Source organism: Podarcis erhardii, assembly GCF_964252035.2.
Source record: "Podarcis erhardii genome assembly, chromosome: 10".
Classification (NCBI taxonomy): Eukaryota; Metazoa; Chordata; class Lepidosauria; order Squamata; family Lacertidae; genus Podarcis; species Podarcis erhardii.
The window spans coordinates 23,155,680-23,276,819 of record NC_138500.1 but is presented as its reverse complement, the minus strand read 5'-3'; the positions used below and the strand labels follow the sequence as shown (position 1 = coordinate 23,276,819).

General features: G+C 42.6%; 2 protein-coding genes and 1 long non-coding RNA gene across 5 annotated transcripts; 1 reads left to right on the top strand and 2 right to left on the bottom strand.

Annotated features, from left to right (window-relative positions):
• Positions 1-685: 685 nt before the first annotated feature.
• On the top strand, positions 686-18,570 carry LOC309351085 (cystine/glutamate transporter-like). Its single transcript, XM_081878431.1, has 12 exons — positions 686-1,177; positions 3,034-3,160; positions 5,284-5,399; positions 7,909-8,034; positions 10,431-10,530; positions 11,021-11,065; positions 12,569-12,692; positions 13,918-14,021; positions 14,761-14,857; positions 16,015-16,164; positions 16,985-17,162; positions 18,138-18,570. The coding sequence occupies exons 1-12, from the start codon at positions 964-966 to the stop codon at positions 18,200-18,202; spliced, it is 1,446 nt and encodes a 481-aa protein (XP_081734557.1). The 5' UTR covers positions 686-963; the 3' UTR covers positions 18,203-18,570.
• Positions 18,571-21,254: 2,684 nt separating this feature from the next.
• On the bottom strand, positions 21,255-71,144 carry KDM7A (lysine demethylase 7A). Of its 3 annotated transcripts, none has more exons than XM_081878429.1 (20): positions 70,876-71,144; positions 55,740-55,825; positions 49,383-49,500; positions 48,491-48,651; positions 47,392-47,533; positions 44,066-44,252; positions 42,957-43,119; positions 41,293-41,380; positions 40,374-40,480; positions 38,368-38,459; positions 38,118-38,207; positions 37,389-37,598; positions 35,623-35,747; positions 33,817-33,989; positions 32,593-32,690; positions 31,655-31,803; positions 31,351-31,508; positions 29,020-29,102; positions 26,412-26,688; positions 21,255-25,730 (listed from the first exon to the last, which is right to left on the bottom strand). In XM_081878429.1, the coding sequence occupies exons 1-20, from the start codon at positions 71,031-71,033 to the stop codon at positions 25,636-25,638; spliced, it is 2,760 nt and encodes a 919-aa protein (XP_081734555.1). In that variant the 5' UTR covers positions 71,034-71,144; the 3' UTR covers positions 21,255-25,635. The 3 variants fall into 3 exon arrangements, with proteins under 3 accessions (XP_081734555.1, XP_081734556.1, XP_081734554.1); XM_081878430.1 differs by having other exon boundaries at positions 31,303-31,508; positions 70,876-71,141; XM_081878428.1 differs by having other exon boundaries at positions 31,303-31,508; positions 33,817-33,974; positions 70,876-71,141.
• A 16,697-nt stretch (positions 71,145-87,841) lies between these two features.
• LOC309351266 lies at positions 87,842-90,191 on the bottom strand. Its single transcript, XR_014160770.1, has 2 exons — positions 89,512-90,191; positions 87,842-87,965 (listed from the first exon to the last, which is right to left on the bottom strand). It is a non-coding gene; the product is annotated as an uncharacterized lncRNA (long non-coding RNA).
• Between the last annotated feature and the right edge of the window lie 30,949 nt (positions 90,192-121,140).

The following is a 121,140-nucleotide window of genomic DNA, read 5'->3' as shown; positions in this document are numbered from 1 at the left end:
CAGTAAGATGTGTGGAGTATAAATAGTAAAATTATCGTTATGGAATGGGACGTCCCTATTTTCATCGGAGAAATGTTGGAGGGCATGTATTTGTATATTGTTGGCATCCATATCTGCCTCAAGATACAATGGAGTGCACTTCCAGGGGTGAAGTCAAACCACAGTGTTAACAGCACTGAAGTGATTTCCTGGGGGCACAAGCCTGGGCAGTGTGTATGGAAGTCCTGGGTTGCCCAGATGAAAAGATCCCCCTCTCAGCCTTGCTGATGTGGTCCAAAGGAAAGCAGAGTAATGTGTTTGACACCAGCTTAGCTGCAGGAGTTGCCAGGAGGAGGCCTACAAGGTTTACTCCTTAGCCTTCTCCTCAAGATATCCTGGAAAGCAGAGGTGGTTTAGGATCACAGTTTTCTTTCTCCTAGATGGGCTCCCTTCCGAGGTTGACAAGCCCATCTGCCCCTCGCTTCCCTCTGCAGCACATGCAGAAACCACCTTTTTGGCCATTGGGCCCACCGTTGGTTGACATTTCTTCCTTAAAAAGCTCACGTCATCCACCAGACATGGAGACAATATCCATGGTTAGGACTGGAGCTTGTACATATTGTAAAACCAAGTGGAGCACATCCTGATCAAAAACAAACTGTTTGTGTGAAAAGCCGGGAATTGGACTTGCACCACGCCACGTATCACTAGCTGTGGACAAAGCCCTGCAGCAGACTTCCGTTTCGTGGGATTTGGGCCCCCATTTCCCCTCCCACCTGATATTTTTGTTTAAATATTTGTTTACTTCATGCTCCTGTTATTCCAAAGTCTTCCCAGACAAACTGTACTCTGCCTGCTAAGCAAAGAGAGAGCGAGAGACTGACTGAGAGGAGAACTGAGCCGCGACATAGGGGTCCGGAAAGGAACTCAAGTTGTGCTTCATACGGGGACTTCCTGTGGTTCAGCAGGGACACAGAATAAGGCATGGGAGTTTGCAGGAGAAGCAAAGCACCGGCAGAGGTGAAGGAGGCCGTTTTCCTCAGGAGGAAGATCACCCTCACCCGCGTCATTGCCTTGGGGGTGGGCACCATGGTGGGCAGCGGCATCTTCATTTCCCCCAAAGGAGTCTTGCAAAACTCAGGCAACGTGGGGGTCTCCTTACTGGTGTGGCTGGCTTGTGGGATCCTATCACTATTTGGTGAGTTGTTTGGCTGCTTGGTGGTTTAATTTCCTTTTTCACATACACCCTCATGTGATAGACAAAAATCCCATGACTGCAATCATGGAGCAGGAATTCTAACAATCATAAAGGGGGAAAGCCTCCTCTCCCACTTCAGCGTGTGGCAATTGCGGTATAACAACTTAGGGTGTGTCCTCTTGGGGATGATGGAACCTCAAAATGGGCTTCTGTGGAGGGCAGTGGGAGAATCACACACACACACACACACACACACACACACACCAATATTAAATTCAGTTCTCCACATTTCCACATCAGTTTGTGATTTATTTATTTTTTTAAAATAGTCCTCATGAAATTTCACCCACATTTTAGTGTGAATTTTTCCTTAATATACACAATTCTGTATGCAATGTTGTGCAATGCACATATTTTTGGGGCAAAGCATATTTTATTATGTATATTTCCCCTAATACAATGCACTTTTGTATGCTATTTCCACAAATATATCCATTTTTGTGCACACTTTACCTTAGTATATGTATTTTTTGTATGCATTACTTGACTGGAGAATTGCATTATTGCTGTTACTATTACTATTATTACTATTACTATTAAATGTCTGGATGGAGGATAGCCTTGTTTCAGTTGTCAAGACTCTGGCAACCTCCAGGTTAGACTACTGCAATGTGTTGTGTGTGGGGCTGCCTTTGAAGATGGTTCAGAAACTACAACTAGTGCAAAATGCAGAAGCTCAGTTGTTAACAGGCTCAAGACGGCATGAACATATAACACTGGATCTGGCCTGACCACAAAGGCTGCCAATTTGTACTGGGTTCATTTCAAAGTGCTGGTTTTATATGGCTTGGGACCTCTAAAGGACCACCTGCCCGCATAGGAACCGAACCCTGAGATCATCATCTGAGGCTCTTCTTTGAGTCACAAGAAGAGAACGAGCTTCTTCTGAAGTAGCTCCCCATCTATGCAACTCTCTCCCATGGAAGGCCCGACTGGTATGAATGAACTTTGTCAACATTTTGGTACCAAGCAAAGATGTTGATTTTCCCGGGCATTTGGGTAGCACCAGTGATTGGATGTGTTTACGTTGATTATATTTTTAATATGCTTATGTATTTTCTACCGTACTTTATTCTTGCAGTTGGTTTGGAACTGTCTGTTGTGGGAAGGTTACACGCTAGAACTCGGTTTGCCTTTTACCCGGTTTGCCTTTTCGTATTAATCTTTTTGTTCTCATTATATTTTTATGGGGGTTGGTTAGTTGTATTTTATAATCGTTATACTGCTTTTATGTTGCTAAGAAACATGTTTTTTTTTCTTTTAATAAAAAAGTGGGCTAGAAATTTATTGGAGAGAGGCCCATGTGCAGAGGCAGATTTAGGGGAGTGTGACTGGTTCAGTCGTACTGCATGCAGAACCTCGGGGGGCCCTACAGAAAAGTGGGGGGTTTCTCAATATTGGTGTTGTCCAGGATGCTGCTGAAATTTGAGGCCCTGAAGTCCTGCACTGCCATCTGGGGAGGTTTGAATCCCAATTTGGCCATGCAGCCACTGGGTGACAGTGGGACATTCATCATCTATCAACCCAACCAGGATTATTGTGAAGATAAAAAGTGGGGGCTCCTTTGAATGAGAACCAGACAAAAGAATGGAAATTACCACTACTACTACTACTGATGATGATGATTATGCATCTCAGTTCTAAATATCCTTCCATTGGTACCAGTCCAACTTATTTTAGTGCAACTGAATTTCATATCAATGTGCTTAGAATTAGGGATATTACTCATCAGATAAGGGTGATGGTGATGATAAGAAATGCACACAGGGTTTACATTTTAAACATTTTCTTTCTAGGAGCCCTGTCCTATGCAGATCTTGGAACATGTATCACCAAATCCGGCGGTCATTACATTTACCTGCTAGAGACACTTGGGCCACTGCCTGCTTTTCTAAGATTATGGGCGGAATTTGTTATGATTCGGTAAGGGCAGCCTCAACTTCCCATTGTTGTGTGAGAAAGGGGAGGTTCTCCGGAGGGACGGAGGGGGTTTTACTGGGAGTTTTGTGTCTCTTTAAATCTCTCAACAGGGGCACTGTTCCAGCTGTGTTTTTAAAAGCAGCCAGCTGGTGGATGCAGCACCACTGAGATCTAACAAATGGCTGCAAAGACGTTGAGAGGGAGGGGAGAGGGAAAGGAATCTAAGAAAGAGATGGGGGGGGGGAGAGAGAATGAATGAAATAATAGAGAAAGCCCTATGGGAGAATAAAAACAACACACACACACACAAACATGCACACACAGCCTTTCTTTCAGTCATTACATGAGATAGATGAATATTTTCTTCCAATAAGAAGACCACCACTGTACTTTTTTGCAGCAGCCACAACAAAAGGTCTTGTTCTATAGAAATCAGTTTGATATATGATCTGTCCCTCCACCAATACCAGATAGCTACTAGATAAACAGAGCCGTCTGCCGCAGAACATCTGGGAGCTGCTTTCCCTGAGGAGAGGGATCTCACCGCTTGCAGCACCAGGACAGAGCAATGCAAACACATGGGCCCACTACCCTATTTCAGTGCAAATACAAGAATACACACACACACACACACACACACACACACTCATCGACCACCCCACCAAGGTCAGGCCCATCCGTTCAAAGCTTGTTCCCTTTTGTGTTTGTTTTGCGTGTGTTGTCACAAATGCTGCAGAATTTAGAGGAGAAAGCGGGGTTGGGAGCTGGGGAAATCATTCTAGCTCATACCAGAGGGGGAGTTGATGGAGCCTATTGTAAAAGACTGGCCAATGGCCATCAAAAGGCTTTGAAAATAATCCTAGCGGGATGTTGGTGAGGCTCTGATCACCACATTTCAAGGCCTTTTGCTCCATCCCGTGCATCTCCCCTGTCTACCCAGGACTGTATGAAGAACCAAGCTGAAAGCTCCCCAATGAATATTATGGGCCAAATGTAGAACGGAGAAATGAAACCCAACCTCTTACCACTTGGAGTGGGGCTTCATTTCCTATCACTTTTCAGAGCAGTGCAAAATCCACTGTCAGGATTGGGGGCAGCACACCATCAACAAACACAACAAGTATCTTCCCCGCCCCCCATGGGGGGCAGCAGCACCAGGGCATTCTTTCATCAGCCTCACCAGCCTTTTGCTTTTCCCATAATACCATGGGGCATCTCGGGCATACTGAGGAAAAACCTGGGTTCTTATTTTGGTGATTGGACCACCATTCTCTCCCCTGGTCTCCAAAGCATCATTAGTTCAACAGTTCAAATGAAATGGTGGCGGGCTATTGAAAGAAAATGCTTTTGGTCTATGGTTTGCCCTGAAATCAGAATCCCTAACCATGGCTGGGGTCCTGGCCTGAGGGCAACCTGTGGCCTGTCTGATTTGGATAAGATTGCATTATTATTATTTTTGTTTCCTGCAGTTTAGAAATGGAAGACTGTAATTCCCTGCCGTTGCACTTGGCAGAAAGGGAGTCTCACAGATTCTCATTTGGATCCTGGAATTGTAGAGTTGGAGAGGGACCAATGGTCATCTAGTCCAACTGCAAGGCAGGAATCACAGCGAAACAATCCCAGACAGATGGCTATCCAACCTCCTTCCATGAAGGAGAGTCCACCACATTCTGAGGTACAGTGGTACCTCAAGTTACAGATGCTTCAGGTTACAGACTCCGCTAACCCAGAAATAGTACCTCAGGTTAAGAACTTTACCTCAGGATGAGAACAGAAATCATGCGGTGGCAGCGGGAGGCCCCATTAGCTAAAGTGGTACCTCAGGTTAAGAACAGTTTCAGGTTAAGAACGGACCTCCAGAACAAATTACGGTAAGTTATTAACCTGAGGTACCACTGTAGTCATTCCCCTATCAGACAGCTCTTAATGTCAGAAAGTTTGTCAGAAATTTCTTCCCAGTCCTCAATCCATGCTTTGGAAGAGTGTCTGAATGTCTTCATTTGTGGTTGTTTTAGAAGAGCAGACATCAACAGGAGCAGACATAAAACATAGGTGAGAGGGAGACAAAGTTGCCAGAGAAAAGACCAAAATAAAATAAATGTTTTTGCCATTGTTTCATTTTCCAGACCTGCAAATATGGCTGTGGTGTCCTTGGCATTTGGTCGGTACTTAATCGAGCCTTTCTTCGCCCCATGTAACGTCCCTCCTTTGGCTGTGAAACTGATCACCACTACAGGAATCAGTGAGTACCAAAGAGAACTAAATATATAAGGTTGCAAGTTAATCCTAAATGATGTTGTTGTTGTTTAGTCGTTTAGTCGTGTCCGACTCTTCATTACCCCATGGACCAGAGCACGCCAGGCACTTCTGTCTTCCACTGCCTCCCGCAGTTTAGTCAACCTCATGCTGGTAGCTTCGAGAACACTGTCCAACCATCTTGTCCTCTGTCGTCCCCTTCTCCTTGTGCCCTCCATCTTTCCCAACATCAGGGTCTTTTCCAGGGACTCTTCTCTTCTCATGAGGTGGCCAAAGTATTGGAGCCTCAGCTTCAGTCCTTCCAGTCCTTCAGTATTGGAGCCTCAGCTTCTGTCCTTCCAGTAAGCACTCAGGGCTGATTTCCTTCAGAATGGATAGGTTTGATCTTCTTGCAGTCCATGGGACTCTTAAGAGTCTTCTCCAGCACCATAATTCAAAAGCATCAATTCTTTGGTGATCAGCCTTCTTTATGGTCCAGCTCTCACTTCCATACATCACTACTGGGAAAACCATAGCTTTAACTATACGGACCTTTGTTGGCAAGGTGATGTCTCTGCTTTTTAAGATGCTGTGTAGGTTTCCTAAATGTACCTGCCAAATATTACTACATTTCTCACTGCCTCTTGTACATTTGCAGATATTTCCACAGCAAAATATCACAAATGTGCCAAGAAAGTTCACAAATAAAGCAAATCTTCATAGCTTATAAGACTTGTTTTTATTATGGGTCAAGAATCCTTCCCTAAATGTTTGTAAGAGATAATGAGATATATTTTTAATACCCTCACTTTTGCATCTCTACAATTGGCATTTATCAGACTGTGCTGCTGAGGCCAGTACCAATAATAATAATAATAATAATAATAATAATAATAATAATTTGATTGATTTTACCCTGCCCATCACTTGGTTGCCCCAGCCACTCTGGGCTTCTTCCAACAATATAAAAAAACACAATGAAACATCAGACATTAAAACCTTCATGCACCATGGTTGGTGCATTCTCAGAGCTTGATTGCTTTAACCCAGCAGTAGCCAACACAGTGCCCTCCAGATGCCACTGGACTCCCATCAGCCCCTGCCAGCATGGCCAATACTCAGGAATGATGGGAGTTGTAGTCTATCAAACTTCTAGAAGGCACCACACCAGCTGGCTACCCCCACTTTAATCCCTTACTTAGCCTCATTGAGAAACTGCCTTTCATTCCCAATAGCTGCATCTCAGTTAACTCTTAGTAGTCCATATGTTGTTGGACTACAGTTCCCATCATCCATTACCATTAGCCATGCTGACTAGGGTGGCTGGGAATCGGGATCCAGAATGTTTGGAGGGCACCACGTTTGCTACTCCTGCTCTATACTAAGAAAAAAGGTTCCCAGTGCCGTACGATAAGTTCTCCTCAATTCACAATCCTAACCTTGTCTACTCAAAAGTCATTCCTACTGAATTTAGTGGGGCTTAAACTCAGGTAAGTGGGCTTAGGGTGGCAGCCTTAGTTCTCACAGGCCATCCATGAAATGCTGAGAGATTTCTTCCTGCTGTCTTTAAAAAGTTTGCTTGATATATCCAAGGCAGTTTGTAAATGAACAGAAGCTGGTTTTCTTTTTGTTTGATGCTGTCAGCCAGTTGGCAAAGGAAAGGGCTTTTCAAAACCACAGTTAAAAGCTATTTAAAAGCCAGCTAGTTAAAAAACAAAACAAAACACCACTCACTGGCAATATTTAGAAACAGCAGCGCTCTTGCATGTTTGAAAGCTTCACGCAAACAGTTGTAAACTCCTTCCTTATAGGGCTCCTCGGCCTTTAAGCTACGTGACCAGCAGAAATGCAGGTGCAGCTTTGCTTTATTTGTTTTTTTAAAATATTGAGGCTGCTGTCTCATTTTTAAAAATATCAGAGCAATTTAAAACAAAAATACCCAAAACCATATACAGTAAAAACTCTCTCTCTCTCTCTCTCTCTCTCTCTCTCTCTCTCTCTCTCTCTTTCTGTGGGTGGGTGGGTGGGTGGGTGGGTGGGTGGGTGTTGTTGAAAACAGACATTGATTAGCCATTGTGGAAAGATGTATTCTTAATTGCCTGCACAGGTCTGGCAGAATTTAAGAGTTTTCAGCAGGCATTTAAAAGTTGGCACAGAAAGCACCTGCTGCAGAGATCCGGCAACAGGGATTTATTGACATTTCTGCCAGTCATGCTGGAGTCCTATCAGAAAGCCCCATCAAGCTTGTGGGTTTTTTTCTAATGATCAGCACTTTTAGTAAGTAAGCTTTCCATCTCCATGGGCTGCTATGACACAGAAGCATTTCTGGTTCTGTTTTTTTTTAATGTCAGCAAAAAGTCAACACTTGCTAGCTGTTCCAAAAGCACAAGCATCGCAGTCGCAGCCATTCATGGTGATTTCTCTCTCCTCCTTTTTCTTTCTTTCTTTTTCCTAAAAAATATTTATGCGTTTTCCATTTTTCTATTTACACGTCACATCTCTCTCCTCCTTTCCAGCCCTAGTCATAGTCCTCAACTGCTGGAGTGTGAGCTGGTCTGCCAACATACAGACATTCCTCACAGCCCTCAAGATGGTCACGATTGGTCTGATCATCGTTCCTGGGATGATGGCTCTGGGAAATGGTAAGACTGGCCAGAACCCTCCTACATGGCATGAAATGAGAAAGGGGCATCAGAAGGGGCGGAAACCAGCAGTGGAAAAGAAATAGGAAAGATGGGGGTGGTGAGAGAGACTTGCTAGGAAACAACAGTAGGTTTGATAACAGAATTCTATGTGGGGTAGGGACATGGGTGGCACTGTAGTCTAAACCACTGAGCCTCTTGGGCTTGCCTATCAGAAGGTTGGTGGTTCGAATCCCCAAGACTGGGTGAGCTCCCATTGCTCCGTCTCAGCTTCTGCCAACCTAGCAGTTTGAAAGCACACCAGTGCAAGCAGATAAATAGGTACCACTGCGGCAGGAAGGTAAACGGCATTTCCGTGCACTCTGGTTTCCGTCACGGTGCCCCATTGCACCAGAAGCAGTTTAGTCATGCTGGCCACATGACCCAGAAAGCTGTCTGTGGACAAACGCCAGTTCCCTCGGCCTGAAAAGCAAGATGAGCGCCGCAACCCCATAGTCGCCTTTGACTGGATGGAACCGTCCAGGGGTCCTTTACCTTTTTTTCTGTGTGGGGTACTTTTCCAGACTTATAGAATTGTAGAGTTGGAAGGGACCAACTCTAGTTCAACCCCCTGCAACGCAGGAATTTTGGCCAATGTGGGACACAAACCCACCACCCTGAGATTAAGAGTCTCATGCTCTACCAACTGAGCTATCCCACTTGAGCCCCAGGTAGCTTTTACGCATCCATGGTTCTACTGAGGGCCAAGCTCTACATACAGCCTACAAAGTAGGCACTCTGCTCCCTTTCTCACCCCAGGATACAGAAGTGATCTCAGGCCTAGGTGGCGGATGTGGTCTTTCAGGCATCTCTAGTAAGCCCCTGGGACTCTTCCTAGGCCAAGGGTGGGGAATCGTTTTATCTCTACAAGCCAACTATGACAGGTGGGGTAACGCAACTGCCTATCAAGCGACATTCCCTAGGCCATGCCCCTGCCCTTGGCTGCTTGAGGTGCATCATTCAGATGGTCCTCTCGCAGGCCTGGCTGGTGAGTTGTGTGCCTGCGCCTCTGATTTATACTGTAGAAGAATGAGCATCACATCCATTTCTCCACTCCCTTTGGCCTCTGGCCCCAGGCACCCCAGGCCTGTGGCCCCTGGAAAAGTCCCCACAAGGGAAAGTAACCTTTAAGCTGAAAAAGGGCTCCCTGTTCATGTCAAGGTGTGAAGTTTTATGTGTGCAGAAACTGCCAGTAAAAGCTGGAATATGCTAGAGCAATGGTTTTCAACCAGTGTTCTGTGGCACCCTGGGGGTGGCTTGAATGATGGTCAGGGGTGCTGCAGGCAAACTGGCCTCTGTCCCTCTTTCCTTCCCTCTCTCCTCTGAGGCTCTCTCCTGTCTCTGCCTCCCATAGGCTTGCACAGATGTTTGTTGCAGCAGCTCTGACCACAAACTCCCCAGGCAAATGGTGTCTCTGGGGCTGGCCAGGGGGTGCTTTCCAGGCCCCTGTGGGGCAGTGTGAGGAGGCATCTCTCTTTGGGGCAGGGTGGGTAGCTCAAAGACCAGGGGCAGCAGCTGCGGCTGCCCAGAGGACTCCCAAGGAGAGGAGGCTGAGGGAACACTGCACAAGGGAGGGCGTTTGAAAAAGGCAAATGGTGATATAACTGGGCTCCTGAGCCCCACTGGGGTGCCGCAGAAAGAATGTAGTTGGTCAAGGGAACTGCAGACTCAGAAAGGTTGAAAACCTCTCTGCTAGAACATTCTAGCGGGTCTTCAACTTTTCAAAGTGCTTGAAGCGCAGCTGTTGTTTTTCATGCTGTGTGTCTTAGATTAGTTCCAAGGCCATTCAGTGAGCAGTTTCTTCTTCTGACTTCTATGCTTTACTTTCATTTTGCGTTTTATATTCGTGTGGTGTAATTTTTCTGCTGAAACAGGTTTTGCTCTAAATGAGCTGAGCTTTGCCTTGCTAGGGAGCTAGCAACAAACTGCACAATTTATGCCTTACTATATCTCTCCTTAAAGAATTTTTTCCTGCTGTCTGTGTATTTTATTTTATTTTTTGAATCCATGCACCTGCCAAGGTTCTTCTACTCTGCTAATCAAACAATGTCCGGGCGTGTTCCAGGTCTTGGTTCCCAACAGTTCACCCATAGTAGCCAGTTGAAGCCCTAAGGCAGAGAAGATGCATCTACAGCATCTGTAGATACCTTGGGTACCATTTCTCCCCCACTACAGCTCCATGCTGGAGGAGTCTGCACCTGTTGAACTTCTGCATGTTTTGCAGAAACAGAAACAACGATACATGGCCTGATCCAGCCAGTTCTCCTTATGCTCTTATCTGGCTGGGCACAATGGAAAATGCTTCTGATCTAGGATGGTGTCCGCTGATGTATATTCCTGTTCTCATTGTTTTTCAGGCCACTATGAAAATTTCCAGGACAGCTTTAACACAACTTCGCTGACACTCGAAAAGCTGCCTCTTGCTTTTTACTCTGGGATGTTTGCCTATGGAGGCTGGTAAGTCTTTGAAATTCTAACAGAGCTTTCTACTGTTTGCTCAAATGTCAGAAAGAAAATGCAAATTAAGCAATAAATCAATCAATCTGTACTTTACTCCAGTGCTGGTACAATCCTGGATTGCAGATAATATTTATCTATCTAGTCTGCACCAAATATCTGTTGTAGGCTTGGGAATATAACTCATAGTGTCATCTCCCTTTGTTCATTTCTTTTGTGAATTATTGAGGTGATGTTGCTTCACAGCTCATTCCCTTTGGTAATTTTGATGCTGTTTTGTAAGATTCCATAGCTGTTTTCAAAAAGTCTGGTGTGCATTTTTATCTATCTATTTTTATTACAGACATACAATATATGTGTACATGGAAAGGAGAATACTTCCGCAAAGTGAAGCTAATATAGCAGGATTCGTTATTACTGGGGTCGGGGGGGGGGTTAAAAAAGAAAACACACATATGTTGACCTTGTGACTCTTGATTTCTTATTTCAGGTTCTATATAAGCTTTGTAACAGAGGAAATTGTAAATCCTAAACGGTGAGCAAACGGGGAGGGGGGGGGTCCGTTCTTTTCCGGTTTATGAAACATGTGTTTCCAAAATAATTGAGAGCATCTGAGGGAAAAGCAGACCAACAGAGCAATGTTGGGAGGCAGAGTCTCTTCAGCAATGCCCCAAAGAGGAGACTCCCCTTAACTCTAAGGAGTCCGCTGGACCTCAGGAAGAGTTAAAAAAAGACTGAGTAAATTGGCATAAGAAGATATTGCTGAATTAAGCCAAAACCCCATCTAGTTCAGCCTCATGTTCTCACTGTAACCAACCAGATGCCAATGAGGAATCTCCTGTCTGAAATCCTGGGAAGTTGCTGCCAGTCCTTGTAGCTAATACTCTGCTAGAGGGGTCAATAGTCTGACTCAGTATAAGGCAGCTTCCGATGTTCCTGTCCATTAAAAAGAAGCAGTAGCACAGATGTCAGCTACAACACCCATCCATTCAGCTAAAGCTAAAGGTCAGGGAAAAGCCTTAGGAAGCAGGTGTGTTTTCCATAAACATCAGAAGCATCCACCATTCGGTGCCTTCTGAATCGCAGACAGTGAGAGCCCCACTTCAGTCCAGCTTTCAGATGACACAATGCAGGTTGTGTTGGTATCGGCAAAATCTCCACAGTGGATCTCAGTCATCTCCTGAGTCTGTACAGAGGGAAATGGTCAGCCAGCCCTGAGTTGCTCCAGCTTTATACATTAGCAACACCTTGAAGATGATTCGCTAGGTAAACGTCAGTGCAGTTCCTTCAACAGCCGTGTCCAATACATGAGGCAGTTTGGATAAAAAGAGGGGGAGGGGCTTGTCAGGGTCTGCTATTCTTCTTTTAGGGTTTGTTATTTTCTTTATTATGTTTTTATATGTGCTGGAAGCCGCCCAGAGTGGCTGGGGAAATCCAGGTAGTAAAAAATATTTTTGAAAATATATATGATAAACTCAGAGGTGGGAGCAAACACGAAAGGAAACTCCTATTCATTTGAATGGGAAAGGATGAAGTTGGTTCTCATTAGAGAGTAGGAGTAATAAAAATAATAATAATTAGTAGTAGTAGTGAGGCACTCCCTGCATCTTACAAACTAACCTCAAGGACAGAGTGACCCACAGTCTGTGAATCACAGTGGCTAAGTATCACTATCTTGAAAAGGACATATTTAGACATAAAGTTACGTAAAGAAATATAATGCAAGCAACACATAGCAATCCAGCATATAATACGGGGGTCAGGGAGGTCATCAGGCTCCCAAAAGTAGCCTGTTCTTTGAGAAGAGATATGAGTTTCAAGTGTCCCTGTTTTCATCTCTACACCTTTGGCAGGTCTTGTATATTTGGTGCTAGCTTAAGGCACCTTGAAATGTGGACCAAATAAAATTCCCAACTGTCTTTATTTTCCTATTTTTGCAAATGCCTTCTGCATTATTGAAGGTGGGTGGCCACAGGGTCAAGGGAAATCTGTCTTTAAATTGTAACTGTTTATAAGAGAGGCTGCTTTTCTTCTTCAGGAATGTCCCACTCGCTGTAATAGTGTCCTTGGCCGTTGTTACAGGGTGTTACATCCTTACCAATGTGTCTTACTACGCAGTCCTGACACCACATGAGATTCTCAACTCTGACGCAGTAGCTGTGGTGAGTGTGGCAACTTGCGTGCTATCTGTATTTTTAGACCGGGGGGCAGAGGAGAAGGAAGATGGTCTAGAAGGCCTATTGGACATAGATTTAAGTAACAGATTGTAAATTCTTAGGGCAGACATCTGTTTCCATGGGCAGCAAAGAGGAAACATACATGCTTTGCTAAACAACATTTGTTCGAGGAAGAATCTTTAAATTGTGCACCTATAAATGAGCAAACCAGACAGAATACAGAGTACTCCTAGATTTTTTATTCTCTCCAGATCAATATACGGTACCTTTATTCAGCATAAAGCAGCAATTTATGTATTGTCCTTCAACTGTCTGGACACAAATTTGGATAGGCCTTTTCGGCTGATGTGCTGACCTCTTCTAGTTTTGACTTATTTCACAGGTGGCCTCTGCTGGCCGCAGGGCTGTGGCAGCTTTCAAATGTTTTGCACTGTCTAGTGACATGCACAACTACCGTACCTTCCTGTTGGACAGAAGTTGTGTACTCAATGCAATGAGCGCCTGGCTCTCCAAGAACGACTTTTGTCACTTGAGGCCAAATATATATTTCTCTCTCCCATCCTGGGCTGGCCCAGTTTTTGCTTTTTTATTTATTTGCAGTTGTTGTTGACATCTGTCTGTCTCCCGAGACAATGGAGGAGTGTACCTTCGGGAATGTCAAACTGTTGCAGAGTTAAAGCGCCATCTGCGGCTGCAGAGACTGATATGGGAGAGACATGTTTTGTTGCAGCAGGGGCAGGTGAAGGCATACAGTTGTGCTGCTGCAGAAGCACCACGGTGTGTGTTTTTTATGTGCTCCTTCCAGCGGTCATTCCTCCTCTGGTCACCGCTGTGGATACACAACCTGTCTGTCTCCAGGCACTGCAGTTGTCTGCAAGGGATTCCCACACAGCAGGGTTGATATTGCCAGCCAATATCCCTCCTTTTCCTCCCAGAAGCTCAAGTGACCTAGATTGTTCTCCAGCTCCTTGTTTAAACCCCACAACAACCCTGTGAGGTAGATTAGGTTGAGAGGCAGTGACTGGCTCACAAGGCTTGCTGGGAATTTGAACCATAGTTTCCCAGGTCCTAGTCAGACACTCTAACCACTATACTACACTGCCTTCGTTTACTGTATGACATAATGGAAAGTTCCACAGAACTCAAAGAATGGTACCCTATGATACTGTTGGTTGGCCTTAATGATAAGGCTGTCTTGGTTTTCTTCCAGAGTTTTGCTGATAAAGCTTTCAAGAGCATTTCCTCTGTGATTCCAATACTTGTAGCTCTCTCATGTTTTGGTGCTTTGAATGGAGGAATCTTTGCTGCTTCAAGGTAAGGGCTTGCCCATTTCAAAGCAAATGTCCTTGTTACAAGAAACTGTTCACAGTTCCTTATCTTGTCAGTGTCTCCCTTCTACCAAAATGCTACTTTAGGGAATAATACAGAAAGCAGCCACCCCACCCCACCCCGCAAATCTGCCTTTTGTACAGAAATTCCAGTTCTTATCTCCATTTCACAAACCTATGTAGAAATAATTTCCAAATGCTGGGAAGTTGTGGCTAAAGAAACACAGCACAAACCTAGGCTATAAGAAAAATATTTTCCCACACACCTTAGGAAATAATGCCTATATAGAAAGGGAAAAAAGTCAAGTGCATTGGTATAGTTTAAAGAGCGTTTGCTCCCCGACTTGACATATTGAACTCAGCACAATTCACTTCAATAACGACAGCCATTTTTTGCGAGCTGATATTTCACAAAGAACTTTTCTTAAAAAACCGGTCAGTGGACAGCGAGTGGTGAAGGCTAGAGAACAACTCTGAATAACGCTTACATTTCAGCGATAGGAATATAAATAAAAACGAAGTCTTCTCCAAATTTACCAGGTGCAATGCTGCTGTTGTGGGGTTCTCTTTTCCTAGAGTATGTGATATCCCTAACACTTTATGATTTCTAAGGGGGGGAAAGAAATGTTTTCTTTTAATGAAAGGAGTGTTTAACAAACCTCCAGTAAGCATAGCAAAAAAAGGGAGTGGAATTCAATGTGTGATCAACTGGTTTTCTTCCACAGGATGTTGTTTGCAGCTGCCCGGGAGGGACAGTGGCCAGCTCTTTTTTCAATGATACACCTTGAAAGACACACTCCTCTTCCAGCCTTGATACTAATGGTAAGAGCTTCAAGGTTTGCTTTAGTGTGCGGTTGGACATAAAATGCAGTGTATGGGCCTGGGGGGGATTTTGCCCCTGGAAGGCTGATGATGTGTAATTTGAAAGGGGGGAGAATTAAATGTATTAGGCATGTTTCTTAAATGATAGGCAGTGCCAGGCACTGCATGTACACAAACTCTATAAAGGTAGAATGTTCTCTGTTTCCATGCTCAAAACAAATTGGCCATACCACATTAAGACCCTGGTTTTAGCCTCCATCTTTGGGCAGGTAACACTTTATCGCATCCTTGGTGTACTTAAAGGATGCTTGTTAGCTACTGAAAGAAGACAGATGGATAAATGAATTGTCACTATATTTTTGATAAGAACGGCTAAGTTTAGCTGGGGTCGTTTTATATTGTTCTTAAGTGTTACTTGTCTATTTTAGGGTTGCCATATTTCAAAAAGTAAAATTCCTGATACCTGCAAAGTTGTTGAGCTTTTTTTTTTTTAGGAAATTACCCAAAATTGAAGAGCTTTTTGGGGGAAGCCTGACCCCCAAATACTGATTTGAGCTTTTTGAGCTATTTCAACTGCTTTTTCCATTCCATTGCCATACATCTGGGCTTTCCCTGACAAAATCCCGCCCCCCGACGCCATTTTTATGCCCAGAAAACCAGGACATGTCAGGAATTTTCCTGACATGTGGCAAGCCTAGTCTATTTGTATTTTGTATTTGTATCTTTTTGTTTCATAGGACTGATTGATACTTTTAAATGTGTTTGTGGGAGGAGGGGGTTATTGTATTGTTGCTTTTGTTTTAACTATTTAGAGAAGCACTGCCTTAAGGTATCTGGGGTTTAGGGTTTTGTATATTAACACAAGACCCTTGAACCTAGGCTGGTAGCATGTGGGCAGCTGGTGTGGATGTTTCAACAGACATGTTACATGCTGTCGGCCATCTGCCCCCATCAGCAATTTTGTACTAGTTGGGAGTTTCAGGGCCAAGTCCACCATCATGTCTCATCAACTGAAAACGTTCCCATAATTCTGCTCAGTAATAATGGACAAGTGTTATACAGTAATTAGTCACAAGGAAAACCTAAAAGGAGCATGGAAAACTGGTTTTGTATTCTACTAACATATTTCCAACACTGTCATTTTTCTCCATCTGCAGTTGCCATTGATCTACTTGATGGTGTCCATTGGTGACCTCTATGGGCTGTTGAACTTCTATAGCTTTTCACGCTGGTTCTTCATAGGACTTGCCACCCTGGGGCTCATGATACATCGTTATCGGCATCCAGAACTGCCAAGACCCTTTAAGGTAAGAAGACTAAAGATAGTGGATACAGGAAAGGGTAAATCTGTGCTTCTATCTTTTACCTAGCTATAGAGCACAAAAATCCAAACATATTGGCCCAGCTCAGACATAAAGCTCAAGTGGTTTGTTGCTCTCACCCTGTAAGATCTCAAATGTATACTGAAACCGTGGTTTTATCTGCCAGACTAAGCCTTGACCCCAGGGAGGATTACCTGATACAGGACCCATTTTTCATCTTGTAAGCAGAGAGATGGGGAAACTGCCTTAACCACAATTTGCTTAATGAAGATGGGGTGCCTATGTTTTGATATCCATATGGTCAAGTGTAATGCTTAACCATGGTTAAGGAAAGCAAGTCACAATGAAGTATATCTGAAGCCATTATTTTATAAGCTGCTTAGGGGAATTTCATTGCTGGACGGCCATATTCTGTAAATATTGTGTTACATAAGCAGAAGCAAAGTGTGACCTTGCTCACAGGCTACTAACTGAACAAGAACAAAAGGGAATCACGGATCCATTAGATGCCAAAAATAGGAGAAGGGGAGAAAAATGCCACCATAACATGCCAGTATTTGGGAAGAAGCCATAAAGAAACCCTAAACCAGCTCCTTTTCCTGCACTTTATTAAAACTAGAGGATGGAGACATTGTTAAGAGCGTTGTTGTTGTTGCTTTTAAGTGCTTTGTATAGGCATGAGTTACGGTCCTTTCCATCTCTTAGATTAAATATACTACTCTTCTCCATGTTCAAAACATGTTTCTTTTTTGCATTTATGCTTCATGCAGAACTTTATTTTCCGATTTGACCTTTTTTCCTTTAGGTGCCTTTGTTTTTCCCACTAGTGTTCACAATAGCCTGTTTCTGCATCGTGGGAACATCCCTGTATTCAGATCCTGTGAACACCAGCATTGGCTGTGCTGTGACTCTGTCTGGCTTGCCCGTCTACTATCTGGTGGTACAGAAGGCTAGGATCCCAGGCTGCTTCACATCCATGTTCAGTAAGTATGGCATCAGCTATGGTAGCTCAGAACTGTGAAAGGGAAGCTTCAAAATTAGCGTAAATGAGGCCCGATTTCACATGTGGCACATGGCACTGTTTGTGGCTCACAGGCCGTCAAGAGGAGTTCTGCATCACCAAAGAGTTGGGGACGAAGTTCCCTCTGTCCTTTTATAGACTATAGAGCTGCAAATGCCAACATCTGTGCAGCAGAAACTATGCTCAGTTTAGGACGGACAACAGTCATATGTGAAACTTCTCCCTGAAATTAAGCTAGTACTCTGATTATTATTATTTATTGAATTTTTATACCACCCTTCATCCAAAGATCGCAGGGTGGTTTAGAGTATAAAAGCCACAAAAATACATACCATAACAACAAACCGCCCTGAGATCTTTGGATGCAGGATGGTATATAAATTTAATAAATAATTGTGATAACATGCACAGTCCTCCACAGTAAATTGGGCCTGTCGCATTGGCTGTGATTGACGACTTCCCCTTGTCACACATATAAGGAACCAAAAAGCACTGTACTTATCTTATGAAGTTTTGGTAAAGACACGAAGAGGATAAACCAATGCATGTATAATACTGCTTAGAGCTCAACCACAGGAAAAGTTAAGAATATGTCTAGTTTGAATGAACTTGGAAGAGACTGGAGAAGAAATCTTCAGGAAGGCGTTCCTCAAGACTACTTCACAAATGTTAGCAAGTATATATACCTATCTGTATAGTATATGGCTCTGCCCTGTTAACTACCAAGAGGCATGCTAATAATTTTAATTGCATGTAAACAGGAAGTGAAACCAGATAGCTTCTCTCACACTTCATAGGGAATAGCAGGTTCACAATGTGGACCACGATATATCTGATGTGTGAAGCAACCAGAGTTTTGTGTTTTCGCTGAAGAACACCAAATGATGCCTCTCCCAAAGTAAACTTTTCCTCTGATTTCCTTGTTGCATTTGTCTAGATTCCATCACAGTAAAATTGCAGATCCTGATGAAAGTGGTGCCCCAGGATGTCCTAACATACTGAAGAATGTGCATCCCTAGGACCTTTCAAATCTGTTCTTTGGGAGCTCCTCACACTCCAACCATGTGGGATACGCCTCCAAGTCCACTTTTAAACAAGAAGGGAGAAAACTGTGGCAAGCCATTCTTTCCTTACCAATGATTAGCCAGAGCGTTTGGATATCAGAAATTTAAAGGGTGGTCTTGTTTTGGGCAAAAAACATAACCCAGTTCTGCTTAGATCAGGAGTGGGAAGCCTCAAGTCTGTCAGGCCTTAAGACTCTTTCTAGACCACATCTCTCATCAGCCTTGCTCTCTGCATTCTCCCAGAGGGCTCTTGCCCTTGAACTACGATCATGCCCTCCTACTTTTCTGGATAGAGGTGTGAGTCTGTGAAGAAATCTCCAACTTTTGCATGGTTGGAATGTTAGGCCAGTATTCCAGTCTCAGTATATAGGCTACTAGAGCAGAAAAATTGGAACAGACCAATGGTAAATCTAGTACAGGGGTTGTTAAACTGTGCTCCACAGACCACCAAGGGTCTGTGAGCTTTGTTCAGGTGGTCTGCAGTTGTTCTGTTAAAACAATGGAAAAGCATACAGCATCTACATTACACTTGCTACAATAGGTGGCGGGGGGGGGGGGAGCAGTCTGCCAAGACCCTCGGCCATTTTCAAGTGATCCATGGAGCAAAGAATTTGGGAACCACCAACAGAGTGGATACCAGACTTTATAGTGTATTAAAAGCTGGTGCCCAGCTGAGGAAGCTTGCATATCTATGTGTAGAAAACCAGTGAAAATGGAAAATTCAGTATGATCTCACCTTGCTACAGACATAGCAAAATTAACGTTGCTTAAGAACGGTTTACTGGATTTTCAAGGTAATCCTTATACAGGGGATACTTTCCTGGGATGGGTGGAACAGATAATGGGTTATTCATTTAAGGGTAGCCCTGGTTACCAGGAGAATGACGGAAACACAGTATATTCAAGAACAAGTGACTTCACTTGGTAGAGATGTTAAGGTGCCATTTTAAGATTAGTGGACTGTACTTAAAAATACATTTAACCTTGCAGGAGCTCAAGTGGTGAGTCAAGTGGTAGCTTATCTATGGTAAAAGAGCTGTTGCCAAAATGACATTTGGTGGAGCTGCCTAATTCAACACTAACAGCATGTGAAACTAAAAAACACACAAATAAACATTTGTGTCTAGCCCCAAATACTTGCAATTTCACCAATGACTCAATAGCCACAGAAACTGAGGAAGTTGCTCCTCCTAGATAAGCTCTCACATCAAATTAGTGAGTCTTACTCATCCTGAAGAATTCCTTCTATCGTGGAATGCTTTTCTAGCATACAGAGAACTAAAATAATAGGCTGCAATTCTAAGACCATGTACCTGTGAGTCAAATTGAACTTAATGGAACTTACTTCTGAGTAGATGTGGTTAGGATTGCAGTCTAAAGCACAAATTACACCCTGCATTGATGATATGAACCTTCATTTTTGATTAGACAAAGGTGCTTCATATCTGGGCTGCTCCTAAATTAATAGTACAGAAATATGGTGCAGGAAAGTTTATATGTATTTTGGATTACAGGATTGTAATGATTTATATATTTGTTGTGTTAAATTTGATATTATAATTGTAAATTGTTTTAGGAATGGAATAAAACATTCTCACTGTGTGCTGTTTTCCAGCTGTAAGGGTTGTGTCATATATTGTGTACAAAATACTTGTGCACCCTTAATCCTTGCCTCTCATCCTCAGTTTTTGGTGACAAAATACATGAGCCTATGGTGTGTTTCCCAATTATTTTATTCCTGGAGCACACTAATTTATTCAGGATTTAAACTGAAGACAAATCACCTACTCTCAAGAATACACATTTCCTCTCTTGAGCTTCCAAAGTGAGAAGCAGGCATCTTCTTTGCAAGATGCTCAGTTTATATTCCTTGCAACCATCTCTGCTGATACAATGGCACAGAGGAATGCGACCAATGCTGCATGGAACTTCCCTGCTCCAGTGCAACAATCCATCAGACATAGTTGCTTAAACTGTCTAATAGTTCAGTTCTCAGGGTCCACTTCTTCATGTACCCAGAATCATGCCTGCGTACTACCCCAGACAGAAACCCTAGGGAGATTTCATAGTGAAACAGGAAGAACAGTAAGGCCCATGGATTTCTCCTGAATCTTTGGTATAGGGTGAGTAGCCTAATCCTTTAAATACCCCAATTATGGGTGCTCTCAACACACACTGGCACTGTGTTTCTTGTTGAAATGTGTGCCAACCACATGAGGAAACACCAGACAATTTCTCATTGTCACCACAGTATTTTCTGCCTAAAAGCCTATATTGGAAACAACCCTATTCAGTTAACCCTGTGGATGCTCGATTCCCAGAATTAATCAGTTAGCAGAAGTTCCTTTCTAGGAGGCATCGTTTTGCCATGTCACTTCATACGCCTAAATGAAGTGAGTATGTAACAAACCCCTTTTTTAAGAAAGAAAAAAAAAGGATTTAGCTGCATCTTTGCATTCTGCTGTGAATTATGACACTATAGCATTACAGTCAAAGACCAGACAAGCCTCTAGTCAGAAGCCCAATTCACATGCTTAAGGAAACTAACAAGGTTTGTATGTTCTAAGGCACTTTTTCCCAACCAGATGACCTTCAGTTGGACTACAGCTCCTATCAACCATGCTGGCTGGGACGGAAAGTACTGTAGTCCAAATCATCTAGAAGCTGTGATGTTAGGGAAGGCTCTGCAAAGGGAGGTAACTGGTTATAGGTGAAATTTGATAGTGCCAGTCTGCTGGCATGGTTACCAGAAAGCACTGGCAGGGTGGGGGGGAAAACCGAAAGCTATAAAAGTATTTTGAAATACGTGAAGCTAGTATTGCTATTCTGGGAATACATTCTGAACTCAAGCTTTGCTCAAAAACCAAGAGTGATAGAAAATCAGAAATAGCAGTGGAATTAAGTTTGGTTTTTTTCCACAAGACATTCTGTATCACATCCAATATTTACACTGAATGAGTGTGCTGAAATTAAACACTTGAATGCTGAAATCAAAAACATAAGCAATACAGATTTTAATTTCAGTATTTTTGAAGTACAGGAAGTGGAAACTATGGTCAAATACAAATTTAAACAAGCCACTTGTCCTTCCAAACAAGAAATCAATAAGCTACTTATATAAACTTACAAATATTAAAGTAAAATTGAAACAAAATAAATACTGTACATACACTTTCCCTGCCTGCAGGCAAAAATGGGATGGGAAACACTGTTATAAATTGAAAAAATGCTCTTAAAGCTGTAGCATCCCATTTCCCAGCCAAAACACGCGACACAGTAGTGTGTTTCTGTAAAAAGGAGCAGAGGACACCCAACCCCCTATGCAGAAAGACAGCTATTTCACAAACATTCAAAAAAGTTAGAAATCAGACTGACAGTAGAAAAAGGGTGTGTGTGGGGGGGGGAGTCACATCAGCAAAAACACTACTACAAAACTAGTAAATATAGCCAAGACCTAACCCCTTTTTTTCAAATGCAATGAATATTTTAAAAATGCCAAAGCACAGGCAAAGTTAAAACTGTGATAATTCATATTAATATAATCTCTTAAAGTGATTTTTCATTCCCTTCCCACAGCAAGAAACTATTATGGCTTAAAATTTATATTCAAAGTCCTTTTCTAGTTAGAAATGCAGCTTCAGCGGCAGCTACATTTCCTAATCAGTGCTCGTCTCATTCTCACCCAGTGTTGCATGATTTGTTCGTTTTGTAGACATATCTTTGCCTTTTTGGGGAAAAAAAGATGTTGCAGCTCTGAACCCAGTTTAAACTACAAAACGGTAAGGCCCTTAAATTCAGTTCATATTTACTACACAAAATAAAGTTGCCCTGGATTCACTTAGGCCCAAGGCCATGAACAGTTTTTAATGGTCTGGAAGTATGAATAATGCAAGTTGTTCTTCTCCTCCTCCTCCTCCTCACAAAAAGATGACTTGAGATTTTTGGTGGCACAGGAATTGTGGGCAAGGAGAGGCATTATGCAGGGGATTCTCTGGTCATTTATAGCATTGGGTCTCATTGGGTTTCTTCCAAGCTACCAGTTACAGAGTAAGCAAAAGTGTCGAGTCATGACTCAAATCCTACGAAGTTTTTTGTTTTTTTTAATGACTACACATCCTGGCAAATGAAGGCAGTCTACGGCATGTTAAAAGCTTAGGCGAAGTAAAATTTATTTGATCTGACCGTGACATTGTACTCTTCGGCTGAAAAACATTATGTAAGCATTTCAGATTGTGGCCAGAAAGGCAGCTCTTGTTCTACCCCTCTGAGATGGTTTTGAAAATGATTGTATGTCATTGTTACTGATTGCATAGGTAAATCTTACCACAGAAGTCAACTGAGGCTAGTTTGTAGGCTGGCTTTATCAGGAAGTATTGGATAAAGTGAAATGTGGCTGGGGATGTCACTAAACACCAGTATACCAATGCCCTTTTCGATTCATTCTCTCTCTCTCGTTTGGGCAAAGCCCAAACATTTCATTTCACATATTCCTATCACCTTACGACTCCAAGAGAGAATAGGTCTATTGTAATTCCACCCTACAGCTGAAGCTCTTGTTTCAGTTATTTAAAAATATCTTCTCTTTGAAAATAAGGTTCACTAACCTTCTGCCAGATATGGCTTTAGCACTGCTTCTTGTCCCTCAAGGAAGTGAAATGATGAAGTCAGGACTATAGCACCCAATTCAGACAATCTATTATACATAAAAGTCTGGTGCAGCAAGGGTTTCTATCAAGCAAGTTATTAACACACAAACAAGACTTGTCTCGATCAAGCCACCAAAATAATTATTGCTTCAGGGCAATTTATTTTGGTGCACACAATTGATGTACTCTACCTTCCTCAAAATTAATCTTAATGTCTAATCCAAAGCTTCATTTTGGTAAAAGTCTTACTAAAGTGGTAATAGGGGATATTTCCCTCGATTTGTATTTGAAAGACAAAAGGTCAGAAGAAACTACAAAGTATTTCTCTTAGTCTATGAAAATATGTTTGCATGCTCATGACAATGGAAGTGAGTCGTGGGGGTGGCGGGGGTGGAGGAATGAGAAAAGTAACTGGAAGCAGCCATTAAAAACCCTCTTCTCTTCTACCACCACCATCACCCAATAAGGCCATAGCTATATTTTAGTAATCAAGATGTGTTTAGAGAAAGTAGATCAGTTATAGAGTCTGCTAGTTACTATGGATTCACTGGAATATTTTAAAGTAAGAACTGAAGAAACGCAAATGCTTCAAAATTCACTTTAGAATTGCTTTTTCCGTCTAAACCAAAAGGACATGTAATTTTACTTTAAGGGGGAATTGAGAACTTAAATGATCTGTAGCTCAGTTAAAAGATATATGGACTGCTGGGGAAAAAACATTTTCTCTTATCAATATTGAAAAGTGTGCAATTTCAGATTAACCAGTAAATTTCCGTGTTTCCAAAAGCTAGTATTAAATTCTCTTTCTGTAACTGGCTCTGTTAATAATGCTGACAACGTGCAGCTTACCCAGTTTGGTTTTAGTTACATAATGTGGACACACAAGTGCTGGGGGGAAAAAACTGTAATTCGATGAAGAAAGAAGAGTGAAGAACAAATGTGTGGTAACTTTCAAAATCTAGGACACACCACAATCCCATTATCCTATTTTTATCCATTTACACTCCACAACTAACCAGATTTACTCAGAGGTCAGTCCCGATGATTACAATGGGGCCTGTTTCCAAGTTAAGATTGCTAACTTGATTATTTTGGCTACCATCCTGCATGTAGCTATGCGGTTAATTCCTATTCAGTTAAATGGGAAGTGTTGGGAACTCTGTCAAGGACTGCAGCCTTGAAATGTCTCCACTGAGAATTTTGGCTAAGTCTTAGTAACTGCAGTAGCCAAGGACGTCTGACTAATATCTATTCTGATAGATGACAAAGGTCATTATGTCTAGTTTAATACAGATACACACACATAGATGCAGCAAATACTGAATATATAAAATTGTTTAAGCACAGAAAAGTCCTATTTGGGGACTTTAAAGATATTTTATTTTTGATATAACCTGAAGGCTTGGAAGTTTTTATTGAAGTTAAAAGAAGTCAAGCAACTGAGTAGCTTTGGCCATGCTTTAACTCTTTATCAACAGAAGAAGAAATCCAAAGCGGTATCCCTAGTATTCCCACTTTAGTACTGAATAGCCCTCTTACCAAAGTAGTAGTACAGGTGCCTCCCCTTTTCCTCCAAAAACAGCTTAAATATTCAATTTTATATTACAAAAATACAAATTTATCATCTAAGTTATTTACATGTATTTCAGAATTGGCATTTACTACTGGATATTTGCAAAGCATGACGCAAAATAGTCATTCTGAGTTTTAGCAAGCTATGAAACATATTTACATATATACAAAAACTTAAGACCTTTCATTGGCTGGCATGTGAAGACGAGCAATACTCTGCCGCAATAGCCTTCCTCCAAAAAAAGAAAAAAAGCATTTTAAGTGTCTACACTTAAATCAATAATAGCTGTAGTGCTACCCTTGGTTTACAGCTACCCATGCTTAGCATGAATCGTTCTCCATGATATGGAAACAAACAGGCAGGAGGAGGAAGCACACGTGTGTGAAAAGAGCTCTTAGTAACGTTATGCCAATTTATCATCCAGAACAAATGGCAAAACATGAGAGGAGGAAGAGGGAGGAGCAAGAAGGGAAAGGTTAACTGGCAAAGAATACGTACTTTAGAAGTCAGTACAAAAGCCAGTCAAGAGCTTATATAAAGAGCGGAAATTAACATGTGATTCCATGTGCCTTAACTTAATGTATCACATCCATGTTTAAGACTATACCTGTTATCAATTGTTTGAATGCAGAGTAAATCATTCATGTGGCTCTCCACTGGAGAGAGACAGACAGACGGAAGACAGACAGACATTAAGGACAAACAAAAACCTTCACATTCTCAACATCTAAAATAAAAATCATAATTCCCACAAAGAGTTTTCCAAATAAATAGTTTTAAAATGAATTCAATAGTTGCAAAAAAAAATATCTGTCAAATAAATTATTGATAACCACTTTCATCACACTCTTCTGTTCGTGAATTAGCTCAGACGCTACCAGAAACAACAAAATGATTGAGCCCTGAAGAAAGACCATCTCCCAAGTCCATAGTCTCTCTGAATATTCCCCTGTTTCCCAAATGGTTATTGCTGAGCAGGTGTGGCACAGTGAAAATGCAGCATTGAGTTTTTGTTCATTAGGCAGTGTTCTAATAAGGTACATGCATTCTGCTTCAAGCAGAGGAATAAAACAGAAGCTCCAGGCACTGTTCCCCCTCAGTACTGGTCCGTGCATAAAAAGGACAGCAGCAGCAGTGGTAGCAGCTACTGCATCAAACAAAGAAGCGCGCATGGCCATTTCGGTTCAGCTTTAGAATCTTCCCTAGGCGCTGCTTGGCAGTTGCCATTCCTTTCTTTGGACGCTTTCCTGAAAAAGAAAGAAAAAGTTGGTACTGCTAACCACCATTCACGCTTGTACTTCCATAGCTCAGTAAAATCAGCCCCATGTTGGCACAACATGGGATTTCCTAGACAGGAATATGAGGCAACAGAAGGTTGTCAGGAACTAGCTATATTCTGTTCTGACTCTTCTGGTACTGACTACTACTCCAATTAGATAGTTGTGTGATGCCAACCACCTGAAGGGCAAATGTACAAATTTGAGGCTGCAATACTAACCACCACCAGTCCTTATTTATATAATGCATTTCAATGTATATGGAGTGTTCTGAACTACAGGCTTGTAAAAGATGTCATTATTATGCCATTGTTGTTGTTATTATTATGTATTTTGTGCCACACAAAATACATAATAAAAACCAGAACAACAACACCTCTTACCCTATATTGCCCTTACCCTATAGAGTGTAGGTGTGTGTGTGTGTGTGTGTGTGTGTGGCTAAAAAAAAGAAATGTGCACAACATAATCCCTCACGTGAATTATGTAATTCAACATCTAAAAAGGTTAGATAGTGTGGCACTGCAGACTGGGTAGGAACCCATTTTCTGAATGGGCACATCATTTAAACCATGCACTACAGCTTCTTTTGCAAAAAGTAACTGTCAGTGATTTCTGGCTAAAAGAAATAAACACAGATGATTACACCACCTTTTGTTGCCTGATTGTTGATAGGGGGTGGATTTGATGCTGGCCGCTTAGTTGGATGAAGAGGGACAGACAATGATGTTTCACCATATGGCCTGTCAGGACTGAGGCTGCCATCACTTAGCCTGCACTCCCCTTCAATCAAGCTCGAGTCCTGGATGCACTTGCCATGGGGGAAGTTCAAAGCATTGTTTTGTAAATGGATCCTGTTTTCTGGAATTTTATAACTAGTTTCAGAAGCACCTTCCTTCTTGAAGTATTTCTGAGCTTTACTTGTATCCTATGGAGGGACAAGAACAGTTTGATTCTGGAATGCAACGAATACACCACTGGAAAGACAGTTTTTGTAACTTTAAACAGTTTGTTCTAGGAAGCCAATAACTACATTCTGAATGAATGGGAGACACCTACAAACATATGAAAACATCAACACTATGTTCAGAATACAACAAAGAACTTAAATGTGGGTAGACTGCACCCATAGAAGAGGTGAACTTGACTACTTTTCCTTTCTTTGTGTAATCTACACCAATGCAGCTTTGCATGCCACACTTTGGCATCTCTCCCCCTGCCATCCCACTTTTAGATTTGTCAGCAGCCTTCGACATGGTCGACCACGAACTTTTGGACTACTGCCTTGCCGACGTGGGGGATTCAGGGCACAGTCTTACAATGGCTGCGCTCTTTGCTTTCAGGTCGGGGACAGAGGGTGGCACTAGGGGAGGAGTTGTCACGGCACCCCTTGGTGTTTGGAGTGCCACGGGGCGCAATCCTCTCCCCAGTGCTTTTAAACATTTTTATGTGCCCTCTTGCCCAGAATTTTGGGCTGGGTTGTCATCAATATGCTGATGACACCCAGCTTTTATCCGTTGATGGACGGCTATCCTGACTCGGCCCCAGACACACTAACCAGATGCTTGCAAGCTGTGGCTGCATGGCTGTGTGGGAGCCAGTTGAAGTTAAATCCTTCGAAGACAGAGGTCCTCTGGCTGGGTTGGGACGACATGGGGTTGGGGGGCCAACTCCCATCTCTTGCGGGGGCTCAATTTGTGCCTGCGCCTTCTGTCAGGAGTCGCCTCCCTCTTTATGGAGGTGCAGGTTGCAGCTACAGCAAAGGCGGCATTTTTCCACCTTCACAGTGCTAAGCAGCTGGTCTCTTACCTTTCTCGCCCTGATCTAGCCACAGTGATCCATGCGACGGTCACCTCCAGGCTTGATTATTGTAACTCACACTATGTGGGGCTGCCCTTGAAGCTGACCCAGAAACTCCAGTGGGTGCAGAATGCTGCAGCGAGGCTCCTTACAGGGTCCTTGCTGTGGGACCACATTCATCCAGTGCTATACCAGCTGCACTGGCTCCCAGTGGAGTACAGGGTCAGGTTTAAGGTGCTGGTTTTAACCTTTAAAGCCCTATATGGCCTAGGACCCCCGTAGTTATGGGACTGCTGTATGCCCCACAGAGGACCTTACAGTCTGCAAATAATAATATCTTGGAGGTCCCAGGCCTCAAGGAGGTGAAACTGGCCTCAACCATGGCCACGGCCTTTTTGGCTTTGGCCCCAGCCTGGTGGAACATTCTATCGCAGGAGACCAGGGCCCTGTGGGACTTGACATCCTTCCGCAGGGCTTGCAAGACGGAGCTGTTCCGCCTGGCCTTTGATCCGGGCCCAGTTTGACCCCCCCCCCATGGGACCCTGTAAGTTACCTCTTTGACCCTTTTATCGGCTCATGTGGGACCAACATTCTGCACGCCCCTGATGAATACTTGAGGTTCCCTACCCCATGGTTGTAATTTGTGGTCAGTCATTTAATTTTTATCCTGATTCTAATTTATAATTAATTGTTCAATTAATCAAACACTAATTTTTTGATTGTGTTTTAATGTATTTGATATTTGATATTAGCTGCCCTGAGCCCAGCCTTGGCAGGGGAGGGCGGGGTATAAATAAAAATTTACTTACTTACTTATTTGCACTATCACTGATTTGTAAAAACATGCAAAAAAATACTTAAGTGTCCACGTTATACAGCATCCTTCACCAAAGAGTACATTCATGTTAGAGCAGAGGCACTTACTTGCAAGGGGAAATTAATCAAAGTTATATTCTGTAATCTGGAACCCCTCTGGATACTTAGTGTGAGCTTGAGGAACCCCCAGCCTGTGACCCAAACTAGGCCCACAAGGCTGTTTCCCCCAGCCACAGCCCCAAACTGGATGTTATATGAAGTCAGGTGTGGGGCAGGCTGCAAAGGAACAATGGGAAGCCTTAAAGCATGCTCCCAATTGTTCCTCTGCAAGTGAGAGTTTGCATTCGGCACCTTTTAAATTTGGTGTCAAAAGCAAGCGCTGCTGGGATCAGCTTCATTCAGCAGCTTTCAATTGGAGCTGACCCCTGCAGAAAGCGGGCTTGCAATTGGCCTTAAATTTTAATTCTTCTTTTGAAGTTGAATCACATAATGGTATAGGATGCCCAATGATTGGCACAGCATCCCCACCCACGTGTCAAAAGCAGTCTGCCAAGAGCAAATTGGCCAAATCCAGTTCCCACTCCTGATTTAATGTGTACAGTACACAGCAAGCTGCTTTATTAGACACATAATATAATCTTACCTGAGGATTTACTTTAGAAACTGCATGTAATTGTGAAGCAAATGTTGAAGCTCCCACATCTTTTTCTTCTTTTATGTGCTTACCTGAACAGAAATTTGAAGTTCTTAGCATATTTTATATGTTATTCATTCCCCCCTACAGATTCCACCTAGTGTACTACCAGAGTAACCCAAGAGAAGTTCAACAAAACAAATTTTACACTGAGGCAAATTTCCTACTAGAATAATGCAATAGCTTATTGCCTAGTCATAGGTCTGCAGTTTTCTTTGGGCAAGAGAATGCTAACACGGAACCCCACAGCCCAAAATGTTATAGAATGGTCTAGCTTGTACACAAAAGGTATTAAAATCTACTGGTAAATAAATCTACAATGGAAACTAGATTAGCTCCAATCTGCAGTGGTGACTGTAATGGCTCACAGTGAAAGATCACCAACATATCACACTTATCAGATCATTGTAGCATTTGTGTCACTTGCACACGCCTTTCAAACTTCAGACAGCATTAGATCTTCCCCAATACAAAACCAGAAAAACTGAAGCATTTTGGATCAAAACTGTTTGCCTTTGCCATCTGCATCTTTTCGTAACCATAGATATAGAGATGGGTGGAAAAGCATCAAACAGATTACAGTTGAAACAACATCTGCTGTCACAGCTGTCAAGTTACTATGCTTTCTGGGTTTTGCTAAAAGCAAACATCTTGCTATCTCCCTAAACTGGTGAAACAAGTTACTGGGGCAAAGTACTGGCAACTGTGAACAACTTCTATAAAGGAAATTCACATCACTGTTGATTCTTTTATATATAAAACAAACCACGCTATGATTTTCTTACCTCCGACAAAAGGCTATCATTTATTAAGTAAAATTAATTTAAGAAAATCAGAATCAGCAAATTAACAAGCTACTACTGAAATCATATTTTTATGCTTCCCCACCCCCTCATTATTCTGCTGTTACATTTTGATTTTGGTAATGGCTGGGTTTAGGCAGTACTAAGCTATTACTTATGGATTAAGCAAGTTATCCTGTGTATAAACTGTGCCCTTTTGCACCTAGACTGAATGCTCTTCCCTTATTGAAGCAGAGGAACAACTCAGATTAACATCATGTGTGAACCACCATGCCTCTTGGTTTCTCCCAAACAAATCCAATCAGGAAGCAAAGAAGACGACTTGGCTTTCGGTCATGGTTCACATGGAGAGAAACAAACTACAAGCACCAGTTCTGGCATGACACAAATCAAGCCATTCCATGGTTTGTTTCTCTGCTTGACTAAAGCAGAAGTGAAATATGTGGGAGACCTCGTGGCTTAGCATTACATCTGAATGTGGCCATTGTCTCAATTTTATATTTAAAAAAATTCATTTTAAGCCTAAATAATGGTCTCGGAAAATTCAATGTAAAAAACCCTACTGCTGCTGCTGCTACTACTTGGATTAGTGATATTTTCCTGTATTTTCTATCAACTTTAAATGAACATCATATTAAATTGGATTTTATACTTCCAATGAAATTTCATTCACAATCATTAAAATCTATATAAATTGTTGTATTTACGACGTTAAAGAACCCTACTGTGGTAGAATTAGTAAACACAGTGTTAACACACAGGTGTCTTTAATCCCATAAGCAGCCCCTGTAAGGTTTTTAGTTTTTAATTTTTTTACACTCCTAATCTCATATCGAGTAATTTGAGAATACGAATGCTTAGAGTTTTATTACCTCTCTAGCTGGAAAAATAAATCCATCTGTTAACGCAAGAATGCATGAGTCACTGCATCTGTCGGTTACCTGCTGAAATCTCTGCACAATGCCCCCAATTATAAATTAATCAATACAACCACAATAGATTTCTTGTGTTAGTATCTTAAGCACTTAATATCAGAAAGAGAAACAAGGGCATTTGAAGCACATGCCTTCCAGCTTCAAGTTGTAATGGAGAAATGTAGGCCTTGCATGTTTCCAGCAGTCTAGTCACTTGCTTTTACTAGAAACTGTCTGCCCAACTACACAGACCTTTTTAGCCTGGCATGTGCACTAGTAGCTGAAGTCAGATGGATCTATTCTTTTCTACAGGCAGTACATGAGCCATCTGCTATCTTAGAAAGCTAGAAAATCTAAATCTGACCAAAAAAACCCACTACAGATATTCCATTGATCTTGATTCCCTGAAGGGGACTGCAACTTTCAAGCTAATCTAGCCATGCAGCCTACTTTTGCAATCTATAGCTTAGGCATCTTTTAGTTTTGGCATAATATACATCTACAAGACAACATACCATTTTCTGCTTTATGACTCTGGGAAGACAGCTTGTCTTTATGCCTACTTTTGGGATAGCTTCTGTGTTCCTGAAGAGAGCTTCTTCTATCAGTGCAGTCTGTGCTCTGCATATGACTTGGTAAACAAGTGGTATAGTGCAATCCTGCCATAGAAAGCATGCCCTGAATAGCTTCTTCCTCCGTACTGGTCGAGGTAGGACATTCCCTAAAAAATAAGAGGAACGAAGAAAGCTGTATCACAGGACTAAAATGTTTCATCTTCCTATTTAACAGAAAGCAATGAATATAATTTGCTTCAAGCACCTCCATTAATTTTGTAATTGTTCACCACCACACCCTTTTTTTACTTACCTTTTAATTGTCATTTCTAGATGTCTAGATGGCTTCTGCGTGGTTTGAAAGAGGTCATTTGTTATTTTAGATTCCTCTCTAAAATTTGAAGTTACTTCCTGTTTCTCATCACCTGAGCTTTCCGACTCCTCAAGAGAGAAATCTTTTTGCTGGTGGGAGGAAAACAAAACTTTCAACACAATGAATACCATTAACTTCAAAACTAATTTCTACTTCATATTTTAATCTTAGTTAATTCTTAAGGTTAAAGGTAAAGGTACCCCTGACAGTTAGGTCCAGTCACAGACGACTTTGGGGTTGCGCGCCCATCTCGCTCTATAGGCCGAGGGAGCCAGCGTTTGTCTGCAGACAGCTTCAGAGTCATGTGGCCAGCATGACTAAGCTGCTTCTGGTGAAACCAGAGCAGCTCACAGAAACACCATTTACCTTCCCGCCAGAGCGGTGCCTATTTATCTACTTGCACTTTGATGTGATTTTAAACTGCTAGGTGGGTAGGAGCTGGGAACGAACAACGGGAGCTCACCCTGTCATTGGGATTCGAACCGCTGACCTTCTGATCAGCAAGCCCTAGGCTCTGTGGTTTAATTCTTAAGGTTAGGGTGACTAAATATATATTCCTAGAGGAGATGTTGGGTTATGAGGATGGGATGGGATTCTATTTGGAAGCCATGTCTTAGGCAATAAAAGATTGCATAAATGTATGCTTGGTGTACTTTAGATGCAAATCTATAAAATTAAAAAAGAAAATGGATTTGTAACAGGGTCAGCCTAAAAAACAGTTTATATCTATACTAGCTGACCTTTCATCTAACTCCGCCCCCCATGCACAAACTGTTCTTGCCCATTTTTGTCATTAATACTATTCAGAGCTAGATGTCCAATGAATTCTAATGTTTAATACTTCATTTAACCACCACCTGTGACATTCTTGTATTTACCTGGTTAGTGCAATCAGGCTCAGATTCTTCTGAATCAGAAATATCAGAGTATTCTGAGTTTCCATTCCTGAGTTCTGATTTCACACTTTCAAAGAACACTGGAGGAGAAAAACAGAGGGATTTTAGATTTGCCATATATTAACTGGACATACTTCCCTATAGTTCCTGCTACCAACTGAGCCTTTCATCCTGTGACTGTACATTGCTTTGAAGACAATGAAACTCTTAGTACGCATATCCACACTCCAAAAACAGAATTTAATGCCCACTGTTAAGCAGTATAGGAATGAAAAGTTTGTAATTTATAAGTAATTTGTTACTTCCTGGTTCTTAGGAATTTAATTTCTGGCCTCAGAAAGCCACTGTAATTGTGAGAAAATACTATATATTCCATATATAGGGAATTCTCGGTAGAAATTCTACTTTGATCAAATTGGACTTTTTTCCTGTGATTATAGACAGTCACAATAATTTGTTTATATGGGGATAACATACTGCTTGAACTCAATATACTAAGGTTCCCAACAGATCCAGCTCATGAGTCATAGATATTCCTAGCTATGTATTTCCCAACTAACCAAAGACATTGACTTACGTCTATGAACACAGCCATGTCTGAATTTAACAAACACTCATAACCCACCTTTAGCCTTTTTTTAAATAGTGGCTGCATCTGGAAGTGACACTAAACCATGGCATAGTGCTGTGTAAAAGAACTTGGCCTTCTCCTGAGCTTGTGTGTTCCTCCCATGTGGCCAAAATGAGGATTCCAGATGCTTTTATTTGGGGTTTTAACCAGCCAAAGCTCTGCTTCAGTCTGAACCAGGGAATGGACTTCAGTTTCAAAAACAAGTCAGCTTCAACTCATGGTTTTTGAAGCTGGCTTGTTTAAACGAAGTATAGTTAGTGTTAGCCATGAACTCTGGTTCAGAAGACAGAGGAAGGTCTGGTTTAACTAAAATCAAAAGTAAAAACTTCCATAATCCTCCTTCCACTCATGCAGGAAAATGAGAAAATGGGGACAGCACACAGGTCTGAGCAGAGGAAGGCTCAATCACATAGTGCTAAGACATGATTTATCATTATGTCTAAATACAGCAATTGTCAGTGGAAGCTTAACTACCCTGATGAATGATGCCACATTGATCAGCAGTACAAAGCAACAATGAAGGACAGTGCAGATACAATAGCCCTGGATTTCTAGTTCAAGGAAAACATACTTACTGTTCAGTGGTTTCTGAGCATCTACACTGCCATCTGCTTCCTGGGAGATCTCTTCTTCTGCCTTAACTGTTATTTCCTTCTCGGACTCTGCTCTCTCATCCTCATCTTCACTGTCCGCAGTGTAAAGACTTCGATCTCTGAAAGGTTGCCTCTCATCTCTGTAATAAAATAACCTGTTACCAAACCAAAAAAAAAAAAAAAGATCCATTGGGGCCTTGCCCCATCTTTTTAGAAGTAATAACCAATTTTCACTGCTTCCTAGAACTTTTACAGTACCATTTCTCATCTACTGAAGAATTTTTCCCAAGTCTGTGCAGAATTGTTGGCTGTTATTCTCTTTAACAGAAGGTTTAAATCATTTTCAATTATTTGAAACAGGAGTGGAAAACCTCAGGCCAGGAAGCCAAACTTGACCTTCCAATCCTCTCAAGTTGGCCCTCAAGACTCTCTGCAGGTCATGCCTTCGCCAAAGGCCACATTACCACCACTCTGTTTTGAACAATCCTTCAATGTGTTCTTGAAGTAGGATAATGCCTCTTGCTTGCGGGGGGGGGGGGGTTGTGCTGCTGAAGGGATATGTGGGGGATGAAGAGATGTGGGGTACAGAAACACCTGACTTTTGCATTGATGGAATGTATCCTACTGTACGAATGTAAGAGTCACACCCATTGCTTTGCCCACATTTGCCTTTGACCCAGACCACCGCTGGCATATGGTCTCCAGAATGTTTTCCCATGAATGAGTAATGCCCTTAGTCTGAAAAAGGTTCTCCACCCCAGGTGTCAGAGACTGGCTGGACGAAGAGGAGTGGTGGGAAAAACCAGCTGGGGAACCCCCAAGAGAAACCCCAGAGAAGAAAGGCTCAGAGCCAGGGGATTGGTGATGGGACCCTCTGACTTCTGTCAGAGGGAGAAGAATGGAAGGAAGTACTGAATGCTGAAGGGTCAACAGGGTATAGTGAGCAGGAAGAGCATGTGACAAGGAGCTGTTCAGACTGTGAGGCTGAAACATAGGAGCAGGGTCAAGAGACTACAGAAGAATCCAGGGAGTCTTCCTCTCCTGCTGCGACCAGCTCTCCCCACCCACCCCGTCTCCAAGAATGTGCTGAATAACGAAGAGAGAGGAACAAAGCCAGAATTGTGCAGATGCAGCTTGAGACTGCTTGGGAAACATCTGGGGGAGGGGAACCTTAGAAGGGTGAGGGAGGCAGGGACCTTCAGTCCTGGCAACTGCTCTATGGGGGCAAAACCTGCTGGTAAGTGTTGTTGAGTTGTATGCCTTTTCTTTGAATAAAGAGTTAACTTCACTGACAACTGAGACTGCTTCTTCATGCTCACCTGCATCTGACTCCAGACCTGACACCAGGTTTAAAACCATCTATATTAGCAGGACTGGAGCTCAGTGGGGCCCACCACTGATGCCTGAAGTTTTTCTGAGTCAGAGCTCCAGCAGCATAAGATAGCTGGACCTAGGGTACATTTAAATTTGCTCACAAGGCCACAAATGGTGCTTCCTGAGGGCACTGGGAGAAATTAGAGCCGTCTGGCAGGGTTTCAAATGCTGCTGCCCCACCGCACAAGGTAAGTCCATTATGGCAGCACTCTATCCAGAACTGCCTCAAGTTGGAGACAGTCCTGCAAAATCTGCCCCTTTGTTCCTCCAAACATTTAATTCCTATGTTTGGTTACAGATGTTTCTTGCTGTATCCCTTTTTCAGCCCAGATCTGTCAATTAACTACAAGCTGGATTTTCAAAATTGCCTAAAGTAAACTACATGTAGCAAGCTACATGCTGATGTTTTTATACCTAATTATTCTTCCATTTGACAGCAAAAGCCGTAAATCATTGTCCTTCGTTCTCCATTCAGGAACAGTAGAAGATGGCTGAAGAGGCTTGTTAAACCTTCCATTCAGTTTACCATTTGCCGTGTCCTAAAGCAAGGAGACAAAAGATTTCACCTACGGTTAATGGTACTTTAATAAGCTATTTCTCTTTGTAATCCACATCAGCGGTGGTGCACTGCCAAGCCACACTTAAAACACTGACAGCCAGCAAACGAAGAAATCCTGCATAATTAATAGCCATTACGGCAGAGAGAGAAGTCTGTTTCATGTGTACAATTGTCTTTCACGCACATGGCCCAAGTTGCAGCAACTCCTTCCTCCTGCACAACACTCAATTCTCTCCCATTCTCTGGATTGTTGGTGCTTAGTGCACATATTCACTATTAACATGACTAAACTATTCTACTTTGCAAGTATGGATGGATGGTACTTCCTCTGAGAAATAATTTAAGACACAAGACTGCCATAGTAACTTTACAGATGAATTTTTACAACGTATCAGCACATATATTATTAAGTCCACAGAGCTGTATTGCTAACAAGAAGATACTCAGACCATAGAAATATAACTGGTAGAGAGGACTCTGCATGATGTCATTTCCCCTTCTCTCCTTAACAGGAAGGAACACTTAGTAATTCCTCTCTCTCTCTCTCTCTCTCTCTCTCTCTCTCTCTCTCTCTCTGACCAGCAATGGATGCAGATATGCCTCTGCTTCCTCCAGCTTCAGCACATGCCTGAAGCAGGTTATACTGTAAATATTAAGTATTTTGCCTGCATAGTTTTTACTTCTGCTTTTGCTGTGAACCAATGCATGATTATCAAGTAAGTAAATTATATTTTTAAGCTTACTTTCCAGTCTGTTGCTTGATTCTTTTTTAAGTGGGTTAAGAAAGGGGAGCCAGCTTACTTCATAGCCGGACTTGTTCAAAACAAGGTTTTACAACCTAACACCTATGCTTTTAATTTTGCTGCCAGGGGTAGGATTTTAAAACACTGTTCAACCCACAAACGTGGGCACCTGGAGGGATAAATTGCAATTAATATATGCTCACCTACAAAAACCTATCCCACAAACTATACACTGGGAACAAGCAGAATTATATACTTAAGGTTCCAGAAATGGGAGGTAATTGGGGATTTGGATGAGATGTTTTAAAGGAAAAGTGATACCAGTGGGAAAAACCACCATTACCGCAAAACCCTTCTAATTTTTCTTCTTAAAACAGCTCCGGTACCAAATACTTTTTAGATCACAGGAGAGTATGTAGAGGCAACATCCAAAATATGGTCTGTCCTGGATCTTTTTGGGTAAAATGAAGAAGTATTTGAAAGGTCTGATTCCAGGCTTAGCATTCTTTTACTGTAGCAATACCGTATACGTTTATTGCCACACTACATCTATATTTGCTAATTCAAAATAATCTATTCACATACACCCAAAATGGAAAGTGCATTTTGAGGTCGCTCCTCCCTACCTGTGGTGTCCAGTACAATATATATATGTGCCTGGGTAGTGCAACAACTCCTCACCAAACCAGTAGTATTCAATGATGTGGAAAAGTGAGAATAATATTTTCATTGAACATTAACCAGTGATATGATTATACCTCCCACTGTCTTTGTTTTAAAAATGCAACAAGTTCCCATTTTTACGTGTGCCATCTGCTCTGCACACTAAATGTTCTAGTTGTGCTTTACTTTGCTCCAATATGCAATTCTGTACTTGCCTCTTCCCACGGGGACATCTCTAGTCTTTTGAGAACTTCTCTTGTGTGGAGCTCCAAGATGTCCAAATTAGATGGAGTTTTGATGGCATGGTCCCGTAGCTTCCTTGCTTTTCGTCTGGAATGATGGGTGGAGGCGGATTCATTTGATGAACGCGAAACTTGGCACACACCAATAATTCCCTGAGTTTTAACTGGTTTGCTGTTCTCCTCCTTTAAATAAAAGAAAGTTATTTAGAGCAGCCTATATTGACAATTCCACACAATTTAAAGTGAAAGAAGGTTTCACTTTCAAGTAGCAGTATAAGACCTTCAACTAGATTATTCCATCCTCTTCCTGTATTGTCTATTACAACAGCACCCTAAGGGACTCTGTCCACTACTGAAATGTAAGAGAAAGAGAATGTTATGCTCCAGCTAAAGATTTAATTCAAATTTCATTATTCACTCTAAACTGCCTTTATAATTCCCCCATAATGTGAGTACTTAAACTTTGAATTGTAAGATAGGACCATAGGGTGGGTTATACTTGATAAGTATCTTATAATCATAAGCACCTAAACAGTTTGCCAACCATGAGTAATAAAAGTTTGGAAGTGATTATTTCAGCAAACTAGCAGTTATTTTTGAAGAGAGAGGAGCACAACTAAAGGAGAGCATCTCCCAAAGCTGAAAGTAATCATATGTGATTATCCAAATTTTGCAATCATATTCAATGTATTTTATTCTTACCTCTACAGAACGAATCACTTTAGATAGTTCTTTAATTAGCTGTCCAGGCCTTATATTGTCTGGAATTTCAAAGGCATGTTCTGTTACCAGCTGTTAAGTAAAACAGGAAAATAAGCAGTTAAGTTCTCCCAAATACAAATCAGCAGCATATTTAATTACAGAATTTTTATGAAGCTGTATTGCATTTTAAAGGCTTTTCTTTTAAAGAAAGAAAACCCACTAAAAATTATGACTACACATTTCAACTTACATCTTTTTTCATCCATAACTTTAAAGCAGTAAGTAAAGCTTTCACTCCTTGTACTAAGAAAGATTGAGGGTAAAAACCATCCTCTTTCAGTTCTGGAAATAAAGACAAACACTGCACATTAGATTAATATAAATGTCAAATGAGTATTTACTATCCAATTTCTCTCTCAACCTTTAAACCTGTAAAAAGTTACCCATGCATTCAAAACTACAATGAAGAGTTAACTGTGGGTTTATAGCATCAACACTGTACAAAGTTCAAAAAGAGCCTCTTTTTAAAAAGAAACTTTTATAAATTACTACAATATGTATGGTCATTAATTAGCAGTTACAGCAAACCACACAATTGTACATTCCTACAGTAATTGTTTTGTAATGTAAATGAATCGTTTAATTCATTAACTTCTAGGAAAGAAAAAGGTTTGAAAGCCATCATGGTCAACCCCTGCCCCAAAGGAGAATTTCCCCACACACCCGTTTTTACAGGATTGCCCCACATAAACCAAACAGTAGTTTGCCAAGCCACATGCCAATGGATCTTCAGAGCAAATGGATCTATGGGATTCAGTAACCAAGCTACACATGAAAAAATCTCATGGACTTTAGTCAGTCTCAGCCTCGGTAGAAAGTAACTTTCCAAACTTTAACAGCAGGGGAGAATCTGAGCATGAGGTAAAACTAGAAACCTACTGAGGTGCATGTTCACTATGCTTTCTTTAGACTAAGGGGCAGCCCTTTAGCTTCCAAAGGAAAGCCAATGGGAAGCACCAAAGGTCCTGTACCAGCCAGGAAACAAGAATCAGAGGAAGGGGAAGTTTCAGAGTTGGAGGAAGAGGCAGGCCAGGCAAGTGAAGGGCAGGGTGCCTCCCCACCCTCTCCTGCACCACTGTCTCCCAGAACCAGCAGAGGAATGAAGTGCAAAGAGCAGAGGAATCTTCTATGCAGGTGTAGTCTCTGGTTATGGGCAAACAGCCTATCATGGGAAGGTACATAAAATGGTGGAGGGGGGAGTGATCACCAGTTGCTGCGACTGCTCCATAGAAAGTGGACCTGGGAGTAGCTGCCCCAACACTAGATTGGTGTGTGTAGGTATCTGGAGCCACAGAAGCAACTGTAAATGTTATCTTTGACAATATAGAGTGAACTCTCTGCTGTGTGCATTCCTTTGGGTAGAAGCTCCCTTGACAGGGTGGTGGCTAAGTGAAATGATTTTTAAATCAGATTAAAAAAGAAGACTTGGCTGCCTGGGTTCAGTGCTAAGGTGGTGGCCATGGACATTTCTTATACATGTGCATACTCACAAAAGCATATCCTTCCCACATCATATTATCAGAACAGTTTTGGGGTTAGAGGTGGAATTTTTAAGCTTTATGTTCAGCCTCCTGTTGTGCAGTTGGCTAACAGTCTAGTTACTTGTCAGCTTCAGTTGCTTTCCTCAGTTTCTTGAACTTCTATTAGTTCCCAGTTCAGCTATTTGAACTATATTTACTTTATAAATATGAGTCTTATTACTAAGAAAAAAGCTATTTTGGGGAAGACTGGCAGAGAACCTAAATGAAGGTGCATAGAGTACTGACTAATAGAGACTAAGGGAAGCAGCGTACAAGTTAATAATTTGAGTGAGGTGACAACTGTAACTTTAGAGGGCTGTGCATGAATGTTGTCATGAAACAAATATATTTTCACTTCCACATAAATAACTGCAGTTGACACATATTTAAAGATACATAGGACACTCTAAAGAAAAAGGTTCATATGCCTTCTTTGTCAAAGCCTTTGTACTCCGCTGCACATGAATCATATGTGTATCGTTTACTACAAACGCTTTTAATCCATAAAGCTTCTGTCATATCAAAACTGAACAAAGTAGCTACACTTACATTTTCCAGTTATAAACTATGAGTAACTTATGTCTTGTTTGACTGGTGTACATTAGACATGGGTCTTCCCGCAAATGGTAGAAAAAAGTCTAGCCTCACGTTCTTCTTAAAACATGAAATGAGTTACCTTTCAAAGTTTCCAGTAAGTTTTTGGCCACAAACCAACAGATGGCTTCAAAGAAAGGGAATTTGAAAAGATCTGGGGTTTTTAGCCTTTTCTCCATTTCATAACACCTAAATAAACAATTTAGAAGGATTATTTTGTGTGAATATTGATCACTGTTAACTGTGTTCACCTAAATTACCGTATTTTTTGCACCATAACACTCACTTTTTTCCTACTAGAAAGTAAGGGGAAATGTCTGTGCGTGTTAGGAGGGAATGCCTACGGGTGGCATGCCTACGGATTTTCCTCCTCTAAAAACTACGTGCGTGTTATGGTCGGGTGCGTGTTATAGAGCGAAAAATACGGTATATGGTGTGCAGCAAAATGAAGCAGTCCATGACAAACAAGATACATCAAGATTTATAGTCAAGAGTAGTAAGATCAAACTTGACAAAATTGGGCAGAACTTTTGTAAGCTCTGGACTTATCTCTTTTGAAGCTCTGTTGCATATTGAGCTGCGACGTTGGACTTCATAATACTAATATATAAACCCAACTTTAAACAGAAAGAATTCAAGCAACTTATGCCATTATGGTATGCTTACAACAAAAAGTTTACTCTCAAGTAATGCAGGAATTAGAATTTATTTTCCAGTTCCTGAGTTTTGCCTGCCAAATTTCAGTTTGTTCTGATGTAATCTTCCATGTTATCTTGTTTAATTTCAAAGGCAAGTAGAACAGAACAAACTATTCATTTCTATCTGGAAATAATTCCTGCAATATTCAGTCCACCCCTGGCAGAATAGCAGCATTGTCTCTTTAATTAGTGTCTTGTGTCATTTAATCTCATTTAATCAATTATGTATAAACTGAATGACAAAAATATTTTCAAGCTTATGGGAGAAGATACATAATAAAAAGAGAAAGCTCCAATACAAACCTGAGCTGCATGCCAATATTGAGATTGTGCAAAAAGTTTCCTCCAAAAGCCATACAGTCCTGAGAAGTGAGCACAGCATGAATCCAGCCTGAAATGACAGGTAAGTAGAACCTGAGTATCCCTGCTACAAAATATTCCGCATGCCCTACATTTTGGACTTCAACAAAACACAGCATAAGACTGATACTTTGAAGACCTCAAAGATAATATTTTGTAACAATATTGACATCACTAATCATACTGTGTGAAAGACATGCACATCCTATTAAATTGTCTAAGTGTAGCAGTTTGGTGAAGAAAGTGTGTGAAAATGGAGAATCCCAAAATCCAAGCCTCTTCCAGCTCCAGCTGGGAACAAACTGAAGTACCAGGATAAAAGTCAAAAGTGTTTATTTTATCTAACTCAGTCTTGAAACGGAAGTCTATGGCACACTGAATGGAAACACTGTCTAAAAAGTTTAACCCTAGTATCAGAAACCTCCTTAGCTCATATAATTGCAATTTATATTTTTCTTGTGTTAGTTTCTTGCACGGTGTTTAAAAACCGCCCCATGTGTAATCATTAAGTGGTACGTGGAATATAATATCCAATATATATGCTCAAAATAGGTCAGCTAATGCAGCCGGAAATTCTAAAAGACAGCACAGAAGTGGAGGGATGGTCATTGCTTCTCTGGATTTTTTCTCTGGAGCCCTGGAGTTCATTATGTTCTCATTACACCATGACTAGACTTCTACAATACCATCTGTGCTGAGCTCTTGGCTGAAGAATGTGGTTCCCTCTTTCACATTGGGAAGGACATTTTACCAGTAATAAGATCTGCACTGTGTTTGGCAGTTTTTCAGGCACACTTCAAGGTGGTGGTTGTAGCAACCTATAAATCCCTCATATATGTGACCTTGCATACTAAAAGAATTGTCACAAGTCAAGCATGACCATAAGTGACCTCATGGTACTGGCATCAATAAGTCAAGTTTGAAAACGACATAGTGAGATATTCTTGGTGACTATTTCACACTGCTCTCTCCCAAAGGATTTGCTAAATCCCAGTATCAGAGATATGTTTTATTTTGTTGACTAGGGTTGACTAGGGTTACACACTGCACATTAAATTATTTTGCTTTAAAATGTTGCTTTTCAAATAGAACTACCTAAGGCATACTTAGTTTCCTAGTTAAAAATCTTAGAAATCCTTTATTTTTACATTCAAAGTAGACTCAAGTGTGAGAAAAAGAAATTACTCACACTCAGAGGAGTCTAAACCTTGTATGTCTGTGTGAGTCACTGATCTGAACAGGCATCCTCACTTGAAGGAGAAATCCCAGAGCAGCGATTCATGCAGACACTCTTAACAATTCTAAGGACAAGTTGTTCCACTGTGTCATGAGAGATTCAATGTTTCAGCCACACCCATTCAGATTCAGGCACCCAGCAGAGACTGACTGGATGGAGACAAGTCCAGAACAGCGAATCTTTCAGACACAGCAGGCAGCCTCTGAGTGGGAACTTTTAATAATTACTCAACTTCCTTATCCTAAATTGGGTCATAATTGCTAAACACATTAGCACATTTTTTAAAATTGAATTTTAAAGAGTCCTCTGAACACCAGCCACCAAACTCAACAGATATGAGCATGATTATTCCTTGAGGAAAGCATTTTACCTGTGGGAACAAATAAAGTATGTCCTTGCTTCACTACACACTTGTAACACTTGTCAACTTTATCTCCAAAATACACTTCACTCTGGGTGACAGATGAACTCCAAGATTCGTAGATTGCCAAATTTTCATCAGTAGGTTTGATCAAGTAGAATATCTTTTCACCCTATACATAAAAAATATTGAATGAGGTTAAATTTGTCTCTCCTACACAATAAAACTGTGATAGTAGCAATTAAGGACAGGTAGAAGAAGATGATGGGATCAAGCAGGCTTTCCCAAACTGGTGGCCCCGAGATGTTGTTGGACAGCAACTCCAATCAACCCTATTGCAGCCCAACATCATTTTGAGTGCATCAGGTTTGGTAAGTTGGGAATGGGGTATAGGAATGAAAATGCTTAGGTTCCTTCCCAACTGAACATGATAGGCCTAGAAATAATGTTCTGGGCATAGCAAAACAGACAACTCAATAGCATGAAGTTGGAAGAGATCAGTTTTTATTAGCTTTTCCAGCTATCACACCCATTAGTGTTCAGAATAACAATTTTAAAACTCTCAGGCCAATAGTCACAAAATGCCCAGTGTGGTTAAACTTAAAACCTTAATTGAACTAACAGTTTCAACAGTGTCATTCATAACCACCCTGAGACCTTCAGGTATAGGGTAATATGTAAATTCAATTAATAATAATAATAATAATGAGCAAACATGAGCCATTTAGCTCCTACCCAATCATTGTGCTGCTGCATTGTGCTGTATGAAACTGTGGTTTGGCTTAGTGTGTTGTCCAAACCTGGGCTCATGGTTTAGCTCTCCCAGACAAACTGTAAGACACAGGACAAACCTTAGTTACAGCTCACTTTGACTGGAAATATTGCACACAACATTAAGCCAAACCACAATTTAGCGCATTAAAGCAGCAAAATGACTGGGAAGGAGCAAAGCAGACACAATCTCATCTCACATTTCCTCATTTCGGCTAAGCTGTAGTTTAGTTTAGTGTTATGTTGGAACCAGGCTGGTGCATGCAAGAACCCTTCAAAATTATTATTTTTAAACCCATTATGAATACTGTACATGCTATATTTAGAAATCAGCAGTGTTATCTTACCCAGAGAACATGATACCAGACAGAGGTGCCCCCAAAATCAATATGGAAATCTGTGTAGCTATCTTGAACTCCCATTAAGCAGTACTTCTGAACAAAAGGCTTAGGAAAGACTGAATCATCTGGCCAGTAGTTTTCAACCCAAGAAAGTTTTCTGGCGATTTCAGGGACTTCCACTAATTCAGACATCCTTAAAAGAAGAAACAAATACAAGAATAGATAAGAACACAGTGAATGAATTTTAGTGAAGGTACACAGATACAACCAGTGTCTACGACGTTTTTATCTGCACCAATTAAGTACAGTAGCTCTACAGAAGTCAAAAGTGGCGGTGGCGGTTCATATAACCAATTAATATTTAGCATATTCTCAGATGCTACCCTTAAAAGATCAAATGGTACTCATTCATTCCTTCAAACAAAGTTATTTTAGGGTAATTCCTGCTAAGTTTTAGACAAAGGTATCATAATCAAATTACTGTGACCTACTTTACATATCACATTAAACCACAAGATAAAACAAACTGTGGCTTAATGTGAATGAGTGCATGCTACTGTACACTGTTCGAAAGTTCCCAATACACTGCTACCATTGCACAGATTAAACAAGCCCAAATCTTACTTGTTGTGTCAACTAAACCCATTGCTCATTTCCTCCAAACTGCAGGTTGGGATGACACAAGAAGCCAGACTTGGGCTTGCTTCACCTGCAGCATAGCAGAAGCAGTAGGACCCTGGGGAATTTTAAGCAAGGTGGACCTTTATGCTGCTAGTTTACATTCAACCATAGTTGTAAAGTATGGTTGAATATGGACTTCCGGGTTGGCGCCTCCAGGCAATGGCGGAGTTCCTCCGATCGGGAGGAATTTGCTCCGTGGAAATCAGGGTCTGACCGCCACGGCGAAGGCGGAGACCCGCTGAAATCACAGGCGGGAAAAGCTTGTGAACTTGGGATTCGGCTGGCACCTTTTGCGCCTCCCCTACTTGCGGGGAAACCCTGATTTGGGGATCCGGAGCGAAGTGGGGTGAGCGGCGTGGTGCTTTGAATCGACTGCTTCTTTCACGGAGTGAAGCTGCATTGCTGTTGCCAGAGAGCGCTGACTTTTTCCTGTGGACAATTTGACTCTAAACAACTACCCGTGAATAGAATGGAAAATTGGATCTTTAAATTCATTAATTTGGCATCGAAGTGGAAAGGTTTTAAACAGGAAGTCCGCCTTCCCCTTTTGTAAATAGATTGAAGCAAAGACGTTGCAAGTTAAAGCCTTGGAAAGTATCTTGTAAAGGATTAAATCTCCATCGGTTAAAACTGTTAAAAACCCTCCTTGGAAGCAGGAGAAGAGGGGGGAAATTTTGGACTTAGGGAGCCTGCAGGAGAGAGTGAAAAATTAAATTACCACTGCTCTGAATCTGGAAAAGGGCTGCCAGCAGAAATAATGTTTTGGGAGAGTTCATTGACTGTGAACGGACAGCATGTTGACAGATGGCTAAATAAGAGAAATATATTGTTTCCATTGTCCTCTTCTGCGTTCAAAAAGGAGGAAAAGTAATTGAAAATTGAAACTAACTTTATATTTTAAAATGCGCATGAAAGGATCGATACAAGTGGAGACTGTTTCCCTCTAGAGGGAGCTTTTGAAACTGTTACAAGGGTGGGCTTTTTCCAGCTGCAAGATAAGAGCTGTGAGAATTAGAGATTGGCCTTGGACTTTAAGAATGTTGACAGAAGGAGCTTTAGTGACTGTTTTATGTAAGATAAGCTACTCGCTGGAACAGCTTCATAAAAAGACGGATGTTATGAATTCCAAACTTGAGAACTTGGAACAAAAAGTGATAAATTTGGGACAAAAAGTGACCATTAATACAGAAACTGCTCAGGATTTGATACAGGAAACTACTTTGACAGAAACTACTTTGACAGGACAAACTGGGGAGAAGGAGAAAGTTGTGGATGTCGAAAGTGGAAGCCCCAGCCTTTCAGAGGCAAATCGAGGACTATAAGTGGAGGCCTCTTATGAATGAATATAGAAAAAGTCAGAATTTGAAGATTGGAGCCCTGCCTGCACTGGAGAAGGAAGGTTGGATAGACTCTTTCATGCAGGGATTTATTGACCTTTGGGTTCTGAATCTGGGTCAGGAGGTGACTGGAGTTGTGGGGGTCTTTGGATCTGGAGGAGTCTTGAAACATGATTTGAGATATTGTATGGACCTTGGTTCTAGCTGTGGAGAGTTGGCTGGCCTGTCGAGAGGGAATGGAGGCATGGCTGGGTTGGGGCCTCCCCGAGATTTGCTTTTCAGCATTTTCAGCATCAAAGAATATGAAGAAGAATTGCAGAAGGGACTTGGAAAAGATTTAAGAGCCTCGGACAGAAGATCTCCAGGTTGATGAACTATATGGAATGGACAGAAATGATTGGCAGAATCCCAGACCATGGAGAAGAGATGGTGGTAGATGATTGGGAAAGTCTAAAGTTTGTACATAGAAATATTGTAAAATTAATGAGTGTTTGAAAATTGTTGGAATGAAACTTTATGGTTTTAGCAGAAATGCTATAAGGAGTTAAGTATAAATAAGTATTTTTGTATTAATGGAAAATAAGGTTAAAAATATGTTAAGACATTCATAATGATAAAAATAGAGAAAGATGGAAAGGATTTGCTGAAACAAGTAACAGAAGTGGAATACAAAAAGGGAGGTGAGAGGAAGTCGATGAAATAAGGGAATGAAAGATAGACTAATGAAATGAAATGCTATATGGTTTTTTTAAAATTGTTGTTGTTTTGTTTTGTTTAATTTAGTGTTCAGGTTGTGTTTTGTATTGTTTCTTCTTTTGTTCTTTTTTTTTTTTTTGTCTGTTGTAAGTTTGAAAAGTAATAAAGATTATTTTTTAAAAAATGAATATGACATGAGAAGCAGGCCAATTATATTTATAGTGGTACCTCGGGTTAAGTACTTAATTCGTTCCGGAGGTCCATACTTAACCTGAAACTGTTCTTAACCTGACGCACCACTTTAGCTAATGGGGCCTTCTGCTGCTGCCGCACCACTAGAACACGATTTCTGTTCTCATCCTGAAGCAAAGTTCTTAACCTGAAGCAATATTTCTGTATTAACAGAGTCTGTAACCTGAAGCGTATGTAACCTGAAGCATATGTAACCCGAGGTACCACTGTACTTTCATTTGCCAATCTCCATATTGCCAAATGCCAGCCTCCAAGACTGATTTTCCTACTTAATTAGAGCAAGCCTTTAAGAAGCCAGGGAATTATATTGTAATCCACTTCCTGATATAGGATTTCAAAACAAATGTGTAAAAACCATATACTCACTTTGTGTCTGAAAATTCAAGGCTGATCACATTTAATACTTTTGGTCTGTCAGGATTTGTGAAATACTTAACATAATTATGGAGCTTCATTTTACTGTCTGCTTGTCTTGCCACATCAATAACATCTATCACTTTATCACCACCTGTAAAAAAGAAAACAAGGATCACCCATAAACATAACTGAAAGTCACATCTAGGGATTTTGGCAAAATATTGCTTTCTATAACATTTCTAGTGTTCTTAAAAAGGAGTATAGTAATCTAAAAAATAAGCAACAATTAAGTTATATAGAACAAGACATATTTTATTATATTGCAATGCTCTCTTAAGGTAAAAGGAATAACTGTGAAGCACTGAGGAAATTCATAGAAACCTGAAGGTTATCCCTCACTACCCAACAAAGTGATCAGTCTTACCAGCAACCTAGAACTACAATTTCAGAGATAGTGATAATGTAGATATCACACTTTTACTGTTGGAGTAATCTCACTAAATCCGATGTGTAGTCTAAATATAGAGGGTGTCATCTAATGCTGTCTGTGCATGAGCAGAATGGGCCTCAGTACACAAGGGGGCTCTCATTTCCTATCTGAATCCCCCAAAATCTGCCCCTGACAACAGGGAACCCTTCTGGAACAATTTGAAGGAAGCAAGACAGAAGCAAAGAGAAACCTGCTTGCACAACACTGGATCACACATTTAAAAGCTTTCATCTTTGAAATTGTAAAGTGTAGAGAACTCAGCTTAAACTAAATGTTCTCAAACCTTATCACAGTAAAGATACAGGCAAAGAAATGTAATGTCTAAACTTCCAGGTGTGAATATTCATCCTTCCAAAAGGCTGCTTTCGCTTTTTTGTTCTAATTTGAAGGGGCCCTAAAGCTACACACAAGTTGTCCACAAAGTTGCTTGCATTGCACTGACTAAGAGTTGAAATGTTAGTATTCTGCATACCACATTCACAGAGCAGAGTGACAAATTCCATTAGTGACTGCATGCATCAGTTTAGGTAGCCCCACTTCTAATTACAGTAAACGTGGTTTTATTACCATTTTAATTACTGCACATGTTTTTACCCTGTTCTTCATAACAGACCATACCTACGTATCGTTCCACATCCAGAACAGAGAAAGTAGAGGGAGGAAGCCTGAGACCTAGGCCATCTAATTTAGGAACCATAATGGGAACATCAAACCCATGCTTCTCCAGGTATCTTTGTGTCAACTGGCTGCCATGCATTTTCAAAATGATGTCATCAGCACTACAAAAAACAACAATACTTTTTAACATTTGAAAACTAAATGACAGTAAAACCTGAGTATTTAATCACACCTAATCCAGAAGAGCAGCAAGTAATTTCAATGCAATTTCTGAAATTTAAGGCTTTCATTCTCCCTAACAGTTATAACATATAGATACTTAAGCTGGGTGTTTATAGTAGCTTCATTTACTACTACCATTGTAAATCAGCACTGCAACAACTGAAGTCAATAGAATTCTTGCAGTACTGGTATCTCCAGTGTCAGCTGGAAATCTGAATTGTTGCTCTCGTAGTTTAGCTTTGTTTGCATTATGTTGGAGCTATTAATTTGTTTGTTATTTAATAGCCCTGTTTTTATGGATTTTGTAATTCTTGTATACTACTTCTTTGCATATTTTTATTACTTTATTTGATTGTTCCCCATTCTGGGATTGAAAGCATTCAATGAAGGGCAGGTTATAAATACTGAGTCACTTCAGAGAAAAGGGTAGGATATAAATAAATGTAATAATAATAATTTTAATTATAAATACTTCAAATTGTATGAATAATAGTAATTAATATCACCATCACCATTAGATGTCTTAGCCAAAAAGACATTCAGCTGCCCATTATTTTTAGTGTGTTAAAGTTTATGGCTTGAAGACAAAACTGTTGTTTGAAGGAGCTAGAAAAAATGAGAAGACTTTCTGCACCTGCTCTTATATATGTTCTAATGCAACTTATCTTACCTTGGGAAGGAGCGAGCACGTAGCTGTTTAACAAATGTTCTTGTTCCAGCTTGTACTGGCTTGGAACCATCATCAAATTCTGTATAGTCATGTCTGTGCCAGTTCCTTCTCTTCTTCACTAGATAGTAGGGATTAAAACATTAGCTTCTAAAATTAATTGCAACTACCACATTTGTACCTGGCCCTTTCCTCAAGACATTTAAGAGAACTATCCAGTTTTCTCTTTTAAAAATCCCATAAGGAAAGATATGCTTAAACATGCATGGTTGGGTCCAAGGTCACATATGCACATCATACAACTGAAGTACTTGCTTTCTCCAAAAGCTACAGTTCTCAGCACTCTTAACAAGTTACAGTTCACAAGATCCTTTAGGGGAAGCCATGTGCTTTAAATAGTGTGGATTAACCCTAGAGAAGCTTCACAACTAATCAAAGATTTGACCCCAGGTCTCCAAGTCCAAGTATCACATCACCAAACTGGATCTCAGACAGTTTCTGACAAGCTGCCTGCTATTAATTAGTGAATAAATCATCCTCTGCCCTGAATTGAAAAAAAAAACCCATTTATAAATCAGCTGGGTGATGGCATCATTAAAGAAACTAATATAAAGTCTAGACTACATTTACACTCAGAACTGAAGCAATAGAACTCATTTGCATGAAAATTCTATTACGAGCCAAATATTACAATTCATAACATTTTCTTAAAGTTACAGCTGGATAATAGTTCCAGGCTTCATAAACCATAGTTTAATAGTAACAGGAACAAACATTGGGCAGAGTATTCCCTCCCCTTCTTGCTGCATCATTTCTGGCTTATGACTCCTAGCTTATATTTCTGGTCTGTAAACTGCCATAAAGCTTTGGTTGAGACAGAAGAGAAACTCTGGCTTAATACAAGCAAGAAATAAAGTACTGAAGGGAGCAGTGCTAGAAGAGAGGTGCTCAGCTCCAGGGTTTGTTCTCTATTTCAGAAAAAAAACATGCTTGGAACCAGGCCATACTGTACTCTCCAAAGGGAGGACCAAAGTAGCCCTTGCACTACAACTCTCATCATTCCTGGAGCTGATGGGAGCTGTAGTCCAACAACATCTGGGGAGCACCACATTGGCTACTCCTGCTCTACAAGCATTTATAACAATTTGCAGTCCCTTCTTTACTCTAGGATCTCAGCATGGTTTATATGGGGTTCACAATTTTCCATCTGGGGCAAGCTTCTTATTTAAATTCTCTCTCACACTAAAAAGGTATACTGATTTAATTATTTTAGGTGGTGGATATATCTGTAAAAGAAAGATGTTGATTAAAATCCCTAAATTTAGAATTTATATCATTTCTCTAGCCATTCTTAATTCAAGCATTACATTCAGGGAACAGAATTCACTAAATCAGCTCTGTCAGTGGAAGACCTATGCAAGGGCTTCCACTTGCATAAGAATTTTCCCACCTCTTCCACCTGCACCCCCCAAAATTGGTTCAAGTGGAAGGTCAGAAGAACCCTCAGAATAGCACATTGTGGGAGGAGAAGAGGGTTGTTCTATTTGGTAAGTTGAAATGCATGCACAGGTGGAACGATTGGAAGAGTGCAACACTGAATTCCACCTAGTATCTTATTCCTATCTTTCACCTTCCAACTGTCACCATGACAGCACACTTCAAGCATTCAAAAATAATGTGTGAAGCATGCTACAGGCACACCACTCCAGCCCAACCTTTCCATGTTGCGTAGGAAGGTCTGAAAGGGGGGGGGGGTTCCAACCATGCCTAGATGAACATGCTTCAAAGCATGCATTATTTTGAACATCTGAAAGAGTTTACTACTAACTGTATTTATGAAATCTTGTGTCCACTGAAGCTACTGTTCTTTATGGGTTTTTTAAAATAAAAAAATAAATTTAATTCTCCACACTGAGCCGCTGACAGAGTATTAGTAATTTCATCTAGGCATTCTGAACTCATTAAGCTTTCATTGTTTCAAAACCAATGGATTGTATTACTCCAATCAAAGGAGCAGAAGGGCATTACTACAATATATGCTTGACTGTCATCCATCTCTCTCAACACAACTGCAAGTTGCAGTTTACTACTCAGAAGTAGTATGATATCTGAAACTTAAGTTGGAAAACATGTCACGCAGAACTGAAGCATACACCACAAGCGAAACTGCACAGTAATCAAACAGTTTGTGTCCTACTTCATGATAAAAGGGGTTTCAATGGGCCTGGCAACTAAGTTTATGCTTTGCCTGGATCACAGTCTAGAGAAGGTTCAGTGCACACAGGATGGCCGATACACAGAAACCACTTTCAACGGCTCTTTTTAAAAAACAAAACCAAAAACTGGCTTCATACTCCAAAACATTTTATGTGGCAGCTCATCACAAAGACTTGGTACATTTTCTGTATAGCAAATATTAAGAGCCTGGATTATACACGAAAACAGCTTGCTGTAGCAAGGCAGCTGCCATAGGCAACCACTTAAAGGAGACTTCCATGTGGCAGTCGTTTCGTGTGTGCCTTGGGTGTGCATATTTCTGTGCGGAATGATGCATATCATTCTTTCCATGTGTACACACCTGTTTCTTCAAGCTCAGTGACCACTTTGGAAAGCAGCCAATGTTATCTGACAGTTATTAAGGTGGGCAGCTGCACTACAAAAGACACAAGACAAAGCCTCTGATGTAACTGAACTTCTCTATAGAACAAATTGGTATGTGAATTAACAGGCTAGTATTACTTGCCAGTAGTTATAAATTGCATTTTTTTAAAAAGGTAAAGATTACTGTAGTCAAAGTTTTCAATATTTATTCCAACAAATATTAGGCTAGCTTCAATAAGAGAAATAAAAACAAAACAGCAATTCAACAGTATCACACATATGAAAAGATTAAAACAAGAAATCTATTAGAGTCCAGTGTACCTTTGCAATAACTTTCAGAAAGGCAAACATCTCATTTATCCGTAAGTTCAAGGTGGTATAATATATTATAAGCAATTACCCTAAAATTATTTATTAGCCCGAGCTATGAATTTTATACTGCACCTTCTAAAGGACACTTAAGAAAACACATTTTCAAACAGATAAACATTGTAACCTACCCTGAGAAGCAATGTTGAACATTGCTTAATGTTTAATGGGGGTTCAAATAATATTCAGGAATAAATCATAGATAAAAGTCGATGAAGCATTAATTTCAGTTTGTTCCTAAGCTTCATCTTCCAACTGTTAACCTCTCAAAGGGAATTATTTGAGACTTAAACTGGGGAGGGGGTCCGAGGCACACCCACCCAACTCCTCAACTTTCCCAGATTGAGAAGGAAGGCCAGAAGGTAACTTAAGCACATCTGCCTGTCTTAGAAGCTTCCCTGCAGCTTTCCAAATGCAATTCCTCAATGATATTTGAAAGCAGCTAACAGATTCTTTTGCTTTACCATTAGTGACAAAAACTAAATTGAGATTCTTAGGATACTACACAACTACAACTTTTTGGGCAGATCAAGATACGTGAAATCAGGATGATCTATTTATTCAGGATGGATCTATTTCTTATCACAATACAATCACAAAGCAGGCTAAGACTTTCAGTCCTGAACAGAGAGTTTCACCCTGTACCTTCGTCAGGTACAATCAGATTGGCCTGGCAATCACCCTCTAACACAGTGCCATAGAAAGTCCAGTGATCTGCTGATTGGTCTGCTTGGCCTTCTTGCATGGTAAAGGAATCCTCTGTTCTTTGTTGGGTGTGACTGTTTCCTACCAACCGCAACAGGTCCTATATGTGCATGCCAGAGAGCACCAAATCTTAACAGCCATCTGCTAAATGGCTCTAGCATTCTAGAGCCTATTTCAGGGCCTTGAAAGGGACACCAAGCTCACCAGGAAGATTTGGAACAACAGGCCAAGAGGCTGGGAGCTTAACTGATACTCCAATCAAGATTCAGCAAGGAATAACATAGTTAACTTCATACTGGAAATGATGGTATTCTGAGGGTTACTGATTAGACACATTTTACAGAACAAAAGCAAAAAACCACCAAACCTTTGGGAAATTCTGAAATGGATAGCATTGCTAAGATCTAGTAAGTAAAACTCTCCTGAATGAAAGCTCGCCATTTAGAGCTATAGCTCATTCTGAACAAACAGTAAAGAAAACATGATCTAGTACTGCACATTTTAAGAGTGCACTTGGCATTCTAGAACCAGATGATGAAAGGGTTTCACTGTGTGAGCTATTGCTGGAGACAGTAAACTCATTATTTGTTTAGAATAAGAATGTATTATATGTAATCTGTGAACATCAGACTAAAAAGATGCTTCTTCTGTTTCTATAGAAACCCATGCTGAGTTGGTAGAGCACAAGACTTCGTCCCAGTGTTGTGGGTTCAAACCCCCCCTTGGGCAAAAAAATCCTGCATTTCAGGGGGTTGAACCCAAGTGGTCCCTTCCAACTCCATGATTCTATGATCTATGATGCATGTTTCCAAGTCAAAAAACCAGCATTGCCAACACAGGAGATCAGGAGGACCCCACATGCTCACATACTCCTCCACTTCCCTTTCATGTTCAGAGCTGACGCAGCATTATGTCAACTTTCACAAACTGCAGGTAACTCAAATCACAGTTTGCAAAATTCTTAATCACAGTTGCAAACCACAGTTTAGAGCTAAAAGGTATAAGAATACTGGTGCGTTTGGAATGCTGCACCATGGCTAACCCATATAATGCAGTTTATTTGCACAGGTCAGGCTGCTATGCCAGCAGTCTTTTCTCAGTAAAGCAAATATGGCCACTGTCACACCTCCCTTTGTTATATCTGGACTGCAATGCATTCTACAATACCCTTGAAAAGCACTCATATTGCTCCCAATACAAAATGAATGAATGAATTTATTAATACGGTCACAGACCAGCATCACACACACAATATCACAGATCATAAAAATATAAGAAATACAAGGGACAATATGAATATAACAAGGCTCTAAATATAAAAATTAAAATTAATTGTTAGCGTGTCCCCAGTAATTAACATTTAGGGGTTTGAACATTATGGGATACCACTTGCTTCCTGCGGTTGATTGCAGACACACAGAATTTAGCTACATTTAATGTAGTCTTGGGATTCAAGTAGTTTTAAACTATGGTATTCCAATTTTTTCCTGGACTTTTGCAAAACAGGTGTAATAAAAGTCAAACGTATATCCTCATAAAGACGACAACGTAATAGTACATGTGAGGCAGTTTCAACTTCCAACGAACCACAAGGACAGACCCGTACTGTGTAAGGTTTACCCTCAAATCTGCCCTGAAGTAAGGCAGAAGGAAGAACGTTAAATCTGGCGAGGGTAAAAGACCGTCTGTATTTGGGTACCTGAAGACCTGACAGATAGTTAGCTGGAGAGAAACCTCTTCCATAGTCCCTTGTTGCCGGATGTTTGATCATTTCGCTCATGTGGCATTGTAATTCTACGTCCAGGATACGCTGGCGAATTGTAGTCCTAGCTTTCTCGAAGCCTGTTGCTATCAAAGTCTGCTGTGGGATCCCCAAGCCTTTAAGCTTTTCCAGCAGTGGAAATGCAATGAGAATGGCTGAAAATTATTTTACTTTTTTTAGCATACAGTTGTACCTTGGTTGTCGAATAGAATCCGTTCTGGAAGTCCAAAAATGACTTCCAAAAATGTTCAACAACCAAGGCGCAGCTTCCGGTTGGCTGCAGGAGCTTCCTGAACTCAATTGGAAGCCGCAAAAGCAATGTCAGACGTTCGAGTTCCAAAGAATGTTCGCAAACCGGAACACTCACTTCTGGGTTTGCTGTGTTTGGGAGCCAAAATGTTCGAGTTGCAAGGCATTTGAGATCCAAGGTGCGATGATATTACTCCAGTTTTGTTTAATCTGCACTGGCTTTTGGTTTGCTTATATACAGTAGTTACATATAAAAGACCTAAATGATTTGCTACTAGGATTTCTGCAGCACCATCCCCACCCACACAAAACTGCACGTTATCTTACACATAGTTCCATGCCCTGTTGAGCTTCAGAAGTATGGTTACATGGGACATGGGGAATAATCTTTTTGGCCATGGCACCTAAAGATGTGGAACTTCCTCCTTAGGGAACTCTCTCCTCAGTTGTCCTCCTCTTACGGTTTTTGGGCACTCTCTTTATTTCACCAGGTATTTGGCCTATTCTAAGCTTCTTTCTGCCATGTGTAATTAATGGCTTTGCTTTTATATCTGTGTTTTTCATACATGCAAGCCCCCAAAAGGGCCATTTTAAGAACTGAAAGGTGAGGTTTAAATTATTTTTTTAAAACAACAACAACAACAACATGCATCACTGCTTAAATCATTACTTACTCAAGGAGGGTCCATGAAGAACTGCACAATTGGGACAGTGGTACAGATCAATGTCAACAGCATGGTGCTCTTCTACTCTGACACAACTAAAAGAAGAAGAAAAAAAAATCTTCAGGAACTCTTAAGTTGCGAGTGCACCTTTTAAGGAAAATTATCAGAAGTTACATATATAACCTTAGGACAAGTTACAAGTTCTTCTCATCACCAGCTGGGCTGTTCGCAGACAGCTTTTGGGTCATGTGGCCAGCATGACTAAGCCACTTCTGGCGAACCAGATGCAAATTGCAAGTGACCTGTATGCCTAGAATTTAATTATATAGTCAGTAAACTGTAGAGAACTCGTAAATCTTTCACTTATCAAAGTGTAAGGGCATAAATTGAGAGGTAGGTGAATTATCATAAGGACTAGATAACAATCATTTGGCAAAGTTTTATTTGATAATATTGCAGAAAATGCAGCCCGTTATTCAACAAATCTGAACACCACCATTAAACAGGTATATTGTATTCCATAGCAAGCTGTTTTTCCATTAGATTGTAAAACTGCAAACAAACATTGCCTTTCTTTCTTCCTTAGCTCTTTATGTTTTTATGTTGACAGTAAGTATTACTAGAGGTCAAAGCAAGAGTACATTAAGCCAAGTTTTAAAACAGACGGAAAGAGAGAGAGAGAGAGAGAGAGAGAGAGAGAGATAAAAAAGCTTCAGACTTCTGCTGTAACTAAGAAGGAAAAAGTGTGACTGGATACCTCCAATTAACTGAAGACATATCACACACTATTGGATAGTTTCCTTATGCTAATTGGCAATATTATCTTAACCAAATTAATTAAGCACATTAGTACTTCTCTCTGCCCACCCTCCCCAGTTTATCCTCCTTTAGATAAAGTATACTCTTCTCAAAGTGGACGGCTAGTGCAAGATAGAAACCCTCCACCCTGTACCAAATAGCACAGGCGGCTGCCACAAACAGGCCTTGTGCCTGAAGAAAAGGAAATGGTAAAGTGCCTTCTTCCTGGCTTGGCAACAACAGAACACCAATTGACTAATCAGTTGGTGGCAATGAAAGGAAGGAATCATTACACTTGGAGAGGATTCCAAGTTCTTTTCAGCTTAGGAGGTGGTGTATGGAAATTACTAAATCTACTTCCCAATAAAAGCACAGAAGTGCTCTTACTACCTTTCGCCTGGAAACTCACTACTGCAGGAGTTACATCCTTTCTACTTTCTGCTGCAAACCACCACAAATGGGTTGATGTGATCATTTCACAAGGGCAGAAAGAATGAAATATAGTTAGCAACACTTATAAAACACTTATAAAACACTTACTTTCTGTCTCTGTCAAAGGTATGGTATATACAATGGAACCTCGGGTTTTTTAACATAATCCATTCCAGAAGACCGTTCGGCTTCCTAAATATTTGAAAGCTGAAAGTGGAAGCCTCAATACAATAGGGAAACTCAAAAAGGAAGCCGTGAGGCACATTCGGCTTCCGAAAATCGTTTGAAAACCGAAGCAGTTACTTCTGGGTTTTCAGCATTTGAAAGCCAAAACCTACGTCAACAGAGACATTCAACATCCGAGGTTCCACTGTAGTAACAAAAACCAGCAACATATGTTCACTTTCCTTTCACCATACTGCTTTTTTACACCTTCTTCCCTTATACAACCCTCTCTCTAACCCAACTACCAGCATATTTTTTACTGCCTTTTAGAGGAGGGGTGGGAAACCTGTGCATTATTTCACTCCAACTCCCATCAACCAAAGCCAGCATTACCAGAGGGCAGGGATGATGGAAGCTGTACTTCAGCATAATCGGGAGGACCACAGGTTCGCTGCCCCTGCTTTCGAAGTTCAGATTCCATGAGGAAAGAGGGTTAAGCCCCTGACAGTGGTGAAGAGAGCAAGGTGCTTCACCAGAAATACATATACATTCATTAATAAACTGAAGAATACAGTTCTATATATAAATTAAGTGTTGTTAATTTAGGCCAGGAGCAGTCCCAATCTTTGATATATATTTTTTGTTCACAGAATGACATCCTTTCCCTTCCCCTCTTTTCTACACAGCCTTAAAAGTGAATAAAACATGTAAAAAGAATGAAGTATATGAAGTGAGCTTAGCAACCTACTTGCAGTATGTCACCCAACAGCTTTAGATGAAAATAAATAGATTTTATACCACAATGTATTAAAAATTCATAACACTTTCTTACTCTAGTTGCCTTTTAAAAATAATGTAGAAGTGATTTCATGTAGAAGCTTTTTGCTTTAGTGGCAACATCAGCATTATACCCTGCTGAACAAGAATGAACTCAACATTTTCCGCAAGAATCACCAATTTAAAGGCCTACTTTACTTAACGCCAGACTAATGGAGATTAAATATTAATTCCATTCAAAGCATTCATGACCTGGAAAACTATCACTATCTATTTAGAACCACTGGTACCAGTATGAGGCAGACCTGAAGACACAAATTTTCTAAATAATGAAACATTCATTTGGCATATTTTGATGCCAGCAGTTATAACTGATATTAATGTACTCAAATGAGTTAGTTTCAATTTATCCTGACTTATGCCTCATGTTTCCAGTTTCACCTCACTGTTTAATGTCCCCTGGTGGGGAGATGCACAAGCTGTGCTAACATTGATACAAAACATCTACTTTGACCATAAGGACAATGCAAGGAGCAGTAAGCATGGAACAGTTACCGCAACCATGCAACATACCAGGTAACAGAGCTTGCCTTCAAGTCAGGTTGTAGTTTCAGAGGTTCACTGCATTTGTAGGCATACAGCCTATGATAAAGAGATTTTTCTCAGCCTGACTGATTTAAAATAAAATAAAAAACTTTAAAAGCCAGGACAAATACAATAAATTTTAACCTCTTGAAATGTAAGCATCAAGGCATTCAGATTAAATCAAGAAGTGCCTAAAATATATTAGTATGATAAATTGTATTTCAATTTAATTAAATATATTAAACTACTATGCAAAAAGTTTTGATGCAATCTAATTTTCTATTTGTACATCAGTATTTTCACAGAGTTCTAAGCTAGAAGTTACTATAATATTCCAGCTACAAGTGTGTAAAAGCTCTCTCAAATGGATCCTTGGTATATATAAATGTTAGTTTATCAAAGAGAACCAAAAGAGCACTGTGGCACGTTAAAAAGTAAAAAAAAGTAAAAAAAAAAAAACCGGGGGCATGAGCTTTAGAGAACTAGCCTCACTTCTGATGCATGAAGCATTCACTCCTTCGTTTCACACATGTGTAGTAGTGCAAAATAAAATAAAATAAAAAGTAGCAATGGGGCCAAATGGTCATGAGAATTACACCAATAAATCTATTTTAGTCTTTAAAATATTACAATAACTTGTTTTTGCTGCAAAAAACAAAACAAAAACCCTCACTCGGTTATCATTCTGGAATTTGTTGTTTATCAAATAAAACAAATAAAACTTCTCATTCATTCATTTCATCAAAAGTTCTGATAGGGGGCAGCTAAAAGTATTCTAAATGTCTAATGCTGACTAATCTCATGAACACAGCCCAAGTATATCACAAGGTATACTTTTTACTTAAGATTTATTTTAAAAGTTAAAATTGGGGAGGGGAAAAACTAGGACAGCATTTTCCTCAATTTTTCAACAGATGCTCACATTTAAAAATATGAACAGATTTAACCTACATAACAATTGGTAATTATTCATACTAGTTTTCTATATTAAAAACTATTTTCAAAATTTTGATTGAAATATGATCTAAATGCTGGTCAACAATATATACACATCATAAGATTGTAAGACATGTTTTATATGTAATGCATTTCATTACTGCTGCATAAATTAGAGGACTAATATGAAGCATTTTAAGTAACAATAAGGGCAATAATATAAGTAGTCAGAAAATATTAGAAATTATAAATGAAGACACTTTAACATAATCAGTGATACCAGCCAACTCTGTGAAGTCTACATTGTGTATTGTAATTTCCTAGCTTGCAGTCTCTGCAAATTAGAAAACCAACAAGGAACTACACAGGACACCATTAAAACGATTTCCATTACATCTATGTTTTCTATGTAGAGCAAAAATAAAATCTGTTAAACTGATTATTGTAGGGGGGGTGCTGGTTTCTGGATTCTAGTGGTCTCTTTCAAGTTGAGTCCTTCATGTAGTCACCCACCTTGAGGTGCTCTGGAAACTACATTTGGTCTAAAACAGAGCTAGTTCTCAACGGAGGCCTGTAGGCCATGGCAATAAAGCAGTAACTGTAAAATAACTGATAAGCCTCGAACTCAAGAGCAAGTCCTAATACTGCAAATTCCAGCAATGTCTGCCTCTTAAACAGACTTTGTGCCACAAAATTGGGTTCACAGTAAATACTGTAGATAAGGGAGGCCTTTTCAGTCCCCCTACTGGCCCCACTGCTGTACAATAATAACAATAATAATTTATTACTTATATACTGCCCATCTGACAGCTCTGCAGTGCTTTCCTATCCAGTAGTTTCTGGCACTACCCACTTTTGAAGGTAACTTACAGCCCCAGAGAAAGAGAAAACAAGGTGTGTGCAATTAACAATGAGACTTGGGGATCCTAGACCCTGGCACCTCCAGCCAATTCCTAGCAATTTATACAGAACATAAAGCCAGTGCTCCAGTCCTCAGCTCCTCCCTGAGAATAGAGCAGATTCCTAACTTTACCAACTCTTTGGTCTTAGATCTCCAATAGTACCATAAAACCCAATAGTATCATGAAACCCAAAGGCATATGATGATTCCTGAATCCTGAGACTGGAAAACCCACAAAGACTCCACTAGTTGGATTGTTAAACTTCTTTAAAATCTGATAAAAATAATCAAAGCAAAAGTAGCCCGATGATTCCAAATTCTGATTACTTCTATTCTACTTACTAATGCTGTCCGTCTAGTTACAAGTTAGCAGAGCTTGTGGCCAACTTCTCTGAGCAGTACATAGGAAGATCTGGCCTGCCCCCACCCCCCATGGTGGGAGGGACAAAGCTGCAACGACAGCCCAGTTTTTAAAAGCTCTCTCCCCAATCCTTGGAGGGAGTGGCCTGTAGCTCAGGTATGTCTCATTTTCCAGGTAGGCATCCTGGGGCTTTAAATACATGGCAGGAGATACCTGAGATACATGACTGTTTGGGCTTATTATAGGAAATGGTGGGAGCAAGAGATCAATGTCCTTTGTCACATCTACATTTCCTATGACTGCCATCAACACGCACACATGCGCAGTTTATCTGCAACTACAACACACTTTACTAATTAAACCATAGTTTTCACTACCGTTATTTATTTTCATTCCATTTATTAATCATTTCCTGGAAAATCTTAAACTGATCTAACAATTAAAACAATTTCATATAAAAATGCTTAACTACATTTTCCATAGTTTTGCATTCAGCACATTAAAGTTTCTAAAGTAGTTGAGTATACATGTGGGTCTGCTTAACTTGGTAATTGGAAACAATTTTCATGCTAGTCACACATACCCCAAATAAGATTTTATCTAAACTGCACAATACGCTGCCAGATTTAGACAACAGATTTCTGCCAGGCTATGTTGACCACAAATGCTCAAAAAAGGATTGCAACACTTCCATATCATGATCCAATATTAATTCAAGAAAAATAATTCAATAAAAGAATGACTGCCACAAGACCATGTAAATAAAAAATGTGCTATATGTGAATATAGAAGGGACGGGTTGAAAAATGCCACACAGTCACACCATGCCACCAAGGATTCAGTCCTGCTGACATTTCACTGTAATGTAACTACATCATGCAACACCAATGGCGGTCACCTGTACGATGTCACACTAACAACCTCAAGAATCAGCCTGGACAGTACTAAACTGTCAAAAGAGTGATGTAGCTGCTCTAGTTTTGCCAAGAAATGAAGGCACACTTTCAAGAGTTACATGAGATGCTGCAGGCTACACTAAGGAATTTTATTTTGCAGCAGTAGTTGTGCTTATATTTGGGAATATATATCTCCTACATACAGCGAATGTGAGCCAAGGATGCTGCACTGGGCCATGGCCGTGCATTTGAAGATCTGCATCTCTTGCCTCCACATTCTGGTTTCATCAAAATGTAATACCAAATCATGGTTTGGTGCTAAACCAGGGGTCTGCAACCTAAGGCCCATGGGCCACAAGCGGCCCACGGGGGTCGTTTAACTGGCCCACGAGCCGACGCCAGAAATCACAGGCAGGTGCGCTCATACACGTGTGTGATCCAGCCCACAGAGGGATCTCCGCTGGAGTGAACCGGCCCAGGCGAGGTAAACCTTGCCGACCCCTGCACTAAATAAATCATCACAGAATGAGCCACAGTTGGGCTCCCTTCCTCCCATGCATACTGCATTTTTCTCCTCAACTTCCTGCTCCAAAGCATGGCTTGCTGATTTGAATGGAAGGGGAACCTATGTTTTGCCACAAAACATGGAGGCCATGGGGGAATGACAATGCAGAAGGAAGAGAAAACCAGAGGCTTCTTCATATAGTGCCAAAATCATGGTATGCAGGTGCATGGCTAGGTATTTAAAAGACAGTTTGTAAAAGTGTAAACTTTAACCGAACTATCTCCTTTTTGGACAAGATGAATTTGAGCAGAACTAATTCATTTTTGAAACAAGCACTATACTAAACAAATCAGTGCTACACAGGGATTTATTTATACCAATGATATATTTCTGTAACACTCTCCACAAAGCACTTTTACAAGATACTACAGAGAAGGGGGAAAGTATTTGATCCCCTGCTAAATCTGCCCGTTTGCCCTCTGATGAAGAAATGACCAGTCCATAATTTTAATGGTAGGTTTATTATAGCTGTGAGAGACAGAACAACAACAGGAAAACCTCCAGAAACCCAGAATACAAAAGTCAGAGATTGATGTGCATTATAATGAGTGAAATAAGTATTTGATTCCTTTGCAAAAGATGACTTAGTACTTGGTGGCAAACCCTTGTGGGCAATTACAGAGGTCAGATGTTTCTGGCAGGTGGCCACCAGGTTTGCACATATCTCAGGAGGTATTTTGTCCCACTCCTCTTTGCAGATCCTCTCCAGGTCAGTAAAATTTTGAGACTGATGTGTAGCTACTCGAACCTTCAGCTCCCTCCACAGATTTTCGATGGGATTAAGATCTGGAGACTGGCTAGGCCACTCCAAGACCTTAATGTGCTTCTTCTTGAGCCACTCCTTTGTTGCCTTGGCAGTGTGTTTTGGGTCACTGTCAAGATCCTTGGCAATAGTCTTGTAGTCCAGGTCCAGCCTCGTGCAGGTCTACAATCTTGTCCCTGACATCCTTTGACAGCTCTTTGGTCTTGGTCATGGTGGCTACTTTGGAATCCACTGGATTGATTGCTTCTGTTGACAGGTGTCTTTTGTACAGGTACTGTAATGAGCTGGGATTACAGGTAAGACCTCTCCTTACAGCAGGTGCTTCTAATCTCAGCTCGTTACATACAGATACCAGGTAGCCTGACATCTGGCTGGTTGATAGTTATTTCACTCATTATAATGCACATCAATCTCTGACTTTTGTCTTCTGGGTTTCTCTGTTGTTATTCTGTCTCTCACAGCTATAATAAACCTACCATTAAAATTATGGACTGGTCATTTCTTTGTCAGAGGGCAAATGGGCAAATTTAGCAGGGGATCAAATACTTTCCCCCCTCACTGTATCATGCTGAACATTTAGGCTATAATTTTTTATTTTGCATTAGTACTATCAAATATTTTCTGCAATCAAAAACCAAAGCTGAATTTCTCAAATATAATACTCCATAAGCATATTTTAAACAATACATTAAATACCGTTAAAATGATGGGAAGGTTGGAAATTAGAGTACCTTATCGATAATCCTGCTTTACTGCCACAGAAACACTGCTCTCATGTTTTAATAACATAGCAAGTTTCAATAATATACATAGCTCCCCCTACCAATTCAACTATCCAGAGTTGTAATTATGTAACAGCCACTTCATGTTGCTTAACAAACACAAGGCAAGTATTTTCCCCCCACTTGGCAAGATACAGAACTGAAACTCACATCAGTTAAAGGCAAATGTGAAATGTAAATATGCAAGTACAGAACTATTATCCAAGACAACAAGACTGTAACTTATTTCCAGGTAATCTTTTAAAATTCTATGCATTACTTGCTCTACTGCACTTGCACATTTAAACTGAAACTGCATTGGTACCCTTTATTCTGGATTCAGTCCTATTTATTTACAGAACATAAATAAACTTGGTTTTAATATGCCAGAAAGAGAACCAGTGTTTATTAAAAATTCAGAGTATTTGCTACCTTCTCTTGACATTTAAAAATTGTTTCCAGTACTGATGTGGATGTACTGGACAACAATCAACAACATGACAATCAACACAATGCTATTGTACATAATTAGAAATGGAACTGTCATTACACTTCTATCTCTGTGAATCTGGCCTAGGATATCCACACTGTTCAAAATTAGCTTCTAAGGCTGCAATACTAACCACACTTACTTGGAAGTAAACACCTTCATACTTAGTGAAACTTACTTCAGAGTAATATGCAAATGATGTAGTTGCAAAACTGATAAGGCTTAATCCTTAACCAACATAACCCTTTGCTAATGAAACTGCATTTAATTATTTTATTCCTTGGAAACTTTTTACATAAAACTGTCACAAACTGACATGATTGCCTTGTAAATAGGCCTACAAGAATTACTAGCCTACTTTTTTTACTAGTCTGCTAAGAGGCTAGTAGCCTGTATTTCCACATTCATTACAGAGGAGTGGAACCCTATTTTCCATGACAGCATAGAACCGAGGACTACTAATAGTGACTAGTTTTTTTAAAAATTCTTTTTACCAAGCAGGCCAGCAGAGAATGAATGTGTTTCCCTTCCTCAATGGCCAGAATGAAAACCAAGTTGATTGGTGGAGAAAGGTTGAGAGAGTCATTCCTTTTCTGCTGGGCCACTCATTCATCAGTATGGAATTCCTTGTCACTTACCTGACCTACCAGACAAGCAGGTAAATACAAGTATCTGTTTCAAGCACTAGGGTTAGCCAGAATGTTATGCTATTGGCCTACTGCACAACTGGAAAATATGAACCCAGGAGAGACAGAAAAACTGCTCAGTGTCCTCAGTGTAGACACATGTATTTTTCTACTACCGCATGAGCAGTTAGATATACATGGAGCAGCAGTTGATTGTACACATGTGCAGATGTGAATGGATATACACAGACACATGTTCCCAAAGAGCTGGCATGCAAAATTGGGTCCAAATAGCAAGACTGCATAAATTAGCCTCACAGCCACCAATCTACAAACAAGCCCTGCAGACCAGAGTCAGCCAGAGCCTTTTCATTAATCAAGTAATTCTGCCTGTCATTTTTACCAGTGCTTCCTCTTAGCCAGTACAGGGTAGGGAATAACCAATGTGACCACACTAAAGAATGAAAGAAACATATTTCTCTTTTCTTGCCAGTAACAAAACTAGTAACTGCTACATGATTTTATCAGTGTTCTGACACAAATGAAAAATTTCAAAATTATTTAAAGGGAAAAAACTAAAAACTGTCACAGTATTGAGAAGACAGTGACCAGACCATTAGAGAGAGAGAAAACCTGCTGTTTTATAGTGGCCCTTCAGAGGGTCCAGTCTGGCCTATAAAGTCCAAAAACATGCCCACTGATCAATCAGCTTATATCAAACTGTTGGGCTGATGATGTCAGTTGTTGGCCAATGGGAAGGTTGGGGTTTAATTCTGCACTGACCTGTGTGCCTGTTCCCAGCAGCCAAACTAAGCAATATTGGCTCATGCGGTAGTTAAATCCTGCTCAGTTTAGCCACATGTGCCACTTCCCTTGCTGGCCAAAGCAGCAGGATTTAACCCCTGCTCATCCTCATTAAATCCTGGTCAGATCCCTACAAACTACTGGCAAGCCAAGTGATCCCACACCTAATATTTGTGCAGCTGGTTATTCCTGCTTAAGTGAAGACCTTTTATTTGTCCCTACTGAAATTCATTTTGTAAGTTTGGGCCCAGTTCTCCAATCTGTTATGGTCATCTTGATCCTAATTCTGTCTTCTGCAGCATTAGGTACTCCTCCCAACTTGGTGCCATCTGCAAATTTTATGAGCATCCCCTCAATTCCTGCATCCAAGTCGTTTATAAAAATGTTGAACAAAGGGCCCATGACAGAACCCTGTGGAACCACACTTGTCCTTTTTCTCCAGGATGATGAGGAACCACCAGTGAGCACTTTATGTGTTTGGTCACTTAAGCAGTTACCTGATCCAGCCCAAATTTTACCAGCTTCTCTGCAAGAATACTGTCAGACTTTGTCAGAAACCTTACTGAAATAAAGATAGACTATGACCACAGCATTCCCTTTAGCATGCTGCTATGGTGTCCACTTGAGCCACAGGTTCTAGCTATTAAGGTAAAGGTAAAGGGACCCCGACCATTAGGTCCAGTCGTGACTGACTCTGGGGTTGCGGCGCTCATCTCGCTTTATTAGCTGAGGGAGCCGGCGCACATGCTAGTCATGTGGCTAGCATGACTAAGCCGCTTCTGGCGAACCAGAGCAGCACATGGAAACACCATTTACCTTCCCGCCGGAGCGGTACCTATTTATCTACTTGGACTTTGACGTGCTTTCAAACTGCTAGGTTGGCAGCAGCAGGGACTGAGCAACGGGAGCTCACCCTGTCGCTGGGATTCGAACCGCTGACCTTCTGATCAGCATGTCCTAGGCTTTGTGGTTTAACCCACAGCGCCACCCATGTTCTATACACCAGCTGGTATATAGAATGGTGCATATTTAAGTTATTGTTATTTACCAGTGTCACATTTAAAACAAGTCTAATTCTCCTCTGGCTTGTAAAAAAAGTATTGTATGGGGCAAAAGTATTACAGGGGTACCTCAGGTTACATACGCTTCAGGTTACAGACTCTGCTAACCCAGAAATAGTGCTTCAGGTTAAGAACTTTGCTTCAGGATGAGAACAGAAATCGTGCTCTGGGGGCACGGCGGCAGCAGGAGGCCCCATTAGCTAAAGTGGTGCTTCAGGTTAAGAACAGTTTCAGGTTAAGAACGGACCTCCGGAACGAATTAAGTACTTAACCCGAGGTACCACTGTATAGCCAAGTTATATAAAAGGTACTGTCCTTAACGTGGCATTCAAAGAGATAATTAATGTGTTAAAGTTTAAAAACAGATTTAGATTCAGGAACTGGAGATGACTACAGTTAACTCTTTAAAGAACTAACTATAAGACAAGTCACTCAGTGACAATTCATCTGGTTTGTGCAAGCAGCTAAAATTCTATAGGGCAGGGATGTCCAACAGGTTGATCGCTATCTACTGGCATATCCCCAGGAGGTTTTTGGCTCCCTTTCCTTAGTGGTGGTAAAATCTGGCCCTGGCCCCTCGGCCCACCCTCCATTGTTGCACGATCTCCAGAATGACAGACTGAGTTATAATAGTGATGTTGACTGTTTCCTTAGCAATCTTATGGTGAGCGACTTTCCCACTTTCTCCCTAAAATAGCTCAACAACTTTGCCCTGAACCCCTAAAAAAGGGACATTCCTCCCCCCCAAAGTCAACAACTTTGACCTGAACCCCTAAAAAACAGCACTTTCCTCCCTAAAAAAGCTCACTCAACAGCTTCGACCTGAACCCCCAACCTGTCAGTTTATTCTGTGAGTAGATTGCAGTCTCAGGAGTTAACCGTCCCTGCTATAGGGCATGGCTACAAGTAGAAATCAAACCTCAGATTTTAAAAGAAATCATGTGAAAGCACCAAACCTAATGTAAATTCCATACATGCAAAGTGGTATTCTAAAGAATACAGTACATATGAATTTCAAGAAGAATTTAAAATTCCACTCACAGGAAGCTCCTAAGAAAGGCTAAGGATTGTAATGTGCCTTCTAATCTCTATTGGATGTATTGCATTATAAAAGACAGAAAACAAAGGGTCCATGAAAGTGGACAACTCATACAAAAGATTCAAAACAGTCCAGGATCTTGTAAGAACCACTAGAGCCAATGCTTTAAAAACATATTCACTGATCCAACAACATAAGCGAACAAGCTGAGGTGTCCAGCTCTCTCAAGTACAAAACATTTGAACACTAAAATCCAAAGCAAAATGAAATACTTCTGCTCCTTTCAAATTAGAAAAAAGGGATGCGGGTGGCGCTGTGGGTAAAACCTCAGCGCCTAGGACTTGCCGATCGCATGGTCGGCGGTTCGAATCCCCGCGGCGGGGTAAGCTCCCGTTGTTCGGTCCCAGCTCCTGCCCACCTAGCAGTTCAAAAGCACGTCAAAGTGCAAGTAGATAAATAGGTACCGCTTTATAGCAGGAAGGTAAACGGCGTTCCATGTGCTGGTCTGGTGCCGGTTCACCAGAGCAGCTTCGTCACGCTGGCCACGTGACCCGGAAGTGTCTGCGGACAGCGCTGGCTCCCGGCCTCTAGAGTGAGATGAGCGCACAACCCTAGAGTCTGTCAAGACTGGGCCGTACGGGTAGGGGTACCTTTACCTTTACTTTTTATAAGAAAATAGCAACTGAGCATATAATTCAACTACACATAGACTAACATTTTCTGAACTGTAAATTAGGAGACAGATCTTGAGGCCAGAAACAGGTCACAATGCTGAACACTCTTGTAAATAAGCCCCAACTGGACTTACTTCAGAGTAACCTTTAAAGTATTGTACTGCAAAAGCGACAATTCAGGGGGCTATTTTAAAAATTAAGATAAATTATCAGGAAAAGGATCAAACAGCCAGCAATAATGTATCTATGACAGTCTAAATTTAGCAAAATTGTGATGTTTTGTTTATTATCTTCCTTGTGGGCTACTGCCGGGCGCTTTTTGAAGGGAGCAATAGCAAATCTGTTTATAGTTCAGTTGCCAAGTAATTTGGATTTCAGGAGCCAAGCCATGTGCAGAAGCAAAATTATTTAACAGCACAATCCTATGAATACCTACTCAGAAGTAAGTCACAGAGTTCAATGGGACTTACCTAGATAAACATTAGAGACTAGATCTTTGTTTTCCCTCTTTTCCACAAGAAAGCATTTTCTTAGGAATAACTTTTAGCTGGTTCCACACTTATAAATAAAAAATTAGAATGCTACTATATAATACACTTCTACATCCACCTTATCAAACCCATTTTTTCTGTCCTAATGCATTAGTTTGCTATTGCCCAACCCATTCCCCTGCCTTTCTGCCACTTTAAGCTCACCTAACTTTTAAAACCATGGATCAATATTTTGTAACAAATTTCAAAGGGTTTTTTTAAAGTCACAACTTCAAATATCAGTTCAAATTCTCCTACTGTTTAATAGGACTTCTACAGACTATTCCAGCAATGTTCTCTTTAACAGAACCAAAAGACTGATTACATAACTATTTCACTGCTGTAGGCTTAGGAATTTGGAAGTAATTCAGAAAAAATAAATGTTTTGTTCACCATACTCACAGAAATTTAGCAACAATAGAAGCTTATTTCCTTTTTTGGTTTTGCAGTTTTCTGAATTAAAACACTGATGCTTACATTTGCAGCAATGCACCAGGATATTGTCAGGCTCCTCCGTAAAACACTTAAATCTATAATAGCCCCACTGTCACGGAACACACGGAATCTATTCAGAGACGAATACAGAACCACATGTGCACCTGCAATGGCAGGCAGGTGCACTTTGTAGACGGCGAGCCAGCCTAGCTTCTAAATGTGAACAATGCATTCGCAATAATCACCGCGCGTGCGGCTCGACCCTCGAGGACAGTTACAGACCTTCTCTCTGTGTTATCTGTCTCCTTTAAAAACAAGAGAGATTTAAAAAAACCCAAACAAACCAGAGAGGGAGTATATGTCTCTCTGATCCGGGCACGATCTGAAGCATGAACCATGTCCCTTTAAATTAGCTTCCCTTCGGAAGCCAGCAGAGGGAGATGAGGCTGTCTCGCCAGCTCCATCGTGACTCTGTTTTTGTTAAATGGGGGGTATTTAAATGTCCTGTTGTCAATCAAAGCGCACTTCCCCTCCGCAGCCGCGGCAGCAGCAGCAGCAGCAGGGGAAGCTCGGACAAATATTCTCCCAGATCGATGCCCCTTCCTCCGAACTTCGGCCGCCATCCAGCCTCCGGCCAGCTGGGAGATCAAAGGGCGGCCGAAAGAGAGCCACTCGCGCCGCCGCGGCAGCCCCGAAACTTGCTCCTTTGTTTAAATGCCCATGGATATCCACCCAGCCACCCCACCTCCTCCCTTCGCAGCCGAGGGGAGGCTGCAGCTAGTGCCGCGGCGCCGGCGTGGCCTCCTCCTCGGAGCTCGCACTTTCCCAACATAACTGACCCAACCTCCCTGTGCAAAGGGAAAAAGAAGGAAGGGGGAAAACCCCAACCCGGACACTCACGCGAGCGCAACGTCAGAAAAGCGTCCGCGAGGCGCACGCAACTCTCTGGCCGGGGGAAGCACGAGCCCAGGAAGCGGACGGGACGGCGAGATGAACACGCATAAAAACACGCACGCACACGCACACGCACACGCACAAAAAGGCACCTCAGCCGCGACGCGCTTCGAACAATGCGAATAATCATAAAAGCAACTCAACTTTCCGGGCACCTCTCGTCCCGCCAAACTCCTCGGAAGAGCCCCTCAAGCTCGGCCAAGGAGTCCCTTATATAACACGGTTTGGAGAAGGGGGTGGGGAGAGAGAGAGAGAGAGAGAAGGGAACCGAGGGGCGCCGGCGGCTGCCCGACGCCGCTTCCTGGTACGCCGAAAAGCCCCGTTCACACAGCTCTCCCGCAGACACGCATCGCGGCGCGCACACGCCGCCTCTCTCTCTCTCTCTCTCTCTCTCCCCGCCTCATTGTCCTTCTGTTTGCTTCGCCCCCCGGCCGCCCCCTTCCCTCACGGCCCTCAGTCAGGGTCTACCCCCCCCCTGGAATATTGGACTCCCCCTCACACACACTTCACTGTTTTGTTGTTGTTTTCCCGTGAGGAGACCCGGGAGGAGACCCGGGCCCCCTCCTCCTCGCTGCCCCCTCGCGTGTTTTACCTGCCATGGAACCAGTCCTTGCATATGTCGCACTCGATCATGAAGCGGCTCACATCGTAAGGCTCCCGGCACACGCAGTACACGGGGGTCGCCGCCGCCGTTGTTGTTGTTGTTGCTGCCGTTGTTGCCGTAGCCGCCGCCGCCGCCGCCCCGGCCATCTTTAAAGAACTCGCTCTCTCGCTCACTCTCTCTCTCGCCCGGCTGGCTGGCTGGCTGGCTGACTGGACTGACTGAGCCGCCCTGCTCTCCTCCTCCTCCTCCCCCCACCCCGCCAGCCCCAACCAACAGCCGCCGCCGCCGCCAGCCCAGCCAGCCAGCAGCCAGCCAGTCAGTCGGCAGCACCAATAACAACAGCGCGCGTGCTAGGCTCCCGTATCTAGAGGGAGAGGGGGAAGGAGCGCGCGTGCGCGTGCGTTAGGCTCCCACATTGGGCGCGCGGCCGACACCCCTCCCTCCCTCGAGTGCGGACAAACGGCAAGGGCGCGCGGCGGAGAGGGACAGTCACGTAAGGTACATCGCCGAGCATGCGCCCTAAAGAGGAGGAAGTGAAGGGCGGGCGGAGGCGGCAGGAGGGGCGGGATGTGTGTGTGGAGAGAGCGGAACCGTCGGCAGGAAACAAGAAGGCATGGAACTCTCACGGCGCGTCAAGTGCGCGCGCGCGCTCACAAAAGGGATAAAAGTTCTCCCTCGCCCGGAAGCCCGCTCGCCCCGCCTCCCGGTCTCGCTCTGAATTGACAATGAGAGAGAGAGAAGCACGTGCCGCCACACATCCTTCTCCTCTTCCCCTCACGCACACATCTCTCTCTTTCTCCCCCTCCCCTCTTTTTTGTAGGCGGGGCTCTAGAACAGCGGGCGGGTGAGGTCACAGGCACACGTTGGCCCCGCCCCTTTTCACTCTCCCCCGCCCTCCCGGCACCGTCACGTGCTTGGGGAAGGAAGGTGCCGCGAGGACACTGTGGAGGTGGTTTTGTTTTTTTTGTTTCTTCTCCCCCTCCCTCCCTGCTCGAACGCTCGTCGGCCGCGCGTCACGCTCGCTCACTCTTATGCAACCGAAGGAGAGCAGCGGAAGACAGAACCTCACGGAAATGGCCGAAGTTGGCCCGAAGCGCTTGACTTTGTTTCTTCGAGTCCGGGGCGGGGCTGGAGCCGTGACAGCGGCGGCAGCAGCAGAGCCTTAACCTTGAACAGCCACGGGGCTGTGGCAAAGGCCAGGCGGGGAATAATTAAATGTGCGCGGTATGCGTGCCTGTTTATACGCACGTGTGGATGGACGTGCACGTGCATTAATGGGCAGGGAAGGTAGCAGCGTTATAGGCGTGCTGCAGCCATCCTTCCATTAAAAACACCCGCATGCTTTTTTGCACGCGGTTTTAAAAAAGTTATTTATTAACACTTGCTCTGAATGGCCTCCTACATCTTGCATATCGTTCTCCCACGATGCGCCGGTTAACGTATCGGCAGAGTTTTGCAGATGTTTCTGTGGAGGCGAGAGTCATCCGCAGGACAGTTATATTTAATATCTGTCGCAGACTCTGATTTCAGGTTTCCACTGTGGGCACAGATCCAGACACACATCACTTGAAAACGTTCGCGAAGTGACTGTTTGGATGGAAGGTTAAATGGGGATCTGCAGAAATGCAAACCTTGCAAATCATTCATGGTACTTTCTGGGATAATGACACTCCAGTATAACTTGCCTATACTTCTGAATAAGAGGCAATTGATAACCTCAGGGGCCACAGAGTTATATGAATAAGGAGGCACAGTTAGGACTGCAACACTCAACACACCCAGGGAACATGTCAGGTAGGTTTCACTTTGCTTTTGAGTCAATATTCTTCTGCACAAACTTCCTGAACTGTGACTAACAAGTAAATGTTGTGGGCAGGGCACAAGGTTCCCGCAGCCATTGAATGAATGCAATTAAACATGAACATTAATAGTAAAGAAAAGCTTATATGCTTTGCTGCATTTAATGCTGAAAACTTCAGGAAACTGAAAATGCACCAGAGACCTGGTTCAGTCTTGAAATCTGCTTGTTGATAAGTTACATAAAACGAGTTGGCACTGTTTGTGGGCCAAACAACACTGTCAACACGAGTTTTCTAGAGGCACCCACCTGTATGGTTTAGGTGTGAAGGGTAAGGTTAAAGAGACAGCATCTTTTGGTGTCATGTGATGCACTTGATGACCTGGCCATCCCTTGCCTGCCACCTTCACTTGCTAGCCCCAGCAAGGCGAATTGTCTGCCCACCATGCTACTATCTTCTGCAGGTGGGCCTTCATAGAATCATAGAGTTGGAAGGGACCACGAGGATCATCCAGTCCAACAATGCAGGAATCTTTCACCCAACATGGGGCTCAAACTCACAACCCTGAGATTAAAAGCCTTATGCTCTACCAATTGAGTCTCATGCCTTTAAGAAGTGCATATAGTGCCTTGACCTGGGCAGTGTGTTGTTGTTGTTGTTTAGTCATTTAGTCATGTCCAACTCTTTGTGACCCCATGGACCAGAGCACACCAGGCACTCCTGTCTTCCACTGCCTCCCGCAGTTTGGTCAAACTCATGCTGGTAACTTCAAGGACACTGTCCAACCATCTCGTCCTCTGTCGTCCCCTTCTCCTTGTGCCCTCCATCTTTCCCACCATCAGGATCTTTCCCAGGGAGTCTTCTCTTCTCATGAGGTGACCAAAGTATTGGAGCCTCAGCTTCAGGATCTGTCCTTCTAGTGAGCACTCAGGGCTGAGTTCCTTCAGAATGGATAGGTTTGATCTTCTTGCAGTCCATGGGACTCTCAAGAGTCTCCTCCAGCACCATAATTCAAAAGCATCAATTCTGGGCAGTGTAGCCATCACAAACACTGACCCCCGAATTTCCTAAAGACCCAGTTTTTGCTTTTTGTTTTTAAAGGTGCAGATCATGTTCCCATCCCCAACTCAGAATGCAGAAGAAGAGGAAGGGGAATCTGGAGTCTCATGGACACCAGTATGTTCAATCCATGGCTCTGAAGAAAAGAGACAATGTGATGAGGCCGCAGCTGTGGATAGCAGCGGACCCCATTTCCTATGTACATTTGAACTAGCTTCTTATTTGGTGAAATGGTGGCTCTTGCACTCCCAGTATTGTTTGGGCTCAGGGAAGAAAAAGGATGGTGCCTAACAGTGTGCGGCCTGACATTTTAGATGGTGACTGACAGCATGATGCTGCCTCTGAGACCTGTCCTCTCTTTGCAGCGTGACAAGTCCCAGCTGCAAGGAGCTCTCCATCTCATAAGCCAAGCCTCGCTATTCAGCGAGGCCAGCTGCAATCTGCTCCATTTTATGGTAATTAAAAATAGCACTGGGCACCTGGTCGGCTGCCAGTGCAGCTGCTGCAGATACACTAAGTTTGAATGCCTTGATGCCATACATGCACCCTCACCCTTCCCTTCATCTGGAATATGTGACAGAGCAAATGTCTTTGGCTGCCATTTACAAATGGTTCCCTTTTGAGCAATCCTGGGCTCTGGCATGAGTGAACTGGGGATTTGTCCTAAATAAGGGTGCAGCTAAAGTGGAGGTTCAGCACACAGTCTTTAGTACCAATGTTTACAGACAAGGTTTGCTTTGTTTCTTTATGAAGATCTGTAAGTCTCTTTTCCCAGTCCTTTTTCAGGGCACACCCCTTACGTTGAGATGAAGTACTCAAGTTTGTTCCAGTCTAGGCCAGGAGGAAATTGCTTTGGGGTTTGCATTTCCGCTGCTATAGTTTCCCGCTTTTTTTGGATTTCACCTTTTGTGAGGCAGTGTTGTTGTTTTGAAAGAGCCTGGTCCTGTGCACGTTTACTCGGAAGAGAATTCCACTAAATTCAGTGGGCCTTACCGCTTGCTGTGTGTACAGTAGTACCTCTGGTTACATACTTAATTCGTTCCGGAGGTCCATTCTTAACCTGAAACTGTTCTTAACCTGAAGCACCACTTTAGCTAATGGGGCCTCCCGCTGCTGCTGCTGCTGCGCCACCACCGTGCGATTTCTGTTCTCATCCTGAAGCAAAGTTCTTAACCCGAGGTACTATTTCTGGGTTAGCGGAGTCTGTAACCTGAAGTGTATGTAACCTGAAGCATATGTAACCCAAGTTATCATTGTACATTGTACATAGGATTGGCGCCTATGTATGGTCCTTCAGTCTTACAATTTAGAACAAAACAAATGTGGTCTTCCCCACTGACACACTGTATTTTCTTCCTCATCTTGCTTCTGACTCTGGTTAGTAGCCCTTGCCTGATCCTTGTGTCCTCAGATGACTGCCTTCATCATTGTCTTGCATGAGTCTTTGAGCAGCCAGCTTGAACGTAAAAACTAAAATTTACCCCTTAAGGTAGGTCCACACCTACTTTAGCTTCAGTTAACAGCATCGGACATAAACTGGAACCTATTCTTTCTTCTACTATATATTTTGGAAAGTTGTTTGTCTCTTGGCTCTGAAACTGGACATTCCTTATGATACTGTAACAGGGTAACCAAATTTTGCATGGTGGTTCCTCAATTCGAGGAGCTGGTTTTATCTATGCTGGGATACAATTGGATGCCATTTTGAATCAAGATGGTGAATTTAACCTTTCAAAACACTGGTGTCAGGGGTTCAGGGAGAGAGGCGCAGATGAGGGAGGAGACAGAGAGCGAGGGGGAAGGATTCCAGGGTGACGAGGAAGAGGACGACAATGACCCAAGATTGTCCATGAGTCCGTCCAGTGAATCGGAGGACTCCCAAAAGGGAGCCCCCCTGATCAAGCCAAGGGGAGCTAGAGGGGGAAGCAGTCAGGAACAGGGGAACGAAGGGGGAACCCCCAGGGGGAGTTGGAGATTGGGACCGGCTTCTCCGCCGGAACGGAGTGAAGGGGGTGGAGTGACCAGTGTGTCAGAAGGAGCAGAACAGGAAGCAGAGAGGGGAAGGAGATCGGGGCAAGACGTCCTGCCGGAAGGGGCGGAGAGTAGTACCGAGAGCAGTGTAACTGTCGGAGGGAAGGTCAGAAGCAACGTACGCGCGCCAAGTTCAAAATGGGAGGCGCGCGGAAGTGAAGAGAGTCCTGGGGAGGAGCCTGGTCCCAAAGCGCGAAGGAGGGGGGAGGAGGCGCCAGAGGATTCAGCCTCTGGAGAGTCCCGAAGGGAGAGAACACAGGGGGGCAGAAAGACCCTGCGGAAAAGGAAGGAGAGGAAGAGGTGGACCAGTACAAGCCTCTTAAACTGGTGTAGAGGCGGGACTGACTCAGAGGGGACTTCGGCGGTCTAAGCGTAACAGACGTAGAGCCACGGAGCTCGGATGTAAAGCTAAGAATGTTCTTCAATAAAAGCTTTTGTACATAAGCCGGACTGGACTTTGGTCTCTTGTGAGCTGGGACCACGGGTGGCTCTGACAACTGGTTTTGCAGGGGCAGAGGGTTAGAATTCCTGAGCAATGCCAGATACAAGGCTGCTAATTAGTTATGGATATATATGTTATGTATTTTGTGTTTTCATTTTGTATTATTATGTTGTAAACTGCCCCATGATCTTTAGATAAAGGACAGTATATCAACTTAGTAATTTATAAATTTAATTAATAATAATAAAATCTGATATTCCAGTCCTTAAATGCATTGATTACTCATAGGAAACTCTTCTTGGCAGCAAAATATTTTTGCAAGCTGATATAGCTTTGCAGGAAAAATTCAAAATTCAACCCCTAATTATTAGGAAATGGCATCTGCTTCCTCGAATCTTCCCCTTCCAAGACTGCTGCCAAGGTCACACTGGGACATTGGCTCCTTCTCACACTTAAGCGAGAATGTATTCCTGTGATCTGTTGCTATGGCCAGTCTTTTAGTGTACCATGCTGTTTGCTTTGTGTACAAAACCAGTAAACAAAGATCTATCACCTTCTCTCTCATAGTGTATCATACGTACCACTTTCTCAAATACAAATCCATTATTCAAAGAATGCTACATAAAAGCCTCTTCCTTTACATACTACAGTCGTATCTCGGAAGTCGAACAGAATCTGTTCCAGAAGTCCGTTCGACTTCCGAAACGTTTTACTTCCAAAGCGCAGCTTCTGATTGACTGCAGGAAGCTCCTGCAGCCAATCGGAAGCTGCGGAAGCCCCGTCGGACGTTCAGCTTCCAAAAGAACGTTCGAAAACCAGAACACTCACTTCCAGTTTTCAGTCATTTGGGAGCCAGAACGTTCAACTCCCAAGGCGTTCGGGAGCCGAGGTAAGACTGTATTGCAAAGTGCTATAGCTATTTAACAATATTTCTACACACACAGAGACACACATATTCGCCTGAGCATATATTCATTTTATATATTCATCTGAGTAATACCAGGGTGGTTCAGAAAACCTTAATACTGCTTTTGCAGCATAATGTTTCTCAAAGCAGTTGCCCTCATTCTAGCTGCAACTGTGCACGCCTAGAGAAGCATTCCTGGCTACACTGCAACCCTAGAGCTCCTTTTCCATAGAGACTGAACATCTCCAGGAAGCATTATAAAAAATTTCCTGTGTGTAAGAAACCAGAGGCCTTCCTTCTGGGCATTGTCGGCCAGAAGGTGTTAAAGAAGGACCGAACATTTTTCATGTATGCAACAACGGCAGCAAGGATACTCATCGCTAAGAACTGGAAGACTCAAGAACTACCCACACTGGAAGAGTGGCAGATGCAACTGATGAACTATATGGAACTAGCCGAGATGACTGGCAGAATCCGAGACCTGGGAGAGGAGAGGGTTGAAGAAGATTGGAAGAAATTCAAGATTTATTTTAAAAAATACTGTAATTTGGTTGAATGCTAAGAAAGGATGCTAGATCATAAATAATTGTGCACCACTAAATTAGTGAGAATTAAGATGATAAGTAAATTTGAGAAAAAACTATAAACCTTTTGGAGAACTTATAGATTATATTTAAATGAATTTGACATAAGAGTGTAAACAAGATGATAAATTGCTGGCAAGAATTGGCAATGATGTAAATGGGAGCGGGAGGCGCGAGGGAGTCCAAAGATGTTATGAAAAGATGTTATGATATATGTTATACTGTTTTTTTTTATTTTTGCATTTATGTTTGAAAAATCCAAATAAAATATTATAAAAAAAAAAAAAAATTCCTGTGTGGCATTTGGCATTTAGCGAACAGGGATTAATGCCGGTGGGGTTGAGGGTTTCACACTGTATATTTTGCACACATTTAATTCATTGTCATGTGGCTCTTTTCTAGGTCTTAAACATATTGGCTAGTATCCAAAGGTATGCACTCAGCTGGCATTTTTTGGCTTTACTTCCTTGAATGGGAGGAAAAACAAAACCCTTACTATATCTCAAGCTGCTTTACAGCACAATCCTAGGCATGTTTACTTAGAAGCAGGGGTGTGCAAACGTGTAAATTCCAGCTTCTTATTTTCCCAATCTTAAGTTCTCCACCTTTCCACATCAGTTTTGTGATTTTTGTTTTAAAGTTCTCGTGAAAATTCAGCAGCATTTTAGTGCGAACTTTTCCTAGAATAGTACGCACATTATTATGGCAAACAATTTTGCCCAATATACACATTTTTGGAAAGCACTTTATGTAATTGGTCTTTTAACGCTAGTTTCAGTCACCTATGAATGTTAGTACACAATTTACCCCAGTATAAGCATTTTTGTGCACATTGCTTGGCTACAGAAATTCAGAGACGTTTGAGTTCAGAGGGGTAGCTGTGTTATGATTGTTTGTGTATTGTTTCGGAAAGGGCAAATTAGTTAGGTTCACCCATAATTGCAAATTGAATTGAATTTCTCTCCCACTCCTACTCGGAAGTATTGAGTTCAGCGTGGCTTACTCCCAAGTAAGTGTGTTTAGGATGGCAGCCTAACCTTGCTTAGACCCAAACTACACTTTGAAAAGGAATCACCTCCCACATCACAGGTAGACCATTGAAGCAGAGTGGTTGTAGTTGGGGAAATACTAATGATATTTTGAAAAAGGTGGTCATGTGTCTTACTTTGCAGAGGAAAAGCAGTAGCATTGCAAACACACTCAGAACACCTGGTCACTATGGTGAGATGCATTTCTATTTAAAACACGGTCATTAGTTTTATTTATGAATTTGCACCTAGGTATATATAAATTATGGGATGCGGGTGGCGCTGTGGGTTAAACCACAGAGCCTAGGACTTGCCAATCAGAAGGTCAGTGGTTCGAATCCCCGTGACGGGGTGAGCTCCCATTGCTCGGTCCCTGCTCCTGCCAACCTAGCAGTTCAAAAGCACGTCAAAGTGCAAGTAGATAAATAGGTACCACTCTGGTGGGAAGGTAAACAGCGTTTGTGTGTGCTGCTCTGGTTTGCCAGAAGCGGTTTAGTCATTCTGGCCACATGACCCGGAAGCTGTACGCCGGCTCCCTCAGCCAGTAAAGCGAGATGAGCGCCGCAACCCCAGAGTCGGCTATGACTGGACCTGATGGTCAGGGGTCGCTTTACCTTTACCTATATATAAATTAGCATATGCAAATCTGTGTCTCCTTTCTTCTTTGTTGTTGCTGCTGCTGCTGTTGAAGCTGCATGCCCTCTTATTTGGTGATGTGTAAGTGGATACCCTCATTTTCAACTCCATGATACGAAAGAGAAGCAGATAGATCATAGAATTGCAGAGTTGGAAGGGACTAAGAGGGTCACCAGCCCCCTGCAATGTAATAATCTTTTCGTCCAACACGGGGATCAAACCCACAGTCCTGAGATTAAGACCCTCTAGATGGGGAGATACAAGTCAGTGATGTCAGCACATCTCCCTGTAATGGGTAATTTTAGCTGCACTTTCAAAAGCAATTACCCAGAGGTTTCACAAGTGCAAGCAAGTGATGGGCAGAAAACCCCAGTAAATTACAGAATACAACCAAAAATAAACAATCTCATCATATCTATACAACCAGTGCTGGTTTTGACCTAAAAAGCTTCATAAGGCCCCAATACCTTAAGGGACTGCCTCTCCCTTCATGAACCTACCTGGACCCTGCATTGATCATCCAATAATTATCTTGTGCCCTTCTAAAGGAAGTGTGGAAGGTAACAACACTAGAACGGGTCATTTCAGGAGTGGCTCATTGATTACGTATTGATTTTGCCAAAGAGATGTGCCTGGCATCACCATTATCAACGTTTAGGTGCCAGGCAAAGACATTCCTGGCTCTTAGTTGGGGTCATAGGGCATACCCTCCAACATTTCTCCAGTGAAAATAGAGGCATCCTAAGGAAAAGCGGGACAATCGGAAACTGGGACAGCTTCCTTAAATTAGGAATGTCCCTGGAAAATAGGGACACTTGGAGGGTCTGATAGCATATGATGATAGCCAAATCTGTGTTGGTGTCCATCTGTTTAAGTTATTGCAGAATGAGCACTTTTAGTCGGTTAATGTTCTTTTATCTTTTTGATGCATTTTAAATTTTGTATCATGTATGCTTTTATCATTGCCGTTTTGAGACATTTTTGTAGTGACAAATAAATGCAGTGACGTAACAGTAATAATAATACCACCAGCATCGAATTGGAACTCAGATTGGAACTAACTCCGCACATCTTTAGAATGAGACATTGCAGCCATTTGGGAAATTATTAGTAAATATGTAGGTGTTCGCACATTCCATTTTCTGTTCCAAAGCTGGAGGCTTCGCTGCACCAAGAAGGGAAAGCTGTGGATGAAAGGATTCTTTAGATTGCAGCAAGAAGCCTTTCCAAAACTGGCCGCGCAGTCTTTACATCATAGAGAAAAATACTGACTCATGCTTGTCCTCCCACGCAACCCTTACGAAAATAAAAAGCTGAAGTGATTCAAGATTCACCCACACAATGTTGGAAGAAAGTGTAAGCCTCACATTCGTGCCCCCTTGCTGCACAAACAGTTAGCAAATACTTGGTGTACAGAAAGAAATTATCTTCCCACATGCAGCCTCCACAGAGACATTCTTGAAAATACGGTGACTTCATCTCATTGAGTGCAACGTTTTGATTACGCACGAGAAAATGAAATGGCGAGCGGGGGGGGAGAATAGAAGAATCATTTTTACCAAAAGGAAGAAGAGGTCATATCTGTAAAACAAATGGGAGGCCCAATTTGAAAACTTAAGTTAGAGCAAAACTTCCAGTGTCTTAATCTATGAGAGGTAGCATCGAAACACACACACACACACACACACACACACCTGCCGAATCCTGGGAATGGTAGTTTACCTCTCTCACAAAACTAAAATTCTCAGCACACTTAGCAAACTGCAGTTCCCAGGATTTTCTAGGGAAGTAAAATGTGCTTTGAATATATAGTGTGTATGCAGCAGAATACATTGGTGCAAACCCAGAATGAAAAATTCCAAAATTATCACTGAAGCCTGGCAGAACATTTCTACCAAAGCAGGGGTGTGGGGCAGGGAGGAGGAATCCAAGTTGGGGGAACTGCCAAATTCAGAGTCCCGCTGGGCTCATACTAGCAGGGCAAAAGATAGTGCCGGAGGCAGTCTTTTTCTGCTTTTCCACCTCACCTAGCCAAGTTGTTTTGGATTTTCCTTTCAAGTCATCTCAGTGGGAGGGGCAAAAAGCATATGGGCTGGTTGTATTATGCCTCCTGTTGGGGGTGGGGGCTATTGAGGGGAACAAGAGGGCTTTATATTCAGCCAGTCCAAAAACTTCCCCAGATTGCCCCATTTTGCTGTCACGCAAAGCAGCAGGCGCGAGGGATGTCCGGTGCCCACAACACAGAGGTTTGCGAATGTGGTTCGCATTATGCGGGCCGAGAAGAAGAAGAAGAGGAGGAGGAGGAGGAGCTTGGACTTGATATTCCACCTTTCACTCCCTTAAGGAGTCTCAAAGCAGCTAACAATCTCCTTTCCCTTCCTTCCCTACAACAAACACTCTGAGGTGAGTGAGGCTGAGAGACTTCAGAGAAGTGTGACTGGCCCAAGGTCACCCAGCAGCTGCATGTGGAGGAGTGGGGAAGCAAACCCGGTTCACCAGATTACGAATCCACCGCTCTTAACCACTACACCATGCTGGGAGGAGCAGTCTATCCTTTGGCCCCTGAGATGTCTCTTCAGGGACTGGTCCATTATTTTCACCCTACGCCGGTGCTTCCACACTGGGCCTTCCACCCCACACACGCCACGGCGTTCCACCTGGCTATATCAGATGGAGAGGCGAGATCACAAGACTCCTCCATCGGCCTTGCTGGGAATCTGAGTACCTTTTTGTTCCTCACTTTCCAGGTTTTTCCCCATCTGCAGCCACGTGACTGCCTTAAGGAGAAAAAGGAGACAGCTGAAAGTCCCCTTTGTTGGCTCAGCTGAGACTCCCTTCCCTCTTGCAACCACCTTCTGCACCTCCATTACTTTATAACCTCATCGTGCAATATTATGTACCTAGAATTTGCATGATCCTCCATTTCCTTTTTCTGTTGCATTACCTACATTGTAAACTACCAGTGCAAATGTGTGTGCGCGGGGGGGGGGGGAATAAGAATGCCAAAGGCTGCAGCAGCACTGCAGAACGACTCACCCATGGACACGCCCAATTTAATTCAGCTTTTAAAACAATGAAGCACTTTCAAACATGGTTCTTCTGGAACACTTACATTTCTGGCTCCCCCCACCCCCGCCTCCAACTGCTTCCATACATCGAGGATTGGATCCAAACCTACAGTGCAATCCTAAATGCTGTCTACTCAGAAGTAAATCACATTGACTTTGATGGAGCTTACACCCATAGAAGTGGAGTTAGGACTGTGGTTTTAGTTATTCTTTTTTATATATAAATGTTTTTATTGGCAATTTCAACATAACAACATATCAAAACATATCATATTCATTATTTCTCCCCTTTTTCCCCACCCCCCAAACCCTCCCTCCCCTCCCCCAGAGACGTCCCTCAGCTCCTCTCTCTGATTTCTCAGCACATATTATTCTCTGCATGTTGTAAAATTATACGAATCCTTACATTATCTATCTACCATGTTGTCAATCAATAAATTTGTGTTTGTTTATTCAAAACCTGCCAAGGAGTCGAATTCATTTTGTTGTCTTTTTAAGTAATTTGTGAAAAGTTCCCGTTCTTCTTTGAAGTCACAGTTGTCCTTATCTCGTGGTTTTAGTTATTCTTAAAGGAGACCCCCCTGAAATCTATAGGACCTCACCGATTTCAGCAGGTCTAATTCCAACTCAGAGAAGCGATTGTAACAAACAGTTAAATGGCCCTGTGTTGTGCGTGACATATCCCTTCTGGCAATCAATCATCAGTGGGTGGCTGCTTCTACATTGCTGTAACAGTGAAGTCAAAATGGGAACTGGAGTTGCAATATATAATGCGACCTGTTCCAAACTGCAGCCATGCCATTCTATTCCACCACCCAGGTGTGACCCATCTTGTTTCACAACCTGAGGCAAAACAGGAATGGCGACCTCCTGCCCTCCCTGCCGCTGAGCCCCACTTTTGGCGTCATCGTCACACCTTGGCTCTCGCCAAACTTGGTGGGAGCCAGGGTCCTCCGCAAAGTGTTGCCACTCCCTTGGTTTCTCTTGAATTTAATAGAATTTTAGTGGCCCTTATGTTCTCAAGCTTACAGGCCATAAGGTGTACTGCAGCATCAGTTTTTTTTTATCCTAGACCATTACTTGCTTCATCAAAGAGCAGATTTGTTTCCAAATGCCAGCAATTCCCTCTGGGCCTACAAATAACAGGGTGGAGTGGGAAAAGAGACACGACATATAGAGAACAATGTAGTGAACAGCCAAAGATCCCTCTTTCTCAAAAACATCTGCCAGGAAGCATTTTATGGTCGGCATTCTTATTTGCCTCCGAAAATAAATTTATTTTGATATTGCCTTTCAGACCCAACGAAGGTGCCCAAGTGGTTTTTTTTACAAAAATAGAAAAGAAAATACAAGCAGAAATGTAAATACAGTAACAGAATTAAAACTGTGATGCACACACCCCAAAAAGCAATGCAAGAACGTTGAATGTCACATTAAAAACAAATAAAAGCCAGGCAAAATATAAATGCTTTTGGTGCCTGCTGAGAAGTAATGAAGGGCAGGGAAAATTCCATTTCAGGGCACTACCACAGAAAAGGCCCTGTCCTGCATTACCACCAAGAAGAAGAAGAGTTTGGATTTGATATCCTGCTTTATCACTACCCGGAGGAGTCTCAAAGCGGCTAACATTCTCCTTTCCCTTCCTCCCCCACAACAAATACTCTGTGAGGTGAGTGGGGCTGAGACTTCAGAGAAGTGTGACTAGCCCAAGGTCACCCAGCAGCTGCATGTGGAGGAGCGGGGAAGCGAACCCGGTTCACCAGATTATGAGTCCCCCACTCTTAACCACTACACCACACTGGCTCTCACCACTTATTTTGGTGGTAGGACAGACAATAACAACTTGGAATATGACACTGTTTGTCCATGTGGTGCCTGTGCCCACAAAGCTTCTGAACCCTGCCTCATACCCTCTTGGTCATGACATCGAGCTGAAGAAGGAAGTTGGAAAAGTGACACTCTTTCCCACTTCCTCTTTCAACTCTGTACTTCCCAAGGCTCAGATTAATATTACATAAGTGACCGGACGGGGTGGTGTTCATGGCACTCTCTCAAAAAAACAAATATGCCCCTGGCAGTCCCAAGAATATAATCTCAACATATTGGCATCTTGATAGGGAAGAGGCTGTCTTTCAGATATCCTGACCCGAAGCTTGTTAAGGCTTCTTGTTTGCCTTGTTATTTCTTCTCCAAAGTGTCCCAAAATATTTGCAGTTTTATTTCGCAATCTAGAATTTCAGTTCTCTTTTTGGTTTTCACAATTAGCATGGGAAAAGGCAACTGAAGCCTGAGGGCAGCATAGAGAGCCAACAAACAAACAAACAAATCCCAAGAGAAAAATGATTTGGGTTGTATTTTTTTCTTTTTCTTTAAAAAAAATGATTAAAATGCAAAGAGTGTACCTTATGACTTTTGGTACAGGGGAAGCAGTTGCTTTTGCACTTGGAACCCTTGTCTTCCCACCTCAGCATCTTTCCAGAGAACTGTGAAACAGGAAATTCATTGCCCCAAATAATAATAATAATAATAATAAATTGTGCTGCACAGTGATTGGCAGGTTTCTTCTCTTATTGCCGTGGAAACCCAGACATCTCTATCAGACAAGAAGTTCAGGCAGACCCTGGGCAAAGGTGCAAATTGCTTTGATAGACCAAGAGAAGCATCCCAGATCTAGAGGCAGACAATAGCTATTGTCATTTGTGTTGTTGTTCCAACAGCCCACCCCAAATACAGGGAGGTGGGGCAAATCAAGTCAAATGTTTTTATGACCGGCTGGGGCCCTTTCTAAAAACACAGCTGCTAAAAGCAGCACATTCTCTCTCCTTGTTCCTTGCTAATATCTGCTTGGCTGTGATCTATGTATGTAACTTGACAGCTCACACACTTTATTGCTAATGCAGGATGGTTCAAGGGAAGTTTTTTTGTCATGCAGGTTTTGCATCTCTATTTCAGTCCTGTAGAAAGGCAGCAGGAACAAAGCACAGAGGGGAAGGGGCCACCGACTATCAAACTGCCAGGCAGGGAAGGAGGAGGGGAGAAGTCAAATGCTCCTACATTTGCTGCAAGGCGTTTGAAGAATCTTCCCTGATTCCTATTATTATATTGTTTTAATTCTTTTGTGCTGCCATATTAAGACTGTGGCAAAGCGGCTGCAAGAAGGGTTTTTAGAACAAGATGGAAAACAGGGTTTCTTTAGCACAACTCCCCCGCCAACAAGCATTTATTGAAATTTAAACATAATGAATTTTAGCTTTATTAAATATTTTGTTCACACGAAAAAGGATCATGTTCAAAAACAAAAGGGGGTCAAAATAGCGTTGGCTGGTTTTCACACCTCTTTCCGTTACGGTGCTTTAAAAAGAATTCACAAGGTTTATTTTTATTTTGGCATTTTTGACAATGCTCAAATCATGTTGTTATAGAGAGAACTTTCCAGCCATAAACCAAAGAACATAGTCTGAGGAGAACTTCAAAAGGAGAGCAATTCTGACTCTCAAGATACCGGTACCGGTATAATCTATATTGTTTTAACGCTGTATAATTATAAAGTACTGTAATAAGACTCTCTGAACACACTAGAGCCTTATACCAATACCAGACATTATCACTATTAATAATACTGCATAGCATCAAAAAAGGGCTCTTGAGTGTTCAAAGCAGTTCTCACACATTAATTCAGTAAACCTAACAACAATCCTATAAGGAAGGCCAGCATTATTTCCTTTATTTAACAAAACCCTCAGGTGGTGAATCCTGAGAGAAATGGTGGCATAACAGAGCCACTAAGAGATGTATCATCATAATCAAGGGAACCCTAATATTTGCAAAAATACAAAAACTCCTTTCTTTTTAAATTCTAAGGGGTAATGCCATCAACACCACAAAGCCCAATGAGGACTGAGCATGTTTGACAGAGGCAGAACATTGGCTGTCAGCTGGAAAAGAGAAACAAGGAAGAGAGAGAGAGAGTGGAATGCCTTTGTTAAATGTTGAAAAAGAGAAGTTCCTATAGGAGGGAGCAGTGGTGTAGCATGGGGGCCACAGGGCAGTTGCCCCAAGCACAAAATTGTTAGGGGGTGCAAAATATCAACACCCTGTGCTGCCTCAATACAGCTGTGTGCGTCCATCGCTGGGCTCCACTGAAAACTGCTTCTCCATGCAAACCGTGAAGCAACCTCTCCAGACGACAGAACGACTCTTCTTTTATTATCTCTGCGGCTGCGATCCCCTAGGTGATGCAGACGCCAGGCCGTTGAATGTGCATGCATACTCCCTCCCTCTCCCGCTTCTGTGCGGCCCTGGGCAACCCATGCTACACCACTGGGAGGGAGGCCTCCCTTATTATCCCTGTAGTGCAATGAGGGGCTGAAGAAGAGAGAGAACAACTGATTATAGAAGACCAACTACTAAGCTAATGACAGTGGCAAGTTTTAAACTAGGGTCCATATTGGTAAGTGTTTGCAAGTTTATAAATGATCCACAGAGACTGGGTTAGACGGAACAAACTTTATTTAGAAGTGTGCTACTGGGAGTAAAACTGAGACTAGCCAGATACCCAGAACTGAAGGTGTGTATGCAAGACTCACAAACAGGAGCAGGGGCTGGGCAGCCTGCCTGTAATTTGTAGCGGAGCACCCAATAAGTGATGGTGGAAGGCAGACAGGAGAGCATCTGCAAGGATTTTTCCATGGGGGTTAGGTGGGGCAAAGTAAACAAACAGGCAGACAGGCAGACATTGGCATCAGAGAACAAATCTACCTTTTCTGAGAGATCTGGTGCTGACAGAGCGTTATTTTGCCATATAGATCAGGTTCTAGTAAACTTACGGTGTGTGTTTAAAAGAAAGCCAGGGCTTATGGTTCATCGGGGTAAGAAGAGGCAACTGCCCCCCTGTGCTTGTCCATGAGGACAGACCCCAGAACAGGAAGGGGTTAGTGGATAAGGTACCTTATGTAGATTTTGAAGGCCACCCATGAAGCAGATCTTTCTAGTCTGAATTCTAATTCCTTGAGACTCATGTGAATCACCCTGTTGAGTTTGAAGCAGCCGGGAAGCTGTAGGAACTTGGACTTAAATTAATGGGGGAAAGCTGATGAATGGAAGAGGCTGTCAGTCTCCAAAGGAAATGCTTCTGTTCAGGAAGTGGAGTGAACATGAAGGAGTACCTGGCCTGTGTGTACTTAAAACTCTGGTGCACAGGAAGTTAGAGGGGCTTTGATGGGGCGCCAGTTGCGGGCCTTTTGTAACAGAGATTAATGTCCTGTATGAACTGACTGGCTTTACTATATTACGGGTCATCAAAGGAAGCAATAGAAAGATAGGATCACACGGCAAGGCTTGGAAGTGGAAACTGTTGGGAACATTTCATTAACAAAAAAGGAAATGAAAAGGCTACCAGTATTTTCCAGTAAATCTTTTAAATATGCATGAAGCACACATGGACTCTTTTTAATTAGATAGCCTCTATATTGGCATTTTTAAGACGCAAATGCTCTTGATGTTTTTAAGGTACTTGAATGCTGTTCTGCAAAAACAAACAAAAAACCTCTGTTAATTTTAGAATCCACTGGTTTGTAACCCACAACCTGCCTTTTTGCAGCAAGCAGCTAGAACTATTTCCAAGTAAACAGTGCAGGCTGGCAACAGATTCCTTAAAGGAAAACAGGCACTACACCAATTTAAAACTTGCTTAAATGTCATTATCAAACTATCCCATTTAAGACAGTAGGTTCATGGCTTGATCTAGGCAGAGGGGACGATAGTTGCATTGTACACAAAATATACTAAGGTTTTGGTTGTTGTTTTTTGCTGGCAATGCTTTGGCAAGTTTTCTAGTTACACAGAACAGTTTATCAAGGGCCGGTGTTCTGAATAACTATCAGGTGTACAATCCTGGTCAGCAGATTGTTTTCATGGAGGGAGCAGTATTAATGTAAAGGAAATAGATGGGGAATGGTCTAGTGCTCACTGAAAGAAACCGTGGCCCTTCTTTCTTGTTAGACTGTGACTACAGCTCCCATCATCTGTGGCTATAGGTCCTGCTGGTTGGGGCTAATCGGAAATGGAGTCCAACATTTGGAGGGGCACAGGTGTCCCCTCTTTGCCATAAGTGAACTGCTTAACAAGTTCTGTTGCTACAGACAGTTTCCTTCAGACCTTTTTTCACTTTTAAGATGATAACAGGAAGGCCATGATGAAGGAACCCAACACCATAACGAGGCTCCTTTCAACATGCAACCAGAAGAAGCTCTTTCTGCACCAGGCACCAGCTGATGCTTCTGAATAAGAGGTGCATTTAATCATTCTGTGCTGGTCCAGTTCTGGACACAGCCAAAAAGCTCTGGCTTGGTTCCATAGACTGAAAGTTAATCAAACTCACAGAATCATAGAGTTAGAAGGGACCCTCAGAATCATCTACTCCAGTGTTTTCCAAACTTAAATCTCCAGCAGTTTTGGGAGTACAATTTCCATCATCCCTGGCAATTGGTACTGCTAGCTTGGGGACGTTGGGAAACACTGATCTAGTCCATCCCCCAACAGTGCAGGAATATGTAGCTGTCCTATATGGGGATTGAACCTGCAACCTTGGCGTTATCAGCACCATGCTCTAGCCAACTGAGCTATCTGGGCTGACCTACAGCAAGAACAAGTGCACAATATAAGTCATCATTCCTTAAGTCCCTTAAGTCCCACTGATAATATAGTCGGGATCCAAGCCTACGTATTCTGCAATTCCCATTGTTTTTGAGATAACAGAAGAGACACTAAGGGGAAGGGGTAACTTCCAAGCCCATGGGCTCTGATATGGTCGAAGATTACCCAGACAGCCAGAGGGATCTGAATACAAATGGTATACACTAGGCCCAGAGGATCCTTTCAGCAGCTCTAGTGGTTTGCAAGAAAAATGCTAATGCAACAGGCTTGTTCACATGAAACGTAATCGCAAACGGAAGTATCCCAAGCCAGGGTTGCAAAGGCTATCAGTGTGCATCGCACGGGTCAAACACTCATCAATAAAGAAGAAATATTTTCTGGGAAAAATCTGATCCCTGCGGACACCTTTGATTTACCGTCTCCTCTATCTGTGCTGTAAATTGATCTCTCGCCGACTTCCCATCTCCTCTCAAATGGAACCAGCTTCCGCCTGGGTGCTACGAGAGTCATTTACATTGACAAGTGTATCCAGCTCAGAAATCAGTGAATCTCTTTTCTCTCGCTCAACAAAACAGCTTTTGTGCCTTTAAAGCCTGGAGCAGTCTATGATTTCAGCAGGAGACGTTCTGTCTAAAAGTCAGCTCTGCTTGGCTTTCTGAATGAGAGGAGTGGATTTGTCAAGACAGGAAGCACAGCGTTTCCTTTGTGCCTGGAAGTTGCCACTGCGTCAGGCGCGCTGTTGCATCCAGTGGCCTATTTTCCCCCACCATGAATTATGTCACTTTAAAAATTAATGTCCTCATGCCGCTCAGCAGATTCCAAGTGTCTAAGCTGGTGAGCACAGATCTTTTTGTTATAACTATCATGGGCAAAGAGATTGGCCCAGTTTCCTTTAATGGTTGGTAGCAGACCTCCTTACCAGCAGAGGCGCTGACTTGCGAGGAAGATGGGGGGGCAATGATGCGTGTGTGACATCACAATGCAATGTCAGGAGGAACCAGGGGGCAGAGCTGACCGTGGCGGCAGCGTGGCTTCAATGGCTGGTGGCTCCTCCTCTCTGGTGTTCGGCCTCCTTCTCCTGCCACCACCAATGGCCAGGGGCTGCTTCCCTCTCCTTCCCTTCTGTGACAGGAGGAGGAGAAGGAGTCTTTAACATTGGGGGTGCCAGTCCCCTCCAAATTATTGGGGGGCCCTAAAGAGCTGGGCCCCTAGGAGTTGGCACTTTTGCTCACCAGCCTGTAGCCACAGGAGGAACAGGAATATTCTATACCCTTTCTATTTATGTAGCCTTTTAATCTTTTATTCAGAGATATAAAACAACATGTACAGACCACATTCAATCCCAACAGGTATCCAAGACAGTGTTCTCCAGATGTTGGAGGACTCTAAGTCCCATCATCCCAGCCAGCATGGCCAGGGGGCGAGGAATGATGGGAGTTGGAGTCCAGCAACATCTGAAGGGAATCACGTTGATTACACCTGTTCTATGCAATGGCTAAGTCAAAGTGACAGTGCTACCGCCTTCCCGCCTTCTGGCCAACAAATACAAAGGCACTGGGATTACTGGCAAATGTTGATCATATGTTTTAAATTTTTATAAAATGGTGATGGTTTTATTTATTGTTGCCTTTATATTTACCCTTCCTCCGAGGAGTTCCAGGTAGCTTTTTCTCCTCACAACAACTCTGTGAGGCAGGCTGAGGGACAGTGACTGCCCCAAAAAGATCCAACTGTCGTTCCCAAGGTAGTCAACAATCCATCCTCCTTCATAGGGAATTTTAGCCCCTGAAAGTCTCCTAAGGACTCTCAGCATCCTTAACAAACTGCAGCTCCCAGAATTCTCTGAGGGAAGCCAAGGCTGTTTATAGTGGTATCATAGTGTTTTAAATGTATGGTGTTGTAGCAGGAACCCCCCACCCCAATCATTCTGTTTGTACAAACTTCACACACACTCACACTCACACACTACATACGCCACACTTCTGTTATAAATTCATAAGAAAAATCAACCATACATCGGATTTGCACTGTTCCATTTTTATTTTATTCCATATGACAAGGACTATCAAAAGGGGGTGGCTTGGTTCTGGTCAGCCATAATCCCTTCACCATCTCAACACATCCACAGGAGCCCTGCCCAGTTGTTATGCCAACCCTGATGATCCCAGACAGAAGACAATCAAGATCACAAAGAACTTGCATATGGGAGTGGATTCAGCATGGACTGAAACAAAGGACAAAGATCAGATTTTCCCTCTGGGGGCAGGAAACTGCAAACTCCCCTTTGTCTCCTGGAAGTGACTCATGGGGAGGGGGGAAAGGAGGAACCAGCCAGGTGACAAGACACGCAGGTTACCATCAACTCCTCCCTCAACCCCTCCTTTCTGTAATGTATGCATGATGTTACCACCACAACTCCTCCCTCAACCCCTCCTTTTGTAATGTATGCATGATGTTTCTGGGGGTGGGCTTGACCTAGAGGAGGGGAATTTCAAAAGTTTTTATAAGACCTTGCACACTATTCTTCTTGGTCTTTCCTCTCACCTGCAAGTGAGGGGAGCACCCTGTCGTGACAGTCTTTCTTCAATAAAGACCAAGCCTACAGGCTGCTGATTTGCTTCAATTTACTCTGGTTGGTGTCTTTACTTTTTGTCCAAGGGAGCCCTCGGATTTTTCCGGTAACAGTTTTGGTGACCGTGCTCAGGGACACTTGGTTCTCCTGCAAGGGTGAGAGGGGAGATAGAGGGGATCGGGCGCCACTGGGCAACCTTAGCCCAGGGATCCTTCTTCCTCTCCCTGCCTCCTCTTTGCGGGCAGTAATCAATTGTCACCAAAAGCCCAACCAGGGGGAGCAAAGGCAAGGTCAAGCCGGCTAAAAAGAAAAGGATCCCGGGATCCGCGGGGGACATCTTCAAACGTGAGTATGGTTTGAAGTAAATACATTGGGAGGGGGGGTGGAAAAGTAACGTCCCCACGACAGCCAGACTTTCCTTCTTTTATTTCTGACGTTACCTCTCGGAGTCGGCCGGGGACGTCCTTAGCTCTATCCTTTTCTCCCCCGATTCTCCCCTTTCGGATAGTGGCCAGGGAAATCGCGGAACTTTACTGTTGGACGTTACCTCTTGGAGTTGTCCAGGAACGTCTAAAACTTTCCCTTTTCTCCCCCAATTTCATTTTTGGAACGTGGCCGGGAAATTGTGGTACTTTTACTGTTTTTCGACGTTACCTCTCGGAGTCGTCCAGGAACGTCTTAATCTCTTTCTCCTTTTCTCCCCCGTTTTCCGTCGTGGAATGCAATCCGGGAAAACGCGGCACTTTGTCATTTCACTGATGTCTTCCCTCGGAGTCGTCCGGTGGCATCTTTCAAAAGTATTTTAACGCAAGGTCATTTGCTTCCTTTCAAAACTTTGTTTTCTCGGACCCCGATCTGGCACTGCACTGCGCAGGCGTTTAGTAGGGAGTCCGAACCTAGTCCAAAAGGCTAGGCAGGAGGCTGTTGTGGAGGGTAGAGCGGGAGGTTTACAAATTGGGGCCCCACACTAGGATTAGTCTTGTAAACAGCGCTGAGGTAAAGGAATTCCGGGCAGAGGGACCCGTGGTTTGAGTTTCCGGGCAGAGGGACCCGTGGTTTGAGTTTCTGGGCAGAGGGACCCGTGGTTTGAGTTTCCGGGCAGAGAGACCCGTGGTTTTGTTTCAGGTTCAGGTTTGAGATTTCCAGAAATTAATTCGTGGTTTATAGATAAGTAGGAATTGTGTTAGTCAAGGATACTTCGAGTACTGAAAGGATCTTTTTTCTGTCCCCCCTTTCTTTCCCATTGCCCCTCCTCCCTTGTGTGTGTGCGTCCACTCTTTCTGTCTTTAGCATACTTCGTTAACGGAAAAAAAAAGCCTAATAATAACATATGAGAGAATGGGAGCTCACTAAACACCCTAGCTGGACTCCTCCTGGCAACAAAGTTTCCATGAAGCCTTTTTGCCCCAGAGAGGATTCTAATATGCCCTTCCAGCTTGTCATCTCCAATTGGGAAAAATAAAAATAAAGGGGCAAAATGGTCTTTCCAAGTACAAAGTACGAGACCATTGTAACTTTTAGTGGGTGGCTTAGGCCCACCACCTGGAACCCAGGGCACAGTGGCCACCCCAGGGATCCTTCAACAAAATCAGGGTTTGAACCCTTAGGGAGAGCTGAACACATCAAATTTGTGTTGTTAAACTATAACCTAAAGCTAGAACATGAATCCGTAAACTTAATGGTGCTCCGAAGGCACTAGATATAATAGCCCAGCCTGGGAGCCCACACATTAGAGATCTTAGTTTCTCAAAAAAAAAAAAAATGAATAAGAGATGTACTCAAAGATTTGGAAATATTTAAAGGGTTTGTGTTTACATTGGCTTCGGCATCCACAGACTGTTCTTAAATGCACATAGTTTTTAAATTGCAAGCTTGCTTCAAAATTTTAAATCTAAGGAAGCCATGTTGGGCCTCATCAATCTTAAACAGGACAAAAAAAAAATCATTAGAATGAAGTGTCAAATGTTTGTTATTTGAGAGAGGCTCCAAGGAGTCTTCCTCCGAGTAGCTTGAGTGAGGAGTATGATTTTAAGTTGATGGTAGATAATGTTATGTTGCAACGTTTGAGTTTATGAGTTTACATCCTTGTTCCAGTATTTTTTTCCAGTATTTTGAAATGTGCTGTGAAGAAACTAATGTTTCTGCTGCAAAAGCCTAGTAGAGCCAACTGCTCTCTCAAGCTAAAATGCAGTGTGTGTATTTCATTAAGCATATGCCTATGAAAATGTGTCCTTTCTAAGAAATTTGGTATTAAATGTAGAGGCTTCCATGGCCAGCAAAATTGTCTATCTGAGTCCAGTCCTGATATCAGTCTCTATAAGACTTCCTGGCCTCTTTTCTTAGAAAATGCCCCCCCTTGTTTCATTCTGTCTCTTTCAGTTTTTTTTTTCCTCCCTTCTTACTTCTGTGCCAGGTAAATTTACTCCCGAGTAAGTTTCCTTTAAAGGAAACTGCAAAGAGTACTTTCCTAAAGTACCCTGCATCTCACTTTTCTATGTGTAGTTATTAAAAAATAATAATCTAAATTAGGCTTACTATTCCTCTGCAGGTTCAGGAAAAAAATTGTTCACTTTTGTATTCCCTTTAAAAGATCCTCTCCCTATCTTACTCTGGCCATTTTCCCCATATATAAGGGCGTGGCATTGTTCCGCGAATGGCCAGAGGGATATTAGCCCTTTCCTGTACATAAAGGAAGCAATCCCTTTGCTTGGGCTGCAATTGCTAGCTTTTGTGAATACTTAAATTGCTGAGTTTCTCTTTTTTGTTTTAAAATCTAACCCTATTTTTAAAATCTACTCCTTACCCTTCCCTTCCCTTATTCAAATGGTAATTTAGCCAAAAGATTCAACATTTTCAATAGTATAAAAGGTTTTGCTGAGACATGAACTCTGCACATGCACAGAGGCTAAAAAAGGGGGGAAGATAGAGAGAGGAAGAAGGGGGGAACTGTAAGGGGGGAGATGCTCGGCTGCAGGGAGAAACTTATCCAAATTTCCTTATGTAAACTTGGAACCATTGAGGGAAATCACCCTTAATGTGTCCTTTGCTCCAGGAACTACGTAAAACAAAAGGATTAAGTACTAGACCATCAAAAGTCAAGACGTTGCCAAGTTTCAAATCTTAACATGCCAAATTCTTTTCACAGGTAAATATCAAAGCACTCCCACTGTGAGTTCCACTCTTGACTAGTTCTCCCCCCCCCCATGGGATTTAACTTTTATAACAGGCTTTGTGTGCATTATAGGAACACCATTCCTCACAGAGATTTTCACAGGAAATAATAATAAATAAATAAAAATTCCTCTTTCAAACAGGATACGTGAACCCCTAAGAGAATTCGGACCCACATAAGCAGAATGTTTAATAACTTGCCAATTGTGTTCAAATTAACAAAGGTTTTGTCCCTTCATTTCTTCCACAGGCAAACTAAGTGAAGGAAAGCAAACAAACTTGGCAGATAATAACAGTAATTATATGGAAATGTAATAATAATATTGAAATGAATAAAATGCTTAATTCGCTAAGATTTTATTATTTGCAGCTTCCCACGGAAACTGAAGGACATCCTTTTTTTGCCTTTCGCCCCTTCCCTTTTCTAACTCTCTCTCTTTTAAGTCCCCAAAACCCTGCCCCTTACAGGATATCACTTCTACAGATGTGTTACTACAGATCCAATGAAAAGCTTCGCCACCACAAGACCTGCAACAACAACAGACACCAAAGTTTTCAAAGTGGCCACAGCTATCTCTTTCAAAGGATATAGACTGCCGGGGGAGTGGGGCTGACAAAGGGGGGAGGAGTTGAATTGCAAGGACATTTTCTCACTTTTGAACCTCAAGATACATGCGTAAAAATATCACAATTGTCTCAAGATGTGCAACTGATACTTAATTAGTTTGTTTTGTATTATGTGTTATTGTGTAGGAATGTTGAAATGTGTCTGACAGTGTGTTATTTCCACAAATTGGGGGGGGGGGCTATTTTTGTGGCTATTTTTGTGTGTAATTGTTTTTATGTCTAATGTCTTATTACTTACACCCCAGTGGAGGATTCTCATACATTTTATGCTTTTTAACAGATCAGGCTATTATGTAGTCCAATGTTTAGAATTAGATAAATTTATAACCACATTTAGTTTTTTCACCTGGCACTCTGCCAACTTCCCTACCCATTTAAAAAAAAAATGTGCTAAAAGTCACTTTACCAAGGAGAAGCTTCAGGAAGGTGTATATGCTTTGGTTTAGCAGGAATAATCCCTTATAGAGTTAAATTTACTTATTTGGAGAAGTGCCCTTTAAGAATGGTTTTCTTTAACAGATTGGTTTGAAGAGTTGAGAACCATGGGGCAAGGACTTCCGGGTTAGCGCGAACGGCTAATGGCGGATTCCCTCCGAGCTCCGGAGGGAATCGGCTCTGCTGAGGACGGGTCTTGCCGTGCCGGCGACACGGGGACCCTCAGAAACCGCAGGCGCGGAAGCCTGCGGACTTGGTGACTCGGTGGGCACCTTAAGCGCCCTCCCCGACCCACGAAGAGCCTTTTTAAAGGCTGCGGAGAGGGTACGGAGAGTGGCGTGGTGCTGAGAGTAGACCGCTACCTCAGTAGAGTGAAGCCGCAAGCCATGGCCGGAGAGCGCTGACTTTCTTCCCAAATTTGGACTGGATAACAAAGGACCCGTGAGTAGTGGAATTTGGACTTTAAAAATTTTATCCTGTGAATTCGGCACGATCGGGGGATGTGTTAAAGGGAAGTCCGCACCCCCTCTACTTATAGACGTTTCAAAGCAAGGAACGGAGAATTAAGGCGGAATGAATACTGTTTTGAGGATTTAAAAGTTTCTCACAAATTTGATAGAACAAGATTTTTGTGCTGGAGAGAAAGGGAATTTGGAACTTTGTGTGTATCCCCCCCAAAAAACCCGGGAGTGTCCTATTTGGGTCCCGGAGGAAGAAGTGAAAGGAGTTTGACAGCTGTCAAAGAAGCTGTCAAACGGGTGGACAAAGTAAAGAATTTTGCTATTTAATAACTCTTGGAATTAAAGTTGATACATTTGGACTGAGGCGATTGGAAACAAAGTATTGATAATAACAAAGTAACAGATTATTGGAAAAGGACTACTAAATAACTGAAAGCCCCCTAGGGGGAATTAGTGACATTACAATGGCTGCAGAGGGAAAATTACTGGCGGAGATAGAAAAAATGTTTTTTCTCGTGGGAATCCTGCAGGAGCAGAGTATGGCTCTGAGTAAAGTTTTTATGACCTTGAATCCTGAAACAAACAACTCTGCTGAATGCACAAAGGAGATGTACGATAAAAATTCTGCAGCTGAGCAGGAAGAGATGCCTTTGGAATTGACAGAGAAAAAAGAAGGAGTTCAGACACTACAAGTGGAAAATATCAACCAGAAATCTGCAGCGTCAGAGTACGAGCAAGAAGACCTCTGGATTACAGACCTGCGAAAGATGAGAAAGAAGAAGAGAGAAGCCCCTGGAGTATTTGGAATATTAAAACTAGAAAGAACAAAGCAATATGATTGGGACTTTTCTCTTGAGTATGGAAAACTAGATGGTCTTTCGCAGCAAACACTCTTCAACATTCTGAATGAAAGAAAATATGATCTGACTCTGACTGAACTCCTTCGGGGTCTTAGGACCATCAAAGAGGACTACCAATATAGCTGGCAGAGAGGGACTGACAGAGAATCAGACGCCTCGGACGTGAGGAATCCGGGCTAGAAATATTTTTTGTTTGTTTTCTGGACATTTGTCTAGGAAGGGACAGAAACCGGGGCAGGGGGGGGAGAGAATAGAATTATAAAATGTTATGTTTTGTTTTACTTGGTCAATGTGACCTATAATTAATATAATAAAGGGAAAATTTGTGAAGGGGAAGTTAGATCGACCTTAAAAAAAAAAGAAATTAATGACTATAAGAGAATTGGATAGTTGAATACAGATAAACAAAAGATTTTAATTTTCAAAAGCAATGTGAATATCTTTAAGAGGTTAGGTAAGAACTTGCTGAATTAACTTTGGAATTGGGATGTAAGAGGAGGGGGTGGGGGGAAGTCAATGAAAGTGGGTAAAGAAACTTAGGGTATGTAATTGTATTTGTGTGTTTGTTTGTCTTTGTCTTTGTGTGTGTGTCTGTTGTTATAAAATGTAAAAACCCAATAAAAATTATTTTAAAAAAAAAAAGAGAACCATGGGGCAAGATAAATTCAAATTGGACTCAGTTTGAATTGGGCAAGTGTATCCAGGCTGCAATTAGCTTTTTGGTCCTTAAAGTGCAAGTGAGCAACTTCCCATGACTGCAAGACCATAGCCTATAATAATAAAAACCCCATAGAAGGCCAAGGCAAAGACATTTCTCTCAGGATGTGTCCAAACCTGTGCCAGCTGTGGTGAGTGCCAGGCAACATGGTTAATATGAAAGCCCTAAGTGGATTCACCAGGGATTGCCACTACTGTGACATCATGCCGGTGTGAGACCACAGAAGAGCTACCTTGACACCTGAGAACACAAAAATGGCGGGGGGGGGGCAAAGCAAATTGCATTTTTCAGTCATTAGTGGACCTTCCTACTAAATGTAAAGCATACACCACTATTGAGAAAATATTTATTCCAAGGTGCTAAAATACAAGTAACTGAGCAACAAAATATTAATTTTACATGATATCCTATGTCTAACTATGTGCACTGTTACACTGTTATATTTCTATGCAAATATCCTTGAGAAACGTGACATCCAAGTCCCTTTCAGGTTCACATGGACACACGCATCTGGGAGGGAGAATAGCAGGTTAATATTTACCACTTTAAATTGTGCGGAGAAAAGGATTGCAAAGTAGCCACCTTTGCAATCTTATCTCCGAAGGGGGGAACTGTAGCAGGAACCCCCCACCCCAATCATTCTGTTTGTACAAACTTCACACACACTCACACTCACACACTACATACGCCACACTTCTGTTATAAATTCATAAGAAAAATCAACCATACATCGGATTTGCACTGTTCCATTTTTATTTTATTCCATATGACAAGGACTATCAAAAGGGGGTGGCTTGGTTCTGGTCAGCCATAATCCCTTCACCATCTCAGCACATCCACAGGAGCCCTGCCCTGTTGTTATGCCAACCCTGATGATCCCAGACAGAAGACAATAAAGATCACAAAGAACTTGCATATGGGAGTGGATTCAGCATGGACTGAAACAAAGGACAAAGATCAGATTTTCCCTCTGGGGGCAGGAAACTGCAAACTCCCCTTTGTCTCCTGGAAGTGACTCATGGGGAGGGGGGAAAGGAGGAACCAGCCAGGTGACAAGACACGCAGGTTACCATCAACTCCTCCCTCAACCCCTCCTTTCTGTAATGTATGCATGATGTTACCACCACAACTCCTCCCTCAACCCCTCCTTTCTGTAATGTATGCATGATGTTTCTGGGGGTGGGCTTGACCTAGAGGAGGGGAATTTCAAAAGTTTTTATAAGACCTTGCACACTATTCTTCTGGGTCTTTCCTCTCACCTGCAAGTGAGGGGAGCACCCTGTCGCGACAGTCTTTCTTCAATAAAGACCAAGCCTACAGGCTGCTGATTTGCTTCAATTTACTCTGGTTGGTGTCTTTACTTTTTGTCCAAGGGAGCCCTCGGATTTTTCCGGTAACAGTGTACATGTGGTCGACAAATGTGCAAGTGCGGGGAAAGTGAGATTGTGTCTGGTAGCCATCTTTCCCCCACTGCTCACACACCTGCTGGCTGGGCTCCCTGGTGGTCACATCACAGACACATGACTAGCGCATGGAGTCCTTTTCTCCCCTCATGCATTCACTGAATACACAGACAGTTCTCTAAAGACTGGCTACTGGTGTTGTGCAAGCATATGCACACAGATCACCCACTTCTGCACAACATTTCCCGCCCTGGGCTAGTTCATTAGCTCCTCATGCATACTAGCTTTAGGAGTGTCAAACAAGACATTTTACTTCCTGCTTCCTAGAGAGCCATCTCTCACATAGTGCAGCAACTCACCCAGGTTTCCCACTTAGATGGAGCATGCCCAGTTGGTCCCCCAAGCACCAGTTCTCTGACCGGCATAGCTGTATACCTATAGGATATACTCACTGCTGAATGCCTGTTTGTCACATTCACACTTTAATATTTCTAGATTTCTCACTAAAAAAAGAACTCCAGTATCCTTAATCAAAGTGTGTACAGTGGTACCTCAGGTTAAGAACTTAAATTTGTTCCGGAGGCCTGTTCTTAACCTGAAACTTTTCTTAACCTGAGGTACCACTTTAGCTAATGGGGCCTCCCGCTGCTGCCGTGCCGCCACCACCACATGATTTCTGTTCTCATCCTGAGGTAAAGTTCTTAACCTGAGGTACTATTTCTGGGTTAGCGGAGTCTGTAACCTGAAGCATTTGTAATCTGAAGCGTCTGTAACCTGAGGTACCACTGTATATTAAGAACCATCTTCAAATGCAGTAATTCAGCTTACATTTAGCCAGTAGCAAATTTAATATGATTGCATTTCTTGTAGTGACCAAAGAAAACAGCCACTCTTTAAATGTCTGCCTGACCAAAGAGGAGAGGTCGGAGGATGCATGCTGCTTGCGTTATTCTTAATTATTCCTAATGCACTGGCTAAGGCACTATAACTTGGCTTGTAATCCAATATTTGCAAGAAACTGGAATTCAGTTCAATTAAGCCCTTGCAATACCCCTAGCTTTGTTGACTTTAAGCCCACTAAGGACTACAATTTTAGTAATATTTCACACGATGCACCAATTATCCAGCCTGCAATTAGGCGGGCAACAACAACGACAGCTTTAAAGCCCAGGGGACACTTAATCCATAGAGGTTTTGTTTTTTCCACTTTTCAATTGCAAGAGAAAAACTCTAAATGATATAATTCTATGGCTAACTAGGAACTTGTCTAATACCAAGTCAGAGATCCATCTAGGACTGTCTGCATGAAGGCTGTGTTCATGTTCCTGTGCATTTCCTGCAAGGTGTTTTTAATCCGTGTTCACACATCACCCAACATGCATATGTATCTTGTTGTTGTTGTTTACTCGTTTAGTCGTGTCCAACTCTTCGTGACCCCATGGACCAGAGCACGCCAGGCATTCCTGTCTTCCACTGCCTCCCGCAGTTTGGTCAAACTCATGCTGGTAGCCTCAAGAACACTGTCCAACCATCTTGTCCTCTGTCATCCCCTTCTCCTTGTGCCCTCCATCTTTCCCAACATCAGGGTCTTTTCCAGGGAGTCTTCTCTTCTCATGAGGTGGCCAAAGTATTGGAGCCTCAGCTTCAGGATCTGTCCTTCCAGTGAGCACTCAGGGCTGATTTCCTTCAGAATGGATAGGTTTGATCTTCTTGCAGTCCATGGGACTCTCAAGAGTCTCCTCCAACACCATAATTCAAAATAAAACACAGACAACTCCAGCAGACTGAGTGGACAAGACCAATAGTGGGTCCAAAGGACAAGAAGGCGGTTTCTGCACATTCTGTAGAGAGGGAAGTGAGGGGCGAATGGGGCTTGTCAACCTGGGGAGGCATCAGGGAAAATGCAACAGGAAGGCCAGTGGGGTACAACCCTCATACTTTAACGAATAGTTCCCAATATGTTTCATTTCTCTTTTGTGAGAGGGAATTAAAAAGGTAAAGGGACCCCTGACCATTAGTTCCAGTCGCGGATGACTCTGGGGTTGTGGCGCTCATTTCGCTTTACTGGCCAAGGGAGCCAGCGTACAGCTTCCAGCTCATGTGGCCAGCATGATTAAGCTGCTTCTGGAGAACCAGAGCAGCACACAGAAATGCCGTTTACCTTCCCGCCAGAGTGGTACCTATTTATCTACTTGACTTTGATGTGCTTTCAAACTGCTAGGTGGGCAGGAGCAGGGACCGAACAACGGGAGCTCACCCTGTCGTGGGGATTTGAAGCACCAACCTTCTGATCGGCAAGCCCTAGGCTCTGTGATTTAACCCAGAGCGCCCCCCGCGTCCCTGAGAGGGAATCACTCAGCAGTTAAATAGAAACTCAGCTGCGTCTCCTTCTAAGCATTTCATTGATGAAGCGGCTGTGGTTTCAAGCATGAAACTGTACTCCCCTGTAAATAATGAAGATATCTAAAATCTGCCGGGACCTGTTGACAAAAATGCAGTTGCACTTCATTAGCTTTGCATGTTGCATTTCTCCCCCTTGTCTGGCCTACAGCAGACTTGAATAGATATGGATTTGCGTGGCACTTATAAAGAGAACGGGGGAGATCAAGGCCTAGTGAAAGATTAAGGGATTTATAGTTGCCTCTAGCAGACCTGACTTCACAAAAAATTAACTAGATAGATAGATAGATATATAGATAGATATTAGAGAGAGATGGTTGTACTTGGTTTATTAGGGACCGCAGAATTAATAAACGGAATTTGCTTATGTCTGTGCTTGTACAGAGAGCCTGGTCCCTCTGGGAATAGGGTTATCACAGGTCATTGTGTCATTGCAATGCTTAGTCCAGTGCCCAGCTGACATTTGTGTCCATGAGCAATACCTACTACAGGAGCAGAACAGATCTGGAGCACCAAGAAGCTCAATAAGGAGCTGTACAGCATCACCGTGGAGGGCACTAGGTTAGAGAAGGTTGCTCTAGACCAGGGTTTGCCAAACTTGGGTCTCCAGCTGCTATGGGACTACAGTTCCCATCTTCCCTGACAACTGCTCCTGCTAGCTAGGGATGATGGTGCTATAAGTAAAAAAAAACCTGCTCCTTTTCCCTTATAGGGTACCCAAGAGCCCATATAGAGTCCTTCTGTAGGTTCTCTATCGGTAGGAGAAAATAACGGAGACCAACCAGAGAATATTGAGAAGCAAAGCAGCTAGTAAGCCTGATCTTTATTGATCTGTTGCAACAGGGTCCTCACTCACCACACACAGGAGGGAGGAGGAACCCAGTGCAAGCCCTTATGTAGACATTTCAAATTGCCCACCCTGGAGTCCAAGACCGCCCCCAGAAGCATCTTACATACATCACAGAAGGGGTGTAGCCCAAGACCACCCCCCAGATACATCATACGTATATCACAGAAAAGGCGGTCTACAATAGAAATCTGAGTGCGTTTTTTATCTCCTGTCTGGCAAGTTGCCTGATTGCATTATCTGGATTTTGGCCACTCTTTTGTAATTATAACTACTTAATTCTTGAACTGGCAAGTTACCTGATCACATTATCTGGATTTTGGCCACTCTTTTGTTATTAGAACTACTTAATTCCTGAATCTAGGTCACAGGTCACAGGCTCACACCCTGTTCATATCTTGAATGTGCCCTTAAGACAGGATTTGTGAGGAAAGAGACAATGGGGAGGTTTTCCACTTTGACCTTGCAGAGAAATATTTGAGGTCAATTTGTTCAGGACCTAATCTGTGGGGTTTCAGACATGTGGTTTATATATACAGTTATGAACATTTAATTTTTTTATATATGACCTTAAAATTCTTATAACAATGGGACTTGTAGTCCAACAACAGCTGGGGACCCACATTTGGGAAACCCTGATCTAGGTCCAGGGGCAGAACAGCAAACAGTGATCCTGCCCTTCATGTCAAGGTACGTTTGCTGTAAACTATGTCAATATTTCTTTTTATGAATAGCAGTATGCAAATGGTTTAAAAGTGCATTGGGTGTCCCTTAAATGTTTGGTGTGAATCTGTCCTTGGGGTATCAGCATTCTGAGGGCTCAAGTCTGAAAATGCAGGATGCTCAATTTACATGTGTGTGTGTGTGTGTGTGTGTGTGTGTTAAGATGTATGTCTGGGAGTTGCTTTTGACTGTTTTTCAACTGAAGCTGCTGAGAGCTGAACCGTGCCCCCTGGGGTGTTTCCGTGTATGATTAGGGTTGGGTGACAGTTCTGAATGGCAAAGCCACAGGTCATGTTACAAAGTAAACGCCTCCAAGGTACCAGCCCCGGTATGTGTCAGACAAACGAGACCGCTAATGTGATCATTAAACACTCCAGGCCTTTAAAAGAGAGTCAGCAAGAGGTTGCCGTCCCCACCAGTGACCTGGAAAAGCAAACATCCTGAGGCTACTTGCTGCTTCTCTGGTTACATTTTCCCCACATAGAGATAAGAATCTCTGAAGGTAGGAAGTGCTCCATCCTGAGTCAGACCATGGACCCGTCACAGTTCAGGATTGCCTTGTCAACTGGCAGTGACTTGCCAGGGTTCAGGACAGGACACTTCACCAGTGGGTTCACCAACAACCTGGATGGCTCAGCTGGTAGACCATGAGACTCTTAATCTCAGGTTTATGGGTTTGAACCCCATGGTGGGACAAAGAATCTTCCAGTTCTATGATTCTATGAAACGCCTACCTGGAGATAGCATTGAAAATGCACAACTTCATGAATATTATAGAATGGCGAATGAACGCAAAGTTCACCAGGTAGGGCTTCGCCACTGCCCTCTCAACCTCAACTCTGTCTCCCTTCTTTCTCCAAACATCAGCTCTCAGCTCACCTTGCTCTTCATAGTGAAGCTCCACAGTTAGTTGCCAGGTCTTAGAAAACTGGCTGCACCTCTTCCTCTTCTTTATCAATTTTCCTTGACCAAAACAGTAGGGTTTTTTTTGCTGCGGTGCTGTGTGTGGCGGTCAGCTCAGCAGAATCCCATCCTCATCGCCAGTGAAATACAGTCGGAGTTGAGTGTGGATTTCATGCTCTTTATTCAGCTCATAGTAGTGAGGAATGCCAGTTCCCCCGAAATGTCTACTTTATATACATTATTTACACAATGGGCCCCACATGATTGGCTAATTCTCCCATAGGCCAATCAGGTTGTGGATTCACTTCCACCCAGAGTTGGATTGGGTGGCTCCTGCGGACCAATCAGACTGCTGCATTCTGGATCCTATTGTTCTAGGACAAATCAGACTGCTGCATTCTGAATCCTATTTCTAGGACAAATCAGACTGCTGCATTTTGGATCCTATTCAACTCAGTACATAACACAGTGTGTGTATGTCTGGTTATGTTGGAGGGAATTCGGCTACACCTGGATGTGTGTGTGACCTTTAGCCCCCTCCTTCCCCTCTCATCCGGGGTCCTTGATTCAACAGCTGGAGCAAATGCTCAGTGTTGGTTAAAGTACAGCTTTGCTCCCATATTGGACAGATAACGGCCTTCATTCCCTTGGCTTTGTCTGCCTGATCCATTTAGCAAAACCTCAGAAGATAAATGGTCTCTCGTCTTGGGTTTGTGCCTTGTCTGTAACTCCCAGGCCTTGTCTCACTGCAGGGGCCGTTAAGTTCTCTGCCAGAAGGCAAGTAATGACTATTTTGAAAAAGGGAGATAGATAGTAATGAAGGTACGACAGGTTGGACTCTTTGCGTTGTATTACTCCCTCATGCTTTTACTGTATTGCCAAGGAAGGCATTCTGCCACATCCACTCCTCTTTCCCGTTTCTCTCTTTTTACTTGGGTGGATCTGTCTACATGATGAAGAAGACCGCCTGAGTTAAGACAGGTTGCCTCACTTCAAAAACAGAGCATTCAGGGAAGCGAAGATCTTACCGTGGTATGAAAGCAAGGCCGTGAACTATCTCTCTGGAAAGAAAGGAGGAGAAATCCTCCGAGGATGTAAGCCTGGCACTCTCCTGCTCTGTAAAAGAGAGCTGGAGGCAATCTGTACTTTTTGCAGCTGTCTTAAAATGCTAGGGGGAGGGGGAGAACCCGAATCTCTGTCTCTATTTATTACATTCATATCCTACCTTTCCTCAAGGCAGTATACAGGGTCCTTCTCAAAGGCAGTCACTTTATACATCATCATCATCATCAACAACAACAACAACAAAGGAAACATATCACCCCAAAGAGGACAACAATTTGCTTATGCTAAATCGATGCACACATGCAAATTTAGAAGTAATGACTGTAATCTGGGTAGAAATATATTTTGCCACAGTGGAGAAGACGGCGACCAGGGTCACACTCACAACATGCTTTTAAGGGACAACGATGCCATTTAGGCAGTCATGGCTTCTCCCAAAGAATTCTGGGAGCTTTCCTTGGTTAAGGGTGCTGAGAGCTGTTTTAGAGACCCCTAACCTCCTGGCAAATAGAAGGGGAAGAAATGGAGGCAGTGAGAGATTTTACTTTCTTGGGCTCCATGATCACTGCAGATGGTGACAGCAGTCACGAAATTAAAAGACGCCTGCTTCTTGGGAGAAAAGCAATGACAAACCTAGACAGCATCTTAAAAAGCAGAAACATCACCTTGCCAACAAAGGTCCGTATAGTTAAAGCTATGGTTTTCCCAGTAGTCATGTATGGAAGTGAGAGCTGGACCATAAAGAAGGCTGATCGCCAAAGAATTGATGCTTTTGAATTATGGTGCTGGAGGAGACTCCTATGGACTGCAAGAAGATCAAACCTATCCATTCTGAAGGAAATCAGCCCTGAGTGCTCACTGGAAGGACAGATCCTGAAGCTGAGGCTCCAATACTTTGGGCACCTCATGAGAAGAGAGGACTCCCTGGAAAAGACCCTGATGTTGGGAAAGATGGAGGGCACAAGGAGAAGGGGACGACAGAGGACGAGATGGTTGGACAGTGTTCTTGAAGCTACCAGCATGAGTTTGACCAAACTGCGGGAGGCAGTGGAAGACAGGAGTGCCTGGCGTGCTGTAGTCCATGGGTCATGAAGAGTCGGACATGACTAAATGACTAAACAACAACAACAACCCCATCGAAGAGCTAACATTGCCAGGGTTCTCTGGGAAGAGGGGTTGCAGCTGAGAATTGTATCTCTGTGAGGGGAATTGGAGTTTCCTAGCAATTCTCAGGCCCCTTAGAGAACTACAGCTCCCAGAATTCTTTGGGGAAGCCAGGCCCACAGTGCTTTAAATGTGTGGTGCTAATGTAGCCCTTAGGACCTGTGTGCCTGCTCAGTCTTCTGTCTAGGTGTTAAGCACTGATGGGCAACTTGGACCAGACAGCTAGACCTTGAAGCAGAGCTGGTGTGCAGAACCTTTAGCCCTCCTGAGGCTGCTGAACTACAGCTCCCATCATCCCTGGCCATTGCTCATACTTGAAGGGACAGATGGGAGCTGGAGTTCTACAACATCTGGAGGACCAAATTTCCCCCCACACCTGAAAGAGAGGATGCCTTGAAATAGGGGGCTGTCTTCTGTGCCTCCTTAGTTGCAGTCTGGCATTTTTAATGCTATGCCATACTGGCTCTCAAAATGTATAGAAAGATGGAATTCCCTCTCCAAAGAAGCTTATCTGGCAACAACCTTGTTATCAGAGGAATACTTCTTCTTTTCTTTTCCCAGGTCTTTTGATGTGCCAGTGCTTGTTTTATCTTACTAGGCACTGTGTGAAGCACTTCCTGGATTCTCAAATGATCAGCCTCATGGGATGTCAATGAGTTCTGGTGTTATGAAAGAGCGAGAGAATTTCCTTTATTCAGTTCTATCATGTTGCCTCTGACACGCCTTTTCTTTAAACTAAAGAGTCCCAAATGCTTCCACCTTTCCTCACAGGTGTGGGAATGTTCAGGGAGGCAGGAGAGGATATATTGTTTATTAATATCCTTCCTAACTTGTGCTAGCAAGTTCTATAACTTAGCAGAGTTTTAAATCATTTTGCTTGCCCTTTTTTTAAACTTTTCCAACTCTGCAATATCCTTTCTGAGGTGAGGCAACCAGAACTGTACACACAGTATTCCTAATGTGGTTGCACCACAGATTTGCATAATGGCATCATGATATCATCAGTTGAAAGGAAGGACAAGATCATAAACAAGGTTATTGATAAAGGGAAACGTTTAACAAATTCGAAAGAGATAGGAAAAGCCTTTGTAAAATTCTACACAGCATTATATCGACGTGAGAAGGAAGAACCAGAGAAAATGGAAACTTATTTGAATAATTGCAATATATCCAAAGTTGCTAAGGAAGACTTTAAGACTTTAAATGCACCCATATCAATGTTGGAACTGCGGTTGGAAATTTAGCCGAATGAAAACAGGTGATGCACTTGATCCAGATGGAATTTCTGCCATTTATTATATATATATATATAAAATAAAAATACATTAACTGAACCACTTAAGGGCACTATGAATAGAATTTTGGTGAAAGGAGAGGTGCCTGAATCGTGGAAAAATGCATTTATCACCCTGATCCTGAAACAAGACTGCGATTTAACAGTCCCAGCTCCTGCCCACCTAGCAGTTCGAAAGCACTCTTAAGTGCAAGTAGATAAATAGGTACCGCTTTATAGCGGGAAGGTAAACGGCCTTTCCGTGTGCTGCGCTGGTGCTGGCTCGCCAGAGCAGCTTCGTCACGCTGGCCACGTGACCCAGAAGTGTCTCCAGACAGCGCTGGCCCCCGGCCTCTTAAGCGAGATGGGCGCGCAACCCCAGAGTCGGTCACGACTGGCCCGTACGGGCAGGGGTACCTTTACCTTTAAGAACTATAGACTGATTTCTTTATATTTAATTGTGACTATAAACCACAGGTATTTGCTGCAATTTTAGCTAATAGATTGAAACAGTGCAGTTGCTACTTTGAAACACATGGGGTTAAATGCATTCACTCGTTTGGGGCCACACCTATACACACTTGCCATGGGGTACACTCAGTGCTTTTTTTCTTAAAAAAATGGTTGGGGTACTCTCATTTTGACTCAAGAAAATCACCATTTTATAGTTCAAATCAGGAAAAATAAATACAGTAAATGGACAAAAGTACAAAGATTCACAAAATGTTTAGGGGTATGTGTGCCCCTGTGTCCCCCCAGGAAAAAAGCAATGGGCTGAAAAGAGTTTTAAGCAAATGTATTCACAGAGACCAAACAGGTTTCCGTCAATTGAAAAATAACATAAGGAATGTAATTAATTTGATTGAATATCTGGAAGTAAGAAATGAAAAACAAACAGCATAAATTTTTTTAGATGCTGAGAAAGCCTTTCATAATAAGGTCCTAGAGAGGATGGAGATTGGTGACTCTTTCCTAGCAGGAATTAAAGCAGTTTATACTGAACTATCTGCAAATATATTAGTAAATAACAATCTCTCAGACAAATGCCCAATAAGTAAAAGGACTAGACAAGGCTGCCTATTATCCCCACTGTTGTTAATTTTGACGCTGGAAATATTATTACATAATAGAATGGGAAATAGGGAAATTAAAGGAATAGAGCTGGGGAAAATGTTGGGGGGGGGGGTTGGACCAAAGCTCACAATTTGAAAAAAGAGCTACTGCTGAATAAGGAAAAATGATTGTCTAAAATATACAAATTATTATTGGAATGGGAAACAAAAGATGAGTTGGTTAAAAGCATCAATGACCCGCTGGGCAATAGATATAGGATACAATATAGAATTAAACCTCTGGGAGAAACTTTGGAAGAATGATTTGAAATTCACTGGATGCTTCACACTGAAAAAGAATTACATGAAAATGATTCATAGATGGTATTTAACCCCGAGGAGACTGGCTAAGATGTATAATGTGGAATCAAACTTGTGTTGGAAATGTAGAGAAGTAGAAGGAACCTTTTACATATGTGGTGGGCATGCAAAAAAGTTAAAGAATATTTGGAAATGATATATAATGAGATTAAAAAAAGTTTAAAATAACTTCCCACCCAAAAAACAAAACAACCAGAGGCATTTCTGTTAGAAATTGTTCAGATTGAGGTTCTCAGTAGTCAGAAAAAAATATTTATGTATGCAACAACAGCAGCTCAAATTTTGTTCACCCAAAAATGGAAAGTGAGAGAGGTCTCTAGTAAGTAGGACTGGCAATTTAAGATATGCAGAGTTAGCAGATCTAAGAAGCAGAATAAGAGAACAAAAAGAACATGTATTTAAAGAGGAGTGGAAAATCTTCACTGAGTACATTGAAAATAATTGTGCACAGTTAAAAACGCTGGCAGTATTGAAGTAATTCAACAGTACTGCATATTTTGAAGTGATGTAAGAAAGGTAAATTGAATTAGATGGATTTATTAAAATATGCAGGAATGCTGGATTAGTTAAATGAACCTTGGAAGGGGAGGTAGAGAAGTCAATGAATGTTTGGTACTGTATAATAAAAGATGTTTAATTTGGAATGTAAAACTTGAAAATTTAATAAAAATTATAGACATATTTAAAATGCATCTCTGGGTTATTTGTGGGGTATAGGAATTCGTTCATTCTCCCCCCCCCCCAAAAAAAAATAGTCTGGACCGGCCCATGGCTGAAAAAGGTTGCTGACCCCTGACCTATTCGTTCAGCTACAACCTGAATAACTCATTCCTGGTCAATCAGTGCCAGTTCAGACTCCCTGAGCACACATGTGAAATTAAGATTATTATTATTTTTGCCCCAGCATGCCTCACTTTACACTTGCCTACATTGAATTGCATTTGGTATTTTACCACCCATTCACTCAGTTTGGGGAGGTGTTTTTGGAGCCCTTCTGAATATCTATTTGTTTTCGCCACCCTGAAAAAATGAGCATCGTCAGCAAACTGGACTGGCTCACTGCTCACCCAGAACTCTAGATCTTTTTATGAAACGCCACCAAACGTCTTTATCATTTCAGACTGGTCTGGGGTCAGTGTCCAAGCCTCTAATCTGGCTACAGACAAACAACCTTCCTGTCATTGTCTCTTCTTGTGTAAGCCCCAAAGTTAAACAAACCCAAGACCAGCAGACAACATTTATCACCTACTTTATAAAAACAGTCCTTCTTGGCATCATTGGCTCCCCACTCACAACCACCCCTCACTCCCCCCTCAGCCAGGACTCCTCAAGAGGCAGGTTTATAGGGATGTGACAGAAACCAACCTGGGAGCTAGAAAGGTATTTTTCAGACATCAAAGGCCCCATTAAGGTGAGCGGCCCCAAAGCTGCCTCCACTTTAATGGAGGAGATTAGGCCCTGTTCCCTCACCTCTTCCAAGCGCCTAAATAAATGTTTAATCCCCATTTACGTCCTCCCTGATGGTCCACCTAAAAAATGACACAACGGCTGGAAAGGCCTGGAAACGATGCCTTATGAGGAACAGCTAAGGGAGCTGGGCATGTTTAGCCTGGAGAAGAGGAGGTTAAGGGGTGATATGATAGCCATGTTCAAATATATAAAAGGATGTCACATAGAGGAGGGAGAAAGGTTGTTTTCTGCTGCTCCAGAGAAGCGGACACGGAGCAATGGTTCCAAACTACAAGAAAGAAGATTCCACTTAAACATTAGGAAGAACTTCCTGACAGTAAGAGCTGTTCGACAGTGGAATTTGCTGCCAAGGAGTGTGGTGGAGTCTCCTTCTTTGGAGGTCTTTAAGCAGAGGCTTGACAACCATATGTCAGGAGTGCTCTGATGGTGTTTCCTGCTTGGCAGGGGGTTGGACTCGATGGCCCTTGTGGTCTCTTCCAACTCTATGATTCTATGATTCTACAGTTGCAGACATGCGTGCTTCAGTTAGATGCTGCTGGGTTCGCCCTCATAATTGGCCATCTCCCCCACCCCCTTTCCTGTACCCCCAATTACAGATCCCGCATAACACAATTTGCAAAGAGGCCAAACGTTTTCACGGTCTGCACGCAGAGCCAGCAGCAATTGAATTTACTCTTGTAATGCAGATTGGCATTAGGGAAGTCACTTAGGCTGTGGACACGCTGCTGGCTTAAAACACAGGTCGTTCCTTTTCCCTCAATTTGGATCGAAGATGGTTTGGAGGGAAGGGCAGCGTTTCAGAAGAAGTGATGGGATAGATACACAGGCTGCATCTAGACACATCAAATAAGCGATTCACTTAAACGTGTCATAAGCTTTGCATGAGAAATTGGGTTGGGGAAAATGGAACTCCACACCGCCATCTGGTGTCCCAGTGTTATAATGCACATACAATGCCTATAAAGCGCTTTTTCTTTGCCAATGTAGCTGAGTCCGCAGTGGCTAATGTCGCTTCCCAATTCAGCGATGGTGGGAGCAAAGCCTTCAGATTGGGTCTCCATTCTCACCCCACTTGCTGCATTTTATAGAATCATAGAATCTCCTTCCTTGGAGGTTTTTAAGCAGAGGTTAGATGGCCATCTGTCATGGATGCTTTAGCTGAGATTCCTGCATTGCAGGGGGTTGGACTAGATGACCCTCGGGGTGTCTTCCAACTCTGCAATTCTGTGATTCTACTTTTCTAGATCCTATTCACATATTTGCATCTATACATATAAATTGGTAGACGTAAAACGATATGCAAACCTGCTTCCTCCTTTGTCTTGCATTTCTTCTTTGTGTAAATGCTCCCATTTGGTTTGGTTTTCTTGTGTCACAACAAAAGACAATTCATATAGAGCAGGGTGAGGTACAGTGTTATCTCCACATTTCCTTCACAACAACCCTGTGTGGTAGGATCACACTGAAAGAGAGTGAGTGGCCCGAGGTCACCCAGTGAGCTTCACGATCCTTTGCAAGTAAATTGACATCACCAACTGAGTTTGCTCCCATATAAATTGATTTAGAACCACAATACAGTGGTACCTCGGGTTAAGAACTTAATTCGTTCTGGAGGTCCGTTCTTAACCTGAAACTGTTCTTAACCTGAGGTACCACTTTAGCTAATGGGGCCTCCTACTGCTGCTGTGCTGCCGCCATCGTGCAATTTCTGTTCTCATCCTGAAGCAAAGCTCTTAAACCAGAGGTACTATTTCTGGGTTAGTGGAGTCTGTAACCTGAAGCGTCTGTAACCTAAAGCGTCTGTAACCCGAGGTACCACTGTATAGTATGTTGTTTACTCTTTTGGGATCTGCCCTAGTAACCGAAGAGTTTGTGGGATTAGATTTATTCCTTTCTTTTTGGGAGGGAGCATTTGGCCATTTGATGATCACACTCCCAGTCACTGAAAGGAGCTCCTCCACCCCTTTCCCTTCTTATCTTGCTAATCCACACCCACATTTGCATACAGGGTTTATTTCCTCATTTGCTCTGGCAGAGAATCAAAAGCATTGCTAAATAAAATATTTGGTTGTGTATCTACAGTGCATAAATAGCTTGATCAAATGCCATTGCTTACTTGGTTTACGCTGGCGCTGTACCAAGAGGAGCTAGTCAGAACAAGATTTCAAAAAGAAGGGAGCAGCGAATTGGGGAAGTAGGGATGGGCTGTGCTCACCACTGGCTAGGGCTGCTCCCTGATTCTTTGTCTTAGCACTGAACACAGGAAGCTGCCTCATATTAAAGTCTCACCATTGGTGCATCTAGCTTTGTACTGTCTGCGTTGACTGGCAGAGGCTCTCCAGGACTGAACCAGGGACCTTCAAAACACACACACACACACACACACACACACACACACACACACACACACTTATGGGCACTTTATCCCAGTGTATGCATTTTTCTAAACATTACTTGGCGTAAGAACTGCACAACCAAATTCTGAAAGTGTGAATTTTGAACGATGCTTGTGTTTCGCAAGAGGAAAATTACGTAAGTCTGCCTTGAAATGAGAAGTGAATCGGATTTCTCCCCCATCCTTACTTAGATTCTACATTAAAGGCTGTGAAGCCTCAATTGAATTTTCAGCTCTCTTAAAAATAAGGACCTGCTTCTTACTAGCCTCAGACCACGTGGAGTCCCACAACTTAACCTGGGACTGTAGGGATGACTCCCCATTGACCCAACTGCACTATGGCTTCGAATGCTGAGGGCTGGCATCAGCACCTGGCATCCATGAACATCTGCCAGGGCCCCCTTGGGAGGGCCAACCATTGAGGCCTGCTGTGGGCCCTCCTTTAATTCTTCACGGACCTGTCTGATACACTGGGCAGCACCACATGACTGGATCTAGCCACCATTTTAATTTCCCACAATGCTCCTATGGCATTGTGGGAGATTTAAATGGCCACTCCCCAGCCAACCAGCTCTGCTGCTGCTTCCCGATAAGTCGGCACACCTGCCAGAGAGCAGTTTTTGCATGCCCACCTCACCCCTGAAGCCCCATGAGCAACATGCTTGAAGAACTACCTCTTAGATTCCAAATTCTATTTCACAACAATTAAAAACACTGCATAGTCCAATGTAACATATTTTTCTCTGCCACCTGCAAACTCCTTTTGGTGTTTTGGCAGCTGTAGCCTGCCCTAAAACCCAGCATTGCCGTTGGGCATTTTAAGGCATTCTCCAGGGCCTTGGCACAAACAACAACAGGCAAGGATGGGTGGTTTCTTCTGGCGCCATGGCAACCCGGGTCACGCTGACACAGCCAAACCATCTGACGCCTGTGCTTTAGTCAAGCGCACAGCAAATATGTCAACCACACTTGGTAATGGCAGCAGTGATGAGGGGGAATCAAACCCCACCCCCTTCCCAGACAACATGGCCCCCTGCAATGTCTGCAAATTCAACACACTGGGAACACAAAATGATTTGTGACAAAATCACCCTGTATGGAAACAGAGTGGGCCGTTCTCGCCCGACAACAATTGTCACCAATTTCAGTGGCATTTAGAAGCAACGCAATTAGGTTAAGATACGATACAATAATCTTTTTTGTCATTGGCCCATACAGAACAACAACATTGGGAAAAAAAATCTACACCAGACATTCAAAAATCCACAAGCCTGCTATCTCAGCTATCCCAGCCTGGTTAACCCCCTAAAAACTCTGATACCCCATAATTGAATACAATATACTCCCACAGAGACTACCTTACCCTGCATTTAAAACCAAAATCGCATTTGAATAGAAACTGTTTTTCAGGTGGCTAGTCCTAGTCTTTTCAGGTGGCTAGTCCTGTACCTTCTTCCAGAAGGCAGAAGCTGAAAGAGATCATATCCTGCACTATCTCTGCAGCTTTCTTATGACATCTGGAAGCGTAGATTTGATCCAAGGTGGGAAGAGTGCACCCACTTATTCTCTCCACAGTCTTTACAACCCTGGACAGCATTGTTTTTCCCTGACGGTGCAGCACACACAGAGACCATAAGTTAAGACACTCTCAACAGTACAATGGTAAAATGCCATCAACAGGTCCTTTGGGAGATTATTTTTCCAGAGGATTCTCAGAAAATATAACCTCTGCTATGCTCTCTTCATCAGGTCTTTGCTGTTTTCTCCCCAGGTTAGCTCATCTCTCAACTCCATTCCCAGAAATCAAAACACCGAGACCTGTTCCATACACTTCCCCTCAATAATAAGTGGCTGAATATTCAATTTACATTTCCTAAAGTCCACAACAATCTCTTTTGTTTTCTTTAAGTTAAGAGTAGTAGAGCTGAGAGAAGAAACTGGCTAACAGGTGCATTATTAAGAAAGGCCAGCATCTAGAGAACGAAGCAAATGAAGGCTAAGTGGAGCAAGGTGAGGTAATAGCATATGATGAGCCGGCAGTGCTGGATCAAACCATAGACCTATCTACTCTCACATCCTGTAGCTAACTGGTTATCTCCATGAAGACCATGAGCATAACATGACCCCTCTTCCACTTGTGTTCCCCAGCAAATAGCATCCAGAGCCATGCTGCTTCTGATACTGGGTGTAAGCAGTCCTTCACACAGCACTTAACTGAACTGTGGAACTCACTCCCACATGAGGCGGTGATGGCCAGCAACTTAAGATGGCTTGAAAAGAGAATGAGACAAATCCTGGAGGAGAAGGCTATCAATGGCTACTACTGATGCTCTGACTATAGTTTCTGGGATTATGTAGGGGAAGCCACAAATGTTTATAAATATTGCTTTAAATGTATTGTGCAGGTGGAGTCCAGGTGTTACTCCACACACCCTTTTCATAACTAGATTCCAGGTTCCCCTGGAGGCGAGGGAACGACTCCTTAATTAATTTGAGGGTGTAACGTCAATGTGACCACAAGATTCATTACACCTGCAAACACCTGTTTGCCAAAACTCCCTTCCTCAACCATATGGCATGAGCAAACGATCAGTGAATGTGCACAGGGTCCACTATTAGTTACAGAATTTTGGAAATTAAAGCTTGCCATTGGGTCGAGGTCGAATTACTGCATCCTTGGCTTGCTGCGAGAGATATCCAGCCATTTGTAAGAGCTGGAACAAAGGTTAAAGTGCTAGTTAGGGATTAGCTCTACAGATAATATTTCATTCTATGTTAATTTCCCAAGTTAAATTATACTCCACTCTCCAATTCCTGTCAGCACAACCCTATGGATGTTGTTGTCTGAAAGTAAGTACTATGACCTTCAAGAGGGCTTACTCATGGGCAAGTGTGTCTAGCATTGCAGCCTAAATGACTTTCATCCATGTGCTCAGATCAAGAGTAACGTCTCAGGCTACTTCCACACCATACATTTAAAACATGACAATACCACTTTAAACAGTCATGGCTTCCTCCAAGGAATCCTGGGATCTGTTGCTTGTTAAGGTTGCTGGGAGCTTTTAGGAGATCCCATTCTCCTCACAGAGCTATGATTTCCAGAGTGGTTTTGCAAGCAATCCCTCTCCCCAGGAAACTCCAGAGGTTGGTAGTGTTATAGGAATTCTAAGGTCTCATATATATATATAAGTAAATCATATGTTCATAAATTTACAAGGCAAACACATACAGAAGTATATAAACCACGTGTCTGAAGTAGTGCAGGAGAGCAATCCTGAAACCATTTTGACTCTCCCAAACTGACCTCAGATATTTCTCTGCAAAGAGGAAGGAAATGGGAAAGCCTCTCCATTGTATTTTGCTTACCTGTCTTTAGGGCATCTTTGTGTATGAATAGGGTGAGCCTGTGACCTGGATTCAGGAATTAAAGTATTTACCATCAACAAAAGAATGGCCGGGCTGTCCGGGTAATGCAATCAGTGACCATTATCAGGTATCCTGGCAGATAGGATTTCTGCTGTAGACTGCCTCTTTCTGTGATGTATGTATGATGTTTTGGGGGTGGTCTCTGGCTACAGGGTGGGCAACTTCAAACGTCTATACAATGGTACATCTAGTTGTGGACTTAATCCGTTTTGGGGTGCTGTTCGCACCCCAAAAAGTCTGCAACTAGAGTGCCTCTTCCGCGCATGTGCGCAGCTAGATTGAGTGCTTCTGCACATGTGCGAAGCATGCAGATCGCTTTTGCACATGTGCAAAGCGCACAAATCACTTCTGTGCATGCACACATGGCGAACCCAGAAGTAAACACCTCCGGGTTTGCCACGTTCGTAAGCTGAAAGTCCATAACAAGAGCAGAACGTAACTAGAAGTACCACTGTATAAGGGCTTGCGCACCGTTGTTCTGGGTCCCTCCTGCCTCCTGCGTGTGGTTGTGAGCACCCTGTTGCAACAGTTAATAAAGAGCAGGCTTACTAGTTGCCTTGCTTCTCAGTATTCTCTGGTTGGCCTCTGTTATTTCATCCTTTTGACAGGGGACCTACTTAATGACTCTATACAGACTCTTGGATACGCCATAAGGGAAAAGGAGCAGTACTTTTCTTATAACAGTAGACTCCAAGTCCCACCAGGCCTGGACATTTGCCATGCTTGCTGAGGCTGATGGGAGTTGGAAGTCTGACCTCAATCGTTTCTTTTTTCCTTTTCTTTTTCTCGGCTGAGTCAGCCCAGCAGTCTTTGTGGCCCAGCAACCTCATGCTAGCTTGTGCCCAGAGCAGCTGAAAAGTGTGTCAGGTGCTGTCCGTGGACTGTGAGTGCTGATCTATGGGGAGTGGGAGGACACAAGACCAGTTTCGGCAGCCCTCCTCATGTAATGACCCTGTGGCTGGCAGCAGGAGGCAGAAAAAGCCAGTTACAACACTTCTGGGTAAAGGGCCTCTCTCTACTAAACAGAATGCCCACCCCCTCTCAAAGGTACTTTTGCATGTACCCAGGAATACGATCTTTTCAAGGCAACACACAAGAACATTAAAAGCAACCACAGGAAGTACTCCACGCCATCAGCGTTTTTAACTTCCCTTGATGGAGGGTTTTATTTCCGTGCCTATAGAAATAGTTCTAAGTCTTGTGATGCACTGGGAGCATACACTGGCCCACCCAGGTTGCTGCTGTGTGGAAGCAATCCAAGCAATCAGATGCAGCCCCTGCGATTCATTTTTTCATTGCTGCTCCGTAGAAGCAAGGAAACTGCGTGCTTTGCCAAGAGATAAAACTTCAGTGTTCAGTCAGGGCTGCAGGTACCGCTGCAAACTTTTTCACCTGCCAAGTACTGTAATTCTATTTCTTTCCTTTATGTTAATCATTTTCAAAATACAGTGGTACCTCAGGTTACATATGCTTCAGGTTACAGACTCTGATAACCCAGAAATAGTACCTCGGGTTAAGAACTTTGCTTCAGGATGAGAACAGAAATCGTGCTCCGACAGCACGGCAGCAGCAGGAGGCCCCATTAGCTAAAGTGGTGCTTCAGGTTAAGAACAGTTTCAGGTTAAGAACGGACCTCCGGAACGAATTAAGTACTTAACCCGAGGTACCACTGTATGCAAAAGAGGTACACTGTGTATACACAAATGAAGTCAAACAGACAAAAAGCGGGCAACTTCAGGCATCATGTAAATGAAATGAAAACTTTCAACACAAATGCCATTACGGACAGGTATTATACCTAAGTGGCTCCCTTACATCTTATTCTCACGACCCCCCCTGTAGAGTAGCTTAAGCTAAGAGGCAATGCCTGGCCTTAGGTTACCCAACAAATGTCATGGCTTAAGGGAGATTTGAACCTGGGTCTCCTCAGCCATGCTCATGGCTACAACACACCACCTTGTCAACAAAAGAGGAAATACAGCCTGAATGATATGTTAGAATGATAAGTTAGAAACCTCAGCGCCTAGGGCTTGCCGATCGTATGGTCGGCGGTTCGAATCCCCGCGGCGGGGTGAGCTCCCGTCGTTCGGTCCCAGCTCCTGCCCACCTAGCAGTTCGAAAGCACCCCTAAGTGCAAGTAGATAAATAGGTACCGCTTTATAGCGGGAAGGTAAACGGCGTTCCGTGTGCTGCGCTGGCTCGCCAGATGCAGCTTGTCACGCTGGCCACGGGACCCGGAAGTGTCTTCGGACAGCGCTGGCCCCCGGCCTCTTAAGCGAGATGGGCGCGCAACCTCAGAGTCGGTCACGACTGGCCCGTACGGGCAGGGGTACCTTTACCTTTTTACTTTCTGAGAAGAGGAATTACCGGAGAGGCGAGCTTTCTTTACTAAGTAATGGAGCACACATGGGCATGAATTAACTGCCTCTAAAAAAATTAAGGCAATCTTCTCTCCCATTCTAAACATAGATAGATACATAGATAGATAGAGCGATGAGCAAGCTCTCCAGCGACACATTTCTGAGACCAAGGCGGATGCCTGGAGGATGCATGGAGGAATAGCTTAACAAATGAAGAAACAGAAGTGGAGCAATTTGCAAGCTCAGATAAACATGGGGGCCGGGGCAAGAGTATCAGATGTGTTTTGGCTGCCTTATCAGAAACCATTAATCACAACTGGCCTCTGTTCCTTAGGTAAAGCAAACTTATGAAACAGAGCAGGAAATCTGCCAGATCAACAAGCGGCAAGATAATGACTAGGTTGCAAGGCTACCGGACTCTGAGAACGGGGGAGGGAAACAGAAAAGGTGAAGGCTTATCTAGATGATCAGTTCAAAATGTGCTCCGTAATTGCGCAAGTTCCAATACAAAGGCTAACAGTGCAGTATCTAGCACACAGCAATAAGAGGAGGGATGGTTCCATGTGCTTGTTTTTAAAAGGGGCTAATTCTGTACATGATCTAGGAAAGGGAATGCCCTCCAGATATCAGGCACCAGCTCCCATCAGCCTCAGCCAGCATGGGTTTCCAAGCTGACAAACACACTTCCCCCTCTACATTTTGTTCTCATAACAACTCAGCAAGGTAGGTTAGGCTGAGTGGGGATTTGAACCCTAGTCTCCCAGTTCCTGGGACGCGGGTGGCGCTGTGGGTTAAATCACAGAGCCTAGGACTTGCCGATCAGAAGGTCGGCGGTTCGAATCCCTGCGACGGGGTGAGCTCTCGTTGCTCGGTCCCTGCTCCTGCCAACCTAGCAGTTCGAAAGCACGTCAAAGTGCAAGTAGATAAATAGGTACCGCTCTGGTGGGAAGGTAAACGGTGTTTCTATGCGCTGCTCTGGTTCGCCAGAAGCGGCTTAGTCATGCTGGCCACATGACCTGGAAGCTGTACGCCGGCTCCCTCAGCCAATAAAGCGAGATGAGCGCCGCAACCCCAGAGTTGGCCACGACTGGACCTAATGGTCAGGGGTCCCTTTACCTTTACCTTACCTCCCAGTTCCTAGTCTAACACTCTGATCACTACACCACACTGTAGTCCAACCGTTTGTGGAGGGAACCATATTGGCTATCTCAATCTAGAATGCAGTTCAGCCTTCCCAAGAATGACCTCTAGAATCCTCCCCTCTGCAACACACATCCTCCCCAAAGTGTCCGCATTTCAGCAGCTCTCTGCCCTTTGGCACATAAGGACTGCTATCCAGGAAAGTGTGAAACTTTGTCCCCCTGGGTGCAATGTGCTAACTCGCTGCAGAGCTCTTTGGATCCAAGCCAAACTCTACAGAAACCTTTGCCTGGCAGCAACTCCCATCAAAGTGAAAAGACAAAAGTTCCCGAACCAAGGACATGTGGGCCACTCTTGTTAAAAGAAACAAAAAACCCCGCAAACACACTGATCAAACATCTGGTGAGGATGAGGGCTAAAATCCAGTTCTCCTCAGTGCTGTTTGTTTTATGGGGGCAACAGAAATATAGATGCACAGCCCACACTTTGCCTGAGGTCTTTAGCTCTTTTGCAAGTTCCTACTTTATAGGCTGAGCAATGGCAAAAATATCATGCCTTAGCAAAGGATTGCATATTGTTGCCCATCCACAATTTTGCAGCAACTATCCTGGAATTCAGTGACCACAATGCCTTTAGATACCCACTCTCTTGGCATCTACCTCGATCCACCCAATTGTAAATATTTATCTGTATTTTAATAGGGTAGTGCGCTTTATTTGTAGCTGTACAGTGGATGCTCGGGCTGCCAACGTGATCCGTGTGGGAGGCACGTTCGCAACCTGCAGTGTTCGCAACCCGTAGCGCCACGTCTGCGTGGGTTGCAATTTGGTGCTTCTGTGCATGCGCGAGTGCCAAAACCCGGAAGTAACCCGTTCTGGTACACATGTAGATGCAGACAGAGACACGTCCAAAACAGCATCATCTGTGCACCATAAAATGTAATTAGCCCTATACCTTTTAAGAACACCTTTGTGATTGGTAGTCGTTTTAGTTACAACTTTGGTTGATAGCTGTCATTCTTTTCTTTTATTCCCCCCCCCCAAACCCTTATATATACTACATTTATTAATTCCTTTGGACTTTTTTAATAGGCTGGTTGATACATACATAAAGCTATTTGTATGGGCTATATTACATTTATATGCCACTTTTTCTTCCAAAGATCTCAAGGTGATGTACATGGTTCTCTCCTACCTCCC

Excerpts from the sequence above, each read along its gene's own strand:
- LOC309351085 (XM_081878431.1), top strand. The coding sequence starts at position 964 with ATGGGAGTTTGCAGGAGAAGCAAAGCACCGGCAGAGGTGAAGGAGGCC. Across the intron at positions 1,178-3,033 it reads TGGGATCCTATCACTATTTG|GAGCCCTGTCCTATGCAGAT; the intron begins GTGAGTTGTTTG and ends TTTTCTTTCTAG. Across the intron at positions 11,066-12,568 it reads GAAATTGTAAATCCTAAACG|GAATGTCCCACTCGCTGTAA; the intron begins GTGAGCAAACGG and ends TTTCTTCTTCAG.
- KDM7A (XM_081878430.1), bottom strand. The coding sequence starts at position 71,033 with ATGGCCGGGGCGGCGGCGGCGGCGGCTACGGCAACAACGGCAGCAACA. Across the intron at positions 33,990-35,622 it reads TCAAATGGAAGAATAATTAG|GTTATTTTATTACAGAGATG; the intron begins GTATAAAAACAT and ends GTTTGGTAACAG. Across the intron at positions 31,509-31,654 it reads CTAGAAATGACAATTAAAAG|GGAATGTCCTACCTCGACCA; the intron begins GTAAGTAAAAAA and ends CTTATTTTTTAG.